Consider the following 144179-nt stretch of genomic DNA (forward strand, 5'->3'; position numbering starts at 1 on the left):
GAGGAGGACGGCTGCTCGGTGGGTGGGTGGGGGGGGGGGGGGGGGGGCACGTGGGATGATTTTGAGTCCATCTGCAGCGAGATGGTGGACTCGTGGCCTGCAACGTGTCGGGTCCCGGGGCGCGTATGTGAGGTCGCGGATCCAGATCCTTACGGACATGGACCATGGCTCCCCCTTCTTATACTCGCTGGAAAAAAGGCGCGGGGTCCGTCAGCAGCTCCTTACGATGCTGGCCGATGACGGGTCCTTCGTCTCGGATCTGGAGGAGGTTTGAGCCCAAATCCGAAGCTTCTACAGCACCCTCTTCTCTCCGGGTCTGTCCAGTAAGGATGCTTGCAGAGTTTTGTGGGAGGACCTGCCGCAGGTCGACCCAGAGGGCGCCGGTAGGCTTGATAACCCTATCAGCCTGGGGGAGCTGACCGGCACCCTCAACAGCCTGTCCAAGGGCAAAACCCCAAGGCTGGACGGGCTGACCGTGGAGTTCTTCAGGGCGCACTGGGATGTCCTGGGGAGTGACTATGCAGGGGTCCTGGGGAAAAGTATTGCAACCGGCGAGATGCCCCTCTCATGGCGCAGAGCCACCATTACCCTGCTGCCAAAGAGGGGGGATCTCCCCCATCTTAAAAACTGGCGTCCGGTCTCCCTCCTCAGCACGATTAGAAGATTTTTACCAAGGCAATGAGTTTGCACCTTGGCATCGTGCTGGACCACATGATCCACCATGACCAGTCCTATACGGTCCCGGACCGCACGATGCATCACAACATCCATCTGGTCTGGGACCTGGTCCATCATTCCCAGAGGGCTGGTCTGTCGCGCGCCTTCCTGTCCTTTGATCAGAAGGTGTTCGACAAGGTTGATCACGAATATTTATTCGGGACTCTGCAAGCATTCGGGTTCTGGACACAATTTGTCGCCCGGATCCGACTTCTGTACACTGCCGCAGAGTGTCTCGTTAAGGTTAATGGGTCCCTGACGGCGCCCCTTCGCTTTGAGAGAGGAATGCGTCAGGGCTGCCCTTTGTCTGGCCAACTCTATTGTATTTGCATGGAGCCTTTCCTGCACCTCCTGTGGAGGAGGTTGGCTGCACTGCTTCTGCGCGGGCCGGGCATTGGGGTGGTCCTTGCAGTTTACGCTGATGACGTGCTCCTCATGTTCACCGACCCTGCTGACCTGTGGAGGATGTGAGAGTGCCAGGCTGTGTACTCTGTCGCGTCCTCTGCCTGCCAGGATCAACTGGGCCAAATGTTCCGGACTCCTGGTCGGTCTGTGGCGGATGGACCCCCTCTCAGAGGAGCTCAGGCCTTTCACCTGGAGCAGGACCAGCCTCCTCTATTTGGGAGTCAATCTTTGCCCGGCTGAGGAATCCTGGCCGGCTAACTGGCAGGAGCTGGAGACCAAGGTCACCGCTCGCTTGAGACGCTGGACAGGACTGCTCTGAGTGCTGTCTTACAGGGGTCGAGTTGTCATCATAAACTGGCTAATAGCCTCCATGTTGTGGTACCGGCTGGTCACTTTGACCCCTCCCCCTGACTTTGTCAAGAAGATCCAGTGAATGCTTGTAGAGTTCTTCTGGGACAAGAGACTGCACTGGGTCGCTGCTGAGGTTCTGAGTCTCCGGCTTAGGGAGTGTGGCCAGGCCCCGATGTGCCTTCGCACCCAGGTGGTGATCTTCCGCCTTCAGACCCTGCAACGATACCTTTACGTTGAGCCCCCTCCACGATGGTGTGCCCTGACGATGCATTTCTTCCGCCAGGTGCACGGCCTGAATTATGACGTGCAGCTCCTGTTCCTAGATCTGCAGGGTCTTCGTTACCCTCTGCAGGCGCTGCCCGTCATTTACCAGGACCTGCTCAAAGTCTGGAACATGGTCGCCTCGCACCTCAGCTCCCCCCCGTCAGGAGTGGTGACTGCCGTCAGGGAGCCGCTGCTCAGGAATCCGCACCTCCACCAATACCATTTTGAGTGGCTGCCGGGGTAACCAGGATCGGGGACGTGCTGGGTGGTAGAGGAGTGGGCTGGATGACACCCCACGAGTTAGCACAACTTGCGGCAGTTGACGTCTGGCTCGCGGCCAGTGCCATCCGAGACCTCAAAACGGTCGTATCCCGTCTGGGTGAACCCCTGCCCGGACGGAATTCCACATTGGCCCCAGGCCCGAATCCTCCCTCGGGGACTGGTGCCCCACAATCCTAGCCGTCTTGCGGAAATACCCTCCGTGCCTTTTCGCACTACACGGATGTGTTTCCTGTACGGGCTGCTGCTGCACACCCTTACCATTGCCCGTCATTGGACATGCCATGGCGTGTCTTGTTGCCATCCAGCGGCGGAGATCCCCACTGAAGGTCTCTCTATGCAGGAGTCCTCCCCCTCAATCTTGAGGACCTGGGGTGGAGGGTGTTGCATGCAGCAGTGCTGTACAATCACCGATTGCACCGGTTCATGGACTCCCAAGAAGCCTGCCATTTTTGCAGCCTTGTGGAATCCGTCGACCATGTCTATGTTACATGTTTTAGGCTGTACTCTCTTTTTAATTTTCTAACCAATCTTTTGCTGGAGTTTTGTTTGAACATCAGCCCCACGCTCCTGATCTACGGGCACCCGGTGCGGAGAGGGGCAGGGAAGGCAGAGGACCTCCTTGTGAACTGGGCCTGGCGAAGCGCGCCATTTATAGGTCCAGGCAGCGGGCGACCGAGGGGGTCGTCCGGCCAGACTGTCTGCCCCTCTTCCGCAGCTACATTCGCGGCCTGGTGTTCCTGGAAAGGGAACATGCGGTGTCCACGGGCACCATCGAGGCCTTCCGTGCCCAGTGGGCACTGCAGGGGTTGGGGTGCTTTATTGACCCCTTTAACTGCAGTCTTATTTTATGTTTTTAAGTTTCCGTTGATCTTTGTTATGTTCGGGTAGTGCCCCTAACAGGAGCAGCCCTTTTTTTGCTTTGTCCCTCATTTTGTATTCCCTTCTTCTGTTTTGTTAATGGACCACAAAAGTGTGGCCAATCCACCTAACCTGCACATCTTTGCATTGTGGGGGCGAAACCTATGCAAAAATGGGGAGAATGTGCAAACTCCACTGAGACAGTGACCCAGAGCCGGGATTGAACCTGGGACCTCGGCGCCGTGACGCAGTGCTAACTACTGCGTCACCATGCTGCCCTGTTACAATCTCACTTTCTAACCCCATTTGATGTCATCCTAAAATTTTGAAATTGTGCTTCTGATTCCCAAGTTGAAGCCATTGATGTAAATTGTCTAAATTTATGTAAATTATAAACAAGTGATGCCAGCGCAGATGATCCCTGTGGAATACCTGATTTCCACCTTCTGCCAGTCTGAATAACTGGCCTTAAACCCTACGCTCTAGTTTCTGTATTGTTTTCCATCCATTCTATCTTGTTCCCTGACTCCACATGCTCTGACCTGAGCCTACTATTAAAGGCCTTTTGAACATCCAAATATATTACATCTGGTCTACCCTCATTAATTCTTCAAAGAATGCAATGCGGTTTGTCAAACACAGCCTTCCTTTTTGGAATCATGCTGATACTATATTATATTTTCAGTTTCTAGATGTACAACTTTAGACAGTGAATCCCTTGGCTTTCCTGCCAATGTTAAGTTAACTGATCCATGTTCCCTGGACTTGATCAATCTCCCTTTTAAATATCTTAATAACATTGGCTCCCTGCCATTCACAAGGTAAATTAATTGACGGCACAAATAGAAATAAGACCATAAGATGTATGGGCAGAAGTGAGCCATTCAGCCCATTGAGCCTGCTCCACCATTCAATGAGATCATGACTGATCTGATATCGCAACACCATTTTCCCATCTTACCCCATAATCCTCGATTCCCTTACTGATTAAAAATTTATCTCAGCCTTGAACCTCTACAGCCCAACCTCTACAGCCCTCTGCGGCGAAGAGTTCTGCAGATTCACTACCTTCTGAGGGAAGAAATTCCTCCTAATCTGTTTTAAATGGGCAATCCCTTGCTCTGAGATTATGCCCTCTGGTCATAGACTCTCAGCATCTATCTTATCACATCCCCTGAGAATCCTATATTCTCAAGACGTCGTCTCTCATCTTCTGAACTCCAATGAGTACAGACTCAATCTACTCAACCTCTCCTCATCAGAAAATCCCTCCATACCTGAGATTAACCGAGTGAAAAGGAAACAGGTATGATCTAATTGCCATTATGGAGATGCGGCTGAAGGATTATCAAGGGTCGGAATTGAAAGTTCAATGCATTTAGAAAGGATAGGCGAAAAGGAAGGGGGAGGTCACACAGTTAATAAAGGATGGGATCAGTACACTCGTGGGAAAGGCAGTGAAATGTTATGGCCCCGTCGCAGCAGGGGTGGAGCTGGAAATGCGACGAGCTATCAAAACTCTATTGATGTCAGTAGGGTTGGAAGATCCCACTGACAGGAGCGGCTGTAAGATTTCACCCAGGATCTTAGATCAGAAGATCAAGATGTAAATTCAGTTTTGATGGAGCTAAGTAACAGCAAGGGGCAGCAAACATTGGTAGAAGTTATTTATAGACCACCAAATAATAATGGTAACGTAGGGCATGGAATAATTCAGGAAATTGGAGGTTCATGCAACAAAAGTAATAGAGTAATCATGGGTGACTTCAATCTACATATAGATCAGGTAACTCTAATTAGCACTAACACTGAGGATAGATTAATGGAATTTGTGGTGGTTTCCCTGAACAGTATGTTGAAGAACCAAAAAGAGATCAGGCTATTTTAGATCTAGTTTTGTGCAATGAGAAAAGGCTAATTAATAATCTCGCTGTAAAGAAGCCTTTAGAGAAGTGACCATAATATGATAGAATCTTACATGAAGTTTAAAAATTATGCAGTTCATAGATTAGAATCATCAAGCCTGCACCAATAAAAAAAAACTACTCTAATCTACACTAATCCCACTTCCCAGCACTCAGCCCATAGCCTTGAATGTTATGACATTTCAAGTGCTCTTCCAAGTCTTTGTAAAGATTTTGAGGTTTTGAGGGCAGCACGGTAGCACAAGTGGATAGCACTATGGCTTCACAGCGCTTGGGTCCCAGGTTCAATTCCCCGCTGGGTCACTGTCTGTGCAGAGTCTGCACGTTCTCCCAGTGTCTGCTCTGGTTTCCTCCCACAGTTCAAAGATGTGCAGGTTAGGTGGATTGGCCATGATGAATTGTCCTTAGTGACCAAAAAAAAGGTTAGGAGGAGTTACGGGGATAGGGTGGAAGTGAGGGCTTAAGTGGGTCAGTGCAGACTTGATGGGCTGAATGGCCTCTTTCTGCTCTGTATGTTCTATGTCCTCCCTGCCTCAACTATCCTCCCAGGCAGTGCATTCCAGATTCCCACCATTCTCTGGGTGCAAACAAAATCCTCAAATCCCCTCTAAACCTCCTGCCTTTCACCTCAAAATTATGCCCCCTCGTTATTGACCATTTAACGAAGGGGAACAGCTGCTTTCTATCCACCCTGCCCATGCCCCTCATCATCTTATTCACCTCAATCAGGTTCCCCCCTGTCTTCTCTGCTCCAACGCAAACAACCCAAGCTTATCGAGCAGCACTTCATATTTCAAATGATTCATCCCAGCAATCCAAAACTAATGCCTTTTATCGAAACAAAGGAAGCTATGTCGGTATGAGGGAAGTTGGCGGCGGTCCAATGGGGAACTGCATTAAAAGGTATGATGGTAGACAATGGCTACCTTTTAAAGAATTAATACGTGGTTTGCAACAAATTTACATTCCTTTTAGACACGAAGGCCAGCAGGAAAAGTGATCCAACCATGGTGAACAAGAGAAGTGAAGGATCCTATTAGATTACAGGCAAGGGTATATAAAGTTGGTCAAGAAAATAGTCAGCCTGAGTATTGGGAGCATTTTAAAGTTCAGCAAAGGAGAACCAAGAAATTGTTAGAGACAATAGAATATGACAGTAAACCAGCAAGGAACATAAAAGCTGCTCAAGGTATGTAAAAAGGAAAAGATTGGGAAAGACAAATAGCATAGAAACTAAAGAAATACTTTGTGTCTTATCTTCTGAGGAAGGTACAAAAAACTTCCCTAAAATATTGGGGAGCCAAGGGACTTGTGAGATTGAACACTTGAAAGAAATTAGTATTAGTAAAAAAGATGGTGAAGAAATTACTGTCACTGAAAGTCAATAAATAACTTCGACCTAACGATATGTATCGGAGTGTTGAAAGGTGTCTGTTGAGATAGTCAATGCATTGATGACCATCTTTCAAAATCCTGCTGATTCTGGAACAGTGCCGCCAGGTGCAACAGCAATGAGGAAGGCAAATGGTATATTAGCTTTTTTTTGCAAGGGGACTTGAGTATCGGAGTAAGTCTTGCTGCAATTGTATAAAGCCTTGGAGAGACCACAGCTGGAGCAGTGTGTGCTGTTTTGGTCTCCTTCCCCAAACAATGATATACAGGCCATAGGAGTGCAACAGAGGTTCACCAAACTAATCCCCGGGATGGCAGGATCGTCCTGTGAGGAAAGGTGGAGGAGACCGGGCCTGTATTCCTTAGAGTTCCGAAGAACGGGAAGTGATCTTTGAACAATACAAAATTCTTGCAGGGTGGCTCCAGGATGCTTCCCCTGGTCGTTAGGGGTGGTGCGAGAAACAGGGAACAGAGTCTGAGTAAGCAGCCAATTAGGGACGAGTTGAGGAGCAGGCTCAAGGAGACAAATGGCTTACCCCATCTCCTATGCCATGTGCCTTCTTAATCAACTCACTTTCAGGATCTGCAGACAGATGCCAAGGCCCCTCTGTTCCTCCATACTACTCAGTAGCTTCCATTTACTGTGTTTTGCCTTGCCTTGTTGCACCTCCCAAAATGCATTATCTTACATTTCTTCAGATTGCCATTTGCCAACTTTCGGTCCAATTGACCACAGCATTGATACCTCCTGGCAATCAAAAACTTTCCTCCTCACTGTCAAGTGCATGGCTAATTTTTGTATAATCTGCAGACTTCCGTAACATTAGAGTCTTAAGTCATTGATATGAACCACAAAATGCAAGCGACTGAGCATGGAGCTCTGTGGAACCTCACTGGTAACCTTTCAGTTGTAAAAACCTCAACCATTAATCTGCTTCCTGCCACGAAGCGTATCACTCTTCCTTGGATCCCAAGTGCTTTATTTTTTTCATCAACCTGCTTGTTAAAACACTGCTCAAATCCATAATAGACCATATCCACCACACTGCTCTCACGAACCCACTTGTCAATTTCCCAAAAAAGTTAATTAAGTTAGTCAGATATGGCCTTCCTTGAGAAAATCCACGCCTTTCTAAATTAGGGTTATACTGGCCTTTAGAATGGATTCTAATAATTTGTCCACACCCAAAATGTTGTTCTGTAATGCTCCCGTAAAGTGTCTTGGCACATTTTATTACATTAAAGGTGCGATGTGTAAGTTGTTATTGTTGGTTAAACGAACGGATACAGGTGAGCTCAGGCCTAGCAGCTTCACCGCTCTAGCCTTGACAAGCGAGGGGTTGACTGAGTTGATATCAGAGATGCAATGGCACTTTCCTCCTGTGCCAGACAAATCTTTGTTTTAATGTCAGGTACCAGTAACAGTGCATGATCCAAATGATGGAAGATATTGATCACAATCACTCAAAGAATAGATTTCACTGGCTTCACCCTTGCGGTATATTTATTTGCCGTAAAAACCTGATAGCAGTTTTATAAGAACTTTTGTTACCTTTGCGGTGGGTTGATAAACACACAAAAATAATAAATGGCTTCACCACAAGAGTCAGCATTATCACAAGTTTATTACACAACCCGATTATCGTACTAAACTATTTGTGTTTCAATTGTTTCATTGAACATGACATATTAACAATAGTACAACATTGTGTAGCACGTGAATGGGTCGATTCTGATGTATTTTCCTCCCCATATTGGGCAGCTAGGTATACAGCCAGGTGTGAATTCAGTCTTCAATTGAGGCCCATCCTTTACATGCATTTATGCAGAATTCAGCTACAGCAGCACAAAATAGATATTTAGTCAGTATGTTTTAGCAGATGGAAGGCTCGTCCACTGCGCTGGCTCCTTCAGTAACCGCTTTGACACACTTTGCCATTGTCTGGGAAGCTCTACTGATCGGATCTGTAGCAAAAGGGGAAACGGTAACAGAAAAGGCTTTAGAGAATCTTGAACAAGTCCACGTTCCTGTTGAAACCTGTTGCAGAAATACAATGGCGACCTATCCCTGGAGCAAACAGGGTTTTTCACAAAACAAAACAACCCATGAACACAACACTATTATTGCTGGATTTCCCCCTCAAGTCAGCAGGTTGTGGCTTTGTAGATCCAAACTGCATGACAGCGTTTGAGCATATAATTTCAGCCAAGTGTATCCACGCAATGATGTGTGTGCCACATACAGCCTCAAGCTGTGACAATCTAACCCACAATGTTCAGTCCGATGTTGACTTGATTTCTTACAGGCTTGTTTCTTTAGTTTGAATTCTGAAGATTTGGAAAAGGCGGTTGCCTCACTGGCGAATAAATCCTCATTCAAAGTCATAACATTTTCTCTCCCCATGCTTGTGTGGATCTCACCCCCACAACCCAAAAAGAAGTGCAGGGTCGGTGAATTGGCCACATTGAATTGCCCCTTAATTGGAAAAAGAAATTGGGTGCTCTAAATTAATTTTAAAAAAGTAATAACATTTTCAGGTGTATATCCAGCTTAAGGGAAACAAGCAAAAACATTTACATCTACGGTTCTCTTAACCCAGTGCACTCCCAGCCAGCCTCTCCTCCTTCTCCCTCCATCAACAGCAGCTTATCGAAAACTCTATTGCCCCTATCCAGTCCTGCAATGAATTCAGCTCACCCATGTCCAAGTTTCAGAAAATCCTTGCCTAGTCCGACTTCAATTACCTCCTCTGAGAACCCCATTTCTGATCCCTTGTGGATCCTCCGGCCCCCATATTGAAGGCCATCGGGAATTCCCTCCCTAAACACCTCTATCTCTGCACCGGTCTCTCCTCCTTCAGCATCATTCTTTTATTTATTTATTTAAAAAAATAAATTTAGAGTACACAATTCTTTTTTCTCCAATTATGGGGCAATTTAGCATGGCCAATCCACCTAGCCTGCACATCTTTTTGTGGGGGTGAGACCCACGCAAACACAGGGAGAATATGCAAACTCCACACGGAGAGTGACCCGGGCCCTTGGCGCTGTGAGGCAGCAGTGCTAACCACTGTGCCTCCCCTGCATCATCCTTTTAACCGTTTGGCCAAACACTGAGTTATCTCTTTGAATATGTCCTCAACCCTTTGCAGAAGCATAGTTAGTGACACAAACTTTCATATTTCAGCGTTATTCTGTGCATGTGCAGACTCCAAGTGTTTCTGTCAGTTTTAGTGGCGTAATGACAGTGGCACTGGCAGTTTTGTCATCTCTACGGTGCAAAATCCAGGCCTTCCAAAAAGAATGGCATGCAACTAATCAGAGAAGGTGCCTCATGTCAATTAAGTACAGCTGCTACTGGTAAATATCACATTTAATCAATTAATCAAAGGAAAGAAAATTCCAGATTTTATCCTTATATGAGGGTAATTACCACTGGGTCCCCATTGAATATTTGAGGTATACATACCAGTCATGTAAAAATCTTTAATTGTAAGTTGGGGTGGAGCAAGTGGTTCAGCTAGGACCTGTTGATTCACCAGCTGTAAGAAAGCAGAGATAATGGTCAGAGGCTGCCTGGAGGAATGGAACAAAACAAGAGGAACATTCATTAGTAGAAATGAATATACATGGTATGAAGTATTGTTGTTTTCTAAACATTCTCCAAATACCAAGTCGCATTCATCAATCACCTTGGTTCTTAGTGACAAGATCATTCCCCTAGGTTCAAGATTTAATTCTCATGGCCACGTCTCTCCCAATTGTGTAACCATACCACCACTATGAGAACTCTTCATTCCTGTAAATGTAATCCTTGTACCTCCTTCATTCTGCAATTGGTTGCCATTCCTTTATCCAGCCACACGCTTATGCTTTCGAATTTCCTGCTGAAACACTTCCGTCTCTCCCTTCTTCTTGAAGATGCTCTTTAAAACCCATCTACTAAACACAACCCTGCAAACCTCTCCCATTTTTATCTGATTAGGATTAATTAAAGTGACTCTACATTAAAGGTTCTGTATAGATGAAAGTTATTTTTATTAAGGTCCCATGCGATCATAACGTAAGCTACAGAACAAAGTGCATTCATATGGCAGTGTGTAAACTCTACCAAGCTAATAGTGAAATCAGTCTGACCTTTGTGAGCTCATTTGCCTGTTTGAAAAAATTGGCCTCCTCTACATCATTGTAACAGATCAGATTTGGAGCTATCTCGGCCAGCCTGTCTCGGACCTCATCCAGAGTATCGTATGGAAGTGTTACACCAGCCACCTGTGGAGGGACAAAGCATTAGAAATGCACAAGACCCACTTTCAAATTAAACCACCACGGTTTGATTTTCGCTGCTCATACCTCATTTGGAAATTTGGGCTGTATAAATATGAAGAACTCATTAGGTTTTAAATTGAAAGCAAAGTAAGAAATTTTCTTGAGAGTTCAGCAAGATAATTATACGGCATGGTGTTGTACTGAACCATACAGATTAGGAAGATACATTTCAGACTTAACCCCTGGTGTCAGCCATGGATCAGAAGATTTGGGGCTTCAAGCCCCAGTCTAGAGATTGAAGCACAACATCTACGCTCGGTATCAGTGCAGTACCCAGGGAGTGTTGCTCTTTCAGAGGTAGAGTCTTTTGGATGAGAGGTTAAATCAAGGCCCTGCCCACACTCTCAGGTGAACATGGAAGATTTTAAACAAGACCAGGGTCTTGAGCATGACTTGTACCTCAACCAGCAAAACTAAAAAATAGGTTATCTGGTCATTATTATTTTGTTTGTGGGAGATTGCTGTACGCAATTGGTTGCTGCATTTCTTGCATAACAACAGCGGCTACATTTCAAAATTAATTAATTGGCTGTAAAGGTTTGGGACAACTGAGGAACTAAAGGATGCTATATAAATGCAAGTCTTCCTTTGTACCGCAATTAACTGCGTTTCAGTAGGAAATTTGGTCAGCTCGACTGAGTTAGGACGAGAAGACAGATTAAGGATCAGTCCAGATCTGAAGAGTTTGACTCCATCACCAATTTGAGAAATGATTGGCAGGTGCTACAAGAGTAAGAATCAATGCGAAAATAGCCATATTAAAGTAGGCAGTCTTAGATAAGCTTTCTCCCTTAGCACGTTATTTACTACAAACATGCAGATGTGCAATTTCTATAGGGAATACTATTTAAGGATAATGGAAGTCTTAATTGTTCCTTTATGTACCTTAACAGAATTAACTGAATTTTTCAAATTGCCCTGGTTTTTCATGGAACTAGGCCTGCCAGTTAGGGCCCTGCTGTATCCTTGGGAGTGGGATAAAGGAAGAACAAGTCAACGGCTAGGTCTTCATGGTCCCATGGAGCTGGGAACTGAAAGAAAATGGTTGCCGAACGAGGTGGTTGGTGGTCCCACCTGCGTTTCTACCCTTGGCCATTTTCCATGAGAGTAGGAGTTGGAGTGGGCCCCAGAACTGGTCCAATCCTATTAAGGAGACAATTGACTAGCATTGTGGGCTCATGGAGACCCTGCCTCAGGCTAATTTTCTTTTGTTAGTTTTCATGGAACGGGTGAATTCAGCAGCTGCATGGAGGCAGGAAGAGAAATGGTTTAACCTCCATTACAGATCATGAAATGCTGTAGCATAAGTTGTATGTGTTCAGAGGACACCATCTCAGACTAAAGGGACGATCCTTTAAAACTGAGATGAGGAGGAATTTCTTCAGCCAGAAGGTGGTGAATCTGTGGAACGCTTTACCGCAGAAGGCTGTGGAGGCTAAATCATTGAGTAAAACAGTTAGATAGGTTCTTGATTAATAAGGGGATCGGGGGCTGGTTTAGCACAGTGGGCTAAATAGCTGGCTTTTAAAGCAGACCAAGGCAGGCCAGCAGCGCGGGTTCAATTCCCGTACCAGCCTCCCCGAACAGGTGCCGGAATGTGGCGACTAGGGGCTTTTCACAGTAACTTTATTTGAAGCCTACTTGTGACAATCAGCGATTTTCATTTCATTTCATTTCAGGGGTTATGGGGAGAAGGCAGGAGAATGGGGATGAGAAACATTTCAGCCATGATTGAATGGTGGAGCAGACTCGATGGGCCAAATGGCCTAAATCTGGACCTATATATTATGGTCGTATATGTGGTGATATGCCTATGGGCTACATCATAGATGGAAGATGTGCAACCTCCAACCAGCAGGTGGCACCCCATGCGGTCTCTAGACCAAGGTCATGTGACCTGTGACTCCGCTATAAAGGGAGACATACCCGGCCATCTTCACAAGATGATTGAGAGGGTAATAAGATGTACATGTGAATGGTCAGTGTTAGGTGCAAGTTCCATAGGAATTGTTAGCAGACTCCATGATATCGTGCTCTGTATCAGATTGCTATCTTACCACACGAGACTCAATAAAAGATTCTGGTTTGAGGGCGGCATGGTGGTGCAGTGGTTAGCATTGCTGCCTCATAGCGCTGAGCCAGGTCACTGTCCGTGCGGAGTTTGCACATTCTACTATGTCTGCGTGGGTTTCACCCAACCCAAAAAGATGTGCAGGTTAGGTGGATTGGCCACGCTAAATTGCCCCTTAATTGAAAAAATATACAATTGGATACTCTAAAGTAATAGAAAAAGATTCTGATTTGGACAATTCGAAGTATTTAGCAAGTTCCTTCGTAAAGTACAAAGGACCAAACACGACATTATGGACAATGTAACTGCCCCTTGAACAATGTGTGTGCCAGATTGTTTCTTCAGCCAACTGGCAAAGCTGTAAAAGATCGTAAATGTGGAAAAATCGTCAGATGAGTTTAAAAAAATGAATCTCATGCATGCAAACTATTTTGCCTGGGACCCATTATTACCAACTGAACATCCTTTGGGTCCCACGCCGGCCGACTGTCACGACCCACCATTTTCATTACCTTTAATGTGACAGGTGGTCTGCTTTGTCCTCACAATCTCACTTGCTTTGTTATTCAATGTTACATTTTTGATAATGACCTCAGCTGTAAAAAATCAAGAGGTTTGTCCTGGAACTCTCCATGTTTAGTCTTCAAATTACGTTGACATTTTGAGGGTTTTAAGCTTTCATTTGCCAGTGCTTCCCTGCATATGTCACACATGAACTTTGAATCCTGATTTGCAGTGACACAGTTAATAAACCCATACTCAAGAAGTCATCTTTCTGCTTGACTGTTCCTGTTTTCAGCTTCTTCTTCATGGGTTGTTCACCTGGAGCTCATACAGGCGCTGCTGGCAGCTGCAAAATGGAGGAACCTCTCTCGTGCCCAGAACACGTGACGTCAGCATACGTCAGTGTGACCTGCTCTCTGCTGCTGCTTCTGGTGGGAGAGCTCATTTGCTGAAACAAAACTGGCCCTGGACAGCACACTGACATCAGGAGGAGGCGGTTTACCCGGCTGAGCTTCGTGCCTGCGCACTGCTTGATCCGGGACCCACGAGTGACATGCCCGGCAATCTCAAATGTTCATCACGACCAGCATTTTTAAAAGCTGGGTGTGGCCGTTGGGCGTTCCTTCCACAAAATCGGTAACGCCGCGACCCTCCTGAAACCTGCCCGCGACCCTGAGTTTGAAAACCCCATATCTCTTGGATACAAAGATGGAGTCAATTTCAGACCATTGAAAGAGTAGCCTAGTATGATGACAATGTGTAAATATTTAATTATTTCCCACTGTTTCTTTGTATTCAGTTTTGACATATATTGAGGTAGCAATTCTAAGGTCAGTTGGTTTATTTTTGGAGCTTTATGGGCTCTTTACTGCAATGTACCTGCCCAAACATTTTACAAATGCTTGATTTTGTTTACCCAACTGACTTGAAGAGTTTGTTTACTCAGGGAGTTTTATGAGCTATTCAACAGCTTCCAATTGCTATGATCTGGCTTCTGAGGTTTGTTCATGAATGGATGGGTCAATGAGGTGAAGGGGTGTTTAAAGTGGTCAGAAGGTTCAACAGTATCTAGATGGGCTGCTGACTGCATTGGTAGCAACAGGCCAAGGCTTTCTGGGAACAGAGTCAGGCCTTTTAACCTACTTTTTCTGAACTTTCCCCGTTGCCAGGTTTTCGGACCTGGACCTTGGGAATATCCTGCCTTCTGGCAGTCTTGAGACAGAGGTGGGATTCTGAGGGCGGGATTAGTCCCATCTCCTGATTCCAACCTCTGACATGAAAATTTGGCTCCAAGACTTTGGCAAAATTTGGTGATCATCAGTGAAGGTTAACACTTGTGGAAACCTGAAACTGTCTTCTCCAAAAAGCTGTTCAGTGAGGGCATGAAGGCATAGGGAACAATGCTAGGGATGTGGGGCTGAATTGAGGGTAATTAGTTGGGATTGAGATACAGATCAGTCATATTCTAATTGAATGGCCAAACAGACTGGAGGGCTGAATGGCCTGCTCCTGTCACTATTCCATGCATGATCCATTTTACCTCAGAAAGTGCACGTATTATTTGCCAATCTTCCCTGGCCATGCCAGGTGCAGTCACTGCCACTCTGGTCTGCTGGGCACGGCCCTCCGTGTTGACATATGTGGCATTCTTCTCAGTGTAAGCTGCTCCAGGTAAAACAACATCTGCCATGGGTGCTCCAACATCTCCGTGGTGTCCTAAATGGAGAATATGAACAACCAGTGACCACCTGACAAGGCTGTGTTTGAAATCCGTTACTTTGTTTGACTTTCATGCTCATCAAGTTGAGGGATATCAACACAAAGCAAATAGAGTCGGCAATCACAGTCAGCATCAACGTATCAAGCAGAGGGCAGCACGGTGGCGCAGTGGGTTAGCCCTGCTGCCTCACGGCGCCAAGGTCCCAGGTTCAATCCCGGCTCTGGGTCACTGTGTGGAGTTTGCACATTCTCCCCGTGTTTGCGTGGGTTTCGCCCCCACAACCCAAAGATGTGCAAGGTAGGTGGATTGAACACGCTAAATTGCCCCTTAATTGGAAAAAATGAATTGGGTATACTAAATTTATTTTTAAAAAAGGTATCAAGCTGGTTGCATCATAGAGGATAGCTCTGTTTATTCTGTCCCATAGGCTTTAACCTCAAATTCAAAATATTTATTGCTGTCCTACAATATTTCTATTTCCTACACCTGTCAGTCTTGTGTCTTCTCAGAATGAAATACCAAGATGTTCCCAATCATAGTTAGGTGTTACTGTGGACTCCAGAGACTTGAGCACATAATCCAGACTGGCATTCAAGTGCAGTGCTGGCAGAGTGCTGCATTGTCAGAAGTGCCACCTTTTGGATGAGATGTTAAACCGTGCCCTATCTGCCCTCTCAGGTGGATGTAAAATATCCCATGGCACTACTCAAAGAAGAGCAGTGGACTTCTGCTGGTGTTATGGTCAACTTTTATATCTCAGGCAACATTTAAATCAATGATTTGGTCTTTAATTAATTGATGTTTATGGGAACTGGTTGTGCAAACATCACTTGCTATATTTTCTACATTACAAGAGTGACTATGCCTCAGAAATTGCATAACAGGCTGTAAAGTGATTGCTGAGCTAAAGTTGCTCAAATCTGTCATGATGGCTGCTGACAATCAGAGGTGAGATATTGGTCAGGATGTAGTAATGACGATGTTGTGATAGAACAACTGGGGGCTTCCTGATGCAAGGTTTTTAACATATGAAGACGCAAAAATGACAGGCAGGAAAAGACCATCAAGTATACCCCATACAATGAGAGTGAAGAATCAAGGATGAACACATCCTCCCACCTCAATGTCTTCTTTTCAGTCACATAATCTCCAAAAAATACAAGAGAAAAAACAGGGGTTCAACACAAAAAAGTATACTCTGGAATATTCTTCATCAATGCACCTCTGGTGATTGAAAACAATCTAAGAGATCTCACCAACTATGTGTTATTTAGATTTGCCTTCTGTGATTCAATTTTTGCCCGAATTAAGAACTCGTTATGCCTATAGAAAGTCAGTACTCACCATACCTGCTGGCAATACATACTAAAGGGTCACCTGTATGTGTAGATGACAGTAACCCTGGAACTTACCCTGATAAATGACGAAGCAGTCCTTTGGAAGGTCCTGTCGTGTGATGCAACCATTGTCTGCTCCGAGAAGGAACAGGACTTTGGGTGGATTTTTCCGGATAACATCAACACCAGCTTTGTATCCCAAATCCAGAGCTGCTACTTGACTGGCTACCCTGCAGGAAGACACAGATAGCAGCTTTGTTACTTCATATCAAATAAACAACCGCCAATGGGAGTTCAACATGGGCCAGGTCCAGAGGTGCATCTCTTGTCATGATGTATGAATAGAGTTTAACCTCCAAGTGCTGGATAGTTTCATAGAAACACACAGCTCAGGAGATGGCCATTCAGTTCCTCATGCTGTCTTTTTGAAAGAGCTATCCAATTACTTTCTTGTTCTTTCAGTCATAGCCCTTCAAATACTCTTCATTGACTTTAGATGTTTTAAAGTTGCAATTAAATCTGCATTCGTAACCCTTCCTGGCAGCGAATTCCAGATCACAACTCACTGCGCAGGAAGAAAATGACATCTCCCCTGTGCCCTCTAATTACTAACCTTTCTACCAGTGCAAACGTTTCTCAATACTTCAAAATCACTTAATAATTTTAATCGCCTATATTAAAATTCTCGTTACCATTCTCGGTTAAAGAGAACAATGCCAACTTCTATAGTCTCTCCACATAACTAAAATTCTTCATCCCTCACATTATTCTTTCAAACTGTTATTAATGAATTAGAATAATTCAATTAAGGGTTTGGAGGATGACACCAATGCGGAATTCATTTAAAAAATACATAAATTTACAGTACCCAATTAATTTTTTTTCCAATTAAGGGGCAATTTAGCCTGGCCAGTCTACCTACGCTGCACATCTTTGGGTTGTGGCGGTGAGACCCACGCAGACACGGGGAGAATGTGCAAACTCCACACGGACAGCGACTCTGGGCCGGGATTGAACCCGGGTCCTCGGCGCCGTGAGGCAGCAGTGCTAACGACTGTGCCACCCCTTAAGATGTTCATTAGGTGGGCAGCACAGTGGCACAGTGGTTAGCATTGCTGCCTCACGGCGCCGAGGTCCCAGCTTTGATCCCGGCTCTGGGTCACTTGTCCGTGTGGAATTTGCACATTCTCCCGGGTTTGCGTGGATTTCACCCCCACAACCCAAAGATGTGCAGGGTACACAGGAAGAATTCTTGCAAATCTCCAAGGGTCCACCCCTCCCATCTGGTCCATAAACCCCCTCAGCACTCTAGCCGCCGCCGGCTTCCTACCCGTCCTAGACCTGGAGCGATCCAGTGCTGGATCCAGCAACGTGTTAAAGTCTCCCCCCATTATCAGGCCCCCACTTCCAAGTCTGGGATCCGACCCAACATACGCCGCATAAAACCCGCATCGTCCCAGTTCGGAGCATACACATTGACCAGTACCACCCTCTCTCCCTGCAACTTACCACTTACCATTATGTACCTGCCGCCATTATCTGCCACAACGCTCGACGCCTCAAACAACCACCTTCTTTCCCACCAAGATCGCCAACCCTCGATTTTTGGCATCCAGCCCCGAGTGAAACACCCGACCTACCCACCCTTTCCTCAATCTTACCTGGTCTGCCACCTTCAGGTGTGTCTCCTGAAGCATAACCACACCCGCCTTGTGCCCCTTCAGGTGCGCAAACACACGGGCCCGCTTAACCGGCCCATTCAGTCCCCTTACATTCCAGGTTATCAGCCGGGTCAGGGGGCTACCCGCCCCCCTCCCCCACCGACTAGCCATGACCCCTCCTCGGCCAGCCACACGCCCGCACCCCACACCCGGCCCGTTCCCCACAGCGACATACCCCCGTCTCGACCCCCCCCACTTGCTGCAGCTCCTCGGCCATAGCAGCAGCAACTCGATCCCCCCCCCCCCAACTAGGACCCATCCTAGCTGATTTACTCCCACATTGCACTTACGCAAGTCAGCTGACTCCTGCTGACATCGGCCACTCCCTCGACTCCTCCCATTGTGTGGCACACCCTCCTCTCCCGTCCCCATCCATAGGCTTCCCCCTCCCCCTTCCATTGTAAGTGCGGGAAACAACCCTCGCTTCCCCGGCCCCACCCCTTCCAGTCTTCAGTGCGGGAAAAAGCCCGCGCTTTCCACCTACCAGGCCCCGCCACCTCTGACGCAGCTCCTTTTACAGGCCCGGTCCCCTCACCCCTGACTCGGGCCTCCCCCTCCCCCTCCCCCGCGGGGCCCCATCTCACCTCTAAGAGCCCCCCCGACCAACCCAACCAAAACAGTACCCAACCCGCCCCAGCCACCCTCACCGACCCAAGAGAGAAAAAACACAAAGAAAAAGATACCCGGAGCAATACAAAGGCCCCCCCATCCTCGAAACAAAAATAAACATAGCATATCAGCCGCAGTCCCCAATCGCCCGTCCCGACCCTCAATCTGTGTCCAACTTCTCGGCCTGAACAAAGGCCCACGCCTCCTCCGGAGACTCAAAATAATGGTGCCGGTCCTTGTAGGTGACCCACAGTCGCGCCGGCTGCAACATGCCTAACTTCACCCCCTTCCTGTGCAGCACCGCCTTCGCTCGATTGTACCCGGCCCTCCTCTTCGCCACCTCCGCACTCCAGTCCTGATATATCCGGACCTCCGTGTTCTCCCACCTGCTGCTCCTCTCCTTCTTGGCCCACCTGAGCACTCCCGATCTACGAACCGATGGAACCTCACCAACACGTCCGCGGAGGCTCATTAGCCTTGGGCCTCCTCGCCAGCACTCTATGGGCCCCTTCCAGCTCCAGGGCCCCTGGAAGGACCCCGCTCCCGTCAGTGAGTTCAACATGGTGACCACATAGGCCCCCACGTCCGGCCCCTCCAGCACCTCCGGGAGGCCCAGAATCCGCAGATTCTTCCGCCTCGACCGATTCTCCATCTCCTCGAACCGCTCCTGCCATTTCTTGTGGAGCGCCTCCACCTTTACCGCCAGGCCTAAGATCTCGTCCTCATTGTCAGAGATCTTTTGTCGAGCCTCGCGGATCGCCACTCCCTGGGCCGTCTGTGCCTCCAGCAGCTTATCAACAGACGCCTTCATCGGCTCTAGCAGGTCCGTTTTAATCTCTCTGAAGCAGCGCTGGATACCCTCCTGCTGCTCTTCCTCCCACTGCATCCTCGCTGACTGGTCTCTGCCCGCCGCCATTTTGCTCTTCTTCCCTCGCACCTTCTTCGGGTCCACCACCACCTTTTTTGTCGCCCTGCTCCTAGTTGAAGCCATATACTGACGAGGAGCTGTTGTAGACTCCTTCCCACACCGGGAAACGCCAAAAAAGTGCTGTTGGGGGCCCTGAAAAGAGCCCAAAAGTCCGTTTTTGCGGAGCCGCCGAATGTGCAACTTAGCTCCGCATAGCCGCAACCGGAAGTCCCGCGTATGTTGTTGTGTATCCGCATAGCCGCGTATGTGTATGTTGCATACTTCCCATAAGCATCATACTTATTTCCTGCTAGATTTATGCGACAAAACTACATATCGTCCAACGATCCATCAATAGTGCCATGGGAGATCTGCAGTTTGTAGGAAGAAAACTGTAATACAGTTCAGCAGCTCTCAAGATCGAGCAATATAGGCAAGTCATCGAAACAGCGTTGTAAATCATGAATGATTCATTCAATATTGTATTACAGCTGTGGCTTAGTGGGTAGCACTCTCACCTCTAGGTCGGAGGGCTCCACTCCAGAGTTGAACACGAGACATATGCTGACATTCCAATTCTGAGGGAATTCTGCAAAATTGACGGTGCTGTCTTTCCGATAGGAAGTTCAACCAAGACTTCCTTCTCATGTGAATGTAAAAAGGTCCTACTGCACTATTTGAAGAGCAAGAGAATTCTCCCCTGCGTCCTGGACAACATTTATGTCTCAAAAAGCATCCTGAAAGCAGATTTTCTGGTCATTACCGCACTGTTATTTGTGGGATCTTGATGTGCACAAATTGACTGCTGCATTTCCTACACAACAGTTCTAAAGGTGCTTCATTGATTGGAAAACCATTTGGAGGTGAAAGGTGCTCTAAAAATTCAAGCTATTTCAGCTTTGCATGTGAAGTTAGATGGGATTCTGTGCCGTTATCTGATTAAATTCAATACTGCTTTGACTGGGAGGAGTTATGCAATGAGTTGGCAGTGCCTATGATGGAACCCACAAGGTTTAGGCAACAGTCACTTAAAACACCAAAGCTCATGCCCAAATTACAAAACGCTCTCACTGCGTCATTGGTCGTCACACTGCTAACCTCTGAAGGACATTTAAAACCTTCCAGTCATCTCCGACTCCACTGCCTGCTCGGGCATTCAGTGCAATGGTACTGACTGCGGCATGTATCGCTGCACTGTCACTCCGCTGGAGAATCGAGCTACCCACCACCACCATGGGCTTCTTTGCTTTACCCAGGACCTGTTTTGTGGTAGGAGAGGAATAGAAAGAACAGAGGTTAATGTCAGTGTACCTGTTTGTTTTGCCCTTCATCTTGCAATCAATTCAGGAACAATTTTATAGTTTTCTCGTCACACCTTTAGCTGTACTTATGCCAGTGCTAAACTACGATTCTGGTACTTTCTTGACTACAGGAATGATTGATTGACTGTCTAGATCAAAATAGAGATATTTTACAAGCTAAAACAAACATCTCAATCTCTAACCTGGCAATGGGACACTGAACAAACAATTCATTGGCTTTTGTTCTTTCAGTTAAATTGTTTCCCAAAACAGATGTGTTGTATTTTATGACTGCAACAAGGACTCCAGTATTTTATCGACCAGGATCTAAACGACTCAAGTAAAGGCAGCGGTTCAAGAAGGGAACTCATCACCACCTTCTGAAGGGCAACTAGGGATGGGCAATAAATGCTGGCCCTACCAGTGATGCCCACATCCCATAAATTAAAAAATATATATTTATTGACAGGAAAGGGTTCTGTTGGTGTGCAGAGCTCCTAATTTACATGACCTGCATTTGAATTGTTTAACAAAGCTTCGTATTTCGAATTGTGCAATCAATAGGTTTTTCTGTCTGATCACCCAATTTAAACAAGTCGAACAATTAAAAATAGGAGGTTCCAAAGACAGTGGAACATTTGGAGCTTGTGCTGAAATGAATAGAAAAGGCAGCTACCTTTGACAGTGAATATTTAAGAACTTTGTTCAACAAATGCGCTGACAATGTGGAAAGAAATCAGAAGCTTGCTCCTTTTATACAGGTTATGGAATTTTGAATGCAGGCAGGCTTTATACCTGACGCCATAATTTGTCACCAATCTTTGGTGCGCAATTCCTTTTTAACCATAAATTAGTAGCTTATGGAGATTGATCCAAAATTTTATTCTCTTTAATATTAACCAATTGAAATATTTAATCAGAAAATGACATAAAACCCAGTAAACATATTATTAAAGAAATGCTAACTGTTTATCCTTCGTGCTACAAAACTTTGTAAGGATACTGAAGAAGTAATTGCTAGATAGATAGCGATCCGATCAATTTACAGAAATTATTGGGCAGCACGGTAGCATGGTGGTTAGCACAATTGCTTCACAGCTCCAGGGTCCCAGGTTCGATTCCCGGCTTGTGTCACTGTCTGTGCGGAGTTTGCACGTTCTCCCAGTGTGTGCGTGGGTTTCCTCCGGGTGCTCCGGTTTCCTCACACAGTCCAAATATGTGCAGGTTAGGTGGATTGGCCATGCAAAATTGCCCTTAGTGTCCAAAATTGCCCTTAGTGTTGGGTGGGGTTACTGGGTTATGGGGATAGGGTGGAGGTGTGGGCTTGGGTAGAGTGCTCTTTCCAAGAGATAGGATTTATAATCATCTAGAAAAGGAATAATTTGATTAGGGATAGTCAACACGGTTTTGTGAAGGGTAGGTCGTGCCTCACAAACCTTATTGAGTTCTTTGAGAAGGTGACCAAACAGGTGGACGAGGGTAAAGCAGTTGATGATGTGTATATGGATTTCAGTAAAGCGTTTGATAAGGTTCCCCACGGTAGGCTATTGCAGAAAATACGGTGGCATGGGATTCAGGGTCATTTAGCAGTGTGGATCAGAAATTGGCTAGCTGTAAGACAGGGTGGTGGTTGATGGGAAATGTTCAGACTGGAGTCCAGTTACTAGTGGTGTACCACAAGGATCTGTTTTGGGGCCACTGCTGTTTGTTATTTTTATAAATGACCTGGAGGAGGGTGTAGAAGGATGGGTGAGTAAATTTGCGGATGACAGTAACGTCGGTGGTGTTGTGGACAGTGCGGAAGGATGTTGCAGGTTACAGAGGGACATAGATAAGATGCAGAGCTGGGTTGAGAAGTGGCAAATGGAGTTTAATGCAGAAAAGTGTGAGGTGATTAATTTTGGAAGGAGTAACAGGAATACAGAGTACTGGGCTAATGGTAAGATTCTTGGTCGTGGTAGTGTGGATGAGCAGAGAGATCTCGGTGTCCATGTACAAAGATCCCTGAAAGTTGCCACCCAGGTTGATAGGGTTGTTCAGAAGGCGTATGGTGTGTTAGCTTTTGTTAGTAGAGGGATTGAGTTTCTGAGCCATGAGGTCATGTTGCAGCTGTACAAAACTCTGGTGCAGCTGCATTTGGAGTATTGCGTGCAGTTCTGGTCGCCACATTATAGGAAGAATGTGGTGAAGAGGAGATTTACCAGGATGTTGCCTGGTATGGAGGGAAGATCTTATGAGGAAAGGCTGAGGGACTTGAGGCTGTTTTCGTTGGAGAGAAGAAGGTTAAGAGGTGACTTAATAGAGGCACACAAGATGATCAGAGGATTAGATAGGGTGGACAGTGAGAGCCTTTTTCCTCGGATGGTGATGGCTAGCACGAGGGGATGTAGCTTTAAATTGAGGGGAGATAGATATAGGACAGATGTCAGAGATAGGTTCTTTACTCAGAGAGTAGTTGCGGCGTGGAATGCCCTGCCTGCAACAGTAGTGGACTCGCCAACATTAAGGGCATTTAAATGGTCATTGGATAAACATGTGGATGATAAGGGAATAGTGTAGCTGGGCTTTAGAGTGGTTTCACAGGTCGGCGCAACATCGAGGGCCGAAGGGCCTGTACTGCGCTGTAATGTTCTATTCTATTCTAAGAGCCGGTGCAGACTCGATGGGCCGAATGGCCTCCTTCTGCATTGTAAATTCTATGATTGTGAAACAGAGAGCAGACACAGCTTTATGAAAATGCTGATTTGTTATAGAAGCATATTTGTTCATTCAATCAAGGTTGTGTCTTAGGAGTCTCCATTACAATTTCCCAAGGGCAAATCACTCTACCCACTGACGCTATCTAGTCAGATTTCTTATCAAGAGTTTGAAATTCACTCTGCTAGGACAGAAGTCAATTCCATACCAACAGCACCGAGTGCATAGCAGTTGCTCCATCAGCAACATTATTAACTTGTGATGAAGGTTTGAATTTCAAATATATTGTATTATAAGTATCTGGTGAAGTAAGGGTTAAAAGCCTGGGTTAGAATGTGTTTGACTGCTGAAATATGTTGCAAAAGGATTCTTAGGTTGAAAGACAATGAAGCTTTTGGGTCAGAGGTGCAATTAACCATCGTAAAAAGCTTGGCTAATGGAATTTTGTTTTAATTAAGGGGATTCCTGGGGGAGTTAATTGGTTTGCTGCTCGGTGAGATGATGTCATTGCTGAGCAGAGCTAAGGCATCAGGTTTTTTGAGAATATAAAAGCAAATTACTGCTGGTATCTGAAACAATCAGCAGTTCTGACAGCATCTGTGGAGACAAAAGGGATCTAACGTTTCAAGTCTGGATGACTCTTTGTCAAAGACGTTTTGAGAAAGCATTTTCAGTTCAGTTCTGTTCTGGATGAAGCTGAGGCTACAAGTAAGGCAGTTTGTTCTCACTGTAGGTTAGTAAAAAGAGCTGAACAGTATTTAAAGCAGTGCAGATCTGTCTCAGAACAAAGGGGAGCTGAACCAAGCCGGCTAAAAACAGCTGCTGAAGACATACAGCTGGAGTTTCTGGGTCAGATCTTGTCTTTAAAGCAGTATCAAGAGATCTTTCTCAAATAGTATATCTGTAAAGCAAGTATTCTTCTGGTATTTATGGTAGATTTAGAGCGGAGATGGGTTTTTTTCTTGTTGTTTAAGTAAGAATAAAGATAGCAAGTAAGGGTTTTGTATTCACTGTGTTGAGTAGTATTGTTTAAAGGATAATTGTAAGCTATTTTCTATTGTGATATTAAAGATTTTAATACTGTGTTAATAATAAAGTTTGTTTTAATATACCATATTATTATTTTTTTCATGCAATCAATCCTGGAGCGAAGTATCCTTTCCTCACAGGAATGCAAAATTAAAATAAAATATTGGGGTTTCTGTCCAGTATCCTAGCCACTGCGGGTCTGGTCTGGGACCATAATAAATTGAAATATCAATACAAATAGTATGAACTTAACATAGTCAGGATAAGCTATACCTGGTTGAAAGGGTGCTTTCCTGAGGCGATCTCCTGCAACACCTGTGGAGAGTCCCCAAGGTGATCGTAGGTGTAGCTCAAATCCACATTTGCCCCAACTAAAGCCACTTGGAGATCATTGTGCACCCAGCTGTAAAAAGGCAGACATTTTGGAATGAAAGAAAGCACTTTATGGTATACTGCTGCATATCATCCGATTGCTTGGTCCCTAACTGTTTCAAAGAAACTGCAAACGAAAATACTAGAAATGTTGGTAAAGAAGCAATTGAAAGAATAACGAGGTGGGTGCAGATCGTTCAGAATTTCTCCACAGTTAGCATTTATTTTTTCTCAGAACCTTATCTGCTGCTGGCTGTTGGACATTATTCTCTGTGCTTATTCTCTCCCTGTCCCTCCAGCAGCCAGGGCAATTGGAAGTTTGCTGTGTGGAGAATGCAAAGGTTTTGCTGTGGTACATGAATAAATGTTAGATTGGCCAGGTGAGTGAAGGAAAAGGGGTGAAAACAATATAGTGAGCAGGGCAGCATTAGCACTGTTGCTTCAAAGCGCCAGGGTCTCAGGTTCGATTCCTGGCTTAGGTCACTGTCTGTGCGGAATCTTCACCTTCTCCCCGTCTCCATGGATTTCCTCCGGGTGCTCCGGTTTCCTCCCACAAGTCCCGAAAGACGTATTGTTAGGTGAATTGGACATTCTGAATTCTCCCTCAGGGTACCCGAACAGGCGCCGTAGTGCCTGGGGGATTTTCATAGTAACTTCATTGCAGTGTTAATGTAGCCATGATGTGGAGATGCCGGCTTGGACTGGGGTGGGCACAGTAAGAAGTCTTACAACACCAGGTTAAAGTCCAACAGATTTGTTTTGAATCACTAGCTTTCGGAGCACAGCTCCTTCCTCAGGCGAATGAAGAGGTGGGCCCAGAAACACATATATAGACAAAGTCAATGATGCGAGATGATACTTTAATTAAGTCTTTACAGGTCCAGACGGAGCGCCTGGAGAAAGTATCCTATTCCATCATTAGGAATCTCAAACAAATGCGGGGACACAACAAATATAGGACGACAGTCTTAAAGCGGTAATGTCACTGGACTACTAATCTAAAGGCCCAGACTAATGCTCTGGGGACATGGGTTCAAATCCCACCATGACAGCTGGCTGAATTTAAATTCAATTAAATAAACCTGGGGGCAGCAGGGTGGCGCAGTGGTTAGCACTGGGACTGCGGTGCTGAGGACCCGGGTGCGAATCCTGGCTCTGGGTCACTGTCCGTGTGGAGTTTGCACATTCTCCGTGTCTGCGTGGGTTTCACCCCCACAACCTAAAGATGTGCAGGTTAGGTGAATTGGCCACACTAAATTGCTCTTAATTGGGAAAAAAGATAATTGGGTACACTAAATTTACTTAAAAAAATTAAATAAACCTGGAATATAAAAGCGAGTCTCAATAATGGTGATCATGAAACCATTGTCAACTTTCGTAAAACCCTATCTGTTCACTAATGTCCTTTAAGGAAAGAAATCTGTCTCTCTTAGCTGATCTGGCCTACGTGTGACTCCAGACCACAGCAATGTGATTGACTCTCAACTGCCCTCAGAAACGGCCCAGCAGATGTGAGGAGAAGGGAGTGAGGGCATTAAAGGACTTGTATCTCAGGAGCCGGTTTGCGGGATTGATGGAGCTGGGGACGAAATATGGATTGGGGCAGGGGGAATATGCAGGTCCGAGATTTTGCTAAGAAGGAGATACAGAGCTTTCCGGTGGCGCTGGCCTCCGCACTGTTGGAGGAGGTGCAGACGACGGGAGAATGGAGAACGGGGCGGTGTCGGCGATTTACGGGGCGATTCTGGAAGAAAAGACGCCGCTAGAGGGGATTAAACAAAGTGGGAGGAAGAGTTGGGAGGGGAGAGGTTGTGGTGTGAGGGAGGGTGAATGCCTCAACTTTGTTTGCGAGGTTGGGGCTGATAGTGCTGAAAGTGGTGTATAGGGCGCACCTCACAAAGGCGGGGATGAGCCGACTCTTTGAGAGGGTAGAGGATATTTGTGAACGTTGCAGGCGGGGCCCCGCAAACCACATTCATACGTTTTGGGCCTGTCCAAAGTTGGAGGGGTACTGGGGGGAGATGTTCAGGGTAATTTCCAAGGTGCTTCATGTGAGGCTTGAGCCGGGTCTTCTGGAGGCCATATTCAAGGTATTGGATCGACCGGGTTTGGAAGCGGGTGCGGAGGCAGATGTTTTCGCCTTTGCCTAGCTGATCGCTCGAAGGTGGATCCTGTTTGGGTGGAGGTCAGTTTCTCCACCCTGTGCCCTGGCATGGCGGGGGGATCTGTTGGAGTTTTTAACACTCGAGAAGGTGAAGTTTGAGTTGAGGGGAAGGATTCTACAATTCATGGGTTTTGTTTATTATGCACTTTAAAGAATTGGATGACGTCGAACATTATACGGCGGGGGGTGGGGGTTGGACTGTGTACGTTCTTAGTGACTATGTATGGGTGGATGGTGAATTCTTGATTCCTTTTCTTTGATGCTTGTATTTAAAATGTTGAGGGTTGCTTGGGGGTTGGTGGGAGGAAGGAATTGTTGGCCAGGGCATTGACATTGTATTTGTTACCGTTGATTGTTTGTTAGTGCGTGTAAATTTGGATGAAAATGTGAAAAAGGGGGAGACTAAAAATATTTTAAAAAAGAAATTGGGCTCTGTTCAAAGGCAATTGGGGATAGGTGACAAAATGCTGACTTTGCAATTACATTTAGAAAATATCTAGCTTTGACAACGAGTGTCTGCAAAATATTCAAATGCTGCGTGTTGCAGAGGAATAAAAGGGAGAGAGGTCAAAATGGATTCTGATCCTGTTCCCAGAGAACAGCAATAGGAATCAGGCATTCGGGAACACGGGAGGTGAATCAATGCACCCCCACTGAAAGCTGCTAACTCTGTACAGATCAAGTGCTATTTTTGCAAAATCTTACACCCAGAGCATCAAACAGCTCAGCTCATATCGGAGATAAAGTTACGCTATTTTGTGGGCTGGTATCCTTAGGTCCAACCTCAAGTAAATGCTGGAGTAACCATGCACTGTTAATATTAATTAAAAAACATTAAAAAAAAAAAGTTTAGAGTGCCCAATTCATTTTTTCCAATTAAGGGGCAATTTAGCGTGGCCAATCCACCTACCATGCACATCTTCGAGTTGTGGGGCGAAAAGCACGCAAACACGGGGAGAATGTGCAAACTCCACACGGACAGTGACTCAAAGCCGGGGTCGAACCTGGGACCTCAGTTCTGTGAGGCAGCAATGCTAACCACTGCGCCACCGTGCTGCCCACAGCTAATATTATCATGTCAAAATAGCTCCAGTGCCTTGGACAAAAATTGATATCAGTGCAATTACATATGCAAATCTCAACAAGGTCTAACCAAAAAAAAAAGCACAAAATCAGAGGTCTACTAAGAGAAGCATTAACAAACCAAGAACAGAAGCCATTTACACCCAGTATATGCACGCTGCCCTCTGCCAATTAAGTGATCATTCACGAACTCACCTCTTTCTGACTCGAACATTGAAAAGTGGGGCTTCATAGCGTGGGTTGGTGCCGACCAGCAGCAGGACATCAGCCTCCTCCACTCCAGAGATTTTGGTGTTCAGCAAGTAGTTGGAGCGCAAATCGGTGCTGTTTGGAAATAGAAGGAAGTCAACCACTAAAGAAAACACTCGGTTTCACCTCACTTTCTACTTTTGTAAACATCCCATAGATTATGTTGATTGAGCTCGCTAAAAGAACAAAGAAAAGTACAGCACAGGAACAGGCCCTTCGGCCCTCCAAGCCCGTGCCGACCATGCTGCCCTGACTAAACTACAATCTTCTACACTTCCTGGGTCTGTATCTCTCTATTCCCATCCTATTCATGTATTTGTCAAGATGCCCCTTAAATGGCACTATCGTCGCTGCTTCCACCACCTCTTCCGGCAGCGAGTTCCAGGCACCCACTACCCTCTGTGTAAAAAACTTGCCTCGTACATCTCTTCTAAACCTTGCCCCTCGCACCTTAAACCTATGCCCCTAGTAATTGACCCCTCTACCCTGGGGAAAAGCCTCTGACTATCCACTCTGTCTATGCCCCTCATAATTTTGTAGACCTTTATCAGGTCGCCCCTCAACCTCTGTCGTTCCAGTAAGAACAAACCGAGTTTATTCAACCGCTCCTCATAGCTAATGCCCTCCATACCAGGCATCATCCTGGTAAATCTCTTCTGCACCCTCTCTAAAGCCTCCACATCCTTCTGGTAGTGTGGCGACCAGAATTGAACACTATACTCCAAGTGTGGCCTAACTAAGGTTCTATACAGCTGCAACATGACTTGCCAATTCTTATACTGAATGCCCCGGCCAATGAAGGCAAGCATGCCGTATGCCTTCTTGACTACCTTCTCCACCTGTGTTGCCCCTTTTAGTGACCTGTGGACCTGTACACCAAGATCTCTCTGACTTTCAGTACTCTTGAGGGTTCTACCATTCACTGTATATTCCCTACCTGCATTAGACCTTCCAAAATGCATTACCTCACATTTGTCCGGATTAAACTCCATCTGCCATCTCTCTGCCCAAGTCTCCAAACGATCTAAATCCTGCTGTACCCTCTGCAGATGACTGGGCACTGCAGATTGTTCTAAAGGATTATCCTTTCCATTATAAATATAGGATCACTTTTAAGTGGTCATCTTTTTCTTACCAACAGTCCCTGTGTCAAATGTCCCCATCAGCTTTTTATAAAACAGCCTTTCTATCCAGCTGTCAGCTTACGTCTATCTCCCTCCTAGGAATCGAGGGAAAAAGAAGCCTGTTTCCACCACACTGTCTTTAACTCTCACTCAACCATCTTCAGGTGACTCACCCTCCCTTAGCCTCTGGTTGGCACCCTGGTGGCGGGTTGGTTATTTTGTTTGCAATTTATTCATTCTTGGGATGCAGGCAATGCTAGCAAGGCTAGCATTTATTACCAACGACACTCAAGAAGCTCGACACCATCCAGGACAAAGCAGCCCGCTTAATTACTATCCCTTCCACAAACGTTCAAATCCTTCACCACCGACAAACAGTGGCAGCCATGTGTACCATCTACAAGATGCACTGCAGTAATTCACCAAGGTTCCTTAGCCAGAATCTTCCAAACCCACAACCACTACCATCTAGAACAATGTTCTTCAAACTCAAGGGCGCGACCCGCGGGTGGGTGTCGGGAGGGTCGCGGAGCTGTCCTTTGCGGCGCTCCCGATCGCGCAAATCCCCGCGCAGCAGCCGGCTTCTAATAACGCCGGCTGCAAGCGGCCTTTAAAATGGCCGCAAGTATGTTAAAAAGATTCGGCCGCAGCTTTTTGTTTTACAGGTTTGGGGTTATTTTATTCATTTTATTTGTCTTTTTTTCATTTATTTTATTCATTTTATTTTTTTTTACAAGTTCGGGGAGGGGGTTTATTGAATAAACTTTTACGGAACAAAATGCAGAACTTTGGACAGATGGAGACTCCATACTTTCTGACACTGGAAGGCTTCACCTTCATCCAGCAGGTTCCATTGGAGGAGCGTGTACGAGTGCCAAAGGGACCCAAAACCATTTCCTCAATTTTTATCAGCAGCGAACAAGGACAGAGAAATTGGTGGGTCGCGAAGGTCGACCGGCGTGGGTCGCGAAGGTCGGCCGGCGTGGGTCGCGAAGGTCGGCCGGCGTGGGTCGCGAAGGTCGGCCGGCGTGGGTCGCGAAGGTTGGCCGGTTGGTAAAAATGGGTCCCCGGAAAAAAGGTTTGAAGAACACTGATCTAGAAGGACAAGAGCAGCAGATACCTGGGATCACCACCACCTGGAGGTTCCCTCCAAGTCACTCACCATCCTGACCTGGAAATATATCACTTTTCCGTCACTGTCACTGGGGCAACATCCTGAAACTCCCTCCCTAATAGCACAGTAAGTGTACCTACACTTAAGAACAGCAACAGTTTAAGAAGGCAACTCACCATCACCTTCTGAAGGGCAACTAGGGATGGGCAATAAATGCTGGCCGAACTAGTGACGCCAACATCCTGAAAATGAATTTAAAAAAAATAAATTTAAAAAAAATTTAAAAATCGCAAATTATCCTCGGAGGTAATGCTTCTTGATCTGTTACTGCCTGTATGACAAAGTTGTTCCTACGGTGCTGCTCAGGAGGGATTTCCAGGATCTGAAGGAGATATTCAATTCATGGTGGGGAATTTGGCGATGGCAGAGCTGATTATACCATGGAGAAGTGGTTGCACAAGAAACCCTGAGTTCAAATCCTGTGATGTCAAGCTGTGAAAAATTCAATACATTGGCTAGTTTGTGGAATGGCAGCAGACAAAACGGCCATGAAAGATGCAGGATTAAGGTAAAACCTAACTGGTTCACTTATGTCCTTCAGGAATGGCATCCTATCACCAGTAATCCGATCTGGTTTACACATAATCATAGGGTACATTGTTCCAACAGTCGGGGAAGTGCCCACCATAATCACCTTCCCAGGAATGGGCAATGAACACAGCCAAAACAAAAGAGTGTGGTGGAGGAGAAAGGTGATCAGGGTAGGCAGGAATGTCGGGTTGAGGTCACAATCAGATCAGTGGAGGAGGAACTTCTTCACCCAAGGTTATAAATCTGTGGAATTCCCTGCCCAGTGATGCAGTTGAGGCTACCTCATTGAATGTTTTTAAGGCAAAGATCTTGGGTGGGATTCTCCGAGCCCCCGTCGGGTCAGAGAATCGCTGCCAAATTCACCGGCGCCGGGATTTGGCGGGGGCAGGAATCGCACTGCGCCGGCTGCTGGCAGCGCCCCTCCCCCGGCGATTTTCCGGCCCGTGATGGGCCGAGTGGCCGCCCGCTTTTGGCCGGTCCCACCGCCGTAAATTAGAGTAGGTACTTACCAGTGGGACCTGGCTGAGCGGGCGGCCTCCGGGATCCTCGGGGGGGGGGGGGGGGGGGGGGGATCTGGCCCCGGGAGGTGCCCCCATGGTGGCCTGGCCCGCGATCGGGGCCTACCGGTCCGCGGGCGGGCCCGTGCCGTGCGGGCACTCTATTCATCCGCGTCGCCTGCTGTGGTCATGCGAGGGCCGACGCAGAGATGAACCCCACCCTGCGCATGCACTGGGATGGCGCCAGCACACGCTCCCACGCATGTGCCAACTCGCACCGGCTGGCGGAGGCCCTGCGGCGCCAGTTGGCGTGGCGCCAAGCCCCTTCCCCACCAGCCGGCGCGATGCAAACCACTCCGGCGCCAGCCTAGCCCCTGAAGTCCGCACCTTTGGGGCGACCCGACGCCGGAATGGTTCACACCACTCCTCGGCGTCGCAGTTGCCCACCTCGCCGATTCCCGCAGAATCCTGCCCATAGATTTTTGAACAGCACGGGCAGCACAGTGGTTAGCACAGTTGCTTCACAGCGCCAGGGTCCCAGGTTCGATTCTTGGCTGGGTCACTGTCTGTGAGGAGTCTGCACGTTCTCCCCGTGTCTGCGTGGGTTTCCTCCGGGTGCTCCGGTTTCCCCCCACAGCCCAAAGATGTGCGGCTTAGGTGGATTGGCCATGCTAAATTGCCCTTAGTGTCCAAAAAATGTTAAGTGGGGGTTATTGGATTACGGAGATAGGGTAGATACGTGGGCTTCAGTAGGGTGCTCTTTGTAAGGGCCGGTACAGACTCGATGGGCCGAATGGTCTCCTTCTGCATTGTAAATTCTATTATTCTAAAGGTAGCACGGTAGCACAATGGTTAGCACTGTTGCTTCACAGAACCCGGGTTCGATTCCTGGTTTGGGTTACTGTCTGTGCGGAATCTGCATGTTCTTCCAGGTGCTCTGATTTCCTCCCACAAGTCCCAAAAGACGTGCTAATTAGATGAATTGGACATTCCAAATTCTCCATGAGTGTCGCCGAACAGGGGTGACGAGGGGATTTTCACAGTAACTTCATTGCAGTGTTAATGTAAGCCTACTTGTGACAATAATGAAGATTATTATTTTTTAAAAATTGAGGGTTATGATGAGCGGGCGGCTAAGTGGAGCTGAGTTCACAAAAAGATCAGCCATGGTCTTATTGAATGGCGGAGTAGGATTGAGGGGCCAGATGGTCTACTCCTGCTCCTCGGTCTCATGTTCTTATTAATCTTCTGACTCAGATGCAAGAGTGTCATCAACTGACACTTCAACTCAACAGCATCTGACTGAAAGGAGAAGCAGCCCATCAATGTGCCAGTGCATGGATGGGATGGTTGTTGGATGCAGGTCTGATCCCGGAGTTCTTCACTTGTCAGCAGGGCAGGAAGAAGAGGGTGGAAAATAACAGCAAGAAAAATGAAATCTCAGAGTACTCTTGTAATTCTGGTCATGCTACACAGCAGCACAAGTCTAAAGGCAGACTACATACCTGCTTCCCCCAGACAGAAAGTTCTGTGGATAACTTTAGAGATTCACAAAGCCGACCTAGTAAATCACCTGCCTCCCACTTGGAACAGACCAGTAGATCTACATCAGTCAGGAGAGAGGGGGCTGAAATGGCATTGGATCTGAGCTGACAATTGCACAGAAAGGTGACTTTAGTCATGATCTGCTCCTTTCTTGGCAGGCAATCAGCAGCAGAAACCTTCCATTGTTACAGTATAACTGATACAAATTCTCCTTTTACTAGTGAGCTGAAGTTCAGCTTCACATCTCTTCACCCCTCCCCTCCGCCCCAGATACATACACACAAAATATATCAGGGAACAGCTGACCCCATGAATGGGTATAGGGAGCTACCATGAACTGACAAGGTAGTAACCAATTCTTGTCATTGGAGGGAGGTAACTTTCTACTGTTCCGTTTCCAACATCACTGCAGTGAGCACACTTCATTGGCTGGAGAACACTTTGGGAAATCCAATGATTTTGAAAAGACACTTTGAAAGGAACATCGGAAAGAACGAACAGTGCAACTTGTGACAAACCATTTTGGATTTATCAGATCGGTACTGTATGCTCCAATACAGTGCAACTGCAACCTTACCCAGCTCCGGCCATCGGGAAGATCTCCTCTGTGCACAGTGCGTCGCTGTTTAACCCGTTGACGAAGTCCTTCAGGGCCACAAGAGCCTCGGCATCAGCCATTCCTCCAGCAATAGCGGCCACACCTTTAGCGTGCACTCCCTGCAACTGCAGCCACAATATTAATATTTAAATAGTCAGGGCTGGGTGTGGGGAAGGAAAAACATCCTGGATTTCATAGAATCATACAGCACCGGAGGCCATTCAGCCCATCACACTTGGGCCACATCTTTGAAAGAGCTATCCAATTAATCCCACCCCCTGCTCTTTCCCCATAACAGGGCAGCTTCTCCTTTTCAAATACATTTCCGATTCTGTTTGAATGTTACTTTTGAATCTGTTTCCACTACCCTTTCAGGCAGCGCATTCCAGATCAGAACAACTCGCTGGCTGAACAAAAATAAACACCGCTGTTTCTCCTGCCAATTATCTTAAAATTATTGTCTCTGTGAAGTGTTGTTATAAATGCGAAACCAATAAATAGACTTTAAAAAAAAATTATGTTCTCTGGTAAACAACCGTCAGGCCTGTGGAAACAGCTTCTCCCAATCTACCCTACCAAATACCAAAAAACGTGTCGCAATTTTAGATCTATTAAATCTTCACTTTATTTTTCTTTTAAAATCTTGTGTCAGCAAGAATAGCCGTGGTTCTGTACATCCAGATGGGAAACTCTTCTCCCTTCGCCGAAAGCATGCAGCTGACCGTGTGACAGCTCTCTGCTCATTCAGATCAATGCAAATTGGTTTTAACAAAAGAGTTTGCTGATTGTATCTGAATAAAAGTGGTGTACTCAGACATGTCAGCAGGCTTGTTTCACACATGCACACAGTAGTACTATTACATACTTCCCCTATCACTCACCACCCCTCTTCACCCTTCTCTGGTTTAGGGCTTGGCAATAACTAGCAACTGGTGGTGACAGGTGTATCCACTGGGATATTTGAATACCTGAGGGTAGGCTGGAAAGATGGGGGAAATTTAAGCCGTTTACTGTACCATGTTTGATCTTGAAGTGGACCTCTCCTCTGCACATACTTCCAGAGGTTCGACAATTTGAAGACATAGCCTACAGTGCTGAAGTGACAGAAATCGGGAATACTCAAGAGGCCAGAATTGGATAACGTGGAGAAGCGCTTCTCAAACGTTTATGCTTGAAGGACCCCCTTTGAAATGGATTAGCAATCACGGATCCCCATTTAAATTCTAACAGTATTTAAGAATCATAATACTGGAGTGTTGGACATAAAGTTTCTTCATAATGCTTTTATGAAAACAGACACCAGGAAGATGCGTTTACCAGCTTTTCACAACAGAGACTGCCTATCCATGGCAGGGACACAGACAATAAGAGTCTGAAGAACCCTGGGGAAGTGGTAAGAGAGCAGGGGCCCAGAGAAAACATCAGGGTACAGCTGTAGCCCAATGGAAGCACAGCATGCCTCTGGCTGCCAGTCCTTTGGTTACTCCTGACCACGGCACTCCTCAGCAGCCAGCCCTGAAAAGTGTCCATTGACCTGCAAGGATCTGTTGATACACCAATATGAAAACTATTGTCATATTGGGTCTCGGGGAACTGCGGGGTTGGGTAGGCTACAAGATAGGAAAGGATGAGGCAAGAGAGGCATTTGATACAAGAATAATATGTAGAGTTTCTGTCGGATCAATTGCAGTGTTCTCCACTCCAGAACATCATCTTCAATCTCCCACACCACAATGTTTGATGAACAGGTTCAGATCAATGTAACACGCAGCAGTTTCTTACCGCTTCAGCAATTTGGGTTAATGCCTCTTCCCAGGATGCAGATACCAGCTGCCCTTTAGAACCCCTGACCATGGGAACAATTAAGCGCTGACGCTTAAGACCATCGTAGGAAAACCTGCAGAGCAGGACAGGTAAAGTTAAAAATTATATCCATTTTCAAATTAAATAAATCAATAAGATCCTGCCAAAAATCAGATCAGTGTATCAAAGAACTGAGAGCAGAGAGGTTTGCTGCTCATTTCATGTTTCTTCATTCCTTTACTGTTATGCATTACCTGTCTGGAATAAGATTTATGTTACGAACCACTGCATCACGTTAAACCAATACCATGCAAATTTACCAATAATTGTATACTATCCATCCAGCCACATGGTTCGAGAGCCGAGCGATTGGTGATATGTGGACACGCTGGAGGAGTGGAGTTGTTCTTGAGAGGATTTAACCGAGGTGTGTAAAATCATGAAGCATTTAGATAGAGCCAACCAAGACAAACTGTTTACAATGGCTGAAGAGTCAATAACTAGAGGGCAGAGATGTAAAATGATTGACAAAAGAACTAGAGACGGCATGAGGAAATTCTATTGCCCAGTGAGTGGTCAGGATTTGGAATGCACTGCCTGATACATGGACACAGATTCAGTTGCAATTTCCAAAAGGGAATTTGGTAAATACATGAGGGAGAAAAGAATTGCAGGGATATGGGGAAGGTGGAAGTGAGTGGGACTGTTTGGAATGCTCTTTGAAAGAGTCACCATTGTCTCAATGGGCTGTATAGCTTGGTTCTATGCTACTATGTATGATTCAATAGTCTAACAAATGTCAGGTTCCTCTCCATGGGCCAGAAAGAGCTTGACAGGCAATTAAGTTCTTTTGAAGTGCAGTCACTGTGCAGCCAATTTGTGCACATCAAGCTCCGACAAAGAACAATACAATGACCAGATACTCTGTTTTCAGTTGTAGTTGAGACAGCAATGTCGGCCAGAACATGAGGGAGAACTCCTTTCTTTGGAATATGCCATTAAATATTTTACATCCACCTAAGAGGGGGGGGGGGGGGGGAAATTTGGTTTAATGTTCCACCTGAAAGCTGGCACCTCCCACGTGCACGTCTTCCTCAGTGCCGTGATGAAATGTTAGCCAGATTTTGTGCTCAAGACTTTAGAGTGAGACTTGAACCCACCACCTTCTGGCACAGAGTCGAGGGTGTTACACTTGGGCCATGCTGGCACCTGGAGGGGGGAGATTGCTCTTCCACCTCACTTTTTCACATGAGGTTCCTAATCCGTGTCAATTCAGAATTGGGGGACTTTAAGAGCAATACTTTGTACAAAACACCCCATCCAGTTAAAATCCATCACCTAGTTTTATCAGAGATCCACTCTTCATTCACATCTTCATTTAACCGTGGCAGGATTCTCATCACTTCCCCAGTTCGCGTGCTCACGACGATATTGCTTCCGATGGCATCCATCACATCAATGGATTCTGTCTTCCTGTTGTAAAAGAATTATGACAAAGGTAAATACAGACTTGCAGACTATATCCTTATCTGTGGGCATTTTGGGTTGAGGAACCGTGACTAGACTGGAGCATTAAGCTCACCAAACACATCTTATTCTTAAACAGGTCCTGAAAACACAACATATCGTAGTGAAACTATACACAACACCACAGTCAGATAGACCACCATATCATTTTGATGCTTTCACTATGGTTGGATTCTTTATGTTGATTCCCAATCTTGAGGTTTCCCATGCCACTGTAGGTGGTATACAACTCACTGACATGTTCTCGTGTGAAGTGAAATTTCAACTCTTATGAATGATATATGGAGGGACTTCCGGTGGCTGCCATGGAGTGAGTGGTCGCTTATTTGGTAGTTCCCGCTCGTGGTGGACCTTTGGGACCTTTTTCCCTGATGTATAGGGGATTTGTTTGTCAAAACAGGAGATTGGTGAGGTAGAGGAGAAGGATTCCCCACCAGTGTTTGGATTCGTGGACCAGGAGTGGTCTGAAAAGGAGAGATCGTTGGTCAAAGAAGGGAGTGGAGTCTGCAGCACAGAAAAATATGGCGGAGGGTCAGGGACTGAAATTGCCAGCCCAGTGGTCAACGGAGCAGCTGGTGGACTTTCTCCAGGAGAGCTTTGCTCAGCAAAGAAAAGAGTACCTGAATCCGATTAAGATGGGGATTGACCGTGTGAAGCAGAGATTGGAAGCCCAGGGCCAGGCGATTAAGAAGGTGGAAGAGGCGGTTGCTGAGCATGATGACCAGCTGGCCGCTATGGCGGCGGAGATGGGGCTGTTGAAAGACCACCAGAAAAGGCTGCAAGAGAAAGTGGAGGATCTGGGAAACAGGTCGCGCAGGCAGAACTTGAGGATCGTGGCCTCCCGGATGGCAGCGAGGGATCGGATATTGGGGCATATATGGCGCGTATGTTTGAGAAGCTGCTGGGGGAATGTGCGTTTACTCGACCTTTGGAAGTGGACAGGGCGTACAGAGCGCTGATGAGGAAGCCGCTGAGGAATGAGCCACCGAGGGCGACGGTGGTACCGGTTTCTGGACAAGGAACAGATCGTGAGGTGGGTCAAACAGACGAGGAGCTGCAAATGGGAAGATAACAAGCTGCGTATTTACCAGGACTTGGGTGCGGATGTGGCCAAAAGAAGGGCGAGTTTCAATAAAGTGAAATCGGCCCTCTTTAAAAAGGGGGTGACGTTCGGCATGCTGTACCCAGCTCGTTTGTGGGTCACTTTTGTGGGCCAAGAACTTAATTTTGGATCGCCAGATGAGGCGGTGCACTGGCAGTTGATGGTGGACATGGAACTTGGGGGCAAGTAATTGTGTCCGTATTCTGCTGCCAAATTTCTTTTTGGGTTTTGTATGTGTTGTAATGTTTGCATATGTATGTTCGAGTGGGGGGGGGGGGGGGGAGATAAGTGGGGGGCAGGTTGCTTGGTGCCATGTGCTGGGGCTACAAGGCTTGCTGGGTGGGCTAGCTCACAGAAGCGCAGTGGGGGGGGCGAGCAGGTTTGTTGAGGGGGGTTGGGATGGTTATTTTGTTATTTGGCCACAGGGGGGGGGTTATTCTGCTGACAGTGGAGGGACTGGCGCCGTGGAGACAAATTGGAGGTCGATGACGGTGGGCGCCCGAGGGCTGGCCTGAGGAGGCGCAGGACGAGGGCTGGCCTAAGAATGGTGATGGTTGATTGGCGGGGGAGGGGGTTGTGTCCCCCGACCAGGCTGATCACATGTAAGCAAGAGGGCTGAATGGGCTGGTCAAGAGGGCTCGCGTGTTCGCGCATTTGAAGAGTTTGAAGGTGGACGTGGCAATGCTACAGGAGACACACCCGAGGGTAGTGGATCAGACTAGGCCGAGGAAGGGGTGGGTCGGGCAGGTATTTCATTCGGGCTGGACTATAAAACTAGGGGGGGGGGGGGGGGGGGGGGGGGGGGGGGAGCGATCTTGATCAATAAGTGGGTATCATTCGAAGTAGTGAGCATAGTGGCGGATTCGGGTGACAGGTACGTTATGGTGAGTGGGAAGCTGGAGGGGATGCTGTTGGTATTAGTGAATATTTATGCACCAAACTGGGACGACGTGGAGTTTATGAGATGCGTGCTGGGGAAGATCCCAGACCTGGACTCACATAGGCTGATCATGGCGGGGTATTTAATACGGTTATAGATCCGAGGCTGGATCGGTCGAGTTCGAGGACAGGGAGGATGCCAGCCGTGGTGAGGGAGCTAAAGGGGTTATGGAACAGATGGGAGGGGTAGATCCGTGGAGGTTCGGACGACCAAGGGCAAAGGAATTTTCTTTCTTCTCCCATATACACAAAGTGTACTCCCGGGTTGATTTGGCCGTTTTGGATAGGGCCTTCCTGGCGGGGGTGGTGGATGCCGAGTATGCAGCGATTGTTGTGTCGGACCATGCCCCACACTGGGTGGATTACGGGAGAGCAAGGAGGGGGGCCAGCGACCGCAATGGAGAATGGATGTAGGACTGTTCGCGGATGAGGAACCATCACCATTCTTAGGCCAGCCCTCGTCCTGCGCCTCCTCAGGCCAGCCCTCGGGCGCCCACCGTCATCGACCTCCAATTTGTCTCCGCGGCGCCTGTCCCTCCGCTGTCAGCAGAATAACCCCCCCCCCCCCCCCGTGGCCAAATAACAAAATAACCATCCCAACCCCCCTCAACAAACCTGCTCGCCCCCCACTGCGCTTCTGTGAGCTAGCCCACCCAGCAAGCCTTGTAGCCCCTGCACATGGGCGGGTGAGGGAGGCCATCCAAAATTATTTGGAGATAAATGACACAGGGGAAGTTTCGGCAGCAACGGTATGGGAGGCGCTGAAGGCAGTAGTTAGGGAGGAGCTGATTTCGATACAGGCTCATAGGGAGAAGGTGGAGCGGGCAGAAATGGATAGGCTGGTTAGGGAGATACTCCAGGTGGATAGAAGATACTTGGAAGCCCGGAGGCGGGACTGTTGAAGGAGCGGCAGAAGCTGCAAATGGAGTTTGGGCTGATGCCAACAGGGGTGGCGGTGGGGCAGTTGAGTAAGGCGAGGGGGCAGTTGTGCAAGGCGAGGGGGGGGATGGTATATGAGTATGGGGAGAAGGCCAGTAGGATGCTAGCACACCAGCTCGGAAGGGGGAGGCGGAGAAGGGAGAGAGGAAGAGTGAAGGATAGAGGGAGGAACACAGTCTTGGATCCAGTGGGGTGAATGGGGTGTTCAAAGAATTTTACAGTCGATTGTATGAGTCGGAGACCCTTGCTGGGGCGGGGGGGGGGAGGGATGAGGCAATTCTTGGAGGGTTTGGAGTTTCCGAAGTTGGAGGAAGGGTTGGTGGAGGGGCTGGGCGCCCCGATCGGGATTGTGGAAGTAGTAGAGGGATTGGAGGCCATGCAGTCGGGCAAGGCCCTGGGACCAGACGGTTACCCAGTGGAATTTTATAAGACGTTTTCTAGGGTGCTGGGTCCACTGCTGGTGAGGGCATTTAAAGAAGCAAGGGAGCTGGGTGTTCTTCCCCTGACAATGTCACAGGCTTCGATCTCATTGATCCTGAAGCGGGAGAAGGACCCAGAACAATGCAGGTCATACAGACCAATCTACCTACTAAATTTTAAAGCCAAAATGCTGGCCAAGAGTTTGGCCTCGAGACTAGCGGATTGTGTACCGGTGGTGATAGGGGAGGACCAGATGAGATTTGTCAAAGGCACGCAGTTAACGGCCAACATTGAATGTCATCATGATGCCCTCCGAGGGGAGGGAGGCGGAGGTAGTGGTCGCTATGGACACGGAGAAGGCCTTCGACCGGCTGGAGTGGGAGTATTTGTGGAAGGTACTGGGGCGGTTTGGGTTTGGAAAGGGCTTTGTAAACTGGGTCCGGTTATGCGGATCTTAGGGGAATTTGGCTGGTTCTCAGGATATTAAGTGAATATGGGGAAAAGTGAGGTTTTTGTGATTCAGGCGAGGGGGCAGGAGAGGATACTGGGGGAGTTGCTGTTCAAAGTAATAGGAGGAAGTTTTCAATACTTGGGAGTCCAGGTGGCACGGGCATGGGAGCAGTGACATAAATTAAATCTGGCCTGGTTAGTTGAGCAAATGAAGGAGGACTTTCGGAGGTGGGATATGCTCCCGTTGTCACTGGCGGGGAGGGTGCAGACGTAAAGATGACGGTTCTTCCGAGATTTTTGTTTGTTTTCCAGTATCTCACTATTTTTATACCAAAGGCCTTTTTAAAGCGGGCTAATGCGGTGATTTCTGAGTTTGTATGGCCGGTTAAACCCTGCAAATAAGAAAAGTGCTGTTGGAGCGGAGCCAGGGGGGGAATTGGCCCTACCGAACTTTAGGAATTACTACTGGGCGGCAATAGCTATGATCAAGAAGTGGGTAGTGGGGGAGGGGGTCGGTATGGTAGCAGGTAGAGGTGGCATCATGTAGGGGTACAAGTTTAGTAGCACTGGTAATGGCACCTCTGCTATTCTCGCCGCCCCTGTACTCAACAAGCCCGGTGGTGGTGATGGCTCTGAGAGTTTGGGGACAGTGGCGGAAGCATATGGGAGTCGAGGGAGCATCGGTGTGGGCTCTAATTTGTGGCAATCACCGGTTTGTCCCGTGGAGGTTGGATGCAGGGTTTCGGAGGTGGCAGAGAGCAGGTATTGAGAGACTGGGAGATTTGTTTATTGATGGGAGCTTTCTTTGTTTGGAGGATCTGGAGGAGGAGTTCGAATTGCCGGGTGGGAATGTGTTTTGCTATCTGCAGGTGAGGGACTTTGTGCAAAGGCAGGTTTTGACCTTTCCGCTTCTACCGCCACAGGGGATACAGGACAAGGTAGATTCAAAAACGGGAGTGGGGTAGGGAAGGTTTCGGAAATTTATAAAGAGCTCATGGTGTGGGAGGGAACCCAGATAGGGGAGGTAAAGTGGGAAGATGAGCTGGGTAAGGAGCTAGAGGCAGTTCCGTGGGAGGATGCACTGAGTAGAGTCAACATGTCCTCATCATGTGCCAGGCTCAGCCTGATACAATTCAAGGTGGTTCACCAGGCACACATGACCGGGGCCCGGATGAGAAGATTTTTGGGGTAGAGGACAGGTGTGTGAGGTGTACAGGAGGGCTCGCAAATCTTGTCCACATGTTTTGGGCATGTCCGAAGCTCAGGGATTCTGGCAGGGATTTGCCGATGTCATGTCCACGGTGCTAAAAACAAGGGTGGCACCGAGTCCAGAGATGGCGATCTTTGGAGTGTCGGAAGACCCGGTTGTGTTCAGGGTGCGAGAGAGGCTGACGCTTTGGCCTTTGCCTCCTTGGTAGCCTGGAGACAGATCCTATTAGCGTGGAGGGACTCGGAACCCCCAAAATCGGGGGTATGGGTTAGCGACATGGCTGGGTTTCTCAGGCTTGAGAACATTAAATTCGCCAGAGAGGATCAATGTTAGGGTTCGTCCAGCGGTGACAGCCGTTTATCGACTTCTTCGGGGAAAACTAAACTGTTAGCAGATACAATAAGGGGGGGGGGGGAGGGAATAAGGGGGGGGAAATTTAGAGTACCCAATATTTTTTTCTCCAATTAAGGGGCAATTTAGCGTGGCCAATCCACTTAACCTGCACACCTTTGGGTTGTGGGGGTGAAACCCACGCAGACACGGGGAGAATGTGCAAACTCCACACGGACAGTGACCCAGGGCCTGGATTCGAACCTGGGTCCTTAGCGCTGCAGTCCCAGTGCTAACCATTGCAAAACGCGCCGCCCCTAGTTTAGTTCAATTTAGGAAGGATCAGCGAGAGGAGATGGAGGGTCTTGGGGATTGTGGGCATAAGCTATGTTGGTGGGGTATGGTTGTTGGTTCGGGGGGGGTTACGCACTGAATTATGTTTACGTTTGTATTTGTATCTTTTGTTGTTATAAAATCATAAATGCCTTAGTAAAATGTTTGTTAAAAAAAAAGAATGATATATGGAGACTAAAAGAGTTAAGTTACGAGGACAGGTTTCATAGGCTAGACTGTTAATCCTTTGAGTGGAGAATATTACGGAGTGATCTTAAAGAGGTGTTCAAAACTATTAAAAATGTTGATAGGGAAAATAGACAAAGTATTTCCTCTGGTGGGGTAGTCCAGAACAAGGGGCCATGACTTTAAAATTAGATGAGAGATCATTCAAGGACGATGATGATGATTCAAGGAAGCAATTCTTCACAGAAACGGTCAACTTATCATTTTAGAACTAGGCTTCTTGAATAACAAAATACTGCGAAGACAGGAACGATTGAATGAGGGAATTGTTACTTTTACAGAGCCAAACAAAATGGTAATGGGGCATAAGAGAAATGAACAAACTGGAATGCTGCTATAAGAAAGTAAAAACAAGAGAAAAACCAAAACATGCAAAAAAAGAAAATAAAGGAGATTATTATCTGAAACTGTTGAATTCAGTGTTGAGTTGGGAAGGCTGCAAAGCGCATTATCGGTAGATAAGGTGTTTCTTGAGCTTATGTGGAGCTTCACTGGAACAGTGCAGCAAGTTGTCAACATGAGGGCTGGGTGGAGAATTAAAATGACATGCCACCTGAAGCTCGGGTGAATTGAAGTTAGTTGAACTCAAGTGTTCCACGAAGTGACCACCCATCTGTGTTTGACCTCCCAATGTAGAGACGACCAATTTGAGAGCAGCGAATACAGTATATTAAATTGAAAGAGGTACACATGAACCATTGTTCTCCCTGGAATGAGTGTGGGGGCGATTGAGGAGTGAACCAGGGTATCACAGAGGGAACAGTCTCTTCAGAAAGCTAAAAGCGTAGCAGAGGGAATTATATGTTTGGTGGTTGAATATGGAGGCCGATGGGGTGGAAAGGGAGGACAAAAGGAACCCTATTGTGGTTTTGGGAGGGAGGGAGGGGAAGGGGCGAGAACAGAAGGGTAACATGGTGGCCACAGCCGCTGGCCCTGCCAACCATGGTTGTTGGGTGCTGGGGTGGAGGTCATCCTCAGTTGAGAAAAAAAGACAACACCTCAGAAGCAATGGTATGGAAGGTTGCATCTTCAGAACTGATGATGTGACAGGGACAAAGTAACTGGGAAACTAGAAAAGCTACACCCTCTAAGAATGCTTATGAAGAAGTGTAGTCGAGTAGCTATGGGAGTCAGTGGGCTTACAATAAAATTAGTTGATAGCCTACTGCCAGAAATGGAGACAGAGCAGTCAAGGAAGGAAAAGGAAGAGTCAGAGATGGATCACGTGAAACTGAGAGAAAGGTAGAAATTGGAATCGAAGTTGATGAAGTTTTCCAATTCAGGGTTGAGAGCAAGACACTGCATGGATAGTCAGCTGAGGGGAGAGGGGATTTCATATAGCATTGGAACAACAAATGTTCCACATATCCCACAACAAGCAGACTTAACCAAGACCCATGTGGGTACCCATAGCAACACTGTTTAAATGGAGGAATGATGTGGAGATGCCGGCATTGGACTGGGGTGAGTACAGTAAGAGGTTTTACAACACCAGGTTAAAGTCCAACAGGTTTGTTTCGATGTCACTAGTTTTCGGAGCGCTGCTCCTTCCTCAGGTGAATGAAGAGGTATGTTCCAGAAACATATATCTAGACAGATTCAAAGATGCGTGAATTGTGTCAAGGCAGGACAGTTGGTAGGATTTCACAGGCCAGATGGTGGGGGATGAATGTAATACGACATGAATCCCAGGTCCCGGTTGAGGCCGCACTCATGTGTGCGGAACTTTGCTATAAGCTTCTGCTCGCCGATTCTGCGTTGTCTTGGAGAACGCTTCCCCGGAGATCAGAGGCTGAATGCCCTTGACTGCTGAAGTGTTCCCCGACTGGAAGGGAACATTCCTGCCTGGTGATTGTCGCGCGATGTCCGTTCATTCGTTGTCGCAGCGTCTGCATGGTCTCGCCAATGTACCACGCTTCGGGACATCCTTTCCTGCAGCGTATGAGGTAGACAACGTTGGCCGAGTCGCACGAGTATGTACCGCGTACCTGGTGGGTGGTGTTCTCACGTGTAATGGTGGTATCCACGTCGATGATCTGGCACGTCTTGCAGAGATTGCCATGGCAGGGTTGTGTGGTGTCGTGGTCACTGTTCTGAAGGCTGAGTAGTTTGCTGCAAACAATGGTTTGTTTGAGGGTGCGCGGTTGTTTGAAGGCAAGTAATGGGGGTGTGGGGATGACCTTGGCAAGATGTTCATCTTCATCGATGACGTGTTGAAGGCTGTGAAGAAGATGTCGTAGTTTCTCCGCTCCGGGAAAGTACTGGATGACGAAGGGTATTCTGTCGGTTATGTCCCATGTTTGTCTTCTGAGGAGGTCGGTGCGGTTTTTTGCTGTGGCGCGTTGGAACTGTCGATCGATGAGTCGAGCGCCATATCCCGTCACGATGCTCCACTTCTCCAGCTTCCACCCTAAACACATTAAAGAAGCCATCCCCTATGGACAAGCTCTCCGTATACACAGGATCTGCTCAGACGAGGAGGAGCGTAACAGACATCTACAGACGTTGAAAGATGCCCTCGTACGAACGGGATATGGCGCTCGACTCAAAGTAGAAATTGTTCAATGAAAGAAGAATTTTTAGCCAGGCAGAGAATGGTGGTGGTCATAGCAAACAAATTGGGTTTCCGTTCAAGGTGGAAGCAGAGAGCCCTCAGAACGCCCTTCGAGTGATGGAGGTGTAGAGAAATTGGGCATCCATGATGAAAGGAAATTCCTGGGGGCAGGAAATGGGTAACTTTTAAAGTAATGGAGTGCATCAGATGTAGATGGGCAGAGACTGGACAAGGAGAGAGAAAAATAGTCATAGCAGGAAGAAATCAGTTCAGTGGGGCAGCAACGGGCAGAAGAGGTCTATCATGACAGTCTTGTTTATTGATATTGGAAAGGAGGTGGAAGCGAACTCGAGAGGGCTGGGAACTATGAGGTGGGATGTCAGTGGTGAAGAGGTCAATGACTGTTCTGGAAACAATGTACTGATGGTAGATGGTGGGGATCATGGTCCAAAGGAAGGTAGGAAGAAGATGGATTTTTGTTGGGTAAGATTTTTACAGGATATGGAACCAAGAAGGTAAATGGAATTAAGTTGCAGATATGGTAAAACAGGCTGTATAGTGTAATTTGTTCCGATGTTCTTCACTAGGTTGACAAATAATTGGTGTATCCTTGTACCCCTAACAGTACATGGTACACTGCATCAGCAACCCCAACCCATGTTGCTGTGTATGCAGTAGGAATGTAGAAACATGCATGGGCGGCACAGTGGCTAGCATTGCTGCCTATGGCGCTGAGGACCCGGGTTTGATCCCGGCCTCGGATCACTGTCTGCATGGGGTTTGCACATTCTCTGGTGTCTGCGTGGGTTTCACCTTCCCAACCTAAAAATGTGCAGGTTAGGTGGATTGGCCATGCTAAATAGTCCTTTAATTGGAAAAACAAAAGTGGGTACTCCAAATTTATGAAAAAAAAAGTAGAAACATGCATAACTACAAGGGTGTAGTAACTGGCAATTGAAGAAATACTGCACCTGGTCTCCCAAGGTCTGGAAGTAAAGGCATAAGGTTTAGATGTCAAAGCTCCGACAGGGCAAAGGTCAATGATGTTCCCTGACATTTCGGACATGAACATCTTCTCAATGTACGTGCCAACCTGCATCTCATTTCCTCTCCCTGTGGTGCCCAGGTCATCCACACCTGCCACCTCACTGGCAAACCTGTAGAAGAATTAGAGTTACATTTTTCATCTGTATGATTGTGTTCAGAAAAGTGAAGGGAAATTGGACAGTTCCCCATTTTTCCCAATGCCCGTAACTAATAAGGATTCCCCTTAAGGTATTGCACAGGTTGTAAATGCAGAAACCACGTAACTCCTCCCCCCAACTCTGCCGCCCATGATCACACTAAGTACAGTGTCTGAGCTGCAACAATTGTGAAGTGCATGTTTTGTTATGACTGTGCCATGGATGACAAATTCCTTATTCAGCCACAAAATTGAAAATGAGATGTTTCCTGACAATGCAAAATTACTCCACAGAAATTGCAGTGTATTTTTTTTCTGCTTGTGTGCAGGTTTGTGTCCTAAGGCTACAAAGTCTAATGGTCAAGAAAATTAGCTCGAGTTCATTCATGATTTTTGATACATCCCTAATACTGAGATGCAGAAACTATTGTAAAAGAAAAAAAACAATATTTATGGATCGCTTTTCATGATCACATAATATCCCAAAACAGTTCACAGCCAATGAAGTATTGGAGTATCTGTTATAATGTGGAAAATATGGCAGCCAATTTGTGCTCCCACAAGAGAAATGGGAAAGTGATCAATTTATTTTAATGGTATTCGCTAAATTAAGGGATTAATATTTTTAGGCCACCTGAAAAAACTTTGCTGAGCTTCAAAATAGTGTCCTGGGATCTTTCACATCCATTTGAAAAGGCAGATGGGGGCAGCACAGTGAGGCAGTGGTTAGCACTGCTGCCTCACGGCACCGAGAACCCGGGTTCAATCCCGGCCTTGGGTCACTGTCTGTGTGGAGTTTACACATTCTCCCGGTTTCAGTGTGGGTCTCACCCCCACAACCCAAAGATGTGAGGGTAGGTGGATTAGCCACGCTAAATTGCTCCTTAATTGGAAAAATTAAAAAAAGGCAGATGGGTCCTTGTTTTAATATCGCAGCTGAAAGATGGCACTTCCAACAAAGTAGCACTCCCTCAGTGCTGCACCGGAGTATCAGCGTACATGTTGTATCCAGAGTCTGCAGGTGGATTTCAGAGGAATATATGCCACCACTGATCCACAGCCAACACATTACAGTTAGGGTCCATTTCTTGCCTTAGTTGACAGCAACGACATTTTCACAGACTTCTGGTCTATAAGGATGTGTACAACAGTAGGCAGTGTGTTCATAAAGTGTCTGTGTGCAGTTACCTGATGCAGCGCGTGCAGTGGATACACCTAGTCATTATTGTTTTCACAAGAGGCCCAATGTTCTTGTCCTCTACAGCTCTCTTGCCCTCTGTAAATCTGCTCCGGTCACTGCCGAACATCATTGACTGATCCTACACCAATCGCAATTATTGCCAAGAAATATAAAATAGAAATGGCAAGTCAGCAAGTAATGTATAGAACACAAATCGAATGGCTGGAACTATTAGACTGAGTCTGACAGATTTAAAATACGATAACTGCATCTACTTCTTGCCTGCATTGTCTAATTTCCCATTTCATGTCTTTTCTGCCGAGGTAAATTTGTAATATTATTACAGCACCTCCACTGGTGGGGAGTACAATTACAGCACAACACATTTACGTAAGCAGTTTCCATTATAAATTGAAACATTGAGTTGACAGGAAATGTATGCAGATGGAAGGCTTTTTATTTTTTTTTCTTTATAAAAAATAAATTTAGAGTATCCAATTAATTTTTTCCAATTAAGGGGCAATTGAGTGTAGCCAATCCAACTACCCTGCACATCTTTAGGTTGTGGGGATGAGAACCACACAGACACGGGGAGAATGTGCAAGCTCCACACAGACAGTGACCCGAGGTCGGGATCGAATCCGGGTCCTCGGCGTCGTGAAACAGCAGTGCGAACCACTGTGCCACCGTGCTGCCCAAATGGAAAGTTTAAAATTTTTTTTACAGTACCCAATTAAATTTTTCCAATTAAGGGGCAATTTAGCATGGCCAATCGACCTACCATGCACATCTTTGGGGTGTGGGGGTGAAACCATGCAGACACGGAGAATGTACAAACTCCACACGGACAGTGACCCAGGTCTGGGCTCGAACCTGGCTCCTTGGCGCCGTATGCAGCAGTGCTAACCACTGCGTCACCGTGCTGCCCGAGATGGGAGGATTTTAATAATTATATAAATTTGTGACCCCTGAAACGCCATGGTATTCAACCATGTGGCTTCTGAAGGCAAAATGCTTAATTACCACCATTGCAACTAATCAAACTTATCTGCAACACTCATTTGAAATTAATTTTATCTTAAAGAATGTCATTCAATTCTGGTGGATTTACATTCAACAGACAGTTTTAATATCCTTAAGATTATTCTTATTAGCTCCTTCATAGAAATAGGCTTTTAAAAAAATATATATATATTTTATTAAAGTTTTCAAACATAATTTTTCCCCGTTACAAATCAACAAAAACGGTAACATGATAACTGATAGATAACAGGGTTTAAATAAAATAGTGAACTAACAACATAACACAAAATAGTGCTCCCCCCCGCCCCTTCACCCCCTCTAGAACAAAAACAATTTAACCCCCCCCCTCTGGGCTGCTGCTGCTGGCTAACGTTCCACTAGATAGCCGAGAAACGGTTGCCACCGCCTGGAGAACCCCTGAGCTGATCCTCTCAACGCAAACTTCATCCGCTCCAGTTTTATGAACCCTGCCATGTCGTTTATCCAGGCCTCCACGCCAGGGGGTTTCGCTTCCTTCCACATGAGTAAAATCCTTCGCCGGGCTACTAGGGACGCAAAGGCCACAATATCGGCCTCTTTCGCCTCCTGCACTCCCGGCTCATCCGCTACCCCAAATATAGCTAACCCCCAGCTTGGCTTGACCTGGACCTTCACCACCTTCGAGATCACTCCCGCCACTCCCTCCTCAATCTCCTCCCCGAGCTCTTCTTCCCATTTTCCTTTCAGTTCTTCTACCAGCTCCTCCCCCTCTTCTCTCATCTCCCGGTATATTTTGGACACTTTGCCCTCCCCGACCCACACCCCCAAAAGCACTCTATCCTGGATCCCCTGTGTCGGGAGCAGCGGAAATTCCCTCACCTGTTGTCTCGTGAATGCCCTCACCTGCATATACCTAAAGATATTCCCCGGAAGCAGCTCATACTTTTAGAAATAGGCTTTAACAAGACAACTGTTAACGAGGTTATTGACTAATGCCTTCATTGCCTCATTCTGCACTAAGTTCATTCTGAAAACGGTCAGAATTTCTAAATAGTATTCTTGGAAAAAATTGAACAATTCCACCCATTTAGTACTTTCTTTCGTCCTTTCCCTACAGCTTCAGCTCTCCTCCAAAACACTCTACACCTTTGCTGAGCACTCTGCTGATGCTGTTCTTTCAAGTGGTGCTTGGAGAACTCCAGTTTCAAGTTACTTGCTGTGAATTGTCCTTCATTTGTGGCCAAGAACTCAGTATCCGTTTTGTACAGTCAACTGATGGGGCAGTTGAGATAGCGTATTCATTGGGCAAACATCTCAGATACTAGTAGTGTTTTAGCACTCCGAGGGAACATACATAAGGAATAAAATACTGCAAATGCCTCAGTTATACTTGTAAAGAAATAAAGATTCACAATTTGTCATAAATGATGACAAACACAGGAACAGGAGTAGACTATTGAGCCTCCTGTAACTGTTCCCCCATTCAATTAGATGGGGCGGCACGATGGCACAGTGGTTAGCACTGCTGACTCACAGCACCAGGCACCCAGGTTTCATTCCGACCTTGGGTGTCGGTGTGGAGTCTGCTCCCAGTATCTGCTTAGGTTTCCCCCGGGTGCTCCGGTTTCCTCCCACAGTCCAAAGATGTGCAGGTTAGATGGATTGGCCATGATAAATTGCCCTTAAGTGTCCAAAGGTTGGATGGGGTTGCGATGATAGTGTGACGGAGTGGGCGTGAGTGGGGTGCTCTTTCCAAGGGTCTATGAGACTTGATGGGCCAAAGGTCTCCTTCTGCACTGTAGGCATTCTGTGAATAGTTGATCTTCATCTTAATTCCATTTACCCACTTGGTCCTGTCACCATTCCTTTTTTTTTTCTAATTAAGGGGCAATTTTAGCGTGGCCAATTCACCTCCCCAACACATCTTTTTGAGTTGTGGGGGTGAGACCCACGCAGACATAGGGAGAATGTGCAAACTCTACATGGACAGTGATCTGGGACCAGGCCCGAACTCGGGTCCTCGGTGCCGTGTGGCTGCAGTGCTAACTGTTGCATCACCGTGGTGCCCCTGTCACCACTCCTTAACAAACCTATATCAATCTTGGTTTTGAAACATGTAAATGCCCTCCAACTTCAAGTTTTTTTTGGGGGGGGGGGTGGAAAAGAGAATTCCAGAATCCCACTACTGTTCCTGACTTCACCCCCCTAATGGCCAGCTCTAATTTTAAGGTAACGCTTTGCTGTGGGCTCCATAAGAGAAAATACCTTCTCAAACCCTTCAATCACCTTTTCCGCCTCAATAAGATCACCCTTTCATTTTCAATACTCAAGGAAACACAAGTCTGTAATCTATCATCATTTGAACAATTTTAGTCCTGGCATCATTTATTGAAAACATATGAATACCTGACACCACTGACAACATTATTGTACATGCCCCCTGAACAGGCAAATCAAGACCATTCGCACAAAGCATGCTAACCTCATTACTCAGCATGAATAAACACTGGAACCTTCAGCACTGGGTGTATTTGTTTATTTTCTGGGGGTTAAAACCGATTCTCTTGAATAATGCCACACAGAGATTGGGAGACAATCTCACTTTAAAATTTTATTTTGAGTACCCAATTTTTTTCTCCCAATTAAGGGGCAATTTTAGAGTGGCTAATCTACCTACCCTGCACATCTTTAGCTTTGTGGGGTGAGACCCACACAGTCACGGGGAGAATATGCAAACTCCACACGGACAGTGACCCAGGGCCATGATTGAACCAGGTCCTTGGCGTTGTGAGGCAGCAGTGCTAACCACTGCGCCATCGTGCCGCCCGGCGACAATCTCAACCGGTGTTGTAAATAGTTAACTCTGTTCATGGGAGGGAGACAAAAGTTATTTCTTAAGATGGTGACTCGCCAGCCCAATGTGTTCACAGAGCAGCAGGCAATTCGTTGTGGGTGGCCAACAGCTTTGTGGAAGGGAGATGTCTCCCACACGAGCCTGTATCAGTTCTTCAGCCCTGCATGCTCCATTACATTACAGCTCATGTGGAAGCGAGCACCAGAGAAACCCATAGACAAACTTCACAGATAAACCAAATTAAGGAGGTTGTCTAGGTTTTGGTATTATTAGGCACATAATACTTCACTTTTTATTATTCACGTCCAAAATGAAGCAAATTAAAGGAGCTGCTATATTAATTTTCTACTTAAGTTTTACTTTTAATAATCCTAACTATTTATAGCACAAGTCTCAGTCTACGAAGTTTATTCAAAGGAGCGCAGAAGCAACAGTGCTCCAACTGGTAGCAATAAAGATCTGAAAATAAAACCGCTTTTGTTTGACACCTGGGCAGCAAAGCATTGGCAGATACACCAGTTTTTCGGAACTGGAGCCAAATTATCAGAATGGTCCTTGGCACAGAATGCAAGCAAAATTCGTGGAATCCACCAGAATACCCTGCTGCACCTCCACTCATAGAAAAGAAAACTTTTTACATTCATTACTATCAATTGCAGTGGTACCTGGAGGTCACATTCTCCTCCTTGGTCACAGATGGGACAATCCAATGGATGATTAGCCAGCAGAAACTCCATCACACCTTCCCTGTTAAAGCAAAACAAAAATGAAGCACAACAGCTTGCTACATATATACATACAGGATAGTGAAACACCATTGTGGTGATGTGCCTCAATGTAAATGCATGTAGGCTAGCTAGACACTAGAGGGAGCACCAAAGACATCACACACACACACTCAACCAATAGATCTGGTAGATAGGACACGACCAATGGACATTCACGATACACACGGAGGTGACACGACCACAGGGGGGCATTACACCAACCCATATATAAAGGACACCACACACATGATCTGCCTCTTTCCAGTGGGAAACAGTCAGTGAGTAGAGACACAGGGTTGATTCAATATTACACCAACCACGTGGATTGCAGCAACTGGTTAGTCAGTCTGGGTAGCTATAGTAGGATTAGCAGTAGTGTCGAACCTGAGTAATAGAAGTGTAAATAGTTTAACAAACGTGTTGAAGTTATCTCCACGTCTTAACTTTCCTTTGTCATGTGCACCACAAGGAAGCCGCTTATGTTACACCTACAACACAACAAATCATGGTACCAGGACTGAACTGTTTCAATCCATACAGCCATACCTCAGTGTACAGTGACAACCAGCAACGAAACCCAGGCAAGATGTTCGAGGTCCGGGTTCTGCGGCAGCTCCAGTGCCACAGCGATCTCCGCGAAAACTGGCGGGTATTCCGGCAAATGTTTGAAATCTTCCTGGTAGCAGCCGAGCTAGAAGACCTGGCCGATGCTGAAAAGACAGAGCTTCTCCTCACCATCGCTGGTGCCAGAGCAGAAGAAATCTTTTAAAAATTCAAGTTCTCCAAGGGGCAAAACAGGAGCGACTTCCAGGCAATCCTGGACAAATTCAGCAAATACTGTGAGGAAAACACACTCCAACCAGCAAGAAAAGGTAAGAGAAGCGCCAGTACTCACGAGGCCGGGATCCCGGAGCAGAGAACAGTTTTGATCGGCGGCCATCTTTCTAAAGGGACTGCACTTGCACAGTTGCGCGAGAAGCGCACAGAACAGGAAGGTCCGTTTGCGCATGAGCGAGAAGCCGCACATGCGCAAATGAGAACAAGGTCCAAAGTAAAGGAACAGCGATCTGCGCATGCGCAATCGCTTCCTACGCAGTACGTCACATGCGTCATGACGTCAGAGGCCCCGGACCACACCCATTTAAAGGAGAAACGTCCCAAATCAAAGAAAAAATCTTTTAAAGCTGTAAAACAACCTTCCTTCACCTGGAATGACAGCACAATGCCTCAAATTGAACCAGGAATTGAAATTAACCTCCGAAGAACCCTGCAACAAGCAGTTACCTATGCCCAAACCGATGATTCTGACCTTGAATACTTCGATACCGACCGTTACGTTTTCTCTGGACCCTCGCGAGCCCAATGCCAGCTCCGACGCAAACAGTGATTATATGGTCCTAGAAGACTACGACTCGGACTAACCTTTCACCTTGCGAGGCTACCCCAGTACCAAATCCGAAACGCAACTAGACGTGTTGCACATTGGCGACCCCCGTATTGAATCCGACGCAGACGCGGATTCGTTCTTCGGATTTGAGGATCTTCAGCCCAGCAGATATGACATCCCAACTCGTGAGTGCAGGATGATGCTGCAGCCTGAAACCAAGAGACAGAGAGCGGTACAAGCCCACAGAGAGCGGCCTGCTGCCACACAGAGCGTGGTCCACGCACCGCTCAGGGTTCCCGACTCTACGAAAGAAGACACGCAAGACTCCACACCGCAGTCCTTGCATGAACAAGAAGTAACTCCAGTGTCACAAGCCTCCACAGCGAGCTCGTGGACAGACACCACAATTGCAGAAACGCAAGACTCCAGAGCGCAGTCCTTGCACGATCAAGAAGTGACTAGTGTCACAAGCCTCCACAGCGAGCTCGTGGACAGACTCCACAATAGAAGAAATGCAAGACTCCAGAGCACAGTCCTTGCACACAAGACGTGACTCCAGCGTCACAAGCCTCCGCAGCGAGCTCGTGGACAGCCTCAACGATAGAAGCAACGCAAGACTCCGACGCGCAGTCCTTGCAGGAACAAGACCATGAGGGTCTAGCAACCTCCTCTGACCAACTAGCGGCAGACAATGTAATTCTGCCATGCTCAAGTAAACAGCAAGAAGACTATGACAGTCTACCACGCTCCAGTGCACAGCAGGATGACCATGACGGTCTATCATGCTACAGTGAAGAACAAAGCGACGACGATGACAGTCCAAGCCCAAATGAAGGACAACAGCAAGACAATGACAGTCCACCCACATTGTTTGCGCCACCAGATGAAGACTCTGACAATTTACCAAACCCAAGTGAACAACAAGCAGCTACTGAGGATCTACCCACGGTAGGTGAGACGAGTAAAGACAGCATCCCACTTCCCATACAAGATGTGCAAAGTGACAGACCTCAGCTAGTGTGTACAGAGGCACTCGACGATCACGGTGAGCCCACTGGTGACTCCGGTGACACCACGATACTTCCACCCTCATTCGCTCGAACCTCTCCACAAGTCAATGCATTCCTGCATGTTCCGATTCCAGACGTGCAGCTTCAAGAAATCTCAGCTGACTCCAGTGAACCTGCTAAGACTCCAGATGGGGAGCATCAACAAACCAACACTGACTCAGTTAAAACAGACCAGACTCCAGGTGGGGAGCAACCAAACGCCGACTCCGATTCATGTAAGCCGGACTTTACTCCAGACAGGGAGTGCCGCAACCTCAGTGATGGCACGCTCAGGGTGACAGCAGATGCCACAACGACAGGAGATGGCTCACTTAACAATTACACTGGGTCAGTAATAACAAGCAGCGGCTACAGTCCAAGAGGAATACACCAATATTCACCACAGCTATATCCACACATTTTTCCACACCAGCAGTGCAGCCAATGACAGCTCATGCTGGACAAACCCAGTATTCAGGCATGCAGCAGCCAGCAGTCTATGCAGCATATTCTCAAACAGGCCAGCACTACGGATTGCCCAGTAATGGAATCAAGACCAAAGGACTACCGCAAGCGCAATCTGCACTACAGACTGGCTGCCTTAGTTACAGCCCAGGATTTGCTGCACCCTAGCCTGGCCAGACGGCATATTCCTATCAGATGCAAGGTTCTAGTTTCACACCATCACCAGGTATTTATGCGAGCAGCAATTGTTTCCAATTCGACAAGCTTCAACGGTTCTCAGCAGGATCACCCTTCCTGCACAGCACGTGGCCAGATCCAGTATATACAGTCTTATCCAACTTCAACATATGGCACATCCATGACCTCGAACGATACGGTTGATGGTACCTCTTCAACATTAACACCTTATCAGCTACAAGATGCCATCCGACAGCATCATCACAAACATCAAAAAAAGATAGGGACTCCAAATCAGACAGCGAAGTGATTTGACCACTTCTTGGTTCCTGTGGCACAGGGACGTTGATGGCATTCATAACCAAGAGAGACATTTGACCATGATGATTGATGGTTTTTGGACTCACACGAATGATTTGGACTTATTGTTTAATCACTGTTCCCATGACTTGTATATACCTCACCTTATCTACCTGTTCTTTGTTCAATTTCCTCAAAGTGTACAGAAAATATGTAACATATGAAAAAGGGGGGATGTGGTGATGTGCATCAATGTAAATGCATGTAGGCTAGCTAGACACTAGAGGGAGCACCAAAGACATCACACACACACTCAACCAATAGATCAGGTAGATAGGACACGACCAATGGACATTCACGATACACACGGAGGTGAGACGACCACAGGGGGGCATTACACCAACCCATATATAAAGGACACCACACACATGATCTACCTCTTTCCAGTGGAGACAGTCAGTGAGTAGAGACACAGGGTTGATTCAATATTACACCCACCACGTGGATTGCAGCAACTGGTTAGTCAGTCTGGGTAGCTATAGTAGGATTAGCAGTAGTGTCGAATCCGAGTAATAGAAGTGTAAATCGTTTAATAAACATGTTGAAGTTATCTTCACGTCTGAACCTTCCTTTGTCAAGTGCACCACAAGGAAGCCGCTTATGTTACACCTACAACATAACAAAACAACCAGCTTGTGTTCTACTCTGAATGGTGAATGTTCCCATAACGCATCATTAGAACTTGTTAGTTTCTTCGGTATTCTAACTGAAGGGCTATGTGTATTTCAACAATACTTTTCAATCCGCATCAAAGGCCTTGGGTGGGATTCTCTCTAGCCCAACGCCGAAATTGGGAACGCGGTCGGGCGGCGAATGGCTCTCGACTCCGGAATCGGAAAGGCATTGGTTTGACACCGGTTTGCGATGCTCCACCCCTCCAAACTGGCGTCATTGGGCCGCGCGCCGCCGCAGGTACGTCATCAGACGGCCCACCTGCAACGCTCCGCCTTCGATGGGCTTGTTAAGATGTTTTAGTTGCTGTGATATGAAGAGTCTAAAGTTCTGTTCCTTTTTCACAAACACACATTTATTTCCTTCCAACAGCCTTTGCACAAAACTCTAACTATACATCACCTCACGGAGGCCACCTGAAGCCCCTTTACATATCAGTGTCAATTAATGGATCCTTAACATAAATGAGACAACTAATTGCAATGTGACCTCCGGTTGCGGCGATGCACTGCTAAGCCGCACGTTTCGGCAGCTCCCGTTCTAACGGACCTTTGGGCTCTTTTTGGGAGCCCCAACGGAAATTTTTTCGGACCAAACCCAGTGTGGGGTGACGAAGTAAGGAGTCCCCGCTAGTGTGTATGGAAAAGATCGGTGGTAGTGGCCAGATTGCGAAGGATCCTTTGGAGCAGCGGCAGAGAAGAGAAGGAAGAAGCAAGATGGCGACGGATGGAGCCCAGACGACATGGGGCCCGGATCAGCAGGAATTCCTTAGACGGTGTGTGGAGGAATTAAAGAAGGAGGTGCTGGCGCCGATGTTGTTGGCAATCGAAGGGCTAAAAGAAACGCAAAAGGCCCAGGCGATAGAGCTCCGTGGGGTGAAGGAGAAGGCAGCGGAGAACGAGGATGAGATTCTGGGCCTAGTGGTAAAAATGGAGACGCACGAGGCGCTACACAAGAGGTGTATCGAAAGACTCGAAGTCCTGGAGAACAGCTCGAGGAGAAAGAACCTCCGGATACTGGGTCTCCCCGAGGGAGTGGAGGGAGCTGACGTTGGGGCTTATGTGAACACGATGCTCCATTCGCTAATGGGAGCTGAGGCCCCCTCGGGCCCCCTGGAGGTGGAAGGGGCTCACCGGGTCCTTGCGAGGAGACCAAGGGCTGGAGAACCACCAAGGGCGATAGTGGTGAGACTTCACCGCTTCACCGACAGAGAGGCTGTTTTGAGCTGGGCCAAGAAGGTACGGAGTAGCAGGTGGGAGAATGCGGTGATACGCGTGTATCAGGACTGGAGCGCGGAGGTGCCGAGAAGGAGAGCGAGTTTTAATCGGGCCAAGGCGGCACTTCACAAGATGAAAGTAAAGTTTGGGATGCTGCAGCCGGCGCGATTGTGGGTCACGTACCAAGATAGACACTACTATTTTGAAACGTCGGAAGAGGCATGGACCTTCATCCAAAAAGAGAAATTGGACCAGAACTGAGGGACTGATGTGGGGGAGATGATGATGTTGATGTACAGAAATGTAAATTGGGGAATGGGAGGTTCACCGTATCGGGATGATAAATGGGGAGGGGAAAGGGAACAGAAGAATCCCTTTTTTTTTCTTGACAGGGGGACACTGAGAAATGTGGGCGCCGGTGGAAAAAGGGACATAGGTGGGGGATGGGGAATGGGAACGGGGCTGTAGGGGGAGCTGCGGCATAGGGGGCGGGGCTGATCTAGGAAAGCGCGGGTTTTTTCCCGCGCTAGGGAGATGATGGCGGGAAGATAGGCGCAAGGAGGATGAGAGTTCCACACACGGGGGTCAAGGAGAGAGCAGGGGAAGCCGGGGTCAGTTGGAGTCAGCTGACTTTCGGAAGCATTATGGGGGGAGTAACCATGCTAGATGGGGATCTAGCGGGGGGGGGGGGGGGGGGGGAGAGGGAGAACAACTGGGTTGCTGCTGCTGGGATCGAGAGGGAGCTGGCAAGGGAAGAGGTGGTCGGGACGGGAGTGCGCTGCCTGGGGGACGGGTGGGTGCGCGGGACCTGGACGTGAGACTGGCCTAGAGTAGGTGATGGCTAGTCGGTCGGGGGGGGGGGGGGGGGGGGTGGGCAGCCCCCCAATCCGGCTCATCACGTGGAATGTGAGAGGCCTAAATGGGCCGATTAAGGGGGCCCGAGTGTTCGCGCACTTAAAAGGACTGAAGGCAGACGTGGTCATGCTTCAGGAGATGCATCTGAAGGTGGCGGATCAGGTTAGGTTAAGGAAAGGATGGGTGGGACAAGAGTTCCACTCAGGGTTGGACGCGAAAAATAGAGGGGTGGCTTTCTTGGTGGGGAAGCGGGTGTCGTTCGAGGCTAGGAATATAGTAGCGGACAACGGTGGTAGATATGTGATGGTGAGTGGTAGATTGCAGGGAAAGGAGGTCGTGCTGGTAAATGTATATGCCCCGAACTCGGATGACGCGGGATTTATGAAGCGGATGCTTGGAAGTATCCCAGACCTGGAGATAAGAAGCCTGGTAATGGGGTGGGGGGGGGGGGGGGGGGGGGGGGAGATTTCAATAGTGTGCTGGATCCAGGGTTAGATCGGTCTAGATCCAGGACCGGAAGAAGGCCGGCAGCGGCCAATGTGCTCAGGAGGTTTATGGAGCAAATGGGGGGGGGGGGGGAGGAGTGGATCCATGGAAATTTGCTAGGCCGTTGGCCAAAGAGTTTTCCTTTTTCTCCCATGTTCATAAGGTATACTCCCGGATAGATTTCTTTGTTTTGAGTAGGGCACTGATTTCGAAGGTGGCAGGAACGGAGTACTTGGCCATAGCCGTTTCAGACCATGCCCCGCACTGGGTGGATCTGGAACTAGGAGAGGAGAGGGAACAGCGCCCATTCTGACGACTGGATGTGGGACTATTGGCGGATGAGGGAGTCTGTGGAAGGGTGCGGGGATGTATTGAAAGGTACCTGGAGGCCAATGATGATGGTGAGGTCCAGGTGGGGGTAGTATGGGAAGCGCTGAATGCGGTGGTTAGGGGAGAGTTGATCTCCATTAGGGCTTACAAGGAGAAAAAGAAGGCAAGGAAAGGGAGAGATTAGTGGGGGAGATTTTGAGTGTGGATAAAAGATATGCGGAGGCCCCGGACGAAGGACTATATAGGGAGAGGCGAAGATGTGGCGATGGTTCGCAAGTGGATGAGGGAGGGAGAGGGGGTGGCGTGGAAGAGGCTGGAGATGGCGTCCTGTAAAGGAACGAGCCTAAAGGCGCTGGTGACAGCGCCGCTACCGCTCTCCCCGAAAAGGTACACCACAAACCCAGTGGTGGCGGCAACCTTAAGGATCTGGGGGCAATGGAGGTGACATAGGGGTGTGAAGGGTGCCTCGGTGTGGTCCCCAATCAGGAACAACCATAGGTTTGTCCCAGAAAGGATGGACGGAGGGTTCCAGAGCTGGCATTGGGCAGGAATTAGGAGATTGAGAGACTTGTTTATTGACGGGACATTTGCGAGCCTGGGAGCGCTGGAGGAAAAGTAGGAGTTGCCCCCGGGGAATATCTTTAGGTATATGCAGGTGAGGGCGTTCACGAGACAACAGGTGAGGGAATTTCCGCTGCTCCCGACACAGGGGATCCAGGATAGAGTGATTTCGGGGGTATGGGTCGGGGAGGGCAAAGTGTCCGAAATATATCAGGAGATGAGAGACGAGGGGGAGGCGCTGGTAGAGGAGCTGAAAGGAAAATGGGAAGAAGAGCTGGGGGAGGAGATTGAGGAGGGTCTGTGGGCTGATGCCCTAAGTAGGGTAAATTCCTCTTCCTCGTGTGCCAGGCTTAGCCTGATACAATTCAAGGTTCTACACAGAGCACACATGACGGGAGCGAGGCTGAGCAGGTTCTTCGGGGTGGAGGACAGGTGCTTGGAAAGCCCGGCGAACCACACACATATGTTTGGTCGTGTCCGGCACTGGATGAGTACTGGAGGGGAGTGGCAAGAGTGATTTCAAAGGTGGTGAAGGTCCGGGTCAAGCCAGGTTGGGGGTTAGCTATAGCGGTAGCGGAGGAGACGGGAGTGCAGGAGGCGAAAGAGGCCGATATTCTGGCCTTTGCGTCCCTGGTAGCCCGGCGAAGGATCTTACTCATGTGGAAGGAAGCGAAACCCCCCGGCGTGGAGGCCTGGATAAACGATATGGCAGGGTTAATGAAACTGGAACGGATGAAGTATGCGTTGAGAGGATCAGTTCAGGGGTTCTCCAGGCGGTGGCAACCGTTCCTTGACTATCTCGCGGAACGTTAAGGGAAAATAGATCGACAGCAGCAGCAGCCCAGAGGGGAGGGGGGGGGGGAAGAAGGGAAGGGCTAACCTGTTTTGTTCTGGTCGGGGTGGTGGGGGACCACTATTTTTTTGTTACTTTGTTAGCTCACTATTTTATTTAAATAATGTTACCTATTAGTTATTGTGTTATCTTTCATGTTGATTTGTAAGGTGGAAAACATGTGTTTGAAAACTTTAATAAAACATATTTTATAAACAAATTGCAATGTCTCTTAACCCATTACTTAACAGTCTCCCCTTCCTTGGAGAAAAAAAAAATTAGGTGAAAACAAAATTTCAAGAAACTCAAAAACACACACATGGGGCGTCATTTCCGACCCCCCGCCGGGTCGGAGAATGGCCGTTGGCCGCCGTGAATCCCGACCCCGCCCCCGCCGAAGTCTCCGCTCCCAGAGATTGGGCGGGGGCGGGAATCGGGCCGTGCCGGTTGGCGGGACCCCCCGCTGGATTCTCCGGCCCGGATGGGCCGAAGTCCCGCCCAGGAATTGCCTGTCCCGCCGACGTAAATCAAACCTGGTATTTACCGGCGGGACCAGGCGGCGTGGGCGGGCTCCGGGGTCCTGGGGGGGGCGCGGGGCGATCTGACCACGGGGGGTGCCCCCACGGTGGCCTGGCCCGCGATCGGGGCCCACCGATCCGCGGGCGGGCCTGTGCCGTGGGGGCACTCTTTCCCTTCCGCCTCCGCTACGGCCTCCACCATGGCGGAGGCGGAAGAGACTCTCCCCACTGCGCATGCGCGGGAAACTGACAGCGGCCGCTGACGCTCCCGCGCATGCGCCGCATTTCCGCGCCAGCTGGCGGGGAAACAAACGCCATTTCCGCCAGCTGGCGGGGTGGAAATCCCTCCGGCGTCGGCCTAGCCCCTCAATGTTGGGGCTAGGCCGCCAAAGATGCGGAGCCTTCCGCACCTTTGGGCCGGCGCGATGCCCGTCTGATTGGCGCTGGCTTTGGCGCCAGTCGGCGGACATCCCGCCGTTGGGGGAGAATTTCGCCCATGATTTCTCCCCCCGCCTTTTTTTTGTTTGGACGAGAAAGAAAAAAAAAGTCACAGAAACAAGCGCCCTTCATTAACAATATCCAAAAGTTTCTATGAACTCGCCCCTCTTTTCATAAAACAGTCTGACAGTTGATAGCTCCTGTCGATCCATTTAATTTTTGCTATTTCCCCTCTGTCCAACATCTGCTTCCATCTTGCGATGTCTATCTGTAACCTCCTTTCATTGACACTTTTTGTAGAGTGCACATTTTCCCACAGGGATTTATTGTCAATGTGACAGTCAATAGGTATATTACCCAAATCCCCTAATCCCAAAATTTCTGTCAATATCATACTTATATAAAAGGCCATATCCACCGCCTCCTCAAGGCTTTACGTCTCAGCAGCCAAAGTGCATTTTACCACTCTCCTTATTTTCTTTGTTTCCCACACAAGCGGGCAACATTTACCATTGTTCCCCAAAAGGAAAATTATAAAACCTCCTGCGCTTGAAACCCCATCACATAAATTTGCGTAGGACGCATCACTATAAACTATGAGTTTCAAGAGTCTAAGGTCACCTAAAACCGGAAATTTCAAAACACACTCCTGCATTTTTAGTTTGGCCAACGCTTTATTTACTCTTATTATGTCTACCACTTTGGGATCATTCATTTTTGTACTCAACTCTAAGACATCAAAACTCACGTCCGGTCTAGTCTGTCTACCTAACCAGTTCAGTTGCCCAATTAAACTTCGCAGTTTCTCTTTTTCTATCTTTGAAACCAATGCGTCTTTTTATGAAACTCGGCCACGACTAATTGCTATTGGGCTGATGCTTTCCAAATAAGATTGCTGACGTAAAGTGCCCCTAACATAGTCTGTCCAATTTCCAGTCCAATATATTTAAATGCACCGGAAGCCTGACTTCCAACACGGAATTCTTTCCTCAAACCAGAGATTACAATAGCTTCAAAATCACTAGTCCCACCCCACAAAAAATCATCGACATGCATCATAAAAATGCCAGAACGATTTCCTTTAAAGTGCCAGTAAAACATTGCAGGATCTGCTTTCAACTGGCAACAGCCTAACTTTAACAAAACTGACCTTACCGAAAAATACCAGACTCTAGATGCATCATTTAATCCATATACACATTTGTTCAACTTCCAGAATACCCCTGCTTCTTTCGGAGGATGGAGAAAAATGTCTCTCTGGAGCTGATGCCCCTGCAAAAAGGCAGCTTTTATATCAATAGATTTGCATTCCTATGCCTTTGTGGCTAATAGAGCCAAGAAGATCTTTAAAATAACCTTTCCTGCTGTAGGTGAATCTACCCTTAAATCCTGATCTTCTAAGTTTTCTTCAAATCCCCTTGCCACAAGCCTGGCCTTTGCCTTACAAGTTCCATCCGGAAGAACCTTTTCCGTGCAAATCCATCTGTGGGATAGAGCTCTTTGTCCCCTATCCGGTACTTCCGTGTATACCCCAAATTCATTCCAACTATGCAATTCTTGCTGTTTAGCTTCTTTGATAACTTTTTCATCTAATTTATTTGAAGCCACCAAAATCTCACATGCATGTGGGCTTCTACTCCTATTAGTATTCGTAGTCTTACTCATGTTCCGAGATCTTGATAAACTACGTCCCCTCTCCCGCCTGGTATCTCGTTCTGTACTGCTACTGCTTGATCTTTCCCTTCTGCTGTGGGATGTCCTTTCAATAGTTCTCGACCTTTTCCTGCGGACCTGTTCACTATCCGATGTACTATCTGAACTGGCACTGCGTTTCTGTGCCCTCCATTTTTGAACTTTGTTTTCCCAATCCATTGTCTTGACTCCTTCCCCTGAATGCTGTACATTCAACCAATGTTTATACTTTCCAGTGGCCTTCCCTGCTCGACTAATAACAGTTGCATCCTTCCATTGACTAGACCCTTCAGGCAAGTATGTCACTTTTGTACCAACTTTTGACAATTGCCCTTTCGGAAAAATGGCCTGTTCTAATTCATCATAAGTGTTGTGTTCCTCCACAGAAACCCTGTCTATATCAGTTAATTGGCCCTCATAGTTCTGTAACACATGCGTACCAGATGACTCTGGTTCCTCGTCAGGTCTATCTACTCTGTCTAAATTTGAAAATTTGTAATCTGTACCCATTATCCTTGATGAATGTACCCGAACAGTTTGATTACCATGTTGCAAAATAATTGTTTTGTCATCTATGCCTATGATCTTCCCTGGGTCTTTCCATTCATTAGAATTGTCTCTCTTATAGTATACCATGCCTCCTTGCTGAAAAACGGCATCTGATGGCCGTACGTTATGTCTTAAAGCTCTGCGAATTCTTCTGCTTCCAAAAAAGCTTTTCTACTGCTATGCAATGAATTTAAATGTTCAGCAAAACCAGAGCTAATTGTAGTCCCGTCCCAAGCTGGAGGCTGGTCATCCAAAATGGACAGAATTTTAGGATTTCTACCAAACACTAATTGATAAGGACTATAGCCCCCAACCATCTGCAATGAATTCTTTGCATGTACTGCCCATGCTAAAGCTGAATTTAGCCTGCAATTTGGTCGATCTGCCAACATTTTCCAAAGCATGTCATCGATGACAGCATGATTTCTTTCACAGACACCATTACTAAATGGGCTTTCTGCAGCCGTATTCATAACTCTGATATTCATGTTTTCACATATATCCCTAAACTCATCATTAGCAATTTCTCCCTCATTGCCCGTAAGGAATTTTGCCGGTGGATCCATTCCTGTCCCTATCCATTTTTCCACGATTTGATCCAGAATTACTCTCTTTTCTTTACTTCGTACAATCGTTGATTGACTAAATATGGTTGCTAAATCTACAAAATGCAAAATAAATATATTTGCTTTATCCCAGATCTTAAGGTCCATGGCCACAATGTCGTTAAAATCCCTGGCCAACGGTAGAGTTACTATCGGTCGTGCTGGTGTCCTTCTGTACTTCCTACAAATTTCACAGTGTTCACTAACCTGTTCTATCAGTTTAGTATAGTCGTCATCCCTTACCCCTGCATCCTTTAATAAAATTTTCAGCCTCCGAGGAGACGGATGTGCAAATTGCCTATGCAGTTTTAATACAAGCTTTTTATCAGCTAAAGTCCCATTTTCAACTGCCATTAACACATCCTTAACCACTCTACTTGAAATATTATTTGTCAGTAATGGAATACAATAGTGTCCCGACTGTGTAAATTGTAAGTCCATCGTCTTTCCAAAAACTGTTGCCTTATCCTGTTCCATATCCAGTTTCATGTGTGCTTTCTTCATCGACGGTCTGCTCAGAAGCAAAGGTATCTCACTTGATACAACATCCATGCTAATGAAACGTTTCACTCCTGCAATATTGCAAGGGATCACCACTCTTTTCAGCGACTTCAGAGTGTTATCATCCCCAAACCTGAAACTTGTGGAACTTTCAATTTCCTTAACCTTGTTACGATTTTCAGCATTCAAAGAGTACAGGTAACATTTTAACCAGTCAATTCCACACACAGTAGATGTGCAGCCACTGTCCAATACAGCACAGTAGAAGGATTCTGCAACCAACACCCTCATTACCGGCGTAAAACTGCTCGTCAATAGGACAATGCCTTCTTTCTGGTCACTATCTTTTTCCTCTTCTGACTCTTACGTGTCATGTGTCACTTCAAACACTCTATCATAACTCGATCATAATATAAAAACAGATAGTAAAAGTTTCTACAAATATATAAAACAAAAAAGAGTGGCTAAGGTAAATATGGGTCCTTTAGAGGACGAGAACGGAAATTTAATAATGGGAGATGAGGAAATGGCTGAGGAACTGAACAGGTTTTTTGGGTCGGTCTTCACAGTGGAAGACACAAATAACATGCCAGTGACTGATGGAAATGAGGCTATGACAGGTGAGGACCTTGAGAGGATTGTTATCACCAAGGAAGTAGTGAAGGGCAAGCTAATGGGGCTAAAGGTAGACAAGTCTCCTGGACCTGATGGAATGCATCCCAGAGTGCTAAAAGAGATGGCTAGGGAAATTGCAAATGCACTAGTGATAATTTACCAAAATTCACTAGACTCTGGGGTGGTCCCGGCGGATTGGAAATTAGCAAACGTGACACCACTGTTTAAAAAAGGAGGTAGGCAGAAAGCGGGTAATTATAGGCCAGTGAGCTTAACTTCGGTAGTAGGGAAGATGCTGGAATCTATCATCAAGGAAGAAATAGCGAGGCATCTGGATGGAAATTGTCCCATTGGGCAGACGCAGCATGGGTTCATAAAGGGCAGGTCGTGCGTAACTAATTTAGTGGAATTTTTTGAGGACATTAACAGTGCGGTAGATAACGGGGAGCCAATGGATGTGGTATATCTGGATTTCCAGAAAGCCTTTGACAAGGTGCCACACAAAAGGTTACTGCATAAGATAAAGGTGCATGGCATTAAGGGGAAAGTAGTAGCATGGATAGAGGATTGGTGAATTAATAGAAAGCAAAGAGTGGGGATTAATGGGTGTTTCTCTGGTTGGTAATCAGTAGCTAGTGGTGTCCCTCAGGGATCAGTGTTGGGCCTACAACTGTTCACAATTTACATAGATGATTTGGAGTTGGGGACCAAGGGCAATATGTCCAAGTTTGCAGATGACACTAAGATAAGTGGTAAAGCAAAAAGTGCAGAGGATACTGGAAGTCTGCAGAGGGATTTGGATAGGCTAAGTGAATGGGTTAGGGTCTGGCAGATGGAATACAATGTTGACAAATGTGAGATTATCCATTTTGGTCGGAATAACAGCAAAAGGGATTATTATTAAAAAGATAAAATATTAAAACATGCTGCTGTGCAGAGAGACCTGGGTGTGCTAGTGCATGAGTTGCAAAAAGATGGTTTACAGGTGCAACAGGTGATTAAGAAGGCAAATGGAATTTTGTCCTTCATTGCTAGAGGGATGGAGTTTAAGACTAGGGCGGTTATGCTGCAATTGTATAAGGTGTTAGTGAGGCCACACCTGGAGTATTGTGTTCAGTTTTGGTCTCCTTACTTGAGAAAGGACGTACTGGCACTGGAGGGTGTGCAGAGGAGATTCACTAGGTTAATCCTAGAGCTGAAGGGGTTGGATTACGAGGAGAGGTTGAGTAGACTGGGACTGTACTCGTTGGAATTTAGAAGGATGAGGGGGGATCTTATAGAAACATATAAGATTATGAAGGGAATAGATAGGATAGATGCGGGCAGGTTGTTTCCACTGGCGGGTGAAAGCAGAACTAGGGGGCATAGCCTCAAAATAAGGGGAAGTAGATTTAGGACTGAGTTTAGGAGGAACTTCTTCACCCAAAGGGTTGTGAATCTATGGAATTCCTTGCTCAATGAAGCAGTAGAGGCTCCTTCATTAAATGTTTTTAAGATAAAGATAAGGGTTATGGTGTTCGGGCCGGAAAGTGGAGCTGAGTCCACAAAAGATCAGCCATGATCTCATTGAATGGTGGAGCAGGCTCGAGGGGCCAGATGGCCTACTCCTGCTCCTAGTTCTTATATTTATGTTCTTATAACGAGTTGGACAGTTGAAAGCATAATGGTATTGAGAGTCACATCGAAAACATCGATTTATCATGCCCGTGCATTTCTGGGGTTCATCTTCCTATTGTAGGTTTTAACTGGGTTTCTGTCTTCATAATTTCCTTGTCTCGGTCTCCTTCTATAGTCTTGAGCCCTGTTCGTAGCCATACGATTTCGCCACCCTGTTAGTAGTGTATCTTCCAAATTCTGCCTCATTACAGGCTGACCTATTTGGGTCATCAGAGCCATCGGAATCGAATGTTTCCCCAGAAACTTTTGTAAAGCTTTTGTCATCTGTTCGAATAAGGTATCCTTATCAGTAAACTGAACTCCTGTCAAAACCAGGAGCCTATCCATGTTGCTCACTCTAGCACAGTCAAGTAATTTAAAGGCCAACACAGACTGTGGAAATTCCAGGTTGTGTTTCTGCAGCCTTTTATATAGTCTGCCAAATTCCATTATATAGTCTTCCATGGAGATATCCTCCATTTTCCGGAACTTATCAAAATCCGACCATGCTTCATACGCACTTAACAAGTCATCTTTCTTATAAATCTTATCCGTATAATGTAATAAAGTCTCCAGACCTTCTTCTGAGTCTAACTCTTCCAATTTCAGCTCAGAAAGCACATTGTTTTGGATTTTACTGCCATATGGTAGAGAAAGAGCCAATGCCATACCTTGTTTTCTCTTTCCCAAAGCAGTTACCTTAGTCCACATAACTACTGCACTTCTCCATTGGTTGTACGATTCCCTTTCAGAAAATAAGGGAGGATAGTCATATCCAGCCATCTTTATCCTCGGTTCAACCATATTTCCCATTTTTTTTCTTTTCTCACTCATTCCTTGGCTTGATCGGGAAAAGTTGTATCTTTCAATCCTTCACATTTACACAGCAACCATCCTCTGCTACCAATTGTTAGACGTTTTAGTTGCTGTGATATGAAGAGTCTAAAGTTCTGTTCCTTTTTCACAAACATATTTATTTCCTTCCAACAGCCTTTGCACAAAACTCTAACTATACATCACCTGACAGAGGCCACCTGAAGCCCCTTTACATATGTGTAAATTAATGGATACTTAACAGAAATGAGACAACTAATTGCAATGTCGCTTAACCCATTACTTAACAGGGCTGAGTACCCGACAGCGCGTGCCACTTGTGATCCCAGCTATCATGAGCCTGGCATGCGAACAGTGACCAGCACCACCACACTCGCCTGAGATCCGTGCCGCTGGCTGTGTGGGGGGCTTCTGCTAGGGGTGGGGGGGGGGGGGGGGGAGTGGTGGGTGTGGCCAGGGGGTGTGCTGTGGAGTCAGGGTGGGAGGGTACCGGAGCCATGTTTTCTGGAGCGACTGGTGCGCGTGGGGGGTGGGGGGGGTGGAGGTTTGCGCGGCTGCAGCTAATCAGCCCTGCGCATGCGCAGCCCGGGGATTCTCCGACCGTTTTCCACGCATTCTGCGGCTGTTTCACGCGGCGCCGGTGCTAGCCCCTCACATGGTACCAGAATTGGTGAGGGTTTTGTACCAATTTCCCCGTCGTGCAACACCACGGATTCTCCGTTGGTGACGGCACTTAGCTTCAGGAATGGAGAATCCAGCCTCTTATATTTCATTATCCTGGAATACAGTGGGGATGTTTCTTCCATCCCCATGCAAGTTATTTTCCATGTCCTATTTCTAGGAATTTCTGTTGTGCACCTAAATGTTTCACAAAATTCATCAGATTATATTAATCACACCAGTTTGCAATTTCCTTCATTAATAAAAGGAACTTAACATGGATAAATGTGAAGTTATTCATTTTGGTCGGAGGAATAAAAAGGCAACTTATTATCTGAATGGAGAGAAACTTCAAAATGCTTTGGTGCAGAGAGATTTGGGTGTCCTCGTGCATGACTTGCAGCCAGTAATAAGGAAGGCAAATAGGATTGTGGCATTCATTGCAAACAGAGTATAAAAATAGGGAATAGGGAAGTGTTGTTCCAACTGTATAGGGCAAATGTATTAGTGAGATCATATCTGGAGTCCTGCTTACAGTTTTGGTCCCTATACTTCAAGAACAACGGGTGGTTCAACGAAGGTTTACTGGATTGATTCCGGGGACGAAGGACTTGTCTTACGAAGAGAGATTGAGCAATCTGTCTACTCGCTGGAGTTTAAAGAGCGCGAGGATATCTGATTGAGGCATATAAGATGCGAAAAGAGATTGACAGGGTAGACACAGAGTGGATGTTTCCCGTTGTTGGACAGCACGGTAGCACAAGTGGATAGCACTGTGGCTTCACAGTGCCAGGGTCCCAGGTTCGATTCCCTGCTGGGTCACTGTCTATGTCTGCACGTTCTCCCTGTGTCTGCATGGGTTTCCTCCGGGTGCTCCGTTTTCCTCCCAGAGTCCAAAGACGTGCAGGTTAGGTCGATTGGCCATGATAAATTGCCCTTAAGTGACCAAAAAGGTTAGGAGGGGTTATTGGGTTACAGGGATAGGGTGGAAGTGAGGGTTTAAGTGAGTTGGTGCAGACTCGATGGGCCGAATGGCCTCCTTCTGCACTGTATGTTCTATGGACATTCTCGAACAAGAGGCCATAGTTTTAGGCAAAGGGGTGGCAGATTTAAACAAAAATGAGAAGGAATTACTTCACTCAAAAAGTTGTGAACCTGTAGAATTTTCCACCCCAGAGTGCAGTGGACTCCGGAACAGTGAACAAATTTGAGGAGTTGGATAGGTTTTTAATTAGTAGCAGGATAAAGGTTTATTGAGAACAGGCTGGAAGGTGGAGATGACATCAGCCATGATTGTATTGAATGCAATGCAGGCTCGAAGGGCTGAATTGCCTCCTCCTGCTCCTAGTTCTTATGTCAGATTGCAATTGAGCCCTACAGACAGGTGGGTGTTTTCCGTTCTTTGTAACTGCATGTTCACAGAGCGATCTTCAAAGAGGTTTCATATAGACGATACCTGGCTTTCTTGCTTTTCTCTGAGTTAGTAAGGATGTTCCACCCTTTCATCACAGGCATCGCACATGCAGCCACGGGCTTGAAAAAAAAGAAAAAGGACCACGAAATTTGTAGTCAACTAACATTAACAACAGAATAATAAATATTGAGTCAGAGAATAACAAATATAAATAAATCATTACCGTTTCAATATTATGGGAAGAAAATTCAATATTTATAATACTTCCGATTCAATTCAATTTGAAAAGGGGATGGCTCGTTTTGGTCTTTTAAAAAAGTTAATCTACTTCAAATATTACAATTTGCGGTGTACAAAGGTGTTCTATGTCGCTAATCTTCCTCTGGCTACTGGTGTGCAGTGCCCCTGCCACCAACATCACAGTATTGATGTAAAGGTGGCAATCCAGTACGACAAAGAGTGTTGGAACAGGACAAAGAACAGTGGGCAGGGCAGAGAGGGAGAGGGATAAGGGAGGGAAGGACGGGAAAAGGGACAAGAAATGCTGTAACCTCAGTAGGAGATCTCACTTGTACAAAATGCTGAATGAATACGTTCTGATTTTTACTTCCCACCCTAAATTCACACTATGCCTATGATAGAGAAATCCTTCCTCCCAGTTCTCTTCCTGTGGGAACACTATTGCTTCCCTGGCCCTCTCCTTAAATTGGCCCATTTCATGACAAATGGAATTTATTTCCCAGTAACATCACTTTTCATTGCCCATCTTTTCGACTATGTTCATCCAGTTGGAAGTCCCTCCATTATAAAACACATACACTCCCGTTACCTTAGGTGCCCTCTCGATTTCCACCAGGCACATTCGACAATTCCCAGCAACGGACAGCCTGTCATGGTAACAAAACCGTGGGATCTGTATACCAACTTTCTCGCAGGCCTGTAATCAGAAGAGAGACTGGGTTTGTCACATTACTTCCTGAGTTAAGATCCATTTTACCTTTCAGAGGCAATGTTTTCTTGTTTAGAATGGGGAGAGGTGTTCAGCTAATGAGCTGGTGGATAGATGGATGACGTGACATTGATAATACCTTCAACAATGTGACATTCCCTCAATATTGCACTGTGTCAGTTGATCTCAATGGGACACCACAACTGGCTGTGAGATTGATCAATTGACCAAAATTCAGATGATCCCTGCAGGGATGAAAAGTGTGCACGTGGCTGTTGATTAAGGTAAACAAAAATAGACAAAGGATCGGTTAGCTAACAGGGAGCAGAGATTAGGGATTAATGGGTCTTTTTCGAATTGGCAAGATCTAACTTATTGTGTGCTACAGGGATCAGTACTGTGGGCCGCATCTATTTACAATCAACATTTGGATCAATGGACTGAATGTACAATAGCTAAATTTGCCTACAGCACCAAGATGGGTAGGAAAGTAAGTTTCAAGAGGAGTTAGAAAATCTGCAAATAGATATACTTGGGTTAATGATGTGGAGATGCCGGCGCTGGACTGGGGTGAGCACAATAAGAAGTCTTACAACACCAGGTTAAAGTCCAACAGGTTTATTTCGAATCACTAGCTTTTGGAGCACAGCTCCTTCCTCAGATGAATGAAGAGGTGGGTTCCAGAAACATATAGACCTCTCTCCAGTTCCTCTGTCTGGACCGGTAAAGACTTAATTACCTGCAAAGACTCGGATTCAAAGTATCGTCTTGCATCATTGACTTTGTCTATATATTACAGTAAGAAGTCTTACAACACCAGGTTAAAGTCCAACAGTTTTGTTTCAAATCACTAGCTTTCGGAGCACTGCTCCTTCCTCAGGTGAATGAAGAGGTAGGTTCCAGAAACATATACATAGACAAAGTCAAAGATGCAACGTGTCTTACTGTGCTCACCCCAGTCCAACGCCGGCATCTCCACATCTTGTCTATATGTGTTTCTGGAACCGACCTCTTCATTCACCTGAGGAAGGGGCTGTGCTCCGAAAGCTAGTGATTTGAAAGAAACCTGTTGGATTTTAACCTGGTGTTGTAAGACTTCTTATTGTACTTGGGTTAAGAGTGGGCATAAATTTGGCAGATGGAGTATAATGTGGGAAAATGTGAACCTGTCCACTTACGCAGGAAGAATAATAAAGCAATATACTGTTTAAATGGCGAGAGACTGGAGAACATGGTGATACAAAGGGTATCTTGGTACATGAACCACAAAATGCTAGCTGCAAGTGATTAGGAAGGCAAATGGAATGTTGGTTTTTATTGTAAGAGAAACTGCAGCTATACAAGACATTGGTCAGACCACTTCTGGAGCATTGAATAGTTTTGGTCCCCTTATTTCAAAAATATAATTGTATGAGAATCAGTACATTGGGAAGTTCACTCTTGGGATGAAGGGCTGTCCATTGAAGAAATGTGGAACAGGTTGGGCCTATAACCAATAGAGTTTAGGAGAATGAGAGATGATCTTATTGAAGCAAAAAAAGATCTTGAGGAGTAGATAACAAGAGGATGCCTCCGCTTATGGGAGAGTCTTGAACTGGGGACACAGTTTAAGAACAAGACACGATAAGGAGAATTTTTATCTCTCAGAGGGTCGCTAGTCTGTTGAATTCTCTTTCCCCAAAGAGCAGCGGAGGCTGGGGCATTACATTTATTCAAGGCAGAGTGAGACATATTTCTGATAGGCAAGGGACACAAAGGTTAGGTTACAGGGTACAGGCAGAAAAGTGGAACTGAGACCACAAGCAGATCAGCCATGATCTTATTGAATGGCAGAGCAGGGCCAAAGGGGCAAATTGTCCACTCGCACTCCTAAGTCTGATGTTCCTATATATTCCAACTGCCCGTTGAAAATTACCACTGAATCTGCTTCCAAATTTGATTTCCTTTCAGGCAACCCACTCCAAATCCTAACAACATGCTGTATCTTTATTGCAGTGTTAATGTAAGCCTACTTGTGACCAATAAAGATTATTATTATTATTGAAGAAAATTTGCATCTCCCTGAGTTCATATGCTAATTAGCTTAAATTTATATCCTCTGGTTTTGGATCCTCCCATCAGTGCAAAGTTTCGCCCAAATCCCTCGGAATTTTGAACACTTCAATTACTATATACTCTTTTTAAAATTGGAATTTTTGAGACCAATTCTTTAGGCCAAAAGTCACAAGGTCAATTTCTCATGAGTAATTAATTTGAGATATTGGCACGTGTGCTTAATTTGGGCCCAGCTGAAATCTAAAAAAGCAACGTCACAAAGGAATAAAGTAAAGAACAAATAACACTTTAGATTTCATAGTCACTTCCATTTATAATCTGATGTTTCAAAAGTTTGAATAAATGAAAGCAAAACTTAAATGCATAAATGTTTTCAGCATTTATTTATCGGTACACATTTTCATTTGCATTTATGTATTCACAATGCCCTTGAACATCATTAACATCTCCGGGATTATACTTTGGGTTTGAGAGTTTTTGGGCTCTGATCTCGGAAAAGCCAGGATCGACTTCAACACAAAGTATATGGAAACTGTTCTGCCAAAAATCATGGGGTGAACTTTTAGGTGTGATTGACTTTTCCTAGAGTACATATGGTAAACTTGACTGAAATTATCAACATCTACAAGGCTTCCTGCAATGTAGCTGAGAGTTCAAAAACATTTTCAATTGAGGTCTGATAGCCCATCCTGGACATGTGGCTCTCCTATTTAGTAAAACAGAAAATAGTTGGGCCGGTAGTTCAGTGAGCAGCAAGGGAACACAATTTTAAGTTTGTGGGCCTCAGGCAGTACACTTTCCTCCATCAATCCAATTCACAAAGCCGAGGAAACTGGGTCCTATCTGTGGCTTGCAAGGTTCTGTGGCTTGGACACTCCAGGGACACAGGATTAAATGACAACAAACATTAGTATTGTGCTTTTGTCATTCACTCCAATAGTTTTATTTGTCTCTCAGCTTCCTTGCCTGCCAAAATAACTCCTGCAGAAATCTCTTCTTCGCCCTTTCCAGCTGACCCAAGTCTAAATTTACAATGGTTTACTGATACAGTCAGCTACTTTACCTGTAGGACAGTGGTTCCAGGCTCCACCATCACTTGCTTGCCATCAATGAATACCTCAACCAGGTTGCTAGCTGCTGTAGCAGTGGTGCGAACTGAAAAATACAAGACAAGAGCAAACAGCAGGTTGTTGTACCAGCATGAAATTATCACAAAGACATGAATTACAAGGTGCCATTTTTGGATTGCAGTACAGAAATAATGCATTTGATTTACGTAACAGTTATGTTTTCCAAATTAGGGCACACCAGACCTTTTGTGGTGGGATAGCAGGTTGGACAAAATGTAAAGAAATATGGTAGGTTTGCAGAGTTATGGGGCAAGTGCAGGAGTGTGAGACTAATTGTATAGCTCTGTCCAAGAGCCAGTCCAGACATAATGGGTCAAAAGGCCCCCTTTTTTATCCTGTACAAATCCATGGTAGAGTACCATCCATGACCTCAGGATATCCCAAAATACTTTACAGCCAACGGAGAGACTTTTGAAGTGTGGTCACTGTTGTAATGTAGGAATCACAGCAAGCTCCCACAAACAGCAATGTAATCATGTCCAGATATTGTTTTATTGACTTTGAGAGATAAATATGAGACAGGGTAACTTGGAAAACTGCATTGCTCTTCTTTGAGATAGTGCCCTTGGGTCCTTTACATGCCCTGAGAAAGCAAAAGGGGCCTTGGATTAATGTTCGTTTGAAATATAATACCTTCAACAATGTGACATTCCCTCAATATTGCACTGGACTGTAAGCCTAGATTATGTTCTCAATCTCAGGTGAAATTTAAACCTTGTTGCTTTGTGACTCCGAGGCAAAAATCCTGCTATTAATCTGTGACTGACGCAGTAAAGAAACTTTTGCCAGTAAAACTCCACAGAGCAACATTCCTGCTGCAACTGAAAACGGTGGACCATCTTAAGGCCCAATAGAGACATATCGAAACCTCTGGGCCGAGATCTGTTTCTGTTGGTATGGGATTCTTGCAGTGAATGGAAAAGCTACAGCTGATAAATAATGGTCTGATATTATTTTGATTTAGGGAAAGCTAAAACAAACTTGTAGGCATATAATGCTTTATCACATCCCTCTCAACATTTCATACAATTCATTATTTTCATGACACAAAGTCACTGTTGTACACAGCAGTTATTTTACACATCAAGACCTCACATTCAACCTCACTGAGATGAATGACCATTTTGGGGGGATAAGGGAGGAATATGGGCCTGGACACTGGCAGAACCATGCTATTCTTCAAATAATACCGAAGGATCTTGCAAAGAAAAGCGATAGATGGGCCCTCAGTTAAATGTCTTGTCTGAAGGATAATGCAATACTGATGTGTTATCTGAGATTATTTATTCAAGTCAGAAAGTGGAACTTGAACTTTCAGATTCAGGGAATAGAGTGCTACCCACCGAGCTAGGGCTGACCCTCACCAATGCAATGGATTTTATAAATCTGTGCAACAGAGTGGATGATTGGATATGCTTTCAAATTCAAACATTGCAATTTGAAAAGATTGATTGGAAACAGGTGATGGGATGGGAGAGAGAGAGGTCGGAGGTCCAGCTGAGAAGCATGCATGGCAAGAGAGATCATAAATTTAGAGCATTAAGTGGGGCACAGCAGTGAGCAATGACAGAGATTCAGTAATAAAAAAGCAACTGATTGGAGATCGAAAGACTGAAAAATAAGTGGACAACATTTTTCCTACTTCCTATTTAAGGAATGACATCACCTGCAGAGAGAACAATGGAATCAGTTCTACATGAATGAAATATTTACAACTCAGACTAGTTTGATATTGGCACTTAAAAATAATGTTAGCAAGCAAATCTTAAGCAGTACTCCCAGCTCCAACGTCCCCTATTATATGAACTAGTTTGACACATGCACATTTAAAAAATGTGGGTACAAAGCGAGGATGTGAAATTTTTAGATGGCTCTTTTGAGGCTGACACCCAAACAATTGGCGAAGCGCTGCTCGAAAGCATACAGCTCTCTATAGAAGCAGAGCAGATACGGCAGATAAAACAAAATTGCCTGGACAAAAGGACGTCAGAGATACATGCCTTAAAAACCCTACTTGCAACCAAGAAAGTTAATTGAACTGTAGTTACGACACTTGCTGTTGAGCATCAAATTATTTATTTGTAAAAATTCGATTCAACTTTAGAATTCATTGTTTAAGAGAGGAACCACCTCTGCGTTTTGGATTGTATTACAGTATCAATTGCAAAAATTGTTAATTTAATAACACACCACCGCTACAGGTGGTGACATCTGGGACAATAAGGAACATGAATGGTCGCAAAGCATAAACGGGAAAAATGGACAATGCAAGGCTCAGAGCCTGAATGTATATTTGTGAGTGAAGAATCCAGACGGTATCAAAACCCCCAACCGATTAGCATTTGGATGGCCCATCTCCGTCAGACAAAAGACCGATACTTGAGCAACCGATACAATCCCAGACATTTTGGCGCCACTCCCTGTACTCAGGAAGAGTAAATAACAGGGTCAATGAACGCTTAGGACACGCCCAGCCATCAAGGCACCCGCCCCGTTATTGGCTCAAATCAAACACAGTGATCAAGAATTACCCAATTAATGGGATCCAAACCGAAGGACCGCCCAAAAGAGCGCGAAACTCCCCAAGGATAAAGAGAGAGACCACCATGTGTTCGGCCTCTCTTGGACCTGGCGCTCCAGCAACGTCTACTTCCAATTGCAGCACCACCAGAAGCAAGTTCAAGTTCAACGCTCACTACCAGACGGATGAGCCCAGCTGAGCAGCAGTTACTTCTACAGACCCGATAGGCCCAGATTCGAACAACGGCCACTGTTCCTGACGGGTGCCTGAAGTTAAGGACAGGTTGTCATAGTTGATAGGTGTAGTTTAACTAGTAGTGTCTATGTTGCATGATTAATTGTGTGTGTAAATAAAGTACCATTGATCTTGAACTAACTAACTGGTGTTTGGCTCTTTGATCGATATCTGGTTGAACCTTGTGGTGGTGTCATTTGATAGCTGGCGACTCTGAGAAATATAATATCAATATCCAAAGAAAGGGCAACCTTATTGATTGCCATATTTATAGTAGGTAAAAAAGGCAACACACCCCCACCTAAAGAGACAAACAATTTAAAAAACTCATAGCCAAAGCCCCAGGAAGACACATACCCTCATAAAGTAACCTATAGATAACATTTTAAAATGTTGTGCTCACAAAGCTATGGGTTGGCAGCACAGCAACAGTGGACGAGTTTCAACATCAAGTACTTTCAGGAATGATACAGTATTACACTGCTTTGGAAATAAGCCCAAGGTCACATATCAGGTACAAGGTGAAGTTCCTTCCACACTGAAGGGACAATTTACAGCAAAGATGAATGGCAGTAATGCTACGACATAGGGTAGTGGATTTAGTACCTGCAGCCCAGTGGTTGAAAGTTCAAATCCCCCCCATAACAAGTTGGGAAAATGAACCAATAAATTCAGTCATTTGTGGACTGGCATCTGGGGAAAATAAATCAAAACATCCATGCAAGGATTGTTTTTGAAACCCAAATGTTTCACTATTGCCCTTCAGAGAAGTGACCTTGCCAGCTGGTCTGGACTAGAGACGACTCCAGCTACACACAATGCAGTTGATTCTTAAAGCTCTTATAATAATAATCTTTATTATCACAAGCAGGCTTACACTAACACTGCAATGAAGTTACTGTGAAAATCCCCTAGTCGCCACATTCTGGCGCCTGTTCTGGTTTGATGGGACTCAGCAAGCCCATCAGTTCTAACTGCTGACTGCATCTTACAATCATAGAATCCCTACAGTGCAGGAGGAGCCATTTGGCCCATCAAGTCTGCACCGACCCTCTGAAAGAGCACCCTACTTGGGCCCACTCCCTATTCCCGCTCTCGAACCTACACATCTTTGGTCACTAATGAGCAATTTAGCATGGTCAATTCACCTAACCTGCATAACTTTGGAATGTGGGAGGAAAAGGGAGCACCCGGAGGAAACACACGCAGACACGGGGAGAACGTGCAAACTCCACACAGACAGTAACCCAAGGCCGGAATCAAATCTGGGTCCTTGGCGCTGTGAGGTAACAGTGCTAACCACCATGCTGCAGGGAAATGAGGGACAGTCAATAACCCTGACCTGCTCAGTGCTGCCAAAATCCAGAGAAGTCGATCAGAAATTTAGGAGGAGGTAGTGGCTTAGTGGTGTCGCCACTTGACTAGCAATCCAGTAACCCAGGGTAATGCTCTCAGGACGTGGGTTCGAAACCCAACATGGCAGATAGTGCAATTTGAATTCAATAAAAATATGGAAGTAAAAGTCTAAGGATTTCCTTGAAACCATTGTCGATTGAGTTAAAAACTTATCTGGTTCACTAATATCCTTTAGGGAAGGAAATCTGTCTTCCTTACTTGGTCTGGCCAATGTGCGGCTCCAAATATAAAACAAAAAAGAGTGGCAAAGGTAAATATTGGTCCTTTAGAGGATGAGAAGGGAGATTTAATAATGGGAGATGAGGCAATGGCTGAGGAACTGAACAGGTTTTTTGGGTCGGTCTTCACAGTGGAAGACACAAATAACATGCCAGTGACTGATGGAAATGAGGCTATGACAGGTGAGGGCCTTGAGAGGATTGTTATCACCAAGGAGGTAGGGATGGGCAAGCTAATGGGGCTAAAGGTAGACAAGTCTCCTGGCCCTGATGGAATGCATCCCAGAGTGCTAAAAGAGATGGCTAGGGAAATTGCAAATGCACTAGTGATAATTTACCAAAATTCACTAGACTCTGGGGTGGTCCCGGCGGATTGGAAATTAGCAAACGTGACACCACTATTTAAAAAAGGAGGTAGGCAGAAAGCGGGAAATTATAGGCCAGTGAGCTTAACTTCGGTAGTAGGGAAGATGCTGGAATCTATCATCAAGGAAGAAATAGCGAGGCATCTGGATGGAAATTGTCCCATTGGGCAGACGCAGCATAGGTTCATAAAGGGAAGGTCGTGCCTAACTAATTTAGTGGAATTTTTTGAGGACATTAACAGTGCGGTAGATAACAGGGAGCCAATGGATGTGGTATATCTGGATTTCCAGAAAGTCTTTGACAAGGTGCCACACAAAAGGTTACGGCATAAGATAAAGATGCATGGCATTAAGGGGAAAGTAGTAGCATGGATAGAGGATTGGTTAATTAATAGAAAGCAAAGAGTGGGGATTAATGGGTGTTTCTCTGGTTGGCAATCAGTAGCTAGTGGTGTCCCTCAGGGATCAGTGTTGGGCCCACAACTGTTCACAATTTACATAGATGATTTGGAGTTGGGGACCATGGGCAATGTGTCCAAGTTTGCAGACGACACCAAGATAAGTGGTAAAGCAAAAAGTGCAGAGGATACTGGAAGTCTGCAGAGGGATTTGGATAGGCTAAGTGAATGGGCTAGGGTCTGGCAGATGGAATACAATGTTGACAAATGTGAGATTATCCATTTTGGTAGGAATAACAGCAAAAGGGATTATTATTTAAATGATAAAAAATATTAAAACATGCTGCTGTGCAGAGAGACATGGGTGTGCTAGTGCATGAGTCGCAAAAAGTTGGTTTACAGGTGCAACAGATGATTAAGAAGGCAAATGGAATTTTGTCCTTCATTGCTAGAGGGATGGAGTTTAAGACTAGGGAGGTTCTGCTGCAATTGTATAAGGTGTTAGTGAGGCCACACCTGGAGTATGGTGTTCAGTTTTGGTCTCCTTACTTGAGAAAGGACGTACTGGCACTGGAGGGTGTGCAGAGGAGATTCACTAGGTTAATCCCAGAGCTGAAGGGGTTGGATTACGAGGAGAGGTTGAGCAGACTGGGACTGTACTCGTTGGAATTTAGAAGGATGAGGGGGGATCTTATAGAAACATATAAAATTATGAAGGGAATAGATAGGATAGATGCGGGCAGGTTGTTTCCACTGGCGGGTGAAAGCAGAACTAGGGGGCATAGCCTCAAAATAAGGGGAAGTGGATTTAGGACTGAGTTTAGGAAGAACTTCTTCACCCAAAGGGTTGTGAATCTATGGAATTCCTTGCTCAATGAAGCAGTAGAGGCTCCTTCATTAAATGTTTTTAAGATAAAGATAGATAGTTTTTTGAAGAATAAAGGGATTAAGGGTTATGGTGTTCGGGCCGGAAAGTGGAGCTGAGTCCACAAAAGATCAGCCACGATCTAATTGAATGGTGGAGCAGGCTCGAGGGGCCAGATGGCCTACTCCTGCTCCTAGTTCTTTTTTTTAAAAAAAATATTTATTAAAGTTTTTGAACAACACAATTTTTTCCCCTTACAAACAATAACCCCCCCCCCCCCCGTAACAAAATAACAAGAAATCGCACTGAGCAAGATATATACATGGCAAAATGGTATATTTACATAGCTTTATACACTGGCTCTCTCCCGCACGTGCCAGTTTCCCCCACCCTTCATGTTGTCTCTTGCTCATCCATCCCCCAAGCAATCCCCCATTCCCCCCCCTTCCCAAGACGTCCCCCGTCCCCCCCAGGGTTGCTGCTGCTGCTGACCGACCTTCCTCTAACGCTCCGCGAGATAGTCTAGGAACGGTTGCCACCGCCTGTAGAACCCCTGCGCAGACTCTCTCAAGGCAAACTTAATCCTCTCCAGCTTTATGAACCCAGCCATGTTGATTATCCAGGCCTCCACGCTAGGGGGCTTCGCCTCCTTCCACATTAGCAAGATCCTTTGCCGGGCTACTAGGGACGCAAAGGCCAGAATGATGGCCTCTTTCGCCTCCTGCACTCCCGGTTCGTCCACTACTCCAAATATTGCTCGCCCCCAGCTTGGCTTGACCCGGACTTTCACCACCTGTGATATTGCTCCCGCCACTCCTCTCCAGAACCCCTCCAATGCCGGGCATGACCAAAACATATGGACATGGTTCACCGGGCTCCCTGAGCACCTTCCACATCTGTCCTCTACCCCAAAGAACCTACTCAACCTCGCCCCCGTCAAGTGCGCTCTGTGAACTACCTTAAATTGTATCAGGCTGAGCCTGGCACACGAGGAGGAGGAATTAACCCTACCCAAGGCATCAGCCCACAGACCTTCCTCGATCTCCTCCCAGAGCTCCTCCTCCCATTTACCCTTCAACTCTTCTACTAGCACTTCCCCCTCTTCTTTCATCTCCTGGTGTATTGCCGACACCTTACCCTCCCCGACCCATACACCCGAGATTACCCTGTCTTGAATTTCTTGTGCCGGGAGCAATGGAAATTCCCTGACCTGTCGCCTCACAAAAGCCCTCACCAGCATATATCTAAAAGCATTTCCCGGGGGTAACTCAAACTTCTCCTCTAGTGCCCCTAGGCTCGCAAATGTCCCCTAATGAACAGGTCCCCCATTCTTCTAATCCCCGCCCGATGCCAGTCCATCTTCCCCGGGACAAACCGGTGGTTACCCCTGATCGGGGACCACAACGAGGCTCCCACTGCACCCCTGTGCCGTCTCCACTAGCCCCAGATCCTTAACGTTGCCGCCACCAACGGGCTTGTGGTATACTTTGACGGCGAGAACGGCAGCGGTGCCGTCACCAACGCCCCCAGGCTCGTTCCTTTACAGGACGCCATCTCCATCCTCTTCCATGCCGCCCCCTCTCCCTCCATAACCCACTTACGGATCTTCGCCACATTTGATGCCCAGTAGTAGCTCCCTAGGTTTGGCAGCGCCAACCCTCCTCAGTCCCTACTGCGTTCCAGGAACCCTCTCTTTACCCTCGGGGTCTTATCCGCCCACACAAATCCCATAATACTCCTACCTACTCTCTTAAAAAAGCCCTTGGTGATCACGATGGGAAGGCACTTAAACACAAACAGAAACCTCGGAAGGATCACCATTTTGACCGACTGCACTCTACCCGCTAGCGAGAGCGGTAACATGTCCCATCTTTTGAAGTCCTCCTCCATTTGCTCCACCAACCTCATCAGATTCACTTTATGTAGGGCCCCCCAACTCCTGGCTATCTGGATCCCCAGATACCGAAAACTCCCCGCCGCCCTCCTCAGCGGTAGGTCTCCTATCCCTCTTTCTTGGTCCCCTGCCTGTTACAATACAAAGAGCTCGCTCTTCCCTACATTGAGCTTATAGCCCGAAAATTCCCCAAACTCCCTTAGAGTCTGCATGACCTCCACCATCCCCTCCATTGGGTCCGCCACGTACAGCAACAGTTCATCCGCATATAGCGACACCCGATGCTCTTCTCCCCCTCTGACCACCCCCCTCCATTTATTAGACTCCCTCAGTGACATGGCCAAGGGTTCGATCGCCAATGCAAACAACAGGGGGGGACTCGTTCCTCGGTACAGCCGAAAGTACTCCGGCCTCCGCCGGTTTGTCACTACACTCGCCACCGGGGCTCTGTAAAGGAGCTTAACCCAGCTGATAAACCCTCCCCCGAACCCAAACCTACGCAGCACCTCTCAGAGGTACTCCCACTCTACTCGGTCAAAGGCCTTTTCCGCGTCCATAGCTGCCACTATCTCCGCCTCTCCCTCCTCCGATGGCATCATTATCACGTTTAAGAGCCGCCGCACATTAGTGTTTAATTGCCTGCCCTTTACGAATCCCGTCTGGTCCTCATGGATCACCCCCGGGACACAGTCCACAATCCTCGTGGCCAGCACTTTTGCCAACAACTTAGCGTCCACATTGAGGAGTGAGATCGGCCTGTACGATCCACATTGCAGTGGGTCCTTGTCCCGCTTTAGGATCAAAGAAATTGTCGCTTCCGACATTATCGGGGGCAGGGTCCCCTCCTCTCTTGCCTCGTTAAAGGTCCTCACTAGTAGCGGGGCCAACAGGTCTACGTACTTTCTGTAGAACTCCACCGGGAACCCGTCCGGCCCCAGGGCCTTCCCCGCCTGCATACTCCCCAAACCCTTGCTCAGCTCCTCCAACCCAATTGGTGCCCCCAAACCAGCCACCTCTTGCTCCTCCACCCTCGGGAATCTCAGTTGGTCTAGGAATCGTCTCATCCCCTCTTCCCCTGCTGGGGGCTGGGATCTGTACAGCTCTTCATAGAAGGCCTTGAATACCTCGTTTATTTTCGTCGCACTCCGAACCGTGGCTCCCATTCCATCTTTGATTCCCCCTATTTCCCACGCTGCCGTCCTCTTACGGAGCTGGTGTGTCAGCATCCGACTAACCTTTTACCCATACTCGTAGGTCGCCCCCTGCGCCTTCCTCCACTGTGCCTCCGCCTTCCCTGTGGTCAACAGGTCAAACTCCGTCTGGAGCCATCGTCTTTCCCCAAGTAATCTTTCCTCCGGGGCCTCTGCGTATATCCTGTCCAATCTCAAAATCTCCCCCACTAACCTCTCCCTTTCCATGCCCTCTGTCTTCTCCCTATGAGCCCTGATGGAGATTAGCTCTCCCCTGATCACCGCCTTCAACGCCTCCCATACCACCCCCACTCGCACCTCCCCGTTGTCGTTGGCCTCCAAGTACCTTTCGATACACCCCCTCACCTTCCCACACACCACCTCATCTGCCAGCAGTCCCACATCCAGCCGCCACAGCGGGCGTTGGTCCCTCTCCTCTCCCAGCCCCATTTCCACCCAGTGCGGGGCATGGTCCGAAACAGCTATGGCCGAATACTCCGTCGCCTCCACCCTCGGGATGAGCACCCTGCCCAGAACAAAAAAATCTATCCGGGAGTAGGCTTTGTGCACGTGGGAGAAAAAAGAAAATTCCCTGGCCTGCGGTCTTGCAGACCTCCATGGGTCCACTCCCCCCATCTGATCCATAAACCCCCCCAAGCACCTTGGCCGCCGCCGGCCTCTTTCCAGTCCTTGATCTGGAGCGGTCCAGTGCTGGGTCCAGCACTGTATTGAAGTCCCCTCCCATTATCAGGCCTCCTACCTCCAGGTCCGGAATGCGCCCCAACATGCGCTTCATGAATCCTGCATCATCCCAGTTCGGGGCGTATACGTTTACCAACACCACCCACGTCCCTTGCAACCTACCGCTCACCATCACATATCTCCCTCCATTATCCACTACGATAGTCTTGGCCTCAAATGACACATGCTTTCCCACCACAATTGCCACCCCTCTATTCTTCGCGTCCAGTCCCGAGTGAAATACCTGTCCTACCCATCCCCTTCTTAACCTGACCTGGTCCGCCACCTTCAGGTGTGTCTCTTGGAGCATAGCCACGTCTGCCTTCAGTCCCTTCAAGTGCGCGAACACTCGAGCCCTCTTCACCGGCCCATTCAGGCCCCTCACGTTCCACGTTATCAGCCGGATTGGAGGGGCTCCCACCCCCCACCCCCCACCCCCCTCCCCTCTCCTTTTCTGGGCCAGTCCCGTGTCCGCGTCTCCCTCACCCTCCAGTCCCCCAGTCGGGGGACCTCCGTCCTGACCACCTCTTCTGTGTCCCATTCCCTTTCGGCCAGGGCAGCAGCAACACTTTCCCCCTTCCCCCCTCCCCTCCCCCCGCTCGACCCCTGTCTAGCTTTTTTGCTCCCTCCATATCACTCCCGTAAGTCAGCTGACACCTGACACCGGCTTCCCCCGCCGTCTCTTTGACCCCCCCGTGTGAGTCTCCCAATCAATATATGTTCCTTTGTTCCCCTTCCCGCCTTTCTTCCCGCGCGTGGGGAAAAACCCCGTGCTTTCCAAAGCCTGCCCCGCCCCCTCTGGCACAGCTCCTGTTGCGGCCTTGTCTCCCCCCCCCCCCCCACCCCCCAGCCCATGTAACATTTCCTGCGCGTGATTGACCCCCTATATACAACAACCATCACACATCAACCCTCAAACACCCCCCACCCTCACAAACCCTCAGTTAGAGTCCAACTTTTCAGTTTGTATAAAGGTCCACGCCTCTTCAGGCGTTTCGAAGTAGCAGTGTTGGTCCTTGTATGTAACCCACGGTCGCGCTAGCTGCAGCCTTCCAAATTTCACTCTTCCGGTGCAGCACCGCTTTGGCCCGGTTGAAACCCGCTCTCCGCTTAGCAACCTCCGTGCTCCAGTCCGGGTATATTCGGATCTCTGCATTGTCCCACTTGCTGCTCCGCTCCTTCTTGGCCCATTTCAGGACCCTCTCTCTGTCTGTGAACCGGTGAAATCTCACCACCATCACCCTTGGCGGCTCATTTGCCTTGGGCTTCCTTGCCAGCACCCGGTGTGCCCCGTCCAGCTCCAGCGTCCTCGAAGGGGCCTCCGCGCCCATCATCGCCCCGATCATCGTGCCCGCGTATGCCACGGCATCGGCCCCCTCCACTCCTTCTGGGAGACCCAGGATCCGCAGATTCTTTCTCCTCGACCTGTTCTCCAGGTCTTCCGAGTCTTCCCGCCCACTTCTTGTGTAGCGCCTCGTGCCGCTCCACTTTCACCGCCAGGCCCAAGAGCTCGTCCTCATTCTCACTCACTCTTTTCTGTACCTCCTGGATCTTCACCTCGTGGGTCTTCTGGGTTACCCCTAGTCCTTCAATTACCGCCAGCATAGGCGCCAGCATCTCCTTCCGCAGCTCCTCGAAGCAGCGCTTGATGAATTCCTGCAGCTCCGGCCCGCACTCCGCTTTGTCCCCGGCCGCCGCCATTTTGATTTTTGCCCCTCGCTTCTCCCGCTGCTCCAATTCCGCTTTTTTGGCCGTTGCACTTCTGGTCCGGTCCATAAATGTTGGAGGGGGACCTCTCTCTTCACTTCCCCACGGGTTGTCGTCAAAAAAAATTCAGTTGGGGCTCCTCCAATGAGCCCAAAAGTCCGTAGTAGCGGGAGCTGCCGAATCGTGCGGCTTAGCTCTGCATAGCCGCAACCAGAAGTCTGCTCCTAGTTCTTATGTTATGTTCCAGACCCACAGCAATTTGGTTGACTCTTAACTTCCCTCTGAAATGGCAAGGCAAGTCCCTCAGTTCAAGAGCAATTTGGGATGGGCAATAAATGCTGGCCAAGCCAGCGATGCCCACATCCCGCAAATTAATAAAATTAGCTCAAGCACCCCACAAATTTACAATGTCCCTGTAAATCTGTGCAGAGGTATGGCAGCAAGGTGGCACAGTGGTTAGCACTGCTTCCTTATGGCACTGAGGACCCTGGTTCTATCCAGGCGCCAGGTCACTGACCATGTGGAGTTTGCACATTCTCCTAGTGTCTGTGTGAGTCTCGCCCCCATAACACAAAAGATATGCAGGGTAGATGGACTGGCGATGCTAAATTGCCAATTAAAATTGCAAAACTTAAAAAACTCTGTGCAGAGAAACTTAGTAAGCTCTCACAACATTGATCACAATACATTGAAATAGCTGACAGGGGGACACTTCTCATCCCTATTATTTTTCATACCATTGCTCTTTGCTCCCAGGACATCTTTGGCAGACTGGGAAACGCCGGTTAACGTCCTGCGAATCACAGGTAATCGCAACATGATGGCGACCTGCATACAGAGGAAGCATTCAGTTAGAATCAACTTAAACAAACTTCCACCGACTCCAGCCCTGCCTCAGCTTGCTTACTGCCGAAACCCTCATCCATGATTTTGTTATCTCCACACTTGACTATTCGGATGCTCTCCAGACCAGCCTTTAACCTTCCATCCTCTATGAACCTTTAAAAATGTAGAGTTTCCAATTATTTATTTTTCCCAATTAAGGGTCAATTTAGCATGGCCGATCCACCTAGCCTGCACATCTTTTGGGTTGTGGGGGTGAGACCCATACAGCACAGGGAGAATATGCAAACTTCACACGGACAGTGACCCAGGGCCGGGATCAAACCTGGGACCTCGGTGCCGTTAGGCAGCAATGCTAAATACTGCACCGCCCTTACCCTCTATGAACCTGAGCTCCCCAAGACCTTGCCATGCATATTCTAGCTCATATCAAGTCCTTTTCGCCTGTTAGCCCTGTGCTTGCGCTAGCTACATTTTGTGATCTTCCCAGCTGGCAAAGCTGCGATTTGAAAATTCTCGTTCTACTGTTCAAATGCATTTGTGGTCTTGCCAGTTCTGTAGCAGTGATTAGAGTCAAGGCTGCACTACACTAGTGAGTGAAATGAATTTAATGCCCCCCCCCCCCCATCCAGGAGCTCTGAATCTATGTCATCTGGCTACAAAGTTCAATGCAGCACTGAAAATTAGTGAGCCTGATCGCATGAGCCTGTGGAAACTGATTATTGAGGAACCACCAGGTTATGTTATGAAATAATGATTCAAATATTCCAATCTATCAAGATGAAGATGCTAATAGTATAACAAAAAATTATTTACGGGATGTTGGCGCCACTACTTCGGCGAGTATTTATTGCCCGTCCCTAGTAGCCCTTCAGAAAGTGCTGTTAGGGAGGGAGTTCCAAGAATTTTGCCCAGCGACAGTGAAGGAACGGCGATATATTTCCAAGTCAGGGTGGTGAGTGACTTGGAGGGAACCTCCAAGTGGTGGGGTTCCCAAGTATCTGTTGGTTTTGTCCTGCTAGATGGTAGTGGTCATGGGTTTGGAAGGTGCTGTAGAAGGAACCTTGGTAAGTTACTGCAGTGCATCTTGTAGAAGGTACACATGGCTGGAGAGTTTGATTGTTTGTGGAACGGTGCGCAATCATGCGGGCTGCTTTGTCCTGGATGGTGTGGAGCTTCTTGAGTGCTGTTGGAGCTGCACTCATCCAGGCAAGTGGAGAGCATTCCATTACACTCCTGAGTATGGGGCAGCACGGGTAGCATAGTGGTTAGCACACTGCTTCACAGCTCCAGAGTCCCAGGTACAATTCCCGGCTTGGGTCACTGTCTCTGCAGAGTCTGCACGTTCTCCCCGTGTGTGCGTAGGTTTTCTCCCACAGTCCAAAGATGTGCAGGTTAGGTGGATTGGCCATGATAAATGGCCCTTAGTGTCCAAAATTGCCCTCCGTGTTGGGTGGGATTACTGGGTTATGGGGATAGGGTGGAGGTGTGGGCTTGGGTAGGGTGTTCTTTCCAAGAATCGAGGCAGACTTGATGGGCCAAATGGCCTCCTTCTGCACTGTAAATTCTATGATCTATGCCTCGTAGATGGTGGACCGTCTTGGGGATGGTGGACCATCTTGGGGGGGGGGGGGGGGTATCAGGAGGGGAGTTACTCGCTGTAGGATTCTTAGCTTTTGGCCTGCCCTGGTAGCCATAGTATTAATATGGTTAGCTCAGTTCAGTTCCAAATCAATGGTAACCCCCAGGATTGGCTATGCTAATTTCCCCTTAGTGTCTCAAGATCCACAGGTTAGGTGGGGTTATGGGGATAGGACAGGGGAATGGGCCTCAATCGGGCGTTCCTTCAGAGCTGGTACGGGCTCGATGTACCGAATGGCCCCCTTCTGCACTGTAAGGATTCTCTGCTAACCCCCATTTTCCAGGACTTGGCTCGTAGCTTTGATTGCTACGGCGTTTCAAGATTTCGGACTCAAGTCTGCAGAGCGGGGTTAGTACCCACAATCTTCCAAGTGAGCTCCTGAGAAAGGTTTATTTCGGTGTGACTATAGGATAGAGTAGGGCAGCATCTATTTAGTCTGTACATCCTGGTCCGGGGGGGGGGGGGGGGGGGGAAGAACTGAGGGAGTTTACAAACTTGTATTGCAGAAGAACAGTTTCAGCAGTCCCAGCCACAGCTCAATTTTATTAACAGTTCCATTATGAAAGGGTTGGCCGGGCACCGCTGAAGAGGAGTTGTGGATTGAGCCTCTCAGGGTCAAGGGCAAAGCCCAGAAAGCCGGGCTACAGCCTCGCTTCGAAGGCACGGGTGTGCAAGAGCCGTCGGGGTCTCTCAAGATCGCCGACCAGGGGACGCCAGTTACCCAACTCAATCACCATCCAGCATCGCTCTCACTCACCCAGCCCGCTCCGCTCCGCTGTTTGGCCTTCTCAATCACAACAGCGATGGCGGCTCTTACTGCGCACTCGGCAATTTCCGACTCCCTCTACAACGACGAACGACGGCAAAATTGGAAACAAAACCAATCAAGAATTACTCTTTCCTCCCGCCAGCACTCCCTTTAAATGCAACAACACAGTAATGCAAATTCAAAATAAAATAAAACCTGCTCCGGAAAAACCGTTAGCAGCTTCGGCTATTTCCGTGAGTCTCCCCCCCCCCCCGCCCCCCGGGCCGAGAACTCTCCGAGCCGAGCCTCTCGGATTTATTTTAATTTCAAATGTTTTAAAATTTTATGTTTGAGAATCAATTCGTGCGATGAAGAGATAAGGTATTGATGGTTATTTTGAAGTTTTGTGCTTGTTTTATTTCTCGGGCCGATGACCCACCCCCACCCCATGGCCGGGTTTCCGGTGAGGATATAAAGGCAGCGCGCGGGCGGCGCGGCCTCTTCTAACGGCCGCCGCGCGAGTTAAGGGTACAGGGAACCGGAGCCCCCTCACCTCGAATAAAACATGGGATTTGGAGACCTCAAATCCGCCTCCGGCTTGAAGGTGCTTAACGACTACCTGGCGGATCGGAGCTACATCGAGGGGTGGGTAAGGCGGGGCCAAGGCTACCCGAGGGGACGGAGTGGGAGGGGAGACGGCGAAGCGCCGATTGTCGCCATTGCGAAAGTGTTGGACATCGTCCGGCCGCCTGCGGCCTAGCTCAGACTCTATTTGGCACTGCTCTACCCCCGGGCTTCCCCCCCCCCCCCCCAAAAAAAAAACGCCCCCCAAACCCGGGCCTACCCCACCCCCCCCAAAACGCGGGCCTCCCCGCCCCCCCCCCCAAAACCCGGGCCTCCCTGCCCCCCCCCCAAAACCCGGGCCTCCCTGCCCCCCCCCCAAAAAACCCGGGCCTCCCCCCCCCCCCCCCCCCCCAAAACCCGGGCCTCCCCCCCCCCCCCCAAAACCCGGGCCTCCCCCCCCCCCCAAAACCCGGGCCTCCCCCCCCCCCCCCCCAAAACCCGGGCCTCCCCCCCCCCCCCCCCCAAAACCCGGGCCTCCCCCCCCCCCCCCCCCCCAAAACCCGGGCCTCCCCCCCCCCCCCCCAAAACCCGGGCCTCCCCCCCCCCCCCCCCAAAACCCGGGCCTCCCCCCCCCCCCCCCCCAAAACCCGGGCCTCCCCCCCCCCCCCCCCAAACCCGGGCCTCCCCCCCCCCCCCAAACCCGGCCTCCCCCCCCCCCCCCCCAAACCCGGGCCTCCCCCCACCCCCCCAAACCCGGGCCTCCCCCCCCCCCCCCCCCCCAAACCCGGGCCTCCCCCCCCCCCCCCCCCAAACCCGGCCTCCCCCCCCCCCCCCCAAACCCCGGGCCTCCCCCCCCCCCCCCCAAACCCGGGCCTCCCCCCCCCCCAAACCCGGGCCTCCCCCCCCCCCCCCCCCCAAACCCGGGCCTCTTCCCCCCCCCAAACCCGGGCCTCTTCCCCCCCCCCCCCCCCAAACCCGGGCCTCTTCCCCCCCCCCCCCCAAACCCGGGCCTCTTCCCCCCCCCAAACCCGGGCCTCTTCCCCCCCCCCCCCCAAACCCGGGCCTCTTCCCCCCCCCCCCCAAACCCGGGCCTCTTCCCCCCCCCCCCCCAAAACCCGGGCCTCCCCCCCCCCCCCCCAAAACCCGGGCCTCCCCCCCCCCCCCCCCAAAACCCCGGGCCTCCCCCCCCCCCCCCAAAACCCCGGGCCTCCCCCCCCCAAAACCCGGGCCTCCCCCCCCCCCCCCCAAAACCCGGGCCTCCTCCCCCCCCCCCCCCAAAACCCGGGCCTCCTCCCCCCCCCCCCCCCCCCCAAAACCCGGCCTCCTCCCCCCCCCCCCCCCCAAAACCCGGGCCTCCCCACCCCCCCCCCCCCCAAAACCCGGGCCTCCCCCCCCCCCCCCCCCCCCCCCAAAACCCGGGCCTCCCCCCCCCCCCCCCCCCCCCCAAAACCCGGGCCTCCCCCCCCCCCCCCCCCCCAAAACCCGGGCCTCCCCCCCCCCCCAAAACCCGGGCCTCCCCCCCCCCCCCCCCCCCAAAACCCGGGCCTCCCCCCCCCCCCCCCCCCCCCAAAACCCGGGCCTCCCACCCCCCCCCCCCCCCAAAACCCGGGCCTCCCACCCCCCCCCCCCCCAAACCCGGGCCTCCCACCCCCCCCCCCCCCCCCAAACCCGGGCCTCCCACCCCCACCCCAAACCCGGGCCTACCCCCCCACCCCCAAACCCGGGCCTCCCCCCCCCCCCCCCCCCCAAACCCGGGCCTCCCCCCCCCCCCCCCCCCAAACCCGGGCCTCCCCCCCCCCCCCCCCCCCCAAACCCGGGCCTCCCACCCCCCAAACCCGGGCCCCCCACCCCCCCAAACCCGGGCCCCCCACCCCCCCAAACCCGGGCCCCCCACCCCCCCAAACCCGGGCCCCCCACCCCCCCAAACCCGGGCCCACCCCCAAACTAGGTCTCCCCAAACCCGGGCCTCCACACCGCCGCCCGGTCGCCACGTACAACCCCCCCCCCTTCCAGACACGATCTCTCCGCCTCCAGACCCCCCACCCCCCCCCCCCCCCCCAAACTCTTCAGCCCCCCACAGACACATAATGGGGCCCTAGATGAGGCCTCCTGAATTTATAAAGTCATCTTTGATTTTTCTTTCAATTGAACGATCTAGTTTTGTATCTAGTTTAATGTGCAATAGTTTTTGTGTATGTAACCCCTGTTGTGAGTTTGTAGTTTTTTGAGATATTTAATTATTTTTCAAGGTATGTTCCATCTCAAGCTGACATAGCTGTATTTGAAGCTCTTGATGCTCCACCTTCAGCTGATTTCTACCATGCTCTCCGGTGGTATAATCACATCCTGTCCTATGAAAGCACAAAGGCTTGGTATGTTACACTCTCATCTGTTTCTGACACTTTATTATGACTCAAGTAGTTCACATGATAAGTGCAACTGGAATAGTGCAAATTAGGTAGTAATATCATTGATATGATTACAAACAAAGTGATGAAATTAATGGACATGTTGATTTGTTTTCATGATGTAGCTAGCTGTATGACTGAGGGTGCTGTTAAATAATGCAATTAGATATAGAATCGTAGAAAAGTTGCAGCATAGAAGGAGGCCATTCAGCCCATCTTGTCGATGCCAGCCTAAGGTGCCCTTTCTAATCCCACCTTTCTGCACCCGGTTAGAGCACTTAAGGTACAGATCCAGGCACCTTTAAAAGACTTTAGGGTCTTTGCCTCCACCACCAACTTAGGCAGTGAATTCCAGACTCCCATTACCGTCTGCATAAAAAAAGTTTCCCCTCGTGTCGTCTCTACATCTTCTGCCACTTAACTTGAATCTATGTCCCCTAGTTCCAGAATTCTCCACCAAGGGAAACCATTTTATCCTGTCCACCCTATCTCTGCCCCCTCCTAATTTTGTAAACTTCAATTAAGTCACCCCTCAGCCTTCTTTGTTCCAAGGAAAATAACCCCAATCTATCCAATCGCTCCTTGTATGCACACTTTTCTAACCCTGACAACATTCTTGAAAACCTCCTCTGCACTCTCTCCAGAGCAATAATGTCCTTCCTGTATTGTGACCAGAACTGTGTACAATATTCCAGTTGTGGCCTCACCAGTATACAATTCTAACATATTGGTACTTTTATAATCCATACTTAACAATCTTGACAACTTGTATATCATTGATATACATAATTCAGGTTTATTGTTGAGTATGTCACTTCAGTTGACTTAAAGGAGGCAGATTCTCACTGCTGTATTGAGTTAATTGAGCTATATAAGACGCTAAAGGGTATTGACACGGTAGAGGTAGAGTGGATATTTTTCCTTGTTGGACATTCCAGAGCGAAAGGACTAAGGGATGGCAGATCAAAATCAAATGGGGAGGAATTACTTCACTCAAAGGGTGCTGAATCTGTGGAAATCTAGGAGTGCAGTGGACACTAAACAAATTTGAGGAGATAGATAGGTTTTTATTTAGTAGTGTTAGCGGGGTGAAGCATTATGGGGAGTGGACAGGAAGGTGGAGATGAGGCAGAGTTGGGAATGGCAGAGCTGGCTCGAAGGGCTGAATTGGCTCCTACTTCTGTTCCATTATGTTTCTGTAGATTTAATGTCAATACATTTATAATTCAGAAAAGTCTAATAGATTTTTGGTACTGTTCCCTCTCCAGCTGATGTTGATTTGCTTAAATTATTTATTACTTCATTTGTCAGTAGATATGCCCAACTAAAAATTACTTCTGCGTCATTGAATAATTTCGCACAGCAGGCCATTTGAACCTGCATCAGAACTTTCGAAAAACAGTCAAGTAGAGAGTCTCACTCTGCTTCTTTTCCATCCCCACTCAAAATATTTAGTTAGTTCCCTTTTGAAGGCTGCTATTGGAATCTGCACCCAATATCCTATCCGGCAGGGCATTCTCGATCCTAATGTTCTAATTTCTTATTACAACCGCTGAAGTGTCACTAGATTATGCCTTCAATTCTCTAGACTGCGACTTGAACCCACATCATTGATTCAGGAGACTGTTGCTACTGAGTCAAAGCACTCACGTCCTGTGAAAGAATTAAAAATGGGTTGAACGTGATCTGTGAAAGTGAATGGCAGATGTTTCGAGGAGCCCCAAGTGGCCTTTTCTTGTGTTTTTTAAAACATTGTTGAAGGTAAACAGTTTTTTTAAAAAAGGAATGGGTGTGATCAAAACAGAATTTCATATTACAATAAGGAAAGCTTTTTGAAATAAAATGATGACTGCGTGCTGAACACTTTGCGAGTTTTGAAGAAAGAATTGTAATAAACCGTTCTTAATCTAAAATCCCTCTAGTTTCTGATCAAAATAGACGTTTTTCCCCTCACTTTAAAACTTCCAGCTTTTGAATTTGAAGATCCAGCTGTAACCCTATATTTATCATTGAAATTGAGCTCCTGACCTCATTTTCATTCTGTTAGCAAATCCCACCTGTTTTCATCTCTAACCTTGCATGTTGTCTGCTACTGCAACCCCCATCTATACACCTTTGTTAACTCTTGGCTTGAATATCTTAATGCCCTCCTAGCTAGTCTTTCAGATAACATAGCTATGCTGCTTGTATCCTAACTCATCAAATTCCATTTCATCCATCAACCATCCCAATGCTTACTCATCTAAATTAATGACCCCGCAATATAAAAAAACATTTTGTTTTCAAAATTCCTCCATGGCCTTACCCCACACATCATTAATCCCCTCCAGCCCTACTATGCTTAAGTCTCTACTTCTCCAAACTTGGCTTCATGCACATCGTAATATATATTAATTTATAAATATAGCTGCATCATTGACAGCTGTGCCTTCAGCTGCCTATGCTCTCATCTTTTCCCATTTTTCCACCTCTACCCATCTCCTCTGAGACACTCCTCAGAACCTGACAAGGTTTGCCTTGAACCTTACTGTAGGACAGTTTCAACAAAATCTTGTATTTGTTACGGCTCAGGAAACGTGATTGCAACAATCCTTTAAGAACATAACTAACTTAACACTGCAAATCAATGGCCCCAGTGATCAAAAAATGTACTCAGCATTGTGTTTGAATTACACATTGCAAAAACTATGGACTTGTATTTAATTTTTCTAGCTATGATGCAGTCGTTGGGTTAATCCAAAGACTCGCTGCATTAACTATTTAAATTTCAGCGCCAGAGATGCCACAATTGTATTTGAGTGAGAACAATTTTCTGACCTAGGATTTATATATTGCCGAAAATATTCGTTCAACAGTTCTGACAAATTGCTTTCTAAAAGCCTCTCATCTAACTTGGTTTCCTACTAGAAATCAAATAATCCTGAAACAAAAGGTATGAATGTATTTTGTAGCTTGTGTCCCAAGAGTTTTACAGATCATGAATTATCTTTTGATTTGTAATTTTGGAAGGATTGAGCGGAGGAAAGTGTTTTAGCTGCAAACCAACCCATTTTCTGAATTCTTACAGTTTAGGATCGTTGGGGACCAGGTGGAAGTGATTTTGTATCAGAAATTATTTGGAGGCAGATTCTAATTGCCTTCTGTGGTAACTGCTAGGGAGGGGGAGGTATTCTAGATGTGATGAGGTTGCAAATGCTGACACTGGCTGTTTATATTATGGTTAAATCTAAGCCACTATGATTTAGTCAGTTTGGATATTAACCTAATTCTTTATTGTATTTTTGAACTTTCACCACTGACAGCCTTCCGGGTGTTAAGCAGCCTCTTGGTAAATATGGCCCACAAAACGTAGCAGATACAACACCAGCAAAAGCTGTGGAAGATGATGACGATGACATTGATCTCTTTGGATCTGATGATGAGGAGGTGGGTTCTGTACAGAGTTTGACCTGTGCTGTATGTGACTGAATTCCTCCTGGATTGATTATCTGAGACAAATATTGAATTGAGGATACTTTTGCTTTGTAGTATTTTGCCATGTCTAGATAGCCCCTCTTTTTTTTTTTTTTGTTCCTGATACTCTTGCAGGTCGATATGTTAATAAGTCCAGAATTTAATGGCTTCAGACCTCTTCCTCAAACTCTGCCGTTAAAATTGCTGGTATGATGGAGGTACGAGGTACAAAGTATATCCAACTGGTGGCTCCCAAAACAAATGCACCTGTTAACACCGGTTTGTAGGATTGCTACAAAATTTGGAGATGTTAAGTGTTTCAGATAAAATATGACCTGTGTCCAGGATTGTGGCCTATTCTCTCTAGGATCACGATCGGTTGAAAGTTCGCTATTTATATTTAAATTGGCTTTGGTTGGTAGTGGTTTAAGAATGTTGGTTGAAGAGCCATAGCAGTTAATCCTGCCAGTTGAGTATCAGTTTGGTTTGTTTGTGATTTCTTGGTGTTGGAGACTGGTTTTCATGATGATTCTACAATTCACCATCTTTCGGCTGAATTAATGATTATGCTTTGACAATCTGACAAAACCAGTCCAGTACATAATTTTATGCTGAAGTTCCATTGAGCACAATTGACTGTTTACATCTGTTTCTTGCAGGAAAGTGCAGAGGCTAAGAGGGTCAAGGAAGAGCGTCTCGCTCAATATGAAGCTAAAAAATCCAAAAGTATGTACCATCAAGTTACAATTTCGTACAATGGTCTGAAGACAAGAATGCTTAATTATGGTGTCTCCCAATATGGATCTGTGGTGTAGATTCAGTGTTTTGCAAATACTGGCAGATGTGTGTAAATATGATTCACGTAACTTGACTGTTTCTTGAGGTTCTTTTAAAGGACACAGATCCAAGTCCTTTTGATGCTGGATGACAAGAAAAAAATGCTTAATTTTTAATGTATCCCATTCTGTACTGTAATGTATCCCATTCTGTACTGTAGATACGCTGCAGCCTATTTTAAGTGGATTTATGCTGGTAGAACTGTGAAATGAAATGGTTTTAATGATGATTCCAATTCACCATCTTTCGACTGAATCAGTGATGTGAATTAATCTAATCTGACAAAGCCAATGTTTCTGATAAACTGAGGGTAAATTAGATGCTTCTTAAATGTTAGTGTTTGTAGATATTGTTAATAAATTACGTGTATTTCAGTGGTTATCCATTATTTTAAATGCGCCATATTTGCTTATGCTTGAGCATTCGTATACTGTTCAAATTCAACTTGCGTTGTTATTAACATAAAGCTTTTCATTGGTGTTTGGATCAAAATTGTTAATACATTTGAGATTTTGAAGTAAATGCATGGTGTTTTTGAGCTGAAAAGTTGCTTTGAAAAAGAAACCAGGTAAATACATGAAGAAGAAAGGAATAGAATGATATGCAGCTGAAGTTAAAGTCGGGTGGGAATAAGCTTGTTTGGAGCACAGGCACTGACATCTACCAGTTGGGGCCAGAACTGTGGTACATGTGATTGGAATCTGATCCTTAAAATGACTGACACGCTTAATTTATGATGTATGCTTTTAGAGCCAGCACTCATTGCTAAATCATCGATCTTGCTGGATGTGAAACCATGGGACGATGAAACTGACATGGGCAAATTGGAGGAGTGTGTACGTTCAGTGATAATGGATGGCTTGGTTTGGGGTTCTTGTGAGTATTATTTGATTTGTGTTTAACAGTAATATTGTAAATTAAGATGGTCTCCTTGGTTGAGCTTGTGTAATGGGAGCTCACTTGACAGATTTGCAATGCTCAACTCTTGCTAAGGCCAGCTTTTGGGACAATCCATTTTCAGTATGTCTTTTAGACTATCAGTCTTGGCAAATTCAGGAGTGTTGGACGGCTCAGTAAACCAATTTCCTTCTGATTGCAAGTTGCAGCTATCTGCTGTAGTAATTACCATACTGGTTTGGAACCTTTCGCCGCCAGGTCATCTTGATTGTTATAGGTTAAGGCATGGGCATCGGCTATTATCCAGGCAGTGCTCAGTTCATTTCCAGTAATAATAATTATTAGTGTCACAAGTAGGCTTACTTTAACACTGCAATGAAGTTACTATGAAAATCCCCTAGTCGTCACACTGCATCGCCTGTTTGGATACACTGAGGGAGAATTCAGAATGTCCAACTTGCCCAACAAGCACATCTTTCGAGACTTGTGGGAGGGAACTGGAGCACCCGGAGGAAACTCACGCAGGCGGGTAGAACGTGCAGAATCCGCACAATGACCCAAGCCGGGAATCGAACCTGGCACTGTGACGCAGCAGCGCTAACCACTGTGCTCCTATGTTGCATTGTCAACATTTCTGAATCCTGGCGCAAGAGCAACTGAATTCTTCTCGCCCTATTTACATCTTTTGTGACAAATTTGTGTAATTAGATTTCCTGGACTGCAGGTTGATAGGAAATAGTTGAATTAGAAATGTAGTTGAGAAAATATAATTCATAAAGATTAAGTACGGGCAAGTTTTGTTTGCTGTTAGCTTACTTTAAGTTTCGACGTCTCACATTGCCACCTTTTCCTCGAGGTGGAATTGACTTGACTTTGCAGGATTAACTGACAGGAAAATGCCAATCTGAACTCAATTGTGGTTATAGGCATTGCCTGTAAAAGTTGGCTTTTCTGCTGTCAGTTTGATTATATCTGACATGGGCTGATTATGTCATTGCTTTCGTGCATTCTCTTAAACTGGTCTATTCCATTACAGCCAAACTGGTTCCAGTGGGCTATGGCATCAAGAAGCTACAGATTCAATGTGTAGTTGAAGATGACAAGGTAAGAATGTGGTTTCAGTTACTGGTTAGCAAACAAATCTCAACCCAATTGCAATTTCATTGCTAAAGTAGCTATTGCTAATGCTTGAAAGCTTGTACTAAACAAATTGTGGTGTGCTTGCTTTTCGCCATTTTAATCTGTTGTGAATTGTTGGCAAGTAAGAAAACATTTTGGGCTGCTAAACTGATTCTGAAGAAGATCACTGTGCCCCGAATACATTGCTTGGCCAGCATGTTACAAGCCAAACCTGATTCTTTTTTCCCAAACCTGATTCTTGATGTCCCCCTGCCGATTCTTAAACTCTTTTCGCAAACCTTGACACTGCAACCTTTCTCATTTTTCAAACACGTTTCTTATTTCAAGAAGAACTGAGTTTTGTATTGACCACTCTTGCGGAATTTTGGATCCTGAATCATGCAGGAGGGAAGGTGGGTGAAGGGTAAGAGGTGGTTTGTACAAATTCCGTTCTGGACAGGCCATTGGCAGCCTCACCAATGGAGAGGAATTGATGAGGAAGCATGAGCTATTTTTCCTTTTCAGAAATATTTTGTGGTGTGACATTTGAGATGGCAGGCACAGTATTTGATTTTGACTTCGGATAAAATAACACTGGCAACTTCAGTACTTCACGAGGCACACGTCTTAGTATTTTATGTGCATTGTTTCCTTTTTAATCAAAGTCGCTTTCAGTCTTGCACTGTGGTCAATAAGGAACTGAACTGTTTCAAACTTGAATGTTGAAGTTGGTGTTTGGCTTGTATTGGCTCCATCGTGGTCACACCACTGTGTAACAGTGTTGTTGCAAATACAGCTATGTCAATAATTTGATCATTTGCTGAGGCAAGTGGAATAATACAAATGAAGCACTGGTTTTGGTGGTCCTAGTGCATACATTTGAACTTTACATCTTAGAATATTCTAATTGAGTATTTCTTTTCAGGTGGGAACAGATATGCTGGAAGAAACTATCACTGCATTTGAAGATTGCGTGCAGTCTGTTGATGTGGCAGCCTTCAACAAAGTGTAAAACAGCAACTAATGAACACTTAATAAAAATTGGCTTGTCCAAAATGTGATCTGGTCCTTTGTCTTATTGCTTTGTGGGACTGAAATTCAGAACCCAAGGAGGCTGATTGGGAGATTAGTCTACTCTGGAATTTCTTTGCATCGGTCTTCCTGAAATTGAGTTATAGGCGGGCCTCCACTCATTGCATCAAGGCATGACATTCTTGTACAAGATTTGAATTGACTCGTTCAGAGATTGAATTTAGTGTTTGGAATCTCATTTGCGCGCAATTCCTGCGGTGTAGATTTGTTTGAACTATTAGTAGTTGCTCCCAATTGAAGTTTGGACGTGCAGAACTGGGAACTATCTTTAATTGTTCAATGTATTTTTTAATACTATTTTAAAAATTGGATATCTGCCAGTAAAAAGCCAACAGGCTTTCACTTCTCTGGTTATGAATGATGTGGAGACTCCGGCGTTGGGTGGTGGGCACATTAAGAAGTCTTGCGACACCAGGTTAAAGTACAACAGGTTTACATAGAACATAGTGCAGAAGGAGGCCATTCGGCCCATCGAGTCTGCAACGACCCACTTAAGCCCTCACTTCCACCCTCTCTCCGTAACCCAATAACCCCTCCTAACTTTTTTTTGGCCACTAAGTGAAATTTGTCATGGCCAATCCACCTAACCTGTACGTCTTTGGACTGGGAGGAAACCGGAGCACCCGGAGGAAACCCACGCAGACAAGGGGAGAGCGTGCAGACTCCGCACAGACTGACCCAGCAGGGAATCTAACCTGGGACCCTGGCACTGTGAAGCCACAGTGCTATCCACTTGTGCTACCTGATGAACGAGCCACGCTCTGAAATCCAGTGATTCCAAATAAACCTGTTTGACTTTAATCTGGTGTTGTAAGACTTCTTACTGGTTATGAATGACCGTGTGCTTTTGGTTCGTAACTCTTAACGTAAATTACACCTGCTTGTTACTACAGACCACTGATTCATCAATTCCTATTGACTTTGGCAGGTTTCATTTTCTTTCTGCAGGTTTAAAAATTTATAGGATTGTGAACGTTTCAAATTTTGTGTAGCTTGTGGGTATTGAATATCAGCAGTTTGCTTTCAATGACATGTCAGACTGGAGTCAAGTATTGACTGGTCTTGATCATGTGACCTTCTTTACCTTGGATCTTATGATGGCGAGAAGGTCATTGATGAAACAGCTGAAGATGTTTGGGACCCGAGTGATTCATGCAGTGATGTCCTTTGGATTTAGATTGTTTTTTTTATAAATGTTTTTTATTGGGTTTTTGAACAAAGTTATGTACAAAAATAATATATATGTATATATAGAAAAGGGCACACACAAACATACAAAAAAACCCAAAAGTAATAATAAAAAAGAAATATAAAATAAAGTAACTGGTAAGGTATTATGCACCAGCTCAACAGCAGCATCTCTGTACAATTGGCAATATTATTTACAACACATAAGTAGGCATCTGTTTGTTGGGGGGCGGGGGGGTGCATGGAGACTGGGGAGGTAGATATACATTTGGGTGGCGGAGAAACAATTACAGAGGGCAATACTCGAATGTGTCTGGTGTTGTCACTTTCTCCCAGATGATTTTCGCTGCTGTTCACCTCTGCTTCAGCCGTTTGTCCCGTCTTTCACCTCGATTCTCCTTACTCTCTGTTCCTGTAGATGGCAAGTTTGTTATCGTTTCCCGTGCCCTCCTTCCGGCTATCATTTACCAGCCCCCCCCACCTCCCTGGTTCTCTATTGCTCCCTGTCTCTTCACTCTTTCTCTCCCCTGCCCCAGCCTGTGGTCCGCCTTTCTTTCCTCTTAGGTTTAGCTGTGTTCCCCCCCCCTCTCCTGGTCTATCCCTCCCCCGCCTCGGCTACTTTCCCCTGATTCTTGGCGACATGGCTATTTTTCTCCTTGTTCGTTGGCCACAAACCGGTCCCACAACAATTGGGTGAATGGCTCCCACGTTCTGTGGAAGCAGTCGTCTGACCCTCGGATGGCGAATTTGATTTTCTCCATTTGTCGAGATTCTGAGGTCGGACAGCCAGCCTTGGGTGGTGCTGCTGACCGCCAGTCGAACAGGATTCTACGGTGGGCGATCAGGGGGGCAAGGGCAGCCGCCCTCCTCCCCAGGAATAGATCTGGCTGGTCTGATACCCTGAAGACTGCCACTTGCGGGCATGGCTCCACCCTCATCCCCACTACTTTGGGCATTGCCTCGCAGAAGGCTGTCCAGTACCCTGCAAGTCTTGGGCAAGACCAGAACATGTGGGTGTGGCCGGGCCTCCTTGGCACCGTTCACATTTATCCTCCACCTCCGGGAAGGACCTACTCATACGGGTTCTTGTTAAGTGGGCTCTATGTACCACTTTAAATTGCGTCTGGCTGAGCCTTGCACACATGGAGGTGGAGTTGACCCTATGCAGTGCTTTGCTCCAGAGTCCCCACCCTATTTCAATCCCCAGGTGGTCCTCCTATTTCTTTCTTGTTGCATCCAGTACGGTGTCAGCCCCTTCTACCAGTCGGTCATATGTGTTGCTGCAGTTTCCTTTATCTAGTATGCTTGCGTCCAGTAACTCTTCCAGTAATGTCTGTCGTGGCGGTTGTGGGGTATGTCTTTGTCTCCTTTCGTAGGAAGTTTTTGAGTTGCAGGTACCATAGCTCGTTCCCCCAGGCTAGCTGGAATTTCTGTGTCAGTTTGTCCAGTGTTGCGATCCTGCCGTCTGTGTATAGGTCCCTGACTGTTGGTGTTACTCCGTCCTGTCCCCACCTTTTGATGGTGGAGTCAGTCAGTGCTGATGTGAACCTATGATTGTTGCAGATGGGAGCTTTGTCCGACATTTTGGTCAGGCTAAATTGCTGCCGTAGTTGGTTCCAGGACTGGAGGGTGGCTATCACCACCGGGCTGCTGGAGTGTTTTTTGGGTGGGGGTGGGAGTGCCGTCGTGGCGAGGGCCTGGAGGGAGGTCCCCATGCAGGAGGCCTCTTCCGCGCGCACCCACTCGGCTTCTGGGATCCCAGCATTCTTCCACTCCCCATTCGAATGCCATGATTAGTTTGTCTAGTGCTTTGAAAAAGGTCTTGGGGATGTAGATCAGAATGGATCTAAGTAGGAAGAGGTACCTGGGCAGTACTTCCATTTTGATCGTCTGGACTCTCCCCGCGAGGGAGAGTGGGAGTGGGACCTCTACAAACGGGGTGGTCTACACCTGTACCAGAGGGGTACCAATATCCTTTTGGGGGGGGGGGGAAATTTAAACTAGTTTAGCAGGGGCTTGTGAACCTGAATTGTAGCTCCAGTATACAGGAGGTTGAGAGTAGTGAGGGAGTAAGGTTTCAAAGTTGCAGGAGTGTACCGGCAGGCAGGAAGGTGGTTTAAAGTGTGTCTTCTTCAAGAGGAAGAAGGAGGCTTATGTAAAGATGAGATGCAAATGTCCCCTTTTTCAAGAAGGGGAGTAGAGACAACCCCGGTAACTACAGACCAGTGAGCCTTACTTCTGTTGTGGGAAAAATCTTGGACAGGTTTATAAGAGATAGGATGTATAATCATCTGGAAAGGAATAATTTGATTAGAGATAGTCAACATGGTTTTGTGAAGGGTAGGTCGTGCCTCACAAACCTTATTGAGTTCTTTGAGAAGGTGACCAAATAGGTGGACGAGGGTAAAGCAGTTGATGTGGTGTATATGGATTTCAGTAAAGCGTTTGATAAGGTTCCCCATGGTAGGCTACTGCAGAAAATACGGAGGCATGGGATTCAGGGTCATTTAGCAGTTTGGATCAGAAATTGGCTAGCTGGAAGAAGACAAAGGGTGGTGGTTGATGGGAAATGTTCAGGCTGGAGCCCAGTTACTTGTGGTGTACCACAAGGATCTGTTTTGGGGCCACTGCTGTTTGTCATTTTTATAAATGACCCGGAGGAGGGCGTAGAAGGATGGGTGAGTAAATTTGCAGATGACACTAAAGTTGGTGGAGTTGTGGACAGTGCGGAAGGATGTTACATGTTACAGAGGGACATAGATAAGCCGCAGTGCTGGGCTGAGAGGTGGCAAATGGAGTTTAATGCAGAAAAGTGTGAGGTGATTAATTTTGGAAGGAATAACAGGAAGACAGAGTACTGGGCTAATGGTAAGATTCTTGGCAGTGTGGATGAGCAGAGAGATCTCTGTGTCCATGTACATAGATCCCTGAAAGTTGCCACCCAGGTTGAGAGGGTTGTTAAGAAGGTGTACAGTGTGTTGGCTTTTATTGGTAGAGGGATTGAATTTCGGAGCCATGAGGTCATGTTGCAGCTGTACAAAACTCTGGTGCAGCCGCATTTGGAGTATTGCGTGCAATTCTGTTCGCTGCATTATAGGAAGGATGTGGAAGCATTGGAAAGGGTGCAGAGGAGATTTACCAGAATGTTGCGTGGTATGGATGGAAGATCTTATGAGGAAAGGCTGAGGGACTTGAGACTGTTTTCGTTAGAGAGAAGAAGGTTAAGAGGTGACTTAATTGAGGCATACAAGATGATCAGAGGATTGGATAGGGTGGACAGTGAGAGCCTTTTTCCTCAGATGGTGATGTCTAGCACGAGGGGACATAGCTTTAAATTGAGGGGAGATAGATACAAGACAGATGTCAGGTAGGTTCTTTACTCCGAGTAAGGGCGTGGAATGCCCTGCCTGCAACAGTAGTGGACTCGCCAACACTAAGGGCGTTCAAATGGTCATTGGATAGACATATGGACAATAAGGGATTAGTGTAGATGGGCTTTAGAGTGGTTTCACAGGTCGGCACAACATCAAGGGCTGAAGGGCCTGTACTGCGCTGTAATGTTATATGTTCTATCTTTGCAGGTCCTTTTTCTACTTTCTCTGTCCGACTGGTGAGGTTCCATTTGTGGATCCCTTTCCAGTCATGGGCTATTTGGATCCGCAGGTAGCGGAATTTGTATTGTGCTTGTAAACGGCAGTCCCGTTAGTGCTGTCCCCCCTACTTGTGGGTGTGCCGAGAAGATCTTGCTTTTGCTCATGTTAGTTTGTAGCCCGAGAAGGTGCCAAACTCTCAGGAGCGTGATGATTCCGTCCATGCTGCTTTGTGGGTCCGAAATGTAGAGGAGCAGGTCACCTGCATAGAGTGAGACTGCTCCCTGCCGCCCCTTCGGATCCCCTCCAGCATTTTGCTGCTCTGAGCGCAATTGCTAGTGGCTCGATCGCTAGAGCGAACAGCAACGGGGACAGTGGGCATCCTTGTCTGGTACCCCTGTGCAGCTGGAAGTATCGGGAGTTGGTGTTGTTGGCTCGTACGCTTGCCATGGGAGCGTTGTATAGGAGTTTTACACAGGAGGTGAACACTGTTCCAAGCCCGAACCTCTCCAGTACCTGAGGTATTTCCATTCGACCCAGTCAAATGCCTTTTCTGTGGCTAGGGAGTTGATCTGGATTGAGATTGTTGACCTCTAACTGCAATCATGCGTTGGGTATAACTCCACCAGTGGAGAGTTCACCCCAATAGCCAGTTTTTCCAGGGCTTGATGCCACAGTAGTTCAAATGATGCCTTGATGTCAACGGCAGTTACTCGCTCCTTGCATTCTATTGTTTATGTTTGGACTAAGACTGTTATAAGGTCAGTCAGGAGTCGAGTGGCCCTAATGGAACCCTAAGCAGGTTATTGTTGTTCAATTGCCACTTCATAGCACTCGTTGGTGCATTCAATGTTGTGTGAGTGTAGACTGGGGAGTAATTGGCTTTGTCCTGCATTTTATGGACACCGCATTCGTGGGTAACTTTCTATATTGCACAATGGTTTGGCGCATGCGTAGTTCTGAAGTACAAGTCTTCAATACTACAGAAATATTGTTGGCCTATTGCGGGCTGCATCCAGTGCCTTCAGCCTTTTTAACAGTAACTTCATTGCAATGTTATGTAAGCCTACTTGTGGCACCAATAACATTTATAATTTCTTGCCGTCACTGAGCCATAGATCATTGAATTTACAGTGCAGAAGGAGGCCAATCGAGTCTGCACAGGCCCTTGGAAAGATCACCCCATCTAAGCCCACACCTCCACCCTATCGCCATAACCCAGTAACCCCATCTAAAGTTTTTGGACAATTTAGCATGGCCAATCAACCTAACCTGCACATCTTTGGACTGGGAGGAAACCGGAGCACCCGGAGGAAACCCACGCAAAAGTGGGGAGAACGTGCGACCTCTGCACGGACAGTGACCCAAGCCGGGAATCTAACCTGGGACCCTGGAGCTGTGAAGCACCTGTGCTAACTTGCCGTCCCATCAATTGACCGAAGACTGGCATCTGGGATACTGGCGACCTCAACGAGGTTGGCATTCTCTAATTTACCCCTCAATCGAACTCAAGGATTCAGTGCAAATATGGAAGTTGCAGACTGTCATTCTCTATTTGGACATAGGTTGCACTGTGGCTATCCCTGCCAAGCCAGCAATCGAGATCAGTTGTCCTGATAAAATTTCCTGATTGAAAACCCCATTAAAAAGTGAAGCTTTGATCATTGAGGTCATGGTATTTAACAGCAATGAGTTCCAAACAATCAACCTGACCCTGAAAAAAGGATAACTAAAATGTTTGCAAATTGCCATTGGCGATTGCCTTCAAACTAGGTTGCATCTCATCACAGGTCAGGATCTTTCGGTGCACTGTTGAGGTGCTTGCTTTTGCTTTGCCACTGATTGCAAAATAATCTTTATTGTCACAAGTAGGCTTACATCGACACTACAATGAAGTTACTATGAAAAGGCCCTAGTCGCCGCATTCTGCCGCCTGTTCGGGTACATTGAATTCAGAACCTCCAAATTACCTAACAGCACATTTTTGGGACCTGTAGAAGGATACCGGAGCACCCGGAGGAAACCCACGCAGACATGGAAGAACGTGCAGCCTCCACACAGACAGTGACTCAAGCCGGGAATCGAACCTGAGACCCTGGAGCTGTGAAGCAACAGTGCTAACCACTGCTATCGTGCCGCCCATCTGAACTGTTATCAAAATGCTACGACATGTTGAATTCTTCACCCTTTGAAAGAATTTGAATTCATGTGGTGATTGTTTTGTCCTTGGGGATCCCATTGCACTGCGGCTCAAGTGATTGCATTTGAAATTGCTCCGTTTTATTTAGGTTAGGGCAGCAGCAATTCCCAAATCGTGCATACAGCAACTGAGAATTGACCAACCAACCAGTTGATTTTTGAAGGTCTACCATTGACTGGAGCAGTAAAAACGTCCTGCTGTTCACATTGGTGCAAAGGTTATCTTGTATGCCAACCTTGATTTAATATGTCATCTGAAAGAGTATCTGGGCATGCCTGTACAATCTTAAATAGCTAGTAAGTCAAGCTGACCTCCAGTTGAATATGGCAAGACTGATTTTACTTGCCAATATTGTGTGGTTTCACTTGAGTTCTTGTTGAATTCGGCCAATTTTTGCTAGTTTATGGGATAGTGAGTTTGAGGCACGTGCATATGAATTCTGAGGTAATGAAACCAAATGGGTGAGGGTAATGGGTGTAATTACCGACATTACCAGCCTACCATTTGTTCTATGGAGTTGAAATGAAAGTCTTGTGATTATTGGAATGGTGCATCAGGTGTCACTGCGAGCAGGTTATTAGAATAAATTCTGGTCCGCACGGTGGCGCAGTGGTTTGCACTGCTGCCTCATGGCGCTGAGATCCCACGTTCGATCCCGGCTCTGGGTCACTGGCCGTGTGGAGTTTGCACGTTCACCCCGTGTTTGCGTGAAGTCAAAAGAATTGCCGCAAAGTCTTGATGCATGGTAAAATATGGTTTTCAGTTTCTTATTGAATTGCTCTTCGTTTTAGCTTGATGGAAGAGCACCTATTTCAAAAACCAGTTGTAATAAGTCCCAGTAAAGACGTTCTCTGGTATATCATGCAAAGCAGATCTTTGATTCAACCCTCCATCTGCTGAGTTGGTTGATCTTGGCTGGGCAGTTGGGAATGGGTATACTACTGAATAAACCCCACCGTAAGAGTACTTCATGACTTTACTCTCCGTTGCCTGTCTCACACTTTCTGGTACCTCATTGTGATGAGTTTAACCATAGTCAGCCATTGGATTTGTTGGCTTCCAAACTTGATTTTGGTGCAAGTCGCCACATTTGACCAACTTCCTTGCAATGAGGCAGTGAACAGGTATTAGTGACTTGATTGACCATTTGTGTTGTGTTCCTGGAGTTGAGGGTCTGAAACAAAACGCTTGCTTGTACTGCAAATTCTTACACTTGTGGCAATATTGACGAGTTGCTACAAAGTGTTACATAGGATGAACAGCACAAAGGAACCAGGTCAGCCCATGCTAGTGTTCCTACTCCACTTGAACCTATTTCATCGTTCCTCTGAATTACTGTTGTAACCATCCACACCTGAGCTTCATGTCTGTCTGGTTTCCCCATAAATGTATCTACACTATTGGCACTGGGTGCTCCGGTTTCCTCCCACTGTCCAAAGATGTGCAGTTAGGTGGATTGGCTATGTTAAATTGCCCTTGGTGTCCCAAAAAAAAGTTAGTTGGGGATAGGGTGGAGATGTGGGCTTGGGTAGGGTGCTCTTTCCAAGGACCGGGGCAGACCTGATTGGCCAAATGACCTCCTGCACTGTAAATTCTATGATTCTTCGTGACATTGAAGGCCTGTAATTAGCTTCCTGCATGATTAAATATTGTGTACTGTTATCAAAGCCTCAAGAACTATTGGGTCATCTTTCAGCATTTTTTTTTCAAGATACTAATTTGCTTGATCATGTCTCTGGTTGTGGGTTAAAGTCTCACTCCATTAACACAATCTAGGCTGATCCTCACAATGTGCTGATAAGGGTCTTCTGCTCTGTTTGAAGTGCAATTTTTCCATTTGAGACGTAAACAGGTTCTGCCTGCTCTTGCTCCTAAAGTGGGTGTTGATGGATCTTATCCAATTTTTGCACTATTTTGAAGAAAAAAATTATTACTCTCCACTTTCCTGGGTAAAGAGTTGTCCCGGCTTGGCCAACATCACTAAAACTGGTCATGATTACATTGTGCAACTTTCTGGTTTGAATGGCTGCTTAGTTTCCTGTATGGTAACTAACTGCACATGAAATTGTGACGTGCTCTGTGATATCAGGAGATGCGGTACAAATGCAGGTTTGTCTTTTGCAATAATTCATCTTGTGCAAAACCTGATTTTGTATTGGTAAAGAAAAAGGAGATTGTCATTGAATTACTCCAGTAAAACTGGAGTGCTGAGGTGATAATTCAATTGATCAAAATCTCCTCCCGTGCAAATAGTTGTCAACTTGGTGATCAAGCATTCGGTATAATACACAATTGTTGTTGCTACAATTCAGCATCTCAAAAAGGTGAGTTCAGTAGTCGATGTTATAAGCTTTATTATAATCTTGTTATGGCAGCAGTATCATAGAATTAGAATTTGTAGTGCAAGAGGAGGCCACTGCTTTTTTGGGCACTTTTTTATAGCCAGTGAGTGACTCGCTGTATACATTGGTACCGCATTGCACATGATGGTGTCGCACTCCCAAGTCCAAAATATCAGTCATCTGAACATGTTTCTTTTTCCCCCCCCAAATCTTGACACCACAGTGTCAAATTTTGAAGAACTCCTGAGCGGTAATTCTTGGGGCTTTTCACAGTAACTTAATTGCAGTGTTAATAAGCCTACTTGTGACAATAAAAATTATTATTATTAAGGGGGAAAAACACCCTGATATAATTTGAGCTGGTGTATCGAGTGGCGTTGGGCCCCTCAATTGTCATGTTGGTGTAGTAAGAGGACTTTGATTCACTACATTGGCAGGCATTGAGGTATTTTTTTGAGGGGGGAGGTGGTGTTGAGACAATTTAGAGGTTTGGTGAGTGGTAACCAGAAGTAAATACGAACTACGAACTCCCAAAATTAATGCTGCTTTTTCCTTTTCCACCTCCAACCGGTTCCTTGCCTTCCTAAAGGATCCATCTTAAATCTCCATTGATAATTATCCACCAAAATGTCATTGGAACATGCCATTTAACACCTCGACCCTGTTTTATGAGGTTGTGGCTGAAATGTGACCGAACTCTATATACCTCCCTTTATTCCATATGCCTTTATTTTAAATCTGAGATAGTTTTTAACAACTGATCTAGATTCAACTGCTGTTTGTGTCATATATATATTGTGTGTGTGTGTGAGAGAGAGAGATGGCTGGGTGTGGTGAAGAAGCTGAGAACAACCGGTGATCTACTGCAGTGCACCAGATTTCAGAACTGGCGGGACAAAATCCATAAGCTCTTTGAAAGTACGGGCGAGGATATTAAGTGAGCTTTGGTGCTTGGCTTGTTTATCCCAGCCTCAAATTATTTATCCCAAAACAGCAGTTTGAGAAACTCTGCATCGTGGGAGAGTCTGATCTGTCGAGCCTTACATGGTTCCAGAAGGAACTAGCCAGTTTGAATTTGCTGCCCTCGGGGATGTTTAGCTGCACCTTGTTTAGATGACAATGCACCTTGCAATGCTTGTTGGCAGGTGCTGTTCTGAGATAAGGTCCCAGACCTTTTATGGCGTGGAAGCGCTTGTCTCAGCTCTGCACAGTTGTATCCTGACGAGCGGATTCAGCATTTTCAGTTTATTTTTTTAAAAACTCCATTGGGCATGCCGTGTGTTTCTGCCTGGCGGCCAGTTTATTGCTGTTGGCCTTTTGAAGTAAGCATCCAGCAGGGTGGGCGTTCTCTGCCTGTCAAAAACATGGAGTGGAGGATCCCTTTAATGGTGGGCGCGGCCTCGCCTCGTCGGAGGCCTGTAAAGGAGCCCGCTGCCCCTTTAAAAGTGGCCAGGAAGTAGAGAAGGAAGGAGCTGAACTCTGACCGTGAGGGTGGAAGCACATTCAGTGCTCTCGAAAGACACGGTAAGGGGGAGGGGGCAAACGATATAAACCCGGGAAGGGGGGTGAATATGGGAAGTGACTGCTCCATTGGAAGATACATGTGGGAGGGGAGCCCGTGGTCTCGAAACGGTGGCCACGCGATGACTTGTTACTTTAATGTTGCAACTTTAAATGTTGCAACTTGCACCATGCCTTTCAATATTTTCAGAACCCCCGAGGGATCAGTTGGCTAAGAGTCGGTTGTCTGTCTTCCGTGGGGTGGGTTTAAGTGCAGTGTAAACAAGAGCCCACTTTGCTTCGCTGCCGGGTACATCTGCGCAGAAATGAATTGGATTTATTTTGATCTGCTTGACCTACACACTGGAATCTTAATCCCCCTCCCCGACCACCGATCTACTGCTGAGCTGTCAAATGGTCGGGATGAGGAATGAGGGAATAGTATGTTACGAGTGACACTGGTGGTGCCCGAGGGAGTCATGACATATTCATTTTAAATGCCTGTGCTTCTGAAGAGCGTCAAAACGAGCTATTTCCCATGACAAAATAATCAATTATTTGCAAAAGAAGTCTGGCTGAGCTGATGGTACACGCCTCGCAGTCAATTGTAAACTCTTGCTTCCTGTGTTCATAACCTGTAGCTGAATGTACTTGTTCTTCAACGTTTTTCACCTCGAAGTGAGTACTTTAATGTAACGTGCAGACACACCAATGTATCTCACTGAAGATTAACCAATATTCATAGAATCCAGACAGTGCAGCAGGAGGCCATTACGCCCATCGAGCCTGCACGGACCATCCAAAAGAGCACCCTACCTAGGCTCACTCCCCGGTCCAATCCCTGTAACCCCACCTATCTGTTGGACACTAAGGGGCAATTTAGCACAGCCAATCCACCTAACCTGCACATCATTGCACTAGGGAGGAAACCCACACAGACACTGGGAGAACATGCAAACTCCACAGTCACCCGAGGTTGAAATTTAATCCAGGTCCCTGGTGCTGAGAGGCAGTAGTGCTAACCACTGCCACCATGCACCTCAATATTGTGACAGCAGAGGCTAGGCTTGCTTTAAATTCCAGTTTTAAAGTTTCTTGAATTGATCGCATTTACCTATTGTTTGGAAAAGGTGTTTTTTCTGGATGAATTATTGTAAACCGATTTCTCGACTCGAGGGGGTGGGAAGAGAGGATCAACCATGATCACATTGACTGACAGAGCAAGCTCTGATGACCTGCAGCCTCTCCTATTTTCTACCTTTCTGTTCAAAACTTCTCTTCAAACCAAGCATTTCCAGTTTCCTCCTGAATTAACTGGATTGAGGGCTGCAATCAAGGTGTACATCCTTGTATTCAACTGCATCTATTCATTTGTCTCGTAGGTGGCAAGGATCCCGAGGTTTTGCAGTGTCAGTTTGTGATTAGAATTGCATCCTTGCTGCTGTCAAGTCAGCTATCAGATCCATAATGTTGGTTTGAAGTAATTTGATGCAGGTGCTGTGATCTCTTGATCTGTACTTCGTGCTTTAGTAGCGAGTATTCTGGCACGTAAAGGAGGTTTTCACCTCTTTGGCTTCTCCAGTACAGCCAATTGAGTGTCTGTCTCAGAGGATCTTCTTTCATGTGTGCATGGTACTCTTTTTTTTTCTTCTTCTTCATAGGTAATTGTTTAGAGTACCCAATTATATTTTCCAATTAAGCGGCAATTCCATGTGGCCAATCTACCTAACCAGCACATCTTTGGGTTGTGGGTGAATCCCACGCAAAGACTGGGAGAATGTGCAAAATCTTCACGGACAGTGACCCGGGGCTGGGATCGAACCCGGGTCCTTGCTGCCATAGACAGCAGTGCTAATCACTGCGCCACTGTGCTGCCCTTAATAGGTAATTTTAACAAAATAGTAAAGCTCTGAGTTTTGGGGAAATGAATCCCACTTCCTACATTTGAATGGGGGGGGGGGGGGGGTTTGAAAGCAACATTTTGACTTGCATAGTGCCTTTGAAGGTGTCCCAAGGTGCTTTACAGCCAATTTAGGTGTAGTTGTTTTCATATTGGAAACAGTTTGCCTAGAGCAATGTGAGCATGACCAGAGGGACATCGAGCAGGAATAGGCCATTCAGCCCTTCAAACCTGCTCCACATTCAATATGATCATGGCTAACCTGGTTGTGGTCCCACTTTCCTGTCAGTCCACCCATAACCCTTCGCTCCCTTTGGTCTATCAAAAATCTGTCCAACTCGGCCTTCAGTAAATTCAGTGGTCCAGACTCCACTGTTTTCTGGAGGAGAGAGTTCTAAAGGTGAGCGGCTCTCTGAGAATGTCTCCTCTCTCTCGGTCTTAAAACAGAGACCCCTTACTCTTAAACTGTCTCCTAGTTCTTGTTTCCTCAACAGGTGGAAACATCCTCCTGGTATCTACCCTATCAAGAACTTGTGCTTCAATAAGATCACCTCTCATTCTTAATTCCCAATGAGTATAGGTCCAAACTGTTCAACTTTTCTTCATAGGTAATTCCTTCATCCCGTGAATCAGTCGAGTGAACCGTCTCTCAGCTGCGAATTCAATTATATCATTTTTCAAAACCAGGAGACCAAAAAGACCAGGCCACCTATTCTTGGGTGTTTGATAGGGGAAAAGCATTGTCCCTGGGCACCAGGAAGAGTGCTTCTTCTCTTTGAGTAGTTTCATGGATCTTCAATGCCCTTCTGACGATTGGACCTCTGTTTAATGACTCAACCAAAGGAAGACATCTCTGACAGTGCAGCGCTCCCTTGGCCAATGCACTGGAGTGTCAGTCTGGATTTTAACTTCAAGTCTCTGGAATGGGGCCTAAACTTATGACTTGGATCAGTGTGCCACTGCTAAGATCTGATTGCCTTGGGATGCTGAATTAATTATTATTTCAATGGAAGATGCACTGAAAGCAATGTAGTGTGACTTGCATTCAATTACAATACAGCAAGGAAATTGTCATAGAATCCCTACAGTACAGAAGGGGGCCATTCGGCTTATTGAGTCTGCACTTTCCCTTTAAAACAGCACCATATCTAGACTCACTCTCCCACCCTATCCCCATAACCCTACCTAACCTTACGGACAGTAAGGAGCAATTTATCATGGCCAATCCACCTGACTTGCAGATCTTGCATTGTGGGAGGAAACTGGAGCACCTGGAGGAAACCCACGCAGGCATGAGGAGAAAGTGCAAACTTGGGGGAATAGTACACTTTCCAGTTGAAGTATTTTCTGCTGGTGTTAAGTGCTGCTCTGTTTGGATGTAGACAGCTTGGTTTAGATGCACAAGTTTCACTCTACCCAGCCAATGATATAGGCAATTGTTCCAGACACCATGTTTGACCTCAAATTACCATGTGTCATTAACATACATTGTTGTGTGAGACTTCCGGTGACAGCGGGCGGGAGGCAGCCGCACATTGGAGGGCTCCCGCTCGGGAATGGCATTTTCGGGGTCACACCCAGTCCCAGGGGTAACAGAGGCGGAAAAGCAGGGAGAAGGCACAGTGAAGAAAGATGTCGAGAACAAGTAAAATAAAAATAAAAAACAGCCGTGATTAAAATCAGCTGAAAGTCCGTCGGGGAGTGGAAAGGTCACTGCGGGGACGGCAAGAAAATAGAGGCTGGGGCACCAGGGGAGGCCGCATTGCCCACGGCTGAAGAAATGACTACGGTGATGGCCGCGGAACTCGAAAGGCAGTTCACAAAACACATGGAGGCGAAGAGGAAGGAGATGGGGGCAGCATTGACAAGTGCTGGTGGAGGAGGCGATTGCCCTGATGAGGGCGGCGGTATTGAACGCAGTGGCGGAGGTGCGGGAGCAAGGCGAGGTTTGTTACAGCACAGTGATCAACTTACCTCTACGGGGAAGGAGATGCGGAAGGTGATAGAGATCAACGAGGGTCTGCGAGCCAAAATGGACGACTTGGAAAACCGATCCAGGCGACAGAATCTGAGGATTGTGGGTCTTCCCGAAGGAGTGGCAGGCCCGAGGCCAACGGAGTATTTTGCCACGATGTTGGCAAGGCTATTGGGGGAGGGTGATGATCCCTCCCGATATGAACTTGATCGGGCTCATCGGTCGTGGAGGCCTGTACCAAAGGAGAGTGAGCCCCAAGAGTAGTGACTCTGTGTTTTCGTAGGTACAGTGTGAAGGAGAAGGTCCTGTGCTGGGCAAAGCAGAAGCGGGTGGTGCAGTGGACTGGAGCTGGTATACGCATGTATCAGGACTTTACGGAGGAGCTGGCGAGGAGGTGGGCTGCCTTCAGCCGGGTGAAGAAGGCGCTGTACATCAGTAAGGTGCGGTGCGGCATAGTATACCCAGCTAAGTTGAGGGTGACCTACAAATCCAAGGACTTTTATTTCGGGACCGCAGAAGCAGCGGAGGAGTTTGCGAAGGCAGAAGGACTGGCTGAATTGCGAAGTCATGTACTGATGTAGCCTCATGTAACTGTATTTTTTCACTGCGGCGGGTGTATGTGCTAAATGAGCCAACGTTGTATATACTTGGACAAGGGAAGAGAGGAGACTTTCACTTGCAATGATGGTTCTTTGGAGCTTGGGTGTATATGCAGGGTTTGTGTGCTAAAGGGGATATCTTTGTTTTCCTGGGGCCGGGCAAGGGGGAAAGAGATCTGGGCGGGGGCCTCCACGCTGGCCGGTTTAAGCCGGCCAGTGAATGGGAGTGAGGTGGGGGGGGGGAGGGTCTGCGGCCATCGGAGCCTGGCAGAATAGGTCCCGATGAGTTGAGCCGGGGTGGAAAGATGGGGGGTAAGAACGGAGGTTGGGGGGAGGATTTTTGCAAGAGGAAGTGGAGGGGAGGAGCCGGGGAGGGAGGGGCGGGGGGGGGGGGGGGGGGGGCTTGCAATGCATGGGTGTCATCTACGGTACTCTTTTGGGGATTGGATGGCAGTGAATGTTAGGGGGACGGGGGGTGGGGGGAGGGACTCTATAGGTTAATGGTGACCATAGGCGATTCGTAATTCCTTTCTCTTTTATTTCTCCTTTGTCCCACCGTGGGAGGGCTTGTTCTATTTGATGTTTTTTGTCAGGTGGATCGTTGCTTGGGGTGGTGGGAGGATGGGATCGTTGTTGTTGATGAGGAAATTGACTTTGTATTTGTTACCATTTACTGCTTGTGGGTGGGGTGTAAATTCTGGAGAAAATGTGAAAATGCAGAATAAAAATATTTTACAAAAAAAAACGTACACTGTTGTGTGTCAGCCTCTATGAAAGGTTACACTTGAATCCATTAACCCGGTTAGGTTTTTGGACAAAAGGACCTGCTGCAGCCAATTGGCCATCTTGGAATTTAAAAAAAACAATGAAATTTAGCTGCAGTAAATTTTAAAACTAGTTTAGCTTTGTTTACTTCACACTATCATTCTCTGAACCTATTTCTTAGATCAATGGCTGGGCCTCAACTGGAGTACGGTGTTCAATTCTGGGCACTATTTCAGGAGGGATGCCAAGGCCATGGCAAGGTCACATACAGGGTTTATCACAATGGTACTGTAGCTATGCGGAGAGACTCGAGGAATTGGGATTATTCTCCTTCAAACAGTGTGGCTCACAGTCATAGAATTCCTACATTGCTGAAGGCCCTTCAGCCCATTGAGTCTGCACCGATCCACTCCTTGCAATACCTGTAACCTATCCTGCACATCCCTGGACACTTGGGGGCAATTTATCCTGGCAAATCCACCTAACCTGCACAGCTTTGAACTGTGGGAGGAAACCAGAGTACCTGGAGGAAAACCACGCAGATTCTTGGAGATCGTACAAACTCCACACAGTCACCCCAGGCCAGTATTGAGCCCGGGTTCCTGGCGCTGTGGGGCAGCAGCACCAGCCACTGTGCTGCCCATTAACAGGGACATGAAAAATTGTAAAGGATTTTAAAGATGAGCTGTTTACACTGGCAGCAGGGTTGGTAACTAGGAGGTTACACAAATTGACAAAGGAACAAGAGTTATCTGAAATGCATTGTTGGAAAGGGTGAGAGATGGATTTGATTGTAATTTTCAGCAAGGAATTGGATTTATATTGGGGAATGAGAAAAAAATCTTCCAGGCCCATAGGGGAAAAAGCAGGGGAGTTGGACAAATTAGAGCATTCTTTCAATGAGACATGATGGGCTTGGGTGACTAAATTGTGTGGTTCTTGTTTAGGTTGTTCACATTGTGAACGTTCACTTTGTCTATTGTGTGGTTTAGAAGTTTCTGCTCTGAACATTCTCTAGGTCTATTATTGTGTAACGTGGGTTTGGATTGTCCAGGCAGAAAGAACTTTCACAAAATAAGGTAGCTGCAATTTAGGTTGCACTGTAATTTCCATGAATTATGAAATAAGAAAAACTGATTGTATCAGGGCACTGACATGCTATTCCAGCCCTGATCAATGTGCAGAGCGAAGCGCCACTCCCAATTGAACTAAGGTAAGTGTCGCCTTCGCCCATTGTTCCTGTACCCACTGACCCACATTGGCTTCCAGTCTCGCAACAACTCGATTTAGGGGGACAACACATAATCTCATCCTTGTTTTTAAAATCATCAGGTGGGGGGGGGAAAGAGAAATGTGGCCAATTTCTGAGCACTGCTGTCAGGTGAGGGGATGTTGGGCTCTTCTGTGATGGCCTTCCACTATTGAATAACCGGTTGATATTTTTTGCCCAGTAGACTACTTGAAGAATGACAGCTTGGGGTGAGATACCAACAAAGCCAAATCCATGAATTATTTGCGTTCCAGAGAGAATAGGTAAGATGACAAAATTGAAGAGGGGTTGAAGGAGGCCCACCTAATCGATACTAAGCAAGTGGATGATGGGATGGAGGAAACCAAATTTAATAATTTGGCTGCTCTCTCAAATTTCTGGCATTTTACTGACAAAATACTGTTCCCATCAATCATCCTTTGCATTCTATATTTTGCTTGTATCAGTCATTTTACAGTGGGTTTATAAAATTGCAGAATTATTCTGCATGGACACCAAAGAGATGTGTTGTAAGGATATGCTATCTACTATTTTAATTAAGGTATTCAGCCATTCCTAATTTGAGTTGACAAGGCCGTTGCTGCTGACTCAGCACATTGGGTTTTGGTTACTGCTTGTCCTGTGTCAGCTGTGGCTCTGTCAATAGCACTCTTGTCTACCATTCAGAAGGTCGTGAGTTCAACCCCTGCTCTGGATACTGAATCCAGGCCATCGCTTACAGGGCAGTGATGAGTAGCAAGGTCAGAAGTGTCATCTTTTGGCTGATGCATTAAACTGAGTATCCTGTCAAATTGGCTGCCCTGTTTCCTAAGTTACAGCAGTGACTGCGCTTCAATAGACGAAGCACTTTGGGATGGCCTGAGGTTGTGAAAGGAGGTGCAGAAATGCTTTTACTTTCACACTACAGCACAGTGCCCTGCTCTCTGAAAGTGCTTTTACGAACCACATGGCTAAGTGGAGTATTTTGTAATTACTGAGGGAAGCCACTAAGTGAGCTCCACCAGGGAGCTCATTTAGGTACCTTGTGTAAACAGCTGCTGATGTGCAACACTACCTTGTGTGTGACAATAGCATTTTTTTCTCCCCAACTTCTAAAAGCTCTGATTCCCTGCAGTGCCCTTCCTAATATTACATGTACCTATTTTCAAGGTATCAAATATCAAGCATTCAATAGCAAGAATGGGTGGGGTTTTCATTTTTTGTGAAGTTTATTTAACCAAAGCACTTAATTAATTCCCCCGAGATAGAAAGCATCATAGCAGCAAAAATGCTTGTGTTCAGTATGCCGGAATGTACTGTGATTGTTATTAATTGGATACACAAAAGGATGACAACATGAATTCTGATCCTGGACTTAGTGTTGCATGTATTAAAGGCCAACTTTATTCTTTGCCCAAGGATGTAACAGTTTCAATAAACGCTGTCCTTCAAGCAAGTAGGCTAATTCCTTAGAGTGCTAGCGGTCCGGCTGTTTTAATATCGGCGCTCTGCTGTATGTCATCAGACCCAAAGCACCCGGAAGCTTTCTGCAGCAGGAGGCTCCTGCTTATAAACATGCATTGGGTTCTTGTTTTAACACTCTTTACAGTACTGAGAAGTCCGATTAATCATTGCTTTTTAAAATATTTCCAAAGTAATGGTTTTATTAACATTGTAGAGACTCAACTCTTTTTAATCAGTACAACAATTTGACTCGGAATGGCCATTCTTCTGCTTCAGGCAACACTGGTTAATCCACTGGGTATCCTGTATCACGTTCTTCTGACCTATGGGCTTGCTCCAGTCAATTTTGTGCACTTGTTGATCCGAGCTTAATAAAAAGGCTGGTTTTTAATAAGGCAAACACATTTTCCAGTAACTTTTGTATTCTCTCTGCCTCCCTCCCAGTGGTGGTAGCGCACCTGATGTTTATAATAGCTCCTCACAGACTTTCAAGGCCTTATCTTTAATCTCTTAAACAGCCCAGTGAAGAAGATTTTCTTTGAAAGTTGCCAAACCAGCAATCTCCTTTTTGAACAAACTCGGTTTTATCCAAACTCGGCTCTATTCAGCAAGGAATGAATCCAGAGTTTTGAGGTATATTCAAATTCCCTTAAAACTGATGCTGGAAAGTCATAAAAATGCTTTGCTGATATGCTCACAAGGACATTCTATTGCTGCTGATATTTACATCAAGCTCTTTGTATCCTCAATGCTTTCATTCCGACAGCATAATCTGGTAGCTCTGTTGTGTGATATGATGGTAGATCTCATGAACTTCAGTGTGTAGAGCTGTGTGCGTGTACAACTAAACAAGTATTTTCAAAAGTTTAGCTTAATTATATATTTTCTTTCAGTGATTGATCAGTTGCAGAGTTTAAAAATTTTTTTTTTTTTAAATTGAGTACCCAATTCATTTTTTCCAATTAAGGGGCAATTTAGTGTGGCCAATTCACCTACCCTGCACATCTTTTTGGGTTGTAGGGGTGAGATCCACGCAAACATGGGGAGAATGTGCAAACTCCACACAGACAGTGACCCAAGGCCGGGTCTGAACCTGGGACCTTGGTGCCGTGAGGCTGCAGTGCTAACCACTGTGCCACCGTGCTACCCTTCAATTTCAGAGTTGATGAGCAAGGTTGGAACAGGACGTAAGTTGCCACGGCCCAGCAGATCTTTGCTCTTCTGAGGTTAAGCCTTGCTTGCTTTCCCTGATATCCGTGAACTAGAACCTTGGTTTACAGGGCACCATTTCAAATGTCTGTAGATGATACAAAGCTTGGAAGCATTGTGAACCTAGAGGGGGATATTGTGATGCTCCAAAGGGACATAGACAAATGTGAAGTGATTAATTTTGGTAGGACAAACCTGACGAGACTACTTAAAATAAAAGGCTACAACTGTGTATAGGGGATATAAGAGCAGAGCGAACTAGATGTATAAGTCATTGAAGGTGGTAAGACTGGTTGAGAAGAGCAATTCAGAAAGCATATAGTATCCTAGGTGTTATTAATAGGGGGGATTGAGAACAAAAGCAGATAACTTGTACAAGACAATGTGTGTCAGTCGGTCGGTCGGTCGGATATTTTGATTTAGTGGTAACATTCCACAGAAGGTATACCACAGGAACAAGCTATTCAACACAACTGGCTCACACTGGTGTTCATATTCCACATGAGTCTCCTCTCTTACTTCCTCTTACCCTGTCTGCATATCGTCCTATTCCTTTCTTCATCATGTAGTTGTTAGCTTCTACTTAAATGCATCCATGCTATTCGCCTGAGCTGTGTTAAGTAATGGGTTAAGAGACATTCCAATTAGTTGTCTCATTTATGTTAGTATCCAATAATTGACACTGATATGTAAAAGGCTTCAGGTGGCCTTTGGGTCAGGTGATGTGAAGATAAGAGTTTTGTGCAGTCTGTTAAAGTGAAATAAAGGAGTTTGTGAAAAGGAGAAGAACCATTAACTCTTTATACAACAGTAGCTATATGTCTAACAAGTTGTTCCATGTACTAGCAAGCTTGGCCTTCTCGTCTCTCTGGGTAAATTAGTTTCTCCTGATCTGGCTATTCTGTACTGTGGTCCCTTGTTTTGGACTTCCTCGCAAGTGGAAACATCAACTCTCCCAGTTATTATCAGTTAGTAATGAAGGCGATGGCCTTAATCAGAAATCATAGAATCTACAGTGCAGAAGGAGGCCATTCGGCCCATCGAATCTGCACCGACCCTTGGAAAGAGCACCCTACTTAGGCTCACGCCTCCACCATATCCCATAACCCAGTAATCCCACCTAACCTTTTTATACACTTGAGGGGCAATTTAGCATGGCCAATTCACCTAACCTGCACATCTTTGGATTGTGGGAGGAAACAGGAGGACACGGAGGAAACTCACGCAGACACTGGGAGAACATGCAAACTCCACACAAGTGACCCAAGCCAGGAATCGAACCCGAGACCCTGGAGCTGTGAAGCAACAGTGCTAACCATTGTGCTACAATGCAGCCAGATTAAAAAAAATAATGCCCTGTGTATAAACCAAAGGGAAGTCCACACCACCTGGCAACACGGACTTCCCTCAGGCTTACGCAGCACCGGCTGGTGCATGGTGTGGGATTCAGGAGGGTGGTAAGTTGGAAGAGTTGTTAAACTGGGAGTGAGCAGAAGTTTGCATTGAGTTCATGTATGCTTATGAGAAATTGGATTTAAAAACATTAAGAACTTGCAGTTATATCGTGCCTTTCATGAACTCCAGACATCCCAAAGTTCTTTACAACCTTTTGAAGTGTAATTATTGTTGTAATAAAGGAAACCTAGATAATTGGTGCATGGCAAGGTGTACAAGCAGCAAGACTATTGATACATGTGCGAAAGACAGTTATCCACTTCAGATAGATAGAAGCCTGAAGAGCAGAAGCCTGCTTCTTGAGTGCCCTGGACACTATTCCCTCAACCAACATCGCGTTTTAAAAAAATCTGTTAATGGTCTCATTGCTTATTATGAGAGCATGATTAGCTGCTGTTTCTCTTGCATTACAACAATGACTGCTTCAACAAGTACTTTGTTATCTGTACTGTGGGACATTGAGGTTATGAAGGCTGATTATTTAATAGAAGTGTTTTGTTGAGTTGGCAGTACAGGTACAAACCCATGCTCCAACTGTTCGCAGAAATTTCTGGGACCACTGTACATGGGAGAATATGTAAGGCAGCACCTGAATTTGTATCTAAAATATTACAAGGCTAGGAATTGAGTAATAATTAATTTTCCTTTGATCTGTGACAGGTGCGCAAAGGGGAGTGAGTGAGGGCGCCACAGAGATGAATGACAGTGCCAGGTAAGTTGGAGAGCTCTATAACAAGTGAGAAATAAAAAGGGATTAGGATCTATTGCGAAAAGCAGCGTGTTGCATAGACATCAGGCAGAGTTGGAAGTGCAATACCACAACGTCCGACTAGATGGTTAAGGAGGGAAATTAGAAATGGTGTCCAGGATAAGTTTTAACTGCCCTCAGGGAATGACTGGCTAATTATTTTTGGAAAGAAGTGTATTCACATTGTGCAAAATATCAACGGGCTTCTCAAAAGAGGTTAGACGGAGTGTAAATTTTAATATGTGGGTTCTGGTGTTTGAAGGGACTGGATGATGTTGGACCCTTTTAATCCAGCCTGGACCCTTCTGCGTGCTTGGGTCCTGTAGTAAATGGCACTGAGCAGTCCTAAACCAGCTCTTAGAAGATGCCCTCAGAGCACAATAGTCCTCCTCTCTTCCCCAACCCCCCGTGATTTAGAATTCTGGGATGTTGGAAAAGAAAACAGAAGCACATTCCCTCTGCTGAAGGGGAGCATCTCCGGCTGCTGTGGGACTCAGCCTGTGGCGGAGTCCTAGAATATTTATGGTAACGGGGCAGGGGAAAAGCAACTACAAAGTTTTTCAGGAGTTGTGAAGAAGAGAGTGTAGAGATCTTTTTGCAGAAGGAGATTGCGATCTCCCTTCGATTGTGTGCTCTTCACTGTGCATGTTGTTTTCACCAACGTGAGGGTAATCTCGAGCACTTGTAGCACTTGGGATACTTGGTTGCGGCATCAGGTCAGCTGCAGTATGGTTAGCTCCAGGAAGGTCCCAGTTCCAAATATTGGTGCTCGATGAGGTAGCTGATCTTAGCATACACCCTTCATTGCCAGTTCCTGATTGTGGAAACTCCCTCCCTCCCATGGCTAGAAAGTGAGGACAGGAAGGGACTCTGCTCGTGTCCCACACTACTGGCGCTCAATGTTTCGGCTCCGACATGAACAGACTATTGAAAGAGGGCATCTGACATCAAATGGAGGCAGTGCCCAGCACAGTTGGTGCATTCAGCAGGGAAGGGCAGAAAACTGCAGTGACTTGAGTGACAATACTATAACAATAGAGAGTAAAGTGTGGAAGTGATGACAACTTGTGTGTTATATGAAGCAGGAGGTAAATGCCCATTGCATCCAGTCACTGAGCTTAACTAGGCACTTAGTGTCTTGGTGATTCAGTGTGATAGAACTGTTCTGAAGACTGGAAACCTGCTTTCTCATGTTCCAATTTATTCCATCTCAGCATCACTTGCAAGGCTGGGATTTATTACTCATCACCTGAGGAAATGAGGCAACTGAATGACTTGTTTAGGCTATTTCAGAGGCAATTTAAGCTTCAGTCATGGTGTGGGACTGACTAGACCAGATAATAATGGCAGCCTTCCTTCCCTAAGGACATCAGTGGACTGATTGGGTTCTCATGGCAATCCAATAGCTTCATGGTCACTTTTACATTTAGCAGATTTTAATTTTAAACCGAGCAGAAATTCTGAAATGGCTCCATTCTCTCGATCACTAGTCCGCGAGTAGCATAACCGCTCCATCACTGTACCTGCATAATTACTACTGAGCAGAGGTGTGACCTTGCTGGCAGTTTCCAGCTTTGTGTACTTGGCTACATTCCTTTGATTAGTGGTTCTGCTCAAAACCCTGCCCAGCTTGGCACAAGTCAGCTTGACATGTAGTTTTTGTAGAATCCCCACATTGCAGAAGGTGGCCATTCAGCCCATCGGGCCTGCATCAACCCTCCGAAAGAGCTCTCTATGTAGGCACTCCCCAGCCCTATCGCCGTAATCCGGCGCATTGATCATGATCAATCCATCCAACCTGCACATCTTTGGAATGTGGGAGGAAACCGGATTACCTGGAGGAAACCCTCGTAGACATGGGGCGAACATGCAAACTCCACACAGAGTCACCCAAGGCCGGAATTGAACCTGGGTCCCTGGCGCAGTGAGGCAGCAGCGCTAACCACTGCCGCCGATGTGTATTTAATGCCATTAGTATTTTGCTTTTGACCTTTGCAGTGGTGACGGACCGTACCCGGAACAGCCTATACCAGAGACACTCACGAGGCAGAGCAGGAGGGGCTATTGTGGTTGCTGTAAGGAGTTGTACACTTGTCTGGATCAGGTGAGGACTGCCGGTGGGTGTGGCAATAGCTTTGTGTTCGAGATCAAGTTTCTCTCTGTTATTATGTGGAAAAATTAAATTTAATCCAGCACAATACAGGCCCCTTTCATTGTAGCCTGGATCGCTGCTTGCATACCCGCTTCGGAGTTGGAGGTTCGCAGATTCAAGCCAGTGCTAATATAAGCTGACCGTCCAATACAGCACTGAGGGAGTGCCACATTATCAGATATGCCATTAAGATGATGCCCCAGTTTGGAGTTGTCAGTTGAAGATTCACTTTCCTCCTTCCCTCCAGGCTCAGTTCCTAGTCTGATTGATAAACTGCAGTGAGGAACTGAGTGCATCACCTCTACGTAGATCAAGGAAGGTTGAACATGGTGGTTCTGCTTGGTTAGTATCTCATGTCAAACCAACAAATTGTTGCCAAATGTCTATCACCTGTTAGAGGAAATTGTTACGACATCCAGGGCTAGTGCACGGTCGATTCCAGTCCTGCTTGACCCGGAGTCACAGCTTAAGTGAATGAACTGATAGTTCTTAGAAATAAACCCCAAAGTCTTTGGCCCTTGGCTGTCCAATAATTCCAGTCACCAGGTTTGTAAGTTTAAACACAGTTACTGCTACTTTATAACAAAAACTACAATGAACATGCAGCAAATATAACTGGTTAACTATTACTAATTCCTAATTTCCCGCTTTTAACTTGCCCCCCCCCCCCCCCCCCCCCCCGCCCTACATACACACACACGCACACACACACACACACACAAGACCGACAAACAGAGGGGGGAAAAAAAATCGGTTTTAAAAAAGCATAAGCAAAAAGGGAGAGAATCGTTTAAAATGGGTGTCTTCAGCAGTCTGCTCTTCTTCAAACCTAACTTTCAGTTCAAGGTTTTTACTCTCCTTGCTGGAGAGTCCTGATTTTTGCCTGCAGCCTGTAATGGTTTTTCTGTAGATTTATTCATTGAAGTTCTCTGCAGCTTCAAGAATTCAGCACTCTTAGCCATTTTGGAGAGGGAGAAAAAAAGCAGACACTTGCGTTCCTGTGTCCAGGAGTCAAACTGAAACTTCTTGGAGTTCTGAAAACCATTCCACTGTGGCAATTATCATCTGCTACCAGGCACAGTATGTCCTTTTGGGCCAATTCATTGGCCTCCAGCCAGTCAATAATAAGACCGTAAGACATAAGAGGCAGAATTAGGCCATTTTGCCCACCGAGTCTGCTCCGTCATTCAATCATGGCTAATATGTTTCTCATCTTCATTCTCCTGCCTTCTCCCCATAACCCCTGATCCCCTTAACTTATTTAACAACTCCCTACATGGCACCTTGTCAAAGGCCTTCTGAAAATCTAAATATCCTCAAAGAATTCTAACAGATTTGTCAGATGTGACCTCCTCGTGACGAAGCCGTGCTGACTCAGTCCGATTTTATCATGCACTTCCAGGTACTCCGCAATCTCATCTTTAATAATGGACTCTAAAATCTTACCAATGACCGAAGTCAGGCTAACCGGCCTATAATTTCCTGTCTTGTGCGTCCCTCCCTTCTTCAACAGGGGTGTTACATTAGCGACTTTCCAGTCCTCTGGGGCCCTTCCGACCTAGAGTGATTCCTGGAAAATCACCACCAACGCCTCCACAATCTCCTCAGCTATCTTTTTTAGAACCCTGGGGTGTAGTCCATCCAATCCAGGTGATTTATCCACCTTCAGACCTTTCAGTTTCCCCAGAACCTTCTCCTTAGTGATGGCCGCTACACTCACCTCTGTGCCCTGATTCTCCTTGCGTTCTGGTATCCCGCTGGTGTCTTCCACTGTACTTCCAGGGATACCAAAAGACAATATCAGACTAAGCTAGCGTCACAGGCTAGCGTTAGACTCCCGTCGATTGTGGCAAGGCTTAAACAACATAAGGCCTACAAAGTGAAGCCGAGCAGAATCTCCGGCAGCAGCATGCACCTCCCCGTGGAACTCAATGCATTCTATGCTCGGTTTGAGCAGGAAACCATCAAACCGCTGTCGACTGACCCAGCAGCCCTGGACACACCCATACCCACCATCACAGCTTCCAAAGTCAGATCAGTCATCTTGAAAGTGAACCCTCGGAAGGTGACGGATCAGGCCAGGGGTCCCTGGTCATGCAATCCGATCCTGTGCGGACCAGCTAGCAGATGTATTTGCGGACATCTTCAACCTCTCCCTACACCGTTCCGAGGTCCTCACCTGTTTCAAGAAGACCACCATCATACTGATGCCAAAGAAGAACCAGACATCGTGCCTCAGTGCCTATCATCCGGTGGCCTTGACATCGATCATAATGAAGTACTTCGAGAGGTTGGTCATGAGGCACATCAACTCCATACTCCCAGAATGTCTAGATCCATTGCAATTTGCATACCGCCACAACTGGTCCACAGCAGACGCCATCTCCCTAGCCGTACATAGCCCTGGAGCATCTCGACAACAAGGACTCCTACATCAGACTCCTATTTATTGACTACATAAATAAAAGCAAATTACTGCGGATGCTGGAATCTGAAACCAAAGAGAAAATGCTGGACAATCTCAGGTCTGGCAGCATCTGTAGGGAGAGAAAATAGCTAACGTTTCAAGTCCAGATGACCCTTTGCCAAAGTCTTACCTCGTATTTGTCCGGATTAAGCTTCATTTGTCATTTCTCTGCCCAAACCTCCAACCTATCTATGTCCTGCTGTATCCTCTGACAATCCTCAAACTATCTGCAGGACTCTGGTCCCAGCATGATTCGGATGAAGACTGTCCCATTGGAACAGGTCCCTTCTTCCCCAGTACTGGTGCCAATGTCAGATGAATTCAAACCTATTTCTCCCACACCAATCTTTGAGCCAACCAAACTGAGTCCGAGCCCTTCTCTCTCTGATACCAACAAGTCTGAAGCTCCTGTGTCCCCTGAATGTCTGAACTCTTCATTCTCTCTGCTGCTTGACTTAAAGATATATGTTCATTAATCACCCAGGGGTCAAAAATGATAACGGCAAAATAAAAGAAATGGGAAATAAGGGAATAAACAGGAAGGAGCCTTGCATACCTCCCTCCCTAAAGAATGAAACATCAGGACACATGTAGTTCATAGGTACGCAAGACTTAAATCACAAACACATATCCATTCAATCCATCCCCATCATGCAAGTTCCCTCCCAGCCTTTACATTGGTTTGGTTATTCATGAAGGCTCACTGTCTGAACATTGCCCCTCACCCGAGGTGTGGTGATCCTTAGGTTAAACCACCACCAGTCAGCTCTCCCTCAAAGGGGAAAGCAGCCTATGGTCACCAGAGACTAGGTGACTTTACCTTACATTGGTAATTAATAAGCCCTTAAACATAGGACAATGCATTCGCAATCACCTTATCCTTTCCAAGAATGTGTACAATTTTAACATTGAACTGTTGTAAAAGTAAACTCCAATGGGATAATCTTGTGTTCCGGGTTTTTAAACTAAACTTCTCTATAACCACAACTGGATTATGGTCTGTATAAACCAAGCTTTGTTCACTGTCAAATCCGACATATTGAAGTGCTGAAGGGCTATTAGCATGGCTTCCTTTTCAATGGTGGAATATTTTCTTTGGCATGGACTTAGTTTTTTTGAAAAATATCCCACTGGCCTCTCTCTTCCTGCATCACCGTCTTGTAGCACTGTCCCTACCAGTCACTGGCATTTCTGGTCACTTTTAATAGTCTGGAAAGTCCAGGGCGGTCAGCACCAGTTTGCTTATTAAGATAGCCTTCAATCTCTCAAACTCTACTTGGTGTTCAGTGGACCACAGCACCTTCATTTGCTTCCGCAACATGTCCAACATGCACTGTATTTCAGTCTCTAACTGAGCCAGCCTCCATGGTTTCAGTCAAGATGGATGTGGCTTGATTGTTTCTTTTCGCAATCCTTCTTATGAACTCCTACCAGTCCCATGGGCTTTCCTTGTGACTTCCATCATGCTGAACGAACGTGCCCCACCTTGTTACAATGGTAACACCTAGGCTTCCAAGTCTCACCTTCACTCTCCGTACCTTCTCTCTTGGTCTGAGGAGGAGATCTTGGGAGCATTCCCAGCTATCCATTCTTTACCTTGGCTACCTGCCTTCCTTCAACATTTCCTGGCCTTTTCAAAATTATGGGGGTGACAGAACAAAGGTTTAAATTTATGGATCAGCTCCAAATCATCAGCCATAATTGCTGCCTGCCGAGCAATCTACACCCTATAGTTTTCAACATGGGTTCTTATTATAGAAGGTAGGGAATTCTTAAATTTCTCTAAGAGAATGACCTTTCCCAAAGTCTCATAAGTAGTTTCCCAATTCTTGTACCCATCTATCAAAAATGTTCTGCTTAACCCTTTAGAATTCATCATACATCGGCCCCGGTTGTCTCCTTAAATTCCAAAACTATTGCCTGTATACTTCAGGAACCTATTCATATTGACCCAGAATAGCCTCTGTTATCTCGTCATAATTCTTAGGCACCCGCTCTGACAGGGAAGCAAGAACTTCCTGTGCTGCTTCCCCCCCACCCCCCCATCCAATTTACTCTGCGGGGTAATGTCCACCTTTCTCTTGGCCACTCCATTTGGGTTGCTGGCTCCTCAAAAGCACCCCAAAAAGTTTCGATCACATTCTCTTCGAATTTTGGGAAGCCTGTAGAACATATTGTCGCTGGGTTCAGTTTTGACATTAAGCTCTCCTCTAATTTCTGGCTATTCCCAGCTAATTTCCAGTGCCTTAAGCTGGAACTCCCTCTCTTTTGCTTTTTCCTCTCTCTCACTTTTGCTTTTTCCTCTCTCTCTTTTGCTTTTTCTTTTCTCTCTCTTTTGCTTTTTCCCCCCTCTCTCTCTCTCTTTCTTTGCTTTCTCTCCCCCTCTCTCTTTCTCTCTCTCTTACTTCCCCCCCTCTCTGTCTTTCTTTTGCATTTCCTCTCTCTTTCTTTTGCTTTCCCCCCCCTCTCTCTCTTTCTCTCTTACTTTCCCCCCTCTCCCTTTTTGCTTTTTCCCCTCTCTTTTGCTTGCCCCCTCCCTCTCTCTCTCTTTTGCTTTTCCCCCCTCTCTTTTACATCCCCCCTCTCTTTTACATCCCCCCTCTCTTTTACATCCCCCCTCTCTTTTACATCCCCCCTCTCTTTTACATCCCCCCTCTCTTTTACATCCCCCCTCTCTTTTACATCCCCCCTCTCTTTTACATCCCCCCTCTCTTTTACATCCCCCCTCTCTTTTGCTTTCCCCCTTTATCTCTTTTGCTTTTTTCCCTCTGTCTTTTGATTTTCCTCTCTCTCTCTCCCTCCTTTGCTTTTTATTCTCTCTTTCTCTCTTTTGCTTTTTCCTCTCACCCTTTCTCCCTCCTTTGCTTTTTCCACTCTCTTGTTTTTTCCTCTTTTGCTTCTCTCCTCTCTCTTGCTATTTATCCTCTCTTTTGCTTTTTCCTCTCTCTTCCTATATTTTGCTTTTTCCTCTATCTCACTCTCTTTTGCTTTTTCCCCTTCTTGTATTTTTCCTCCTCTCCCTCTTTTGCTTTTTCCTCTCTCTTTTGCTTTTTCCTCTCTTGCTTCCCCCTCTCTCTAGCTTTTTCCTCTCTCTTTTGCTTTCCCCCCTCTCTCTCTTGTTTTTCCCCCTCTCTTGCTTTTTCCTCTCTCTCCCTCCTTTGCTTTTTCCTCTCTCTTTCTCTCTTTTGCATTTTCCTGTCTCCCCCCTCTTTTGCTTTTCCTCTCGCCCTCTCCCTCTTTTGCTTTTTCCTCTCTCCCACTTCCCTTTTGCTTTTTCATCTATCCCACTCTCTTTTGCTTATTCCTCTCTTTTGCTTTTTTCCCCTCTCTCCCTCTTGCTTTTTTCCTCTCTCTCCCTCTTTTGCTTTTTTCTCCTCTCACTTTTGCTTTTTCCCCTCTCTCACTTTTGTTTTTTCCCTTCTCTCACATTTGCTTTTCCCCCTCTCTCGTTTGCTTTTTCCTGTCCCCCCCCTCTTTTGTCTTTTCCCCTCTCCCTCTCTGTTGCTTTTTCATCTCTCCCACTTCCCCTTTGCTTTATCATCTCTCTCCCTCTTTAGCTTTTTTCATCTCTCCCTCTTTTGATTTTTTTTCCTCCCTCCTATTTTGCTTTTTCCTCTCGCCCTCTTTTGCTTTTTCCTCTCCCCCTCTCTCTTGCTTTTTTCTCTCTCGCTTTTGCTTTTTTCTCTTTTTCCTTTTCACCTCTCCCTCTCATCTTTTCCCCTCTCCCTCTCACTCTTGCCTTTTACCCTCTCCCTCTCTCACTCTTGCTTTTTTCCCTCTCTCTCTCTTGCTTTTTTCCCTCTCTCTCTTGCTCTTGCTTTTTCATCTCTCCCTCTCTCTTGCTTTTTCCTCTCGCTCTCTCTCGCTCTCTCTCTCTCTCTCTCTCTTGCTTTTTCCTCTCTCTCTCTCTCTCTCTCTCTCTTGCTTTTTCCTCTCTAATTCCAACCTCCTCATTTCCATCTCCCTTATTTTTTCTTTGGGTCTCATCTCCATTTCTTTCTTCTGTATCTCCATTTCATTTTATATTTTTAATTCCCTTTCATGCTCAAACTGTGATTGAATTCTCTCCAGCTCAATTTCCCCACCAGAAAATGTACTTGATGCTACACCACTCTGTGGGTTCTCCTATGTACCCAGTATCTCTTGAATACTGAGTTACCTCTATTTTAAAGTCCCCTGCCAATTCAACGAGCTTATCTTTTCGAACCTCTTTTTAAGTAAACCAGAGATGAGCCATCCACCTGAAGAAAATTCTTAGCAACTTCCAGATTCATCCTGTTAAATTACTACAAACCCAGTGTCTTTTTAAAATTGAGACTGTAACCCAAACATTGCTGTCTACTGTTCCAGAAATCCCAGATCCAAGCCCCCAAATTAGGTTACCACACCCTGTGCTAGTGCACGGTCGGTTCCAGCCCCACATGACCCGGAGTTACAATACAAATTAAATAACTGATAATTCTTGGGGATAAAGCTGAAGTCTTTGGTCCTTGGTTGCCCAACAAATACAGTCATCAGGTTTGTAAGTTTAAAAATAATTACTGTTTTTTAAAATTTAGACCCAATTCATTTTTTCCAGTTAAGGGGCAATTTAGCGTGGCCAATCCATCCACCCTGCACATCTTTGTGTGTTGTGGGATGAAACCCACGCAAACACGGGGAAAATGTGCAAACTCCACACGGACAGTGACCCAGAGCCGGGATCGAACCTGGGGACCCCCCCCCCCCCTCCCAGCCAATCAATCAAAGCGAGTCCGAGCCCATCTCTCTCTCTGATGTTGACAAGTTTGAAGCTCCTCTCCTGTAATTCTGAATCCCTCATTCTGCTGCTGGACTTAAAGATACATGATATTGGAAAACTAAAAGAAAGGGGAAATAAGGAGATAAACAGTAAGGACCCTTACAAAATGTAAATCCAAGCAGATTTTAAGTTTAAACTGATCATGGGTCCTATTGAGTTGCGCTTTTTGGAATTTTGTGGTTTTATTTGTTTTCCAGCATTTACGGTAATTTGTTTTTATTTTGTGTAGCCCCTCCCACTGGATCTGTTGGTTATGCCAACTTGCGCAGCAAGATCCCAGGCTCAACTCCTAACCTATGCTGACCCCTGCCGTAGTAATGGAGGCGAGCGGGGAAGTTAACATGGCATCTCTGCGAAGCCGAATGTGGCAGGCTTCCCAGCATTAATTGCTGTGCACCGGAGCCCATGAGAGGGAAATGGGATTGAGATCTGTTATGGGTGGTGACCTGCCTGCTGACCTTCTGTCTAATGGCACAGGCACTTAGATGAGCGAACTGCAGGTATGCTTGGAGCTGTGCCCCAGCAAAAGTCAACCATCTTCAGGAGCGGAAAGAGGAAATTGTAAAGAGAGGTGTATAGGCAAATGAATTATGAAATCATGCAATGCTGGTTAAATAGCGCTTGGTATGATTGCCCCGCCTTTGTTTTTGGTTCAGCATCTCCAGACCATTCGGCATCGGCAATTTGCCAGTGAGACCAGGAATCCGGGATCGGCTAAAAGCCTCATGGAGCGCTTCCTGCAGGATGTCATAGAGTACCACCCGTCCCGATATAAAGACAACAGGTAAAAGAAAGGGGCAGTCTTGGACATGAGTCTGAATCCTGTAACACTCCACCAGTTAGCAACGGAGTGCTCTAACAGCTTTTAGCGCATGCCGATTGCCTCATTTTCTCAATGTGACCGAGAAGACAATTAATGAGATATTAAGGTAGAGATGATTGGCATTTCTCCTTGATGCCTATGCACCAGGGATATTTTGATGGTTAGGAAAGAAAGTGTCCTGGTGAAATCTTCCCATCTTTTTTTGAGACTTCCAAGGATCTTTAGAAAAGTAGAGCGGCTCAGAATGTTGAAATTTATCCAAGATCCAATTAAATCAAGGTAGAATGTTAGAGTCATAGTCATGAAGACCCCCTTTGGCCCATCATGCCTGTGGCCATTAAACACCTATCTATTCTAACCCCAATTTCCAGCACTTGGTCCATAGTCTTGTATGCTGTGGTGTTTCAAGTGCTCATCGAAATGCTTCTTAAATGTTGTGAGGCTTCCTGCCTCTATTGCCCTTCCAGGTAGTGAGTTTCAGATTTTCACCACCATCTGGGTGAAAGGTTATTTCCTCAAATTCCCTTTAAATCCCCTGCCTCTTACAGTAAATCTCTGCCCCTGGTTATTGACCCCTCTACTCAGGGGGAAAGCTCCTTCCCGTCATTCACAATGCACCACTGCCGTTGGCCCGGCTGTAATTTGTTGCGCTCTTCCGAACCTTATCTATGTCCCTCATGATGTTGAAGGACTTCCTTGAAATTAGTTTATTGACGTGCTGTATAAAATGTCTTTTTTTTTTTTTGCTGCTTGAGTGGATACAGGGAAGATCCAATGCCACCCCAGGGAGTTCCAAGAGTTTCTGCCCAACAGGATTGGGGGAGGCACTGAAGGAGTTCTCCTTGAGGAAATACAAATGAAGGGAAAGTGTGTTCTGCTGCCAGTTGATACCCCCTGCCAGAACTAGGATGCTCAGTAAAATGTGCATCTTGCATTGGTAGCTTGGCACTTGCCGTACCCATTTGCTCCCTCCATGACATCAGTATGCACCAATAAACTCTTAGATTTAGTTCTTCTGGAGAGATTGTTTTTCTTTCTCTCACCCTAACGGCCATGTATTAACATTTATTTTGTCCTCTCCAGGTCAACATACATGGATCTGCCATCCATTAGTGCCCCACTTCTGCCCAAGAAGGAGCTTGCAGACATACATTCTTACCAAGATGACAAGGATACTGTTGGGACCAGAGAGGAGTTACCTAGCACGGATAACGAGTCTATCCGATCAGCACACTTGCTAGTTGGGAGGAACATCAGTTACAACCGGGCCAAAGGCAGCGGTACATCTCCAATGTTCATTGGGGCTCCACCAAGTCACAGAGACAGCATAATTAAAGAACCAGCATTTGGCGAGCAGTTGATGGACATCAGCTCCCCTACCCACAAAGACTTGTGCAGGACTGCTTTCTTGGGTGTGAGTGAGGGGGTCCTCTCATGCAATAAAATGGATAAGCATGGACATCGCATTGCTTTGGGCCTATATAAACCTGCACCAAGGAAAGGAATAAAAGACCATGATAAGTCCATGGCTGTCAGCCCACCCAGATGTGAGCAGCATGAACATTGGAGTACCACATTTGCTCAAATGAACTTTCCAAATGTCTCCTCAGGGCCAGCTTTTAGGTTTTCTAAATTGCACAACATTAATTCTCAGGGCACGATAGTAGGATCTCCTCTTCCTCAACTCAGGGACTACACCAGGCCCAGTAGCCCACGATGTACTGGTGGGCCAAGCCAAGCTGAGGAGTGCAAGCCACAGACCAGGAACACTGTCACTTGCCTCAGTACTCTCAAAGAAACCAAAATAGTGGACCGTATAGAGGATTTGGTCTCCGAGACCATTGAGACAGTCATTCAGAAATACTGTAACAGACAGACACCACAATCACGAGACAGTGACAGTGAGAATTCAGCAGCGGAAGTGAAAGGAATGCCTACATATTGTCAGCTTGAAAAGAAAAGGAAATCCGTAGAGACGGACCTGAAGAGCAGTGTTCCAGGGATAAAAAGGCCCCCTGAAGGAGACCACCATCCTTGTACCTCTTCAAACAGTAATGAAATGAATTGCAACAAACAGGCAATTAAAGATACAGCGTCTTGCTTCAAGAAGATGCTGTCTTTAACTCTCTCCAATGATCGGAAATCTGGAGGGCACCGTCAGGGCACCGGTGAAGATGGGAGTTCTGGCGGCAGCATTTGTTCTCTTGGCAGCCAACTGGGGCACCTGCGGTCCACCAGCAGCTCCGAATGGGATGCCTCTGTCAAAGTCGAGAAGGACTGTTCACGGCTAGCAAGTAAGGACTTGGACCTGCTTACGGACACACAAATAACCCTCGAAGATCGTGGCTATAATACTCAGCTGAGCTCGGTCCTCCATTTCCAGCCAGATGTGTGTGACAAAATGGAAGAAGAAAATCGCATCCCTTCAGAGAACGGTGTGAAAGTGGAAAATGTTGAAGAAAAACCACAGCAGCCCCTTGAAGTTGAGCAAAAGCTTCGGTCACTACATGTGCCCGCTTCTTTTGCTGGCAAGACCTGGTCAGAGATTATGGCTGAGGATGATCTGAAAGTGGAGGCACTGGTGAAGGAGTTCAAGGAAGGGCGATACTTATGTTATTTTGATAGCGAGTCTCTGGCCAATCACGGCAAGAAACTAAGGAAGAAACATAGATCTGGCGTGAAAGACGTGTCAAAAGTGACTGCCAAGGCGTCGGTTGCCACTAGCTTGGGTGTCACTGTTCCTGAAACGTTGCCACACCTTCAAGAGGGGAACGATGAGGCTGAGCCTTCTCCAGCGCCCTGCAAACCGGAAGTGGACAAGAAGCCAGCTCTGAGGCATTGTCGCTTGGCATCCAGATGCCAGGTGGTCAAAGTCAGTCATGGCACCCAAACTAGCGAAGTCAGCTACCCAGTGGTCAAAACAAAATCCAGAAGGTTGCAACAGGGGCCGGAGAACGTTTGGACTGGGCCAGAGCAAGAAGAGAGGGCGGACATGAAAACCAGGCTGTGCTCCTTGAGGTTGCCCAGAGCCTACAGCAAGATCATGAGCCCAGTTCAGCCCAGGACTGTCATTTACGTCCTGTCCTCGCCTGACTTCACGTCAGCGGCACAAGCTGCATCTCGGGATGGAAAGAGGAACTCCAAGGCTTCGGAAGACAGTGTCAGCCCAACCAAATACAAGTACAAGAAGTCCCCTGTGAGGTATTATGACCCTGCCACAAACAGGATTGTGAAGACCCCACCTAGCACCTTCAGCAGCGAGCGTCTGAGGAGATCATCCCACCATGTGCGGCAGCTGTTCCGGAGTCTCAGCCCAGATATCAATATGGGGCAGCTTACAGATGAGCGGAAGTGCAGCACCACCAAATCGCGAATGAAGGCTGACATGTTGAAGGCCGGGGTGAAATCCGGCAGTGGTGGCACCGTCCAGCACCCCGGCAATGCCACCACCTCAATGCCGTGGCCTGCTGGTGGCCTCAAAACGAAGGATTGGGTCCTGGGCGAAAGCCCGAGCAGCGATTGCCCATCTAAAAGCACTGGCACTGCCTCCAGCTCCCGGCAGCCGTCGCTGTCCAGGTCGCTGATGGGCTCCGATGGGCCTCCGCCACCGCGTCGTTTCTCTGATCAGAAGAGTGTCATCCTGTCGCCGCTGAGGAAGGACACACCCGAATCTCCATTTGGCAAGCTCAACGTGTACGTCGGTCCGCGGAGCCGGCGGGCACCTGACAAGGAGAATCCCCGGGCAGGGTCCGGTGAGGAGGTGCTCTCTAGCCTGAGGGGCGTGTCGTCTCCATCTGATTCGGGGGGTCTGGCAACCGCTGTGGGCCCTCCTCCACCACGCAAGCCCCGCCTGCGATCCAGTTTCCGGGCGGTTCCCGACAAGGACGGTTCCTCGGTTGCAAAGGTGCTGCGGAGGGAAGCGGAACACGGCAATGCGGCCGCCAGGGAGAAGGTGACTCTACGGCACAGCCCCCGGCAGGGTACCCGCAAGAGGAAGTGATGTCCATCTCAGTGGACTGGAGAGACAATGTCACTCTGCCCTGACCTATTCCCGCCTGCACCTCATTTCTAAGTTGTGTTTTTTCTATTTGTATGAAGTACTTCAGGGAATTTGTGGTTAAAACATATTGCAGCCTGTATTTTTATAAAGAGCCCAGGTGTTTTTATTGAAAGTGTCTCGAGTTAAAATGTTAACAAGTGTTTCAGTGCTCCAAACCTAAAATGATGCATTGTTTTTACTTTCATTTACAGTAAAGGTAGAGCACAGAAACCTGCCATTTAGACCATCTGGTCAATGCAAGTATTTATGCAAGTATTTATGCTACATGTGAGCTAACTTCTCCATCTACCCCATCAGCATATTCTTCAATTCCTTTTCTTTACTTTTCCAGATTCCCCTTAAATGCCTCTACTTTTCACTTTTCGCCTCTCTGATCGCAAGTTTCATATTCTAACCACTCTCTGCTAAAGAAGTTCCTCCAAAATTCTTTGCTGTTTGCTTGTGACTACCTTATATTTATGTCCTCTTGCTTTGGAGGAACATCTCTGCATCTCTTTGCATCTATCCCATCAAGCTTCCTAATCTTGGTATCGGCTCACCACCTCTGTCTTCTCTCAGCTAGAGCTGGTGACCCTACTTCAACCTCCTGTTTGTGAAGAGTTATCGAATTGTAATCAGCAATGTGCTGGATGGTGCTACGTTATTCCTGGGTGAGTGCATGTGTTGTAGGAGAGGGAAAAATGAGCAAAGAGTTCCCTTCCTGATTGCTGTCCAAAGACTGCTGATGAAAGTCAACGTGTTTGAAGTACATCTGCGCCATTGGGTCAGGGACACTTGCCACTTAGGTTCATTCATTGCAGAGTGACCGTCTGCTGGGTCAACAAGTAGCACCCATGAGGCTACTTCCAGGAGAAGCACCAGCAGGGAAGTTCTTGTATGTCCTGGGGTCCCATTGGAGGAAAGTAGATGTCTGACCCAAATTATTAAACACATAACCTTGGTAAATGTGAAGGAACAGTCTGGTCATCCTCCACTTGCAACATACGCACCCAGGGAAATTGCAATAAAGTAAGGCGGGAACTTCATTGCCAATGACTGAAGGTGACTGTGTGCCCGTGCGCTCCTTCCAGGCTGGTGTCAGAGGTATTGGCAGCATCTCGTGGTTACTGTACATTATGTATGGGAAGTCACTGAAGGGCTCGACTAGAGTTAATTCCATTTCATTCTTTTGCCAGAGGCAAGCCGAGCTTTACTAGGATTGCAAGTGATCCAGGGTATCACTGATTGCGAGAATGTTGCTTTGGAGGGCTCCGCAAGTCATAACTTCTCTATACTTGAAGCAGCAGAGATTTTACCCCACCTCAACATCTGGCTGTTGTGTGACCAGAGGCAGTGACCATGCCCTCTGTATCCTAGCAGCAGTCGTGTTGCCATCGTTCTGCGGAAACCTATATTTGAAAAGAATAGTTAGAGGGTGATGAGGGCTTATCCGCTGCTAACTTAGCTGATGACTCTGGTTTGCAACCCATGTGCAGCATGTATGCAACAAATTCCACACTGTCGCATACGCATGTCCCTCCAGTGGACGCTTGGATATCTGTGTAAGAGGGCACAGGCACATAGGGCTGATGGTGAGGAGAGCAGTGCATGCTTACACCAACTGAAGTTTGTAAGTCAGAAGAGGAGGTGGGATCCAAAGAGGAGGATTAGGAATGTGATAACGATCCTCTTCGATGATTTTAGCTCCGCTATTTCCCACAGCTTCATCAATGGGCATCCTCATAATGGTCGGCAATGTCGAGACATGCAGAAGCCCCAGTTCCCTTCCATGTTCCTGCTGTCTCAGGTTGTATGTCACCTTGCCATGCAAGAGAGGTAGGTGAGTAGCATTGAGTGTAGTGCAATGTATTTGGTTGATGTGGCTGTCATTGCTGAATAACTGACAGTTCATGTGCAAGCTGAGATGTTCGTGTGAAGTTTACAGTAGTGCAATGTGTGAGACGGTGTGGTGGAGGACATAATGTTATGTTGAGGGCTGATTGGTAAGTGAGTGATGGGGGTGTGGGGATTTTCACAGCGGCTGAGGCTATGGTGCACGTTGGTGGGATATGGTATTTCAAGGTGCATTCACTGACCATGACCACTTGTGTGAGGTCACTGAACTGCTTGCAACATCACATTTGGTCCTTGGTGCTTGACGTCTGGTGATCTGTTCGCCTTTTGAGAGAATGTCTGGAGGGTCCCTTATGGATTCAGAACATCTCCTTTCTGCCTCCTCCACCAGGATCTGCAGTGCAGTGTCTGCAAACATTGAAACTCCTCTAACAGCCGTTGTTCCATTCCTCACTCTTTCCCAAGTCCAATTCTCTGACGCGATTCTTGGCACCTGCTCCAACCACATGCTCTTCCCCTTTGAGTGTTTTTTAAGTCCGAGTTTTACAGCACAGAAAGTGACCCTTTGGCCCATCGTATCTGCACCAGTCATCAAACACCTATCTATTCTAATCCCATTTTCCAGCACTTGGTCCGTAGCCTTGTATACTGTGTGGTTTCAAGTGCTCACTAAAAGCTTCTTTAAATGTTGCGGGTTCCTCACTCTACTATCCTTTTCGGCAGTGAGTTCCAAATTCCCTCTACCCTATGGGTGAAAACGTTTTTCCTCGCATCCCCTCTAAATCTCCTGCCCCTTACCTAAAATCTCTGTCCCTGATTATTGACTCCTATACTAAGGGGAAAAGTTGCTTATCTACCCCATCTGTATCCCTTGTAATTTTGTACATCAATGAGGTCCCCCTCGGCCTTCTCTGCTCTAAGAAAAATAACCTCCGCCTATGCAGCCTCTCTTCATAGCTGAAATGCTTCAGCCCAGGCAACATCCCGGAGAATCTCCTCTGCACCCTATCTAATGCATTTGCATCCTTCCTATATTGTGGCGACCAGCACTGCACATAGTACGCCAGCTGTGGCCTAATCAGCATTTTATACATAACCTCCCTACTCTTATATGCTATCCCATAGCTAATAAAGGCAAGTATCCCATATGCCTTCTTAACCATCTTATCTATCTGTCCATCCTTGCAGGGATCTTTGGACATGCACCCTAAGATACCTCTGTCCTCTGTACAGCTTTGCCAGATGCACAGTATGTGTCCTTGCTGACACTAGGTTAACAATGGTTAACACCAGCTGGGCACAGATAATTCAAATGAATGGGCATCACTATGTTGGCCTGCTGCTCGCTTTGCAATCAACGGGTTTGGGTTAATTGCGTCCTTGCATCTCTTTTTGGGGAATGTCCAATTTACCCCTCCCCAAGTCCTGATAATGCCTTTTGTTGTGCTCTTACATCTAGATGTCCTAATTACTTGTTTACCAGCAGTAGAAATTTTTTTTTGTCTGTTTGCCTTTCGCAAACCCATCATCAAACGTTCTACTCTAACAAAAAAGAGCTCCTTGTCCTCTTTCCACCTTGCTGGCCCCTCCATTCCAAGGATCATCCTGTGCCATTTGAGCTAATTCTACATTGCTTCCATGGAACACATCTCTCTCCCTCCCCCGCCCCCATCAGCATTCCGCAGGGACCACTCCCTCTATGACACCCTGGTCCATTCCTTCATTGTAACCAACTCCCCACACCCTTGCCACCACACCCTTTGTTGCAATTGCAGCAGGTGCAGCCTGTGCCCCTTTACCTCCTCACCATTCAAGGCCCCAAGCACTCATTTCATGCTAAGCAGCATTTCACTTGTTTGAATCTGGTCTACTGTATTCACTGCCCCCAATTATGTCTCTTCTACACTGGGGAGACAAAATGCAGACTGGGTGACTGTTTTGCAGAACTCGTTTGCTCAGTCCGCAAACATGACCCCAACCTTCCTGTTGCCATTTCAACTCAGCATCTTGGTCTTGTGCCCACATGTCTGTCCTTGGCCTGCTGCAATGCTTCAGTACAACCCGGCGAAAGCTGAAAGAGCAGCATCTCATCTTCTGATTAGGCACGTTACAGCCCTTAGGACTCCATGTTGAATTTGGCAACTTTAGATTGTGACCGTTCTCCTGTAGCTTAACCCCTTTTAAAAAAAAAAATTTAAAAAAAAAAAAAAAAAAATTTAAGAGTACCCAATTCATTTTTTCCAATTAAGGGGCAATTCAGCATGGCCAATCCACCTAACCTGCACATCCTTGTGTTGTGGGGCCGAAACCCACGCAAACACAGGGAGAATATGCAAACTCCACACGGACAGTGACCCAGAGCCGGGATCGAACCTGGGACATTGGCGCCGTGAGGCAGGAATGCTAACCACTGCACCACCGTGCTACCCTTAACTCTCTTTTTTAACATACCCCATACATGTATTACCTCAATGCAAACCCTCCTCCCATGCCAGGCCATTTGTCTTTTGTTATAGAATAAAATCACAGAATCTCTACAGTGCAGAAGGGGGCCATTCAGCCCACTGAGTGCATCGACCCTCTGAAAGAGTACTCCAACCAAACCCACTTCCCTGTCTATTCCTTTAGCCATTTCACCTAACCTACACATCCCTGGATGCTAAGTGACAATTTAGCATGGCCAATCCACCTAACCTGCACATCTTTGGACTGTGGGAGGGAACCGGAGCACCAAGAGGAAACCCAGTCACACGGAGAAAATGCAAACTCCACACAGACAGTCACCCGAGGTCGGAATTGAACCCGGGTCCCTGGAGCTGTGAGGTAGCAGTGCTAACCACTGTGCCACCGTGCCGCTTTTTTTTGTTGCCACTTCTCAAAGCCACACTTTAAAATCTAACACGTTCTCCTTCTCTTCAGTTCTGACTGTCAAATGAACTTGAGTTAACTCTGCTTTCTCTCCTTACAGATGCTGTCAGACTTGCTGAATTTTCCCAGCATCCTCTGTACTTGTCCCAGTTTCTATTACCTCTTTTCGTAACTAAAGCCTCGCATCCCTGCTATCACCTTATCAAGTTTCTTCTATACCTGTTACCTGGTAACCTTTCTATAGTAGGTGACCAAAATTGGATACAATATTTTAAGTGGGATAACCCATGATTTGTGCCAATTTAGTATCTCTTTGGTTTTTTTACCATGTGCCTTGGATCCTGTACACTTTGATTGCATCTATACACTTTGAAAAAACAAAAAACAAAATTGAGCATCTTTAATTCCCAAGTCCCTCTCCTCTACACCTTAGCTAGTTCGACAATTTGTTTATTTTTCCTTTTATCTTTTCCCCAGAATGATTCCTCACATTTCTCTGCATTAAATATCATTCAACATCTATTCATCTAACACACTAACCTGACAATGCCCTCACTGTGGTTCACTTTGCAGTTATCAAGCTCCCTTTCACATGTTGTCTGCAAATTTTGAGATTCTCCCTCTATATATTATGTTTATATATAAGGTGCTATTTTTATATGTTCTCTATATCTGTCATCCATCTAACATCTACCTATCTAACTATGTACAATGGACATATATTGTGCCTTAATTTTATCAGCAACTCTCCTATCAATATGAACATACAAATCTGATGGGTAGGCAGGACTTGGGTGCAACATCTTACCACCCTTTTTGCTGAAGAGACATGTTGCCAAAGCTTTTCATCTTGCACTTATCAGGACAAATGCAAGGATGACAAATTCCAAACGATCACAAACAATTTATACTACAGGATGACAAGTTACCACTGGCTGCAGTTGTTGTCATTGAGAAAGCAGCGGGGAACTATAGCCTCATGTTCCCGGGTGATTCAAAAATGGCGCAAAATATGTTCCTTCTGTTTACAGTGTAAAGGAGCTCCGTTACGAGATTATGGACTCGCAACATTAGCTCTGTTTTTATCCGCAGATGTTGCAGACCCGAGTTTTTCCAGCATTTTTTTATTTCAGATTTCCAGCATCCGCAGTATTTTGCTTTTCATTATATTACGAGGTTGAGTGATCATCTTAAATTGGTTGTCAGTAAAGCTATTTGCGCACTCGGGATTGTTCGGCAAGGTGCTGCACTATTGCAGAATCACATCTGACGGGTTGTTTTAGACTTTATAAGTATGAGCTGGTGGCGTATGGTCGGTACTCTGCCTAGTACGAACAGCAGAAGGGACATGCTGTTCGATTTGATCAGCCGGTTGCTTGGGCATATGGTCTACCTACCTGCCATTTGCCTTTCCTGCATTTATCCTGATGAGTGCAAGATGGAAAGCTTCAATAACGAGCTCTCTTTCAAAAACTTTAGCTGCAGGAGTTGAGATGGATGAATTCTAGCCTGTTAATCATCCAAATCTCCATCACTTTGTCTTTTTCAATTTGCTGAAATATGGGGAACAGTAGGTATGGAGGTTGCATTGGCAGAAGAATTTAGATTAATTATGCTACTGGATAGACAAATGGCAAATTCAATTTATCAGACAGTAATGTTTATTGTGTTTAAGAAATGAAAGGCAGGTGTGCTATGAATGGATTAGAATTAATATAAGGAGCTTTAACAGGACTTATTCAAACATCTGTCAATATTTGACAATGTGAAGAAGCAAGTAAATGAGCAGAATGTTGGCATATGGAGCACCCAATGAAAATCTGTCCAGATTCCATTATAAGCAAATGACCCTTGAATGTTTTTACTGCATCTGCCCTGTATTTGTACTCCTATGGTTGATGTGCAAATAATCATCAAAATCATTAGGTGACATTAATATGCAGTTGGATGCTCGACTGGGTAAGTTGGAATATTCGAGGGCTGTTCTGCCTTGTTCAAAGGTGGCTTTTTCTATTTACAAATGAAGGTTAAGAATGACGGCTGTATCCTGTATTACATCGAATTTACAGTACAGAAACATACCATTTTGCCCAATTGATCTATGCTAGTTTTTATGTTCTACCAAGTCTTTTCCCATCCCTCTTCATCTCGCCCTATCGCAAGGACACAAGATACAGCAACAAAAGTAGACCACTTGGCACGCTATGGCTGCTCTGCTAGTCAATACCACTAGGGGCGCGATTCTCCGGTGCGTTATGCTCTCGCTTGAGTGCAACGCGGCCGGAGAATGCCGTGCGAGGCTTTCAGCGAGGCTGGAGAATGCTGGGAGAGTCTTACAGCGAGCCTCCCGACAGGCTCCGGGCCTCCTGGTATTCTCTGAAGTCCTGTGAGACGTCGGGAGTCGGAACCCTGCCCCAAATGGGTGGGACCGAATGACGTTCCTGGAAGTAGGTCGTCACCCTACCTACAAACTTCCCTGCGCAGGATCCAGTGGCCTCCCTCGATTCTTCAATCTCCCCAGGGAGGCTACACAAACGTGGACCAGGCGGAATGGCACCTGGGGAATCTCCTGGGCCACCGAAGACACCTGGGTAACCGGGCTAAGTGCAGGATGCCCTGGAATGTTGGCACCTCGGCACTGCGTAGATAGCACCTTGGTACTGCCAAGCCAGCAGGAGCACTGCCTGGGTGGCTGTGCAAGGGTGCCTGAGTGCCATGGTGGTACTGCCAGGGGATGAGGGGGGCCATGCCCATGAAATCATAGATTATCATAGAATTTACAGTGCAGAAGGAGGCCATTCGGCCCATCGAGTCTGCACCGGCTCTTGGAAAGAGCACCCTACCCAAGGTCCACACCGCCACCCTATCCCCATAACTCAGTAACCCCACCCAACACTAAGGGAAATTTAGCATGGCCAATCCACCTAACCTGCACATCTTTGGACTGTGGGAGGAAACCGGAGCACCCGGAGGAAACCCACGCACACACGGGGAGGATGTGCAGACTCCGCACAGACAGTGACCCAAGCTGGAATCTAACCTGGGACCCTGGAGCTGTGAAGCAATTGTGCTATCCACAATGCTACCGTGCTGCCCCATGAGGGTGGAGAAGGAGGTTTGAAGGGTGGGGGGGTGTAGGGTAGGTAAGTAGGGGCCTCTGGGAGGTTGGGGAGCTGATGGGTGGAGACCCAAAGCGGAGAGACCCTCAGCGACCCCATAGCTCGGGGGGGGGGGGGG

The 144179-nt window shown here is 46.8% G+C and overlaps 3 protein-coding genes across 7 annotated transcripts; 2 read left to right on the top strand and 1 right to left on the bottom strand.

Annotated features, from left to right (window-relative positions):
- Positions 1 to 7800: 7800 nt before the first annotated feature.
- ndufs1 (NADH:ubiquinone oxidoreductase core subunit S1) lies at positions 7801 to 89554 on the bottom strand. The gene is made up of 19 exons (XM_072482921.1): positions 89394 to 89554; positions 86889 to 86979; positions 74536 to 74627; positions 71298 to 71405; positions 70511 to 70587; positions 52494 to 52575; positions 47981 to 48111; positions 46581 to 46766; positions 36898 to 37032; positions 35539 to 35653; positions 33736 to 33881; positions 28234 to 28362; positions 24693 to 24822; positions 20491 to 20651; positions 16231 to 16385; positions 14639 to 14814; positions 10332 to 10466; positions 9664 to 9736; positions 7801 to 8159 (listed from the first exon to the last, which is right to left on the bottom strand). The coding sequence occupies exons 2-19, from the start codon at positions 86968 to 86970 to the stop codon at positions 8068 to 8070; spliced, it is 2205 nt and encodes a 734-aa protein (XP_072339022.1). The 5' UTR covers positions 86971 to 86979; positions 89394 to 89554; the 3' UTR covers positions 7801 to 8067.
- Positions 89555 to 89852: 298 nt separating this feature from the next.
- Positions 89853 to 99718, top strand: eef1b2 (eukaryotic translation elongation factor 1 beta 2). The gene is made up of 7 exons (XM_072482934.1): positions 89853 to 90029; positions 92198 to 92320; positions 95659 to 95782; positions 96469 to 96535; positions 97397 to 97522; positions 98580 to 98647; positions 99588 to 99718. The coding sequence occupies exons 1-7, from the start codon at positions 89950 to 89952 to the stop codon at positions 99672 to 99674; spliced, it is 675 nt and encodes a 224-aa protein (XP_072339035.1). The 5' UTR covers positions 89853 to 89949; the 3' UTR covers positions 99675 to 99718.
- Positions 99719 to 110545: 10827 nt separating this feature from the next.
- Positions 110546 to 136403, top strand: zdbf2 (zinc finger, DBF-type containing 2). Of its 5 annotated transcripts, none has more exons than XM_072482944.1 (6): positions 110546 to 110598; positions 117268 to 117346; positions 121851 to 121902; positions 123937 to 124042; positions 132015 to 132142; positions 133265 to 136403. In XM_072482944.1, the coding sequence occupies exons 3-6, from the start codon at positions 121886 to 121888 to the stop codon at positions 136179 to 136181; spliced, it is 3168 nt and encodes a 1055-aa protein (XP_072339045.1). In that variant the 5' UTR covers positions 110546 to 110598; positions 117268 to 117346; positions 121851 to 121885; the 3' UTR covers positions 136182 to 136403. The 5 variants fall into 5 exon arrangements, with proteins under 5 accessions (XP_072339045.1, XP_072339072.1, XP_072339064.1 ...); XM_072482971.1 differs by having other exon boundaries at positions 110581 to 110598; positions 117265 to 117346; XM_072482963.1 differs by lacking the exon at positions 110546 to 110598 and adding an exon at positions 115696 to 117026 and having other exon boundaries at positions 117265 to 117346.
- The last annotated feature ends 7776 nt before the right edge of the window (positions 136404 to 144179 follow it).

The sequence above is a fragment of the Scyliorhinus torazame genome, chromosome 2 (genome assembly GCF_047496885.1).
Source record: "Scyliorhinus torazame isolate Kashiwa2021f chromosome 2, sScyTor2.1, whole genome shotgun sequence".
NCBI lineage: Eukaryota > Metazoa > Chordata > Chondrichthyes > Carcharhiniformes > Scyliorhinidae > Scyliorhinus > Scyliorhinus torazame.

What these genes read in the sequence shown, in the direction of transcription:
- zdbf2 (XM_072482944.1), top strand. An exon ending in TGTACACTTGTCTGGATCAG is followed by an intron (nt 124,043 to 132,014) that starts GTGAGGACTGCC and finishes TTTTTGGTTCAG; the next exon opens with CATCTCCAGACCATTCGGCA. An exon ending in TCCCGATATAAAGACAACAG is followed by an intron (nt 132,143 to 133,264) that starts GTAAAAGAAAGG and finishes TGTCCTCTCCAG; the next exon opens with GTCAACATACATGGATCTGC.
- ndufs1 (XM_072482921.1), bottom strand. Translation starts at nt 86,970, where the DNA reads ATGTTGCGATTACCTGTGATTCGCAGGACGTTAACCGGCGTTTCCCAG. An exon ending in TGGATCTCTGATAAAACTAG is followed by an intron (nt 35,654 to 36,897) that starts GTGATGGATTTT and finishes CCTGCTCTGCAG; the next exon opens with GTTTTCCTACGATGGTCTTA. An exon ending in CTGCTTCGTCATTTATCAGG is followed by an intron (nt 14,815 to 16,230) that starts GTAAGTTCCAGG and finishes TTCTCCATTTAG; the next exon opens with GACACCACGGAGATGTTGGA.
- eef1b2 (XM_072482934.1), top strand. Translation starts at nt 89,950, where the DNA reads ATGGGATTTGGAGACCTCAAATCCGCCTCCGGCTTGAAGGTGCTTAAC. An exon ending in TTGGATCTGATGATGAGGAG is followed by an intron (nt 95,783 to 96,468) that starts GTGGGTTCTGTA and finishes TGTTTCTTGCAG; the next exon opens with GAAAGTGCAGAGGCTAAGAG. An exon ending in TGGCTTGGTTTGGGGTTCTT is followed by an intron (nt 97,523 to 98,579) that starts GTGAGTATTATT and finishes ATTCCATTACAG; the next exon opens with CCAAACTGGTTCCAGTGGGC.